We start from the raw sequence: 144179 nt of genomic DNA, 5'->3' as shown, positions 1-144179 counted from the left end.
AGCAGACGCACCAACCCCGACTCCGTGAGACCCGATCTCTTGTCGAAGACCGGATCGCTTGGGAGTCTTGGGTTCTCCCCGTAAACCAGCTCCGCGGGGCTGGCAGCAAATTCCTCTCGGCGGGTTGTACGAAGGCCGAGAAGGACGAGAGGCAAGACTTGAGTCCAGGACGGGTCGTCGCGTGCCATAATGGCGGCTTTCAGCGTCCGGTGCCAACGTTCTAGCATCCCATTGGACTGCGGGTGGTATGCAGTAGTCCGCTGGCGTTTAAAACCCAGGAGTTTGCCTAACTCGGAGAAAAGGGTGGACTCAAATTGCATTCCCTGGTCAGTGATGATCACTGCAGGGACGCCAAAGCGAGGTATCCACTCTCGACAGAGGGCTTCGGCACAAGATTGCGCCGTAATGTCTTTCAGAGGTATTGCCTCAGGCCACCGCGTGAACCTGTCGATGATTGTGAGGCAATACTTGTAACCGTGCGAGTCTCGCAAAGGCCCTATTATGTCGAGGTGTATGGTGTGGAAACGCTTGGTAGTGCGGGGGAATGAGCCCACTTCTTTCCTTACATGCCTGGAGACTTTACACTTCTGGCATGCGATGCACTCTCTGGCCCAGGAATTGATATCCTTGTTCATGGAGGGCCAGAAGTATTTTCCGGTGACTAACCGGTTTGTTGTCCTGATGCCGGGATGCGCCAAGTCGTGAACTGCGTGGAACACTTCCTTGCGAAATGTGGCCGGAATGTATGGCCGAGGTCCCTTTTCCGAGTCTTCGCAGCAGAGCGAGAGGTTTGAGCCGAAGATGGGCAACTCCCGAAATTTGTATTTGGGGTTGGACTTGAGGCTCTGAAGTGCTGCGTCATCCACTTGCGCCTTGGCAATAGCCGAGAAATCGAGTGAGGCGGGGATGTTAACTTCGGAGACACGAGACAAAGCGTCAGCAACAATGTTGTCCTTCCCGGACACGTGCTGGATGTCTGACGTGAACTGGCTTATGAAGCTCAGGTGTCGAAGCTGACGAGGGGACGCTTTGTCGGGCTTCTGTTTCAAAGCGAACGTGAGAGGCTTATGGTCCGTGAACACTGTGAACGGCCTGCCTTCTAGGGAGAAACGGAAGTATTTGATGGACAGGTATGCGGCGAGCAGTTCGCGATCGTAGGTGCTGTAGTTCCGTTGAGCGGGATTCAACTGCTTCGAGAAGAAGCTCAACGGCTGCCAAACTTGGTCCACCTTTTGATGAAGGGCAGCACCTACTGCGATGTCAGAGGCATCAACAAAAACGGCTAGGGGTGCATCTTGATGAGGAAATGCCAAAAGTGTAGCATCAGCCAGTTGCTGTCTGGATTTATTGAACGCGCAGACAGCCTCTTCAGACCACACAATCTCTCGTGTGTCTTTTGTTTTGGGGCCAGACAAGTACGCGTTCAAAACGGACTGGTGATGGGCGGCCTTGGGCAGGAAACGACGGTAAAAGTTTAGCATGCCCAAGAACCTCCTCAACTCCCTCACTGTTTTTGGACGCGGGAAGCTTGTTATTGCTTGCACCTTGTCTGGGTCGGGCTGTATTCCTTCAGAGGAAATGGAGTGGCCGAGGAATCTCACCTGTTTTTGAAGGAATTTGCACTTCTCAACGTTTAAGACTAAACCGGCCTCAAGGAGACGTTGAAAAATGCACTCGAGATGGGCTAAGTGCTCAGACTCAGTAGAAGAAGCGACCAAAACATCATCCAAATAGACGAAACAGAAATCGAGGTTTCGCAGGACTGAGTGAATGAACCTTTGAAAGGTTTGCGCCGCATTGCACAATCCGAAAGTCATTCGGGTGAACTCGAAGAGTCCAAAGGGTGTGCATATTGCCGTCTTTGGAATGTCTTCAGGAGCTACTGGGATTTGGTGGTATGCCTTGGCTAAGTCCAAGGTCGAAAAGATGCGGCAATTCGCGAGGTGATGCGCAAAGTCGTGGATGAGTGGAATCGGATATCGGTCAGGAACAGTCTGTGCGTTTAGCCTTCTGTAATCCCCACAGGGACGCCATTCGCCATTTGGCTTAGGGACCATATGTAAAGGGGAAGACCAACAGCTGTTTGAGGGCCTGCAGATACCCTGTTGAACAAGTTGTTCAAATTCTTTCCGCGCGATAGCCAGTTTCTGGGGTGGTAGAGGACGCACCTTTGAGAAAATCGGGGAACCAGTAGTATTTATGTGGTGCTGCACATTGTGCTTTACTGGTTTCGAGAGACTACACTCGGTAGTTATCTGGCTGAACTTTTGGAGGAGTGTCCGAACACGAGAGTCGGAGATGTCTTCCAAAAGAACGGAAAGGTTATTGTCAGCGTGAGATACCATTTGGCCCGACGAATTTAGTTTGGTTGTGGGGTCTATAAGGGACTTATTTTGCAAGTCCACCAGCAACCCATAGTGACACAAGAAGTCTGCGCCTAATATGGGGAAGCTGACATCCGCCAGGATGAAACGCCACGGAAACGTCCTACGCAAGCCAAGACTCACGTCCACTTGCCTGTACCCGTATGTATTGATGCGGGAGGAATTTGCTGCCGCCAGTTTGAGGGGTTGTGGGTATAGTCGATGATGCTGGGGTACGGGAAGAACCGAAACCTCCGCACCCGTGTCGACGAGGTAGTTGCGCCTGCTGAGGGGGTCGAAAATAGTTAGGCGACGTGGCGCTGCGCTCTGGGTGGCCGTCGCCAAGACCCCCCGCGGACCTAGTTTTTTGTGGTAGGCGCGAATTTGCAAGGTAGCGTACATCTTGTCGCTTTATCTCCGAAGTTACGATGATACCAGCAAATACCCTGGTCCGCAGGCTGTCTTGACGACCTGCTACCCGAACGCCCTTTTCGTGTGGCAGACCGTGAGCGAGCTCGCGGCCTGGCACTCGAACGCTGAGCGTCCAACGTCGCCCGCATCTCGGCCACGCTGGCAGTTAAGGCCGCGATCTCGCGCCGTAAGTCGCTGACCTCATCCGATGGTGGTTGAACGGCCGCTATGGTTGGGCGAACGTACACCTCCTGTACCTGATCGGCCGTTGCTGCTAGTTCCTCCAAGGAACCGGAGACGCAGGCTAGGATCGCCTGGGTGCCCTCCGGGAGCCGACGCAGCCAGAGCGACTTGATCAGGTCGTCGCCGATCTTGCTCCCACCGAATTGCCTCATTTCACGAAGCAATTGGCTGGGAGTTCGATCCCCCAACGTTAAACCCGCCAGCAAGTGGTCTAATTTTGCCGACTCGCTTGCCGACAGGCGCCTGATCAACTCACTCTTGAGCTGAGCGTACGATGCCGACTTCACTACGTCGGACACCAGAAGTATGGACTCTTCGTCCAGGCCGACCACCGCGTAGTTGAAACGGGTCGCGTCCGATGTGATGCCGGACATTTGGAACTGTGCTTCCAAATGCACGAACCACAGCTCGGGGTTCCGACGCCAAAACGGAGGAACGCGTACGGCGAGGGCGGTCACTTGTGGGTCCGATGGGCCTGCCGCGTCTTTATTGTCAAACGACATTTTTCTTACCGAGAAATACGAGATTGAGATGCAAACGCGGTGAGTTTATACTGAACGCGGTGAACTTTACACCGACACGGCAGGCCGCACCCACAAATGCACGCACGAAACGAGAAAAACAACAACCGAAGCGGACGCTCTCCAGCGCAGACCAAAAACACCAAGGAAATGTAGAACCCTCGATGCGAAACACTTCAATGCCGTCTCTTGCAGCGATTTTACTTTTATTATCACTTTTTCTTTAAATAATATTTCAATTTCAAACAATTATTTTGACAGAGGCTGATGAGAATACGCAAACAGGATTTTTGAATTCGACTTTGACTTCTTCAATTGAAAATTTATCGATTTTCCGCTCGGCGCAGCGTATCCGTAGGCGCTTCGTCGGCTGCAAGGAAGCAAGAGTTCCGGAATGCGTTGGCTCCGCTGCTGCTGCTGCTTAAGTTGGGCGGATGACGGCCGGACAGCTCTCCGATCTGTTGATTCCCGGCTCGGGCTGGCGTGAATGCGATAAGCAGTCGCTACTGCTGATCGTTGCCGCGGCTACTCCTGTCCCTGCTACGTGACTCTACCTGCCGTTTCCTTCCTGTGAGTTCCCAGTTCCGCAATTCGACAGTTGATTGACTTGACCGGCCGAGCAACGAGGAAGGGGCGACGAAAATGTCCGCCGGTGGCACTTAGACAGCTCGAGCCGTGGGCGCAGCTTTTTCTCGCTCGGCTCTACTTGGGCGCGCTGGGTGATTAGCTCGCGATGCGATGACTGAGCGAAATGTTTTCGTACTATCCCCGACGTTGTAGCGACGCAGTGAAAGCAAGACTCGTTTTCGGGCGAGAAAAGTGCAAATCCGTTGAATGTGCTACGCGCACCGGGCTGAAGATCGAGATTTTGGGAAAACACTGCGATCCTTTCTTTGTTGTTTGTTGCGGAGCGACTGGTGGGAACGATTTATTTGGGATCGCTGATGCTGGAGTTCCCAAGGATGCTGTTCTTCGGGGTCTTTCTTGGCTCTAAGACTGAACGTTTAGGTCTGTTCTAGGCTTTCTTAAGGGCCTATTATGGTTTTAGGCTCTTTTCAGATAGTGCAGATACCATTTAGCTCTTGCACCACTAAGGCCTGTCCTCTTCCTGACATCCTGACCCTACCTTTCGAACGGGGACTTTTGTTGGTTGCAATCCTCGCAGTTGACCATGATTCCACTGCTTGATATCTCAACTTGGGTGCCACCTGGCTCTCAATGTTGCGTGTTTGTGTGCGGTACGAGATCCCGCTAGCTTATTATATGTCCCTTTTGTGTCTTTATTTTTTATATTCTTTTGAAACCCAAGAGTATGGGGTTAGGAGGGTTCCGTGACATAGTCCACTGTAACACGGTAAGGTCAGGCTTACTCACTGAGTTGACCAGGCATTCGCGAGGCTCCGTTCAAATACAGTCAGTTACTTCGACTGCAAACTATCCAGTGGTCATGGTTCGCATAACACCCTGGATTGGGGGCAAGGAGCAAGGAGCAAGGAGCAAGGAGCAAGGAGCAAGGAGCAAGGAGCAAGGAGCAAGGAGCAAGGAGCAAGGAGCAAGGAGCAAGGAGCAAGGAGCAAGGAGCAAGGGGCAAGGAGCAAGGAGCAAGGAGCGTGGAGCAAGGAGCGTGGAGCAAGGAGCAAGGAGCGTGGAGAAAGGAGCAAGGAGCGTGGAGCAAGGAGCAAGGAGCAAGGAGCAAGGAGCAAGGAGCAAGGAGCAAGGAGCAAGGAGCAAGGAGCAAGGAGCAAGGAGCAAGGAGCAAGGAGCAAGGAGCAAGGAGCAAGGAGCAAGGAGCAAGGAGCAAGGAGCAAGGAGCAAGGAGCAAGGAGCAAGGAGCAAGGAGCAAGGAGCAAGGAGCAAGGAGCAAGGAGCAAGGAGCAAGGAGCAAGGAGCAAGGAGCAAGGAGCAAGGAGCCAGGAGCAAGGAGCAAGGAACAAGGAGCAAGGAGCAAGGGGCAAGGAGCAAGGAGAAAGGAGTAAGGGGCAAACTTTTCTTTGGATTTCCGAGGGCTCAATAACGGCTATTTCTTGTGTCTTCTAAGGTGTACACACTTGAAAATAGCTTAGGAACCTCTTGGATTTCCTCGGATTGAAAGGACGACCACAAGATGTGGTGAAAGCCATCCGGGAAAGCTGCTATGAGTTTGGCTTTCCGGGACTCTGGTGATAGGAAGTTGTTTCGTATTTTAAAAGGATGGTTGGCAATCTTTTCTCTGCGTATCTGTGTATGGCAGATTGTCTAAACATAAGTCAGAAACAAAATCGTTTGGATATCATGTCCAGGCTTAATGTCCTGCAAAATAAACACTCACCAAAATAACGTAATATGTCATTTAAGTGTACAATACAAGGCAGCATCTAATATCGAGCACGTCAGGTACAGCCCTGGGTATGCATAGTTCTTTTTTTAAAATTCAAAGGAAAAACTTAATATTGTGGCACACATTCATCATTTCTAAAGATGGTATTGCCATGGAAATCGATATTCTACCACAGTTTGTATCTTCTAGAAATACCGGAGAGAATTCAAAACAGCTTCACTATTTGAATTCGACTTTTATCTGGGATTATATACCGGCAGCCATTCACTCCGCTATTCATCTTGTCGCTATTATATGCAGGCACAATCCGAACCAAAGGACATTTGCAAAACAATTTTTCACCTTGAATATGATTTTCCTGTTAGATTGAAAAGGATCTTTCACTATTATCATGCGTTGGTCCATGTCCACATGCCTATTGTCGATTCCGTGCTATTAAGGAAAATCGAGATGAGTAGAAAGAGATGTCAATTCCATTCATTGCTGTTCAGGCGTGCAATAGTCGTTTACTGGACTCTAAGCCGTAAAAACCGATTTTCGCCATAGATATCAGCAGCTCAAGAGACAGATCCTTGACACGGGATACCGTGCCATATAAAAGGTGTCAGGAAATCTGTTTAAACACCGACCGATTGGAATGTGGATAGTGGACGGTGTGGTTTTCTTGATGACGATGATGAAAATCTAGGAACTTGAGATGCATGGGTTATTCCTTGCGTCTTTTACGCTAGCCCGCGAGACGTGAAATTTTCGCCACATATGAGAGGTGAAAGGTAAACATATTGAAGAAATTAATTTATTAACAATAATTAATTTGTTAATTTATTAATTTATTAATAACTCCGCCGTAGCCGGCCCCAAGCCCGGTTGTGAAATGAGGGGGGATGGATAGCTTCAGTCTGAATGGCTGTGCGCCACCGCAGCGTCTTAGGGGGTAGGTGAGGAAAGTGCAGGAACTTTGCAGTCTTGTAGATTACTAACTGAGGAAGCTATCCGCACACCTGGCAGTTGGGTATAAAATGCAAATTCATCTATGAGAAGAAGAAGGAATTTAGGGTCCAGTACAGATAACCGGCGGGAGTCATCTGACTTGGTGACTGCGGTAATGGATAGCACGGCGTCGAAACCGCTAGTCGTGGGGCGGTTCGACGTTTAGGCGCCACGACGACCAGGCGTGTAACTCTGCCTGCTGCAGGTTTGCGTAGGCAGCGGATGAAATGGACTGAAGAAATGAACCTCTTCGTCATCCGCTCCTACTACGAAATAACGGCGGGGGCGGGTACAACACCTTACCGCCCCTTGTTGCACCAGAGATTCGTCGAACGTTTCCTGCAATTCGCGCACGTGACTTTGCAACGAGTCGCAAACCAGTACCGCTTTATTACTCGCAGCGACACAATCCCGGCCACCATCAGGAAGCGTGTTCGACTTGAGGTCGTCGGGGAAATTGGTGACCGAGAGTCGATGGGGGCAGAGGCGGCGGCATCAACAACACCATGCCGCAATGCAGGCAACAGTTTCAGTACTCGCCGAAGCACTCTTCGCCACCGCCCAGCTGAGGTTTCCGTTGAGGTTCGGGACGAATTCCAAAGAGCGTGTATAGAATTCGCGGATATGGATCCTTTGCATAGACCAGGTATTCCCAAGCTCTATGCATCTCCAGTAACTCTGGGAATTAATTCTATCTCAAATCAATGATGAGATTGCATCTCGACTGTGTGCTGAGAGATCCACCATGGAAAATTCGTCTGGAGCGTCGGCGGACTCACTGATTCAGATCAGCACTGGCAATGCCAGCAGACGAGTGAAAAATAAAATGCAGAGGGTTTACAGGAATTATGCCAACTCCAGTGAGACACCCGTAGTTGAAATTCTGGACACACTAAAGCAGAAACTTTCTGTCATATGCAGTCGGTTACGACGGTATGGCGAAAGTCCAGACGTGTCCAGAATGCAACATACGTGAGGAACCAGCGCAGCTTTTTCAGATCTCTCAACGAATCCCAACAGAGCGTCCAGACAATATAGTTTGCGGTGACGGAAGCGAAATAGTATTGGGATTGACTTTAGGGGTTATCCGCGCAGCATGCTTAGTGTATCACCGCCGAAGGCACTCGCCATGTCAATACACCTGACATGAATTTTGCGGATGTTACCGAAGAGGGAGTTCGTCGGCCCATAAACAGCTCGAAGAAGAGGAGGGGCCCAGGTCTGGATCGGGTGCAGAATTTCTGGTATAAGAAATTTGCCAGCGTACACAGTCGGTTGGCACGCAGTACAAATGAGGTCATGAGTCGGCCGAAGGAATTTCCATCCTTCCCCACTGTGGGGATTACCTACCTTATCCCTAAGAAGGACACGGTGCAGGACCCCGCACACTCAAGAGCGACTACTTGCTTACCAACCCTCTACAAATTCATCACGTCCATTATTAGTGGAAAGGTCAATGCGGACCTCGTGACCAACAACATTCTGTCCGAGAAGCAGAAGGGCTGCCGAGTTGGGTCAAGAGGTTGCAAAGAGCAACTCATTATCGTTTCGTTGGTTGTAGGACAACCAACTAGAGGCCAAAGAAATCCTTTAGTTACTATATCGATTATGCCAAGGCTTTTGATAGCGTTCCTCATACTTGGGTGATCGATATCCTATATCTGTATCGCATTAATCCGAAGCTAATAAAGTTTTTGGGGGCGGTCATGGAAGGGTGGCATACCACCTTATCAGTGCGCACATGTGAGGGTGCTAACACCTCAGAGCCCATCCGTATACGGAGGGCCATCTTCCAGGGGGATTCGTTGAGTCCCCTTTGGTTTTGTACGGCACTGAACCCCCGTTCATGGCTAATGAATGGTGCTAGAGGGCATGGCTTTGTAATAAAGTATGGTCAACGTGCGAACTGACACACTTGATGTACTTAGATGACATCAAGTTGTATACTGCTGGTACTGACGACCATCTTAGAAGTCTGTTGCGAATAATAGACATGTTCAGCCGCGATATTCGGATGGAGTTTGGATTAGACAAGTTTCGAATCCAAGCCATCCGCAAAGGCCATCACCGCATGACGGACATAGCATTTGTGAACTTCACATCAAAGCTATGACCGAGACAAACTTCTACAAGTACCTAGGAATTCTGCATGGAATCATGCTCGAGTTGGTGATCAGAAGGATGCTCTACTGTCTGAATTCCTACGACGTGTAAAGCTGGTGCTGAAATCGCATCTCTCGGGGAAGAATAAAATAAGTGCATTGAATGTATTCGCTATCCCTTCACTGGCTTATGCATTCGGAATATTGCCGTGGACGAATACCGATCTGGAAAACGTCCAGCGGCGGATACGGACAACTATGTCAAAATTCCGAATGCATCATCCAAAGTCTGCCGTGGAGCGGATGAACTTGCCTCGTGACATCGGAGGTAGGGGCGTGGTTGACGTGGCGGCACAACATCATCGCCAAGTCAATTTTTACAGTAAAGACCAGCCGAGTCCCTTGCATGCGGCTGTCTGTAACGCAGACTGTGGACTGGCTCCACTTAACTTGAAGGAGAGATCTTTCAATCCTCTGAGTGGGGTGAAGTCGGACCAAGAGCGGATCGGTGAATGGAAGTCGAAGGCAATGTACGGTAAACACGCGAATTGTCTTTGGCACGCATTTGTCGAACAGGTGGCTGTGTGCTGGAAAGCTCTTTGCTGAGACGGAGGGGTTCAGGTGTGCCATTCAGGACGGCGTGGTCGCCACTCGAGTTTATAAAAAGCTCATCATGGAAGAACGAGTGGAGAACGACCAGTGCAGAATGTGTGGTTCGGCGTTAGAGACGTTGGACCATCTCGTTTCTGGCTGCACTGTTATGGCACCGATGCAATACATCACCAGGCATAATGCTGTATGCAGGGTTATCCATCAAAACCTTGCATACGAGCATACGTGCTCGATGTGCCGAGGAGTAGGTAGGTAGGTATCAGTGGCCGCTCCGAAGAGCCCAATTAGCGCTTTGGTGCGCCGTTTTGATGCCTCAAACTCCTAAGACCGTGACTGTTGTTATGGAAGCAGGGAAGCAGAGTCCAGCTGGCTCGGATCTTCAGAGCTGGCCCGTAGCACTCACGAAGGAAAGTAGCTCTCCGACCCTGCAGCTAGAAATCTCTCTGAGGTCCCCAAAGAATGGTTTACCCAGTGTCCGCAGCCTGACTCTAGCCAGAGCAGGGCAATCGCAGAGAAAGTGCATGAGGATTTCCTTTCGTTCTCCGCAGCTTCGGCAATGCGAGTTGTAGGGTATGCCGAGCCTAGTGGCATGGTCCCCTATGGGCCAGTGCCCCGTGCAGACCGCCGTCATCTTGAATGCATTTGCACGCGTCTGGCACAGGAGCTCTCGTGATCGGGCTATGTTATAAGCGGGCCAAATTCTCCTTGACTTGGCACAGCGAGTAGTGCGAGTAGACTCTGCCCCCGACAGCCGCCAGCAGAACACCGACTGTATTCGCTGAGGGACTGCGAGGAGTACTCGACGGATTCTCCAATTAACGTACCACTGGCCACCACCACCAGCGCCCCTTTAGTTTTTGAGTAGGTAGGATCGTCCGAGCCTAAATGCTTGTCACTTAGTGCTAGTCCTAGGTAAAATCCGGCATCTGCCGAGATTGTGATAACTCGGATTAAAAATCTATAACATTTGAGATCCTCTTTAGTGCGTCTAAGCATTTACATGTGTGATTAATTCCAGGAATTCCATACAAATATGTTGATTCGTTCTCCTGTAACGATCCGGGAAAGTATCGATTTCAAACCAAATAAACAATTTCGGGCGCCTAGAACATTACATTTCTCCCTTCACTTGTACAAATCATGGAAACTCGCTAAAACCAATTAACAGAAAAATTTGTGGAAACTTTCCTAGTCAAGAAAAGCAAAAAAACTCTAACATCGGATGTTAGGCGCCACAATCCCTCTTAAGGAAAACTTCACTCCAAAATCTTGATGCATCCGATCTGAACGCATAATGTCTCTGTCAACAAGAAAATAGGTCTCGAAGTAAAGGTTAATGCAACATTTCAGATTGTCTTCTTGTTTTCCAGCTATTTTTTGTGAAATCTAATGCAATCCGAAATAGGCTGGGGCTGACATAGAGACTATTTCTGGACCGCATTGCTCGGTGAGCACGTACATGTGTTTCGTACAAATGTTGCATGTCATGTTTGATGTGTCGCTGTCCTACTCACAAAATGGCCCACATCACATGCTCAAGACACTGAGAGACTTTCCTGACAGCCATTTAAAGAGTTTCCAGGTATGGTGGGTTGTAGGAAATCAACTAGACATATATAGGGTTTGGACCACCACCATATCGACTTGAGTATTAATTGCAGGAAGTTATGAGTGATATCCATTATGTCTGCAATTTAGTTGAATAGCAATCATGAGGAAAGATGACATGGTTGCGCGGTGAGAGTGTTAATTTTATATAAACGCAGAATGTGGTCGGCGAAAGTTGATACTGTTCCGACAGAAGACCGGCATGAAACACAGACATTATGGTAAGTCCGGGCCAAGAAAATCCAAACTGAATACATTTGGGGTGCAGACTTCTATTGAATAGTATCGCTCGGATGCACATAGGACATGTATATAATATCTGATTTGATTTCTATACTGATTCTAGGCATGACATTCATCAATTCCCTATTTAAAGCATTTGATCATCTAATAAAAACTCTCCCCTATTTGCGGTGTCGTACAAAATCCTTACTGATATTATCATAACATCGCCGGTATGAGCATTACAGGATTACGTTTCTTTTGGTTTTCTCTGGATTCAACAAACTGACTCTCCTCCCTTCCAAATTGAATATAACATTACGACAAGGACATAGCCTCATCCTCAAATGCGAGGGGACGAGCCAAAATCATGTTCCCTGATAATTCTTTCAAACCTAATTTCCCAAATATAAAAACGTTGGAAAGTTGGAAACTACTTCCACATTATCCACCATGGTATTTCGGGGTGAACCAAAAAAGGATCAGTGCATATATCATCATCACATTGTTAATGCTAACAAGCATGTCCTAATGCACACATCCAACCTCTCCTCATACGTCTAATAGGAGTGATTTTAACGCATCCGACGGACATCCTGACAGTCTCTTAAAAGCCCCTTAAAATGTATATTAAAACCATCCAACAATGGAAAGGTGTTATTTTAATCCGGATAATCCATACAAAAGCAACAACATAACTATTTCAGGATAAATCTCGGCTGCAGATTGAAATGTCCTGTGCGCACACACATGGAAGGTTCGAACAAATTAGGGATGGACTCGTACATATTTGAGCACTTCATTGAAGCCAACGAGTACGTGGAATAGATGAATGTGGTGAGACCAGCGATTTCAGTTTTCATTGGTTATTGATGAACCGTAAGGGAGGGAAATTTTCAGTTTTTCCGTTTATGAAGAATTCAATAAGCTCCTTGGTTTAGGAGCAGTTAGGGTCGCTGGTTTTAATAATAGCATAGTTGTAGATACTTTTAGGTTTTAATTATTTGATTACATAAATGGTTATCACTGAGGCGCTGAGGCAAAGAATGCCTGCAGGACTATTAATAATAATTCGTTTCCTCACGGGACTGACGATTTGGTAAGAAATATCGGGATTACCAATTATCCAGAGTGCATTATCGGGCGTCCACAATATATATGGAAAAATCCCTTGGCCAGCAGGCTGAAGTAAGCACCAAACGGCAGGAGGTAACTATCGAGTGCAAGGACATCGATAAGGTTCCATGAAGAAGGCTGCCCGTGCAGCACTGGCAAAGATGTTCGAGCTTCCGCGACTATAGGAGTCGCCAGTCAAATTGATGCGAAAGGCTTACGGGGGATACAGACTGCAGTTATCAGCCTGCCAGCAGAGACAGAGTTCAAAATACTAGCGGCGGGCAGAGTGAAGATAGGCTGGGTCAACTGTCGGTTCAGTGAGCGGGTGGACGATGAAGAGAAGCCTCAGGTGCCTCAATTTTGGGCACATAGCCGCAGCATGCACCAGCGCCCACGATAGATCAAAGCAGTGCAGAAAGTGCGAAGGAGATAAACATATCGCCAAGGAGTGCACAGCTGACCCGAAATGCATGCTGTCCGAAGGAAAGAGGGACATCGACAACCGACACATTACTGGCAGTAACAGATGTCCAGTGTTCAGGAACAACTGTGAGGTGGTGCAAGACCTCCTTTCACAGACCATCCGAGAGAAGGGAATTTACGTCTGCACCAGGGACGAGACCGGTAAACCAGCGATATAGGCGTAGGGCGGGCAGGCCATTCAGGATGTTATGCTGGTTTCGTGAGAGCAAAGATGGCCGGGATTCATGTCTACAGCTGTTACGTTCCTCCTAGCGCAACATGTGCACCATTTGGTGCTGAACGCAAGGAGTCATACACTGAAAATCATAGCGGGTGACTTCAATGCCTGGGCCTTTGAGTGGGGTAGCCGAAGGACAAACGAGAGAGGACGTATCCTGCTCGCGGCATTTGCCGAGTTGGATGTTGTACTTGCCAATGTTGGGAACTCATTTACGTCAGAGAGAGACGCCTGGATTCTAGTCCACCTCACGTACGTGAGCACCGCATTGGCGGGGGGAACCACATGGTATGTCAGTGAGCATTACACCCACACCGACCACCAGGCGATTTTTATTAAAGTTGCTGGTGGATCAAGTGGCGGGTTGAATGTTCGCAGAAAGCGAGTAGGGATGCCGGGCTGGCCGATAAGGACGTTCGTGCAGGATACCTTCTCTGAAGCTATGGCGGGCCATGACGACCTGAATGGCACGGGGACCGAAATGACATCGAGAATCACGCGATGGATGACCAGGGCATGCGACGCTGTGATGCCCTGGAGGCGAGAGTTTGCAAGCAAACAGCCAAACTATTGATGGAATAGCGAAATCGCGGAGCTAAGATCGGCATGTCATCCAGCAAGAAGGCAGTCCCAGCGATCCAGGGGAAGACCCGATCACGAGGAGCGTGAATGGGATTATAGGACGTTGGATGGTTGAATAAAGGAGGCCATTTGTAGGAGCAAAAGAGATTGCTTTAGGTGACTGTGTGTGGATGCCAACATAGACCTCGGGGCATGGCCTACAGGCTGGTTATGAAGATCCATGTTTACTGTCCGTCTGTTTTATCAGAACGTTAGGGGTTTAAGAACCAAGCTGGGGACCTTCAATTTATCCGCGCTGGCTCAACAACACCATGCTATCTGTATCTCCGAAACCTGGGTAGACGATGCCATATCAAACTCCGAGCTCCCCAAAGGGTACTCCACTTTCCGCTGTGACAGGGACCGGGATGCATCTCGTAAGTCCACCGGCGGTGGGGTCCTAATTGCAATAAAAGATACACTGTGTGTGTGTGTGTGTTGTTCTTTTTGTCTCCCCGCCCAACTTCCTCCTGTGCATTGCATCTTGTGTATATGTCCCCTGTGCTTGCCTTTATCACCTGTATGAAGAATGACAGGTTATCTGAACTCCTTACTGTCAGATTCCCTTCCCTCCCTTTCTTCCTTTCCGGAGATTTTAACCTCCCCATGCTCCACTGGCCTAATCATCCTAGTGTTCCAATCCCTTCCAACAACCTTTCCCATTCTTCCCTTCTACTTTCTTCATCTCCCCCAGCAACTTAGATTTGATTATTGCCACAACAGGTGTTGTTGCTCGCAATATGCCATAGTCCCAATCCATACCCTCAATTTGAATGTTATTTTGGCTGTATCCTTCGTTGTCGGTGTGTCGTCCCGATCAATTGTTTTGATGCGACATTTCTTCAATCCCAACTGCATGACGATACTCCTGCTGAACTGAATGGTGATGTCCAGCAAGGAGTGAAGTCGGTCCTCGTTTTTAGCATACAATTTGATGTCGTCAATGTTAATGTACATTTCGACAACAAGCCATGCTTGACTTGGAACACGTATTTGCTTTCATGCAAAAGATGGGATAGCGGATTCAAAGCCAATCGCGCATCCTTTCGTTCGCGCACACAACTGAAGTGACGTTGTAGATGGTTGGAAGACAAGTAATTGATCGACATTTTGAAGGACACCCTGTTCCTTGGGGATGAGAAAAGTTATTCCCTTGGTGAAAGATTCTGGATCTAATTTCAGATCGACAATTATCTGATTAAAATGATTTGCCAATACCCTGTGAATGCTCTTGGGCCATTTCAGCCAGGAATTGTGAATCTTATCAACTCCTGGCGTATTCTAATTACCTGCCTTTTTAACGGCTGTTTCTACGCCAGCTTCAGTAATGGTCTTTTCGGGGAGGGCCTCGCATGAAAGCATGAGGTGTGGAAGCCACGCTGCTTTTAAATTGCAACGGCTGGGTTCGCTCCAAAAACCTCTCAAGAAGTCTTCTTCCTGATCCAGATCAAGGTTATTTTCACGACCTGAGTTAGTGAAATTTTTATAGAAGCCCGTTGGTTTTGGAAGAACAAGGTGTAGTCTGTCCTTCGCTGAAAGCTTTTTTGATACCTACGGATGTGATTGGAGCATAACGCAAGTTTTTGCTTCAGCATTTCGAGGATTTCTTCGATTTTCAGATCATTGGAGAGATGGTAGTTTCCAAAGATGTTTGCAACGCATCTGTGCACTTTTGGTGATGGATTTCCAAGAAGTACCTGCGTGACACGGCCAATCTCCTTTCTCAACTTTTTAACTCTTTTATTGAGCCGAAATACCGAGTACGGTAAAATCCTCCTACGCATAGCTCTGTTATTCGCTCCAAGATGTTGATTATGGAGACGAAGTACCGTGGTAGCTGCAACGTAATCTCGCTAGCCAAACGATCAGCCAAAATTTGATCAACGCAGTAATGACTTTAGTAGTTGCCGAAGTAAACTTTAGTTTTGGGATCTGCGGCCCAGTGCCTGGGAGAATTTCAGCATATTCTGTGAATGCGACCTAGAATGCGGTCAAAGCCTCATTATAAATTGGGTCGCCATCCCCAGTTACTAAGCTTTCCCTGACTACCCAGCAGTCAGTAGTCATGGAATCATGGAAATTCATTGAGTTGGTTCGTTCAAACCATATGACCCCTAGGTCTTGCGTCTCTGGTGGTTGACCGTATAACCCCCAAAACATCCAAGGACGGAAAACAGCTCTGATGTTGTTGAACGACTATCAAACGTGTTGGGTACTGTCTTTGTGTCCCTGGGGTCCCATTAAAATTGTTAAAAATGTCCCCAATTTGGTTCCCACGAGTATTGGGGAGGCATTCAACCCTGCAACAGAGCCCCAATATTGCAATGACCCATGGTTACCTCCAAAGGTAGGGAAGGTATTTGGAGGGGAGCGATTCATCCGATAGGCCCGCCGATTCCTTCACCCCGGCTTATGGATTTGTTAAGGAGGTTTACCCCTCCTGAAACGGAAATATAGGTAAGGGAAGACGAACACAAACGGAAACGTTCTGCTTGTCGGCGGCTACTTATTTACAAGATTAACTTGCGATATTCTTAGCTGACCCGGTAGGCCATGTCATTATCCGCAACCTACGACACGCGCCTGGTCGCATGCAGCTCTGCGTTTGCCACTCAGGTCGGGATTAATCGGGTACGCCAGGTATATTTACCCCTTGGTAGGGTATAGTGCGACAACCTCCCCTACACACCATCTTTCACAGTTCGCTGCAATGTTCTTAAGCTCCCCTTAGGGCTTCCACAGATAATTGCGGTCCTCCTCAACTATTACTGCTCTTTGGGCGACTCACTAGTCGGCGATCTTGGAGAGTGGGTCATCCACTGACAATCGTGGTTTTGTTAGTATTTATCCTCAGTCCAACTCCACTTGCCCTTCTTCCCAAATCGAGAGCCATTTGGCTAACGTCCATGACGCGGTGTGAGAGCAAAGAGATGTCATCAGCGTAGTCGAATGTTTATGAAAAGATGTTAGCGTCCATTGAACTCTTCCACCTTCTCCGGACAAGGCAGCATGAAGAGCATTACCCATAACAAGAAGAAATAAGCGACCCTGGCGGACTTCGTGTACGAATGCAACTAAATAGCGCATCTATAGTAGCTGCAAGTGCAGTGATAAATAATTTTACAAGGAAACCGTCAAATCCAGTGGTTTCACTCTGTTTGAGTGCATGATGACCGTGATGATTTCTCTTCTGCTTGGAGGAACAGTCACTATTTGCACTTCCCGGAATACTGCTTGGTATCGAAGGTCGAGCGGATCACGTCTACCATCACTCGCACGGCACTGATGGAAATGGAATTACGGTCGCCAAGGCCATGCTTCCCCATCACAACAAGGCGTTGTCATCTTAGGAAGCCTCCCCGAAATATCTGTAATTGTTCGTAGAATATATGGGAAGTCTCCGTTGGTGCATAGTACAGTACAATTGTGATGCTCCTTAGCCTGAATCGGAACCTTGAAGTCAGAAATCGTCAAAAGAAACCCTATACCAGATACGCGTCTGCTACCATCCGGTTTTCCAAAGTACAAAAGCAGATTGCTATTAGCATGGCAAGAAAGAGAGAAGTACCCTCTAGAGTCCCGCCATGTTCCCTTAAGCCCAGAGTGCTCAGCTCGTATAGTTGGAATCTTGGCTTGAGTTTGAGAAAGCGAATATTTTGGGCACCGCTGATATCGTTGTCATAGTCATAGTCATATTTTGTTTTCGATAGCCAAAGGTCTTTGGCATGAGGTCAGTCTCTATCCGAGGCGTTATTACTTTTCGGTAGCAATAAAATCGTAAAATGTGCAGGTCGCAAGCCCAAAAATTCTACCCCTTCTAGTCGGTCCTTACGATATGCAGGGAAGACTTTGAGTGTATTTTTAAGCCCATCTCACAACACTGTCATATCACATTTTTGAGCTGTGCTGATGCATGTCAATATGAATCACCATACCCCTGTCAGCAAGTTGATCGTTCCAATTTACTACTTTCAAGCTTTTGTTTTGAATTGTTACAAAATCAGTGTTACATCAGGTTAACGAAGAAATACCATGACTTTGAATTATGATATGTTCGAAGGAATTAATTCTTCCGGACAACACCTCGTTTTTGTTAAAGAGTTCACGGAGCTTTATTGCGAAAGGTGCATCCTATCAAAATTATTGAAAGAGCAACATAAGTGGAAAACCCAGGATAGCTGGGTGGCCCAGTGAAGCTTTCAAGGAAGAGACATTCCTGGCGGTTCACTTTCTCGACGGGATCGGCGAGGAAGAAAATGGACGCAGCCAACGGTTCAACAGGAGTCTTCTCCATCCCCACGATGACCGAGGAGGAACTACCAGAGACCTGCGGACGAATTAGTGATAATAAGGCTACGAGATTGATTGGGATTCTGAACAAAGCCCTAAAGTTGGCTGCTAAAATTAGGCCCGCATGGCTCATAAATACATTTGAATTGTGCATGGTGGAAGCAGTGTTGCCCGGCGCAGTACAAAAGGCAGAGGTTGGTTCTGCTACTGAAGCCGCAAAAACCACCACCACATTTTTCATATTGTCCTATCTCACTTTTGGATACTAAGGGGGATAATATGGAACAGGCTGCTTCCGTTCGTCAAACTACCGGATGGCCTATCGGAGCGGCAGTATGGGTTTCGCACGTTCGATGCAATAGCAACGGTCGCGGATCTGGCTCGAGAGACATCAGCTGTTGGTAAGTGCTGTGCGGTGCTGACGCTGGATGTCAGGAATGCCCTTAACTCGGCTAACTGGGATTGGATTAAGAGCACTCTGGCTAAACTGAGAGTTACGTTTTGGAGAGACTTCTTTAGTACAAGACGAACGACGGCCGAAAGAATATGTTGTGGCAGCAGGTGTTCCCCAGGGCTCCGTACTGGGGACCCTTCTGTAGAACATAATATATAACGAAGTACTCGGCCTTCGTATGCCAAAAGAAGCAACATTAATTGAAACCATTCATGCCATCACAACACGGCTCCAAATGGTGAAACTAGATCTGGTGGAAGATAAGATGGAAGCAGTCCTTATTGGCAATCGGAGGAAAAACAATACTGTCAAAATTCGGATTGGTAATCACAAAGTCGTTTTAAAATTGATCATTAGATATCTGGGGGTAATGACCGATGTTAAGTTGAGCTTCAAGGGATTATGCGCGCGAAAGGGCAGCAAAGTCTTTCTAGCAAAGATGATGCCCAATATTGGAGGGCCAAAATCTAGTCGGCGGCTGCTTATCGCAGGGATGGGGAAATCCGTCCTGCTTACCCGGCTCCTGTCTGGGCGGGCCAAAGAGCAGATAAAGAGAATTTTCAAAAGAAAACTGTTTGCGAGGTAGAAAAATCAGGATAGCTGGGTGGTCCACTGGAGCTTCCGAGGAAGAGTCATTCCTGGCGGCTTTAGAAGGATTTAGCTATGTTAGCAGTTAACTGAAGAATGCGATTCTACAATGCCGTGACGGCGGTTCCATCACAATAGGAGGCTAAACTACTGGTGAAACCCAGGAAATCTCGCTGTTGAGGTCATTGTGTCTGCAGGAAATGAGGCTTTATCAAAGGATAAGAGGGAAGGCAGAACATCGGCGGATTGGAAAAGTCTTAAGAGAGAAGGAAAAGTAAGCTTGTAGCGAGCAGATGTGCCTGAGGCAAATACAAAATCGTGGGGTGGTGCTTACAAGACTGTTGTGAACAAGATTTGTGGGCAAAAATCACCCCAATTGACATGACAAGAGGTCTTCTAGACCCCCGGGGTGACCGAGGGGGAATTGCAAGAGATTTGTTGACGAATTAGGTATAATCAAGCTAAGATATTGGCTGAGATTCCAAACAAATCCCTGCAGTTGGCTGCTAAAATCAGGCCGGAATGGTTCATAAGCATATTTGAATCGTTCATGTATAGAAGTTTTCTGCTCAGTGAAAGAAGCAGAGGTTGGTTCGGCTACCGAAGCCCTAAAAACCACCTTACTTGCCCTCTTCATATCGCTCTATCTGTCTCTTAGATACGATGGGGAAGATGTCGAAGAGGGTGATTAAAATAGATTGGTTCCGTTCGTCGAGCAAGCGGGTGGTCTATCGGAGCGGCAGTATAGGGTTCGTAGAGCGCGGTCTGTGGTCATGAATCGGGGGCATCAGTCGCTGGTAAGTACTGGACTGTGGTGATGCTGGATGTCATGAATGGCTTCAACTTGGCCAACTGGACCTGGATTAAATGGCCTTGGCCAAGCTAGGTCTCCCTGGTTACTTAACTATGATAATCGAGAGTTACCGTTCCGAGAAACTTCTTTGGTATGACACAGATGACGGATCGAAGAATATACTGTGACAACAGATGTTCCTCAAGGCTTCGTATTGGGGTCGTTGCTGCGGAATATAATATATGACAGAGTGCCTGGCTTTTGTGTGTCAAAGGCGGCGACGCTGATTGGTTTTGTAGATGACTTGACGGTGGCAGTAGTTCGAGGACGTAGAATTGTATGGAAGTGGCACACATTCATGCCATGAAAGCATGGATAAAAATGGGTAAGTTGGACCAGGCGGGCGATAAGGCGAAGGCGGTGCTTATTACCAATCACAAGAAAAACAATAACGCCAAAATCCGGTTTGGTAATCATGTCCTTTTTAAAATCGATCTTTAGATACCTAAGAGGAATGATCAATGCTAAGTTGAGCTTCAAGTGCTGCGGACTAAGGCAGCAAAGGCTAGTTCATCTCTAGCAAGAAGATGCCTAATACGGTTGCAGGGTTGGTAAATTCTATCCTAATCTACGCTGCTCCCGCCTGGGGGAAGTACTGGACAACATGGTGAACTTGGGAAGGGTGAGTTCGGCATACCGGTCAATCGAGCAGAGGGATTGGATTGGATACGGGAAGTACTTGCATTGCACAAAAGTTCTTCTAGAAAAAAATTTACTTTCAAAAAGGAAAGGGAAGTAGGCAGCGCATTTCTGACTTCCTATAGATGTCTCTATCGGTTTAAAGAAAACGTGCCAAGCCTGAGACCAAAGAGCAGATGTGAATTTTCAAAAAAAAAACTTGTTTCAGGTCGTGACTGCGACTCCTAATTTATTAGCTGAAATCCGCAGTTTATTTTCATTTAGAGCAAACAAATGATTTTCAATTTTTTTTAGTTGATTTTCCTACGCCTTATAGTCAACTGGTCAAGCTAGATGCATAACAACATTGAATCCTACAAACCTACTGGCGGCAAAGTTTACAAAAGCCATGAATAGAACTAGAATGAAATTATTTAATTCATCCATCTGGTGGAAACTCCTAAGATTACTATTTCCACTTCAATTCCATCCCAGCTTTTCTATTTTCTTTTTAAAGGAATAAAAATCATTTTTCAAGCAATGCGGATTACTCTGCTGCATAACGTTCTCAGTATTACATTATCCTCCATAAGATTTCAATCGAACGATGGCGTCTTCCTCCGTCATAAAGGACTAAAGAAAGTTTTCCGAGGAGATTTCGTTGAGTGCATTCGCGATTTGAATACAGAAAACTTTTGGGTTGGATTTTTTTTCCTATTCAAAACGAAAAGATGTATTCCCTCCAATATCCCAAAGAAGGAAAAATAGAATGAAAGGAACCTTAAAAAGAAACTTTTTTATTAAACGAGAAAAGGGAAAAAGAATAATATCTGATTCGATGTCAGAAAAAAATCCACCTCATAAAAATCAAGTTGCCTTATATACTTCCGTTGTCCGGACATGACGAATCTTTTTCCAGGAGTTTATTCTATCTCGTTGAGATGGAGGGGATGGGGCGCACTTGGTGCCTGTCAGACAATGGAAAACTGTCTGTTATACCCATCTCATGGCATATAATGTGGTAACTTTGGGAATGGTACTACTACCCTAATAGGGTAAAGATGTGCTTGTGTAAGGTGGTTGCATGGGATACGGTGAATGATTCGGAAGAGATATAGGTAGCAGGCAAGTTGTAAGGATCATGCGCATCCAAGTGGTATCCATTAGCATGGTTCGCCCATCCGAACCTACAATAATCCGACATATATAGCATTTGAGAAGGAGTATCGGAAAGAAAGTTCTTCCTTTGGATCCTATGAGGACGTATCTAAATGTGTACAGGCACACCACCATGTTGGACTAAGTGAATGTTGTACGTACTTTCCAGAAGTTTGAGATAATCCGATAAGACTTCTTTGGTTGCAAAATGTGTTTATATGAATATAGTGCTGCTGAGGATTAAGTCAACGGGAAAGGATACGAAAGGATGAGTTTGAACGCTCCTCCGACACAGATGCTATGCTTCCGATGAACTGTGTAATGCGTGTATATATCGGGGTGTATATATCCTTGCTATTCGTGGGTTCCTCACTGGCATCCTTTCCTTTCTTTTCGATGTGGTTAAATTAAATCGGTTGTTTTTATTCATTTATGTTTCATTTATTTAATCCTTCCATCAGGATTAAGGACCCCTATGTAAATATCATTTGCGTTTGCCAGTGTGGCGGGGAAGGGTGAGGGTGTTTTGCTTTTAATTTCTTTGCATTTTATTAAGCCATAAATGAAATCAACTTGGATTTTCGTTGGAAAAGTAATTTTCGTTAAGAATTCATCGGAATGAGTGTTTTTCAGCTTTATATGTTGTGTTTGTTTCGCAACTTCATATGCAATGTAAACATTGCTTCGCAAAACGAGACAGTATGTATTTTTTGACAGAACCTTATTAAAGTGGATTCGCTGTTGAGGTGTTTCCGATTTTGTCAAAGATTGAAATACGTGTAAAGACATCGGCTCAAATAGAACGAGCCTTTAAAATTTATAGTTCTGGAAATTACCTCTAATTCTCTCCCTTTTCACGCAAACCAAGCGTATCTCGTTTTACTTTATTTCATTGACGACTATAAATGCAAATAAACGCCGCCTCGCGGTAATGGACACCAAAATGTTGCATCGCGCAATACGCGATGATTACAGCCGAAATAAAGACATCCGCGATCGATATGGGGTTGACCCGATCGTAGAGAAATACAAGAGAGGCGTCTTTGATTGTATGGACATGTAATTAGCGCTGACGAAAACTCACTTGTCAAGAATGGTTTGAACATCGAAGTCGATGGGAAACAATCGAAAGCCTGGCCGAAATAACGATGGATTCATACCTTAGATCGTGATTTGAAAGGCTCTGGACTCTAGATCTGGTATATGACCCAACAAAATGGCGCAACTGATCAAAATTTGACTTCGCTTTCGAGAGGGACAAACGCTGAAAAAAAAAAGTCTAGTTCCAAGTAACTAGAGCCTTCATTTAGGTTAAACTCTGACGGTTTAATAACAACAATGTTGTGTGTGTTTATTTAAGAAATGTGGTCTCTGGATAGGTCCATTGTGGGTGTGACTGTAACAACAGCGACAAAAATCTGTGTGTCTAAGCAAGACATTTTGGTCGAGTTTCTCGAGGACAAACGTGTGACAGTACTTAAAGCTGGCAAACCTACAGATGATCTGGGATGCTTATCAGACAGACAATCGGTTTTCGAGGAGCACACATTTTCACCACTCGTTCTCGTTGTTGGCTTGGTCAAAAACAAGTTCACGATGATGGGGTCAGCAACTTTTAGTAGCCATTACCCTGGTTGTGAGAAATCCCATCTGGAACCTAATGAAAAGTAGCTGGCAACAATTGATGGACTTTTCGACAGTCATTTGCCGGAAGCACGGCTTTGATATGGTGGACTTGGTGCCTATGTTGCTTCTGAGGACGTTCGACAGGGTTCTATGCTGGAAATATCACGTAAATTGATACAGTTTGCCATGACCGGTTTTTGGATGCAATCGCGAGGTTTTCCAATCCTCATTTAGCGTATCAAGACACCAACTTCAATTTTCAGAAAAATCTTGGCAAGTGTATTCTCGTCAGTGCGAATTACGTGGCTATACCATAGAAGCGACTCTCTTGCAATTTTTTCACGATCGGTGAAACCCCATATCAATCGCGATGTGATCAGGACATGTCACGCCACTAGTCCAACGTAACATGTTTGTTTCCATTATCGCAAGACGCCGTTCATTGTCCTTTAGAGTCGGCTAACACTCAGAACCATAGAGAGCAACAAGACGACATTGCGATAAATTTTAAATTTGAGACGTTCGCTGATACGTCGATCAGAAAAAAACATCAGTTGTGGAACCCCATTTCATCTAGGTTACGCTAATGTGTGGTTGCTTCCCATAATGCAGTTCTCCATTGGCTGATAGCATTGACCCGAGATATTTAAATCGCTCAGTTCTGGGCATATTAATGCAAATATTTGTGCCATTTGTATATTGGTGCATTTGGTGGGGTTTAGCACGCCAACCACATCTAGGCGCCATTATTAGCGGTTACCTGAAATGCGCTTCAGCTCCCCGTACGATTTCCTGAGACGCCTGAACTCTTTCTCTACTGTTCTGTGCCAAGTAGCTTTGGGCGACACACTTGTCAGCCATCTTGCTAGATTGGATTCCATGGTATAGCCAGCAATGTAGTGGTCGACCCTTCTTAATGTCTGTCCTATCCACTGCCACTTCTGCGTTACTCCCATATAACAACACAGAAAGAACATTACTACAGAACTTAATCTTGGTGTTGTGATAGCTGCATTTTCAGATTTTAAACAGAGTAACGAAAAGCTGCACGCGGGGAAGGATGAAGGCGAGTCTCGCTTAAAAGTGGGACAAGCTGCACCAACTGGTCTTTCAGGTTGGAGATTGGGTAGGGCTAACAACCCTACATGGAAAACAACTTGTTACGAAGCCACAAAATGAGCCTCGCACTGAATTGACAACACAACGATGAACCCGGCAACGTAAACGGAATAACGATTTGCGCATATTTTCATACGCAGTTAGACGATAGCCTGTTGTATTTTCAAAGAATGTGGGCATGCGCGGAGACTTATCACGAACTCCCTCGATCGGAGAAGCGACTTCACAAATGGAAAAAAGAAGCCTGGGAGAATCAACAGACACTCGAGAAAACAGGGAGCAACCGCACCAAGCGCAGAAGTTTTACCAATAATTCAGCAATAATTGCCGAGACAAAGAAGGAAATCTCCGAGAGATGGGCATATTGGAGCGATGGGTTGAGTATTTTGATGAACTGCTCAACAACTAAAATATCGGCGAGGTGGAGGTTCCGCCAACTGAAGATGGCGGACAAATACTGCCATCATATGGAAGAAAGAGTCCGTGCGATTCTTCGGTTTAAAATTTATAGATCGTCGGGAGGTGATGGAATTACAGCTCAAAATATGGAGTCTACCAATTACACGGTTCATCAACTGATGCTCAAAGTATGGGACAGCGAATCAATGCCGGACGATTGGCAACGAGGCACTATCTATACCATACATAAAAACGGAGATTGTACCATCTATAAGATATTCTCCGCTATCTTGTTAGGCCGGATAGCCTCATATGCCTAGAACATCATTGGCCATACCAAGGAGGCTTCACTTCCAGTGCAGATTTTCTCTGTGAGGCAGGCGATGGAAAAACTGCTGGAATAGAACTCTACATGGCAATGAGAGAATTCGGTATCCCGACGAGATTGATAAGACTGATTAGGCTGAGCAATGTGCGAGCCCTGATAAAAGTAGCAGAATCACTCTCGAGACCATTCGACATCAACAACGGTCTTAGACAAGAGGATGGTCTATCATGTGTCCTCTCTAACCTGATCCTGGAAAATGTGATCCGGATGCAGACGTCGATTCAAGAGACAATAGCCTTTTCAAGTCCACCCAACTGCTGGCCTACGCTTACGATATTGATATTATGGGAAGAAAAACCCGAGATGAACAGTTCTCATCCAGATCGAGCCTTCATCCAGATCGAGCGTGCGGTGCAAGAAAATTGAGAGTTGAAAATTTCTTCTATTTAGGGTCGAAAACCACAGCCGATAACAGCTATCACTATGAAATCCGCACACGGTTGTTGGCAGTCAACAGAACCTATTTCACCTTACAAAAACTGTTCCGCTCGAAACGTCTCACCATAGGGTCAAAGCTCTTACTGTACAGGACAATGATCTTGCCAGTCGTTTTTTGTTCGTCGGAGACCTGGGTCCTTAACAAGAAACTGTCGGTCGCGTTCGAGAAAAGAATCCTCCAAAGAATCTTTGGTACCCTACATAAGGATGGACGATTTCGTAACCCACATAACGACGAAATTTATGAGTGATATCATGACCGTCTGGTTGTGGATAAAATCCGGCTCAATAGATTGCGGTAAGCGGGTCACTTAATCCGTATGGATGAGGATGAGCCAGTCCAAAAGGTCTATGAGGGCAATATCAATAGTAGAAAAGGAAGACAAAGCAGACCTTGCTTGAGATGTAGCAATGGGGTAGGTCAGGATGCCAGACAGAATTTAGGGATATCGAACTGGTGGAGCTAGGGGCAAAAGCGGAATGTTTGGAGTTCCTCATTAAGGCAGGCCCAGATCGGATATCGGTTGTTGCGCTGTTGATGATGATGATTTTTGAAAATTATTTCATTAAATACCGCATGGTAGCTCTGTTAGCAACGAACCTGAGTCCAAGTTGCTTGAGCTGGTTATCGATCTTCTACTGGAAGGCAAAGGAAACCGTGGAAAGGATATGTTCCTGCTTTAATATTAACCAGGTGATCCATACGTATCAGGTCGCAGCACGTGAGTTCTTCCCCTTTTTGTAGTTTGTGCCTCGGGGTGGCCTCATATAACAAGATTCTCGCATCTGATTGTCAAAAATCCACTTGAATAAAGCCCGTCCAATCCCTATATTTCAAAACTCCAGGGTGCCCATAGCCAACTGGGTGGTGATCAAGGAGGACGGACTCTAGTCGAACAGTGGACCTTTCTTTCTCGGCATAAATGAAAAGGTAGACTACGAAGTACGGTTCAGAGTCAGAGCATTCCGCTCCGCGAAACTTGGCAATGACTTGAACTTTGTTAACGCGGCAAACGAATTCCTGACTTCGTAAAGTTGAAAAATATTGTGGAGGTAGCGCAAATTAACTTGCAGTAGTTAGTTAAGTGATTAGTCTTCCTCTGTAAAAGATCAAAGGACCCCAAAGCAAATATTATAAATTATTCCATAGCACAAGAGACACTGATCGAAACAGGCGGATGGCATAGCATAACATAGGATGGCCAGAAAGAACCTGCACGCCTTTTTATATCCGAACCGCAGCTTTAGCGACTTAACTGTATTTGAACTGAAGCAAGCATGGACAAAGAGGTGATTCTCCACTTATATGGCAAAAGAAGGACTACATCATATAACGTCCAAGATTGCAGTGTGGAGGACTAACCTGTTGATAGGCTGTGCGGTGCATCGCGATATTTCGGAAATCAATACAAGAGGTCAGCCTCTTTTTAGTTTTATTACTAACCCAAAGCTATAGGTGTGTAAGGGTAGTATACCAATCTTTGATTTGTCCAACTCGGGGAACAGTGACAGATAGGAGGGGATCCTTGATATCATCCTACTAAGCGACATTAAGACTTTTAGGGTTGAGAATTGGAGAGTGTTTGACCAGAGTTCCTTTTCAGTCCAAATCTCGCTATAGAGGGTTCCCACCTTTTTAGAGATCCCAGGAGGGCAGACTGGAGAAAGTTTTGTTAGGTTTTCAAAACGAAACTCGGCAGTGGCGGAGCGAGCAAACAAGCCAGCAAGTTGTGATTGAGGACCAACTCCGAATACATCCAGTATACACTGCCAGACCTGAGGCAAGGGAACATGGCCATATATTCCGGCCGATTTCCGATAGGAAGTATTTCACGCTGTTCACGATGTGGCGCACCCAGGTATTCGGCCAAAGAATTGGTTAGTTTCTGGCCGTCCATGAACAAGGACATTAATTTTTGGGCCAGAGATCGCATGGCAGAAGTGCAAGACTACCAAGCATATGAGGAAAGAGGTAAGAGTGCTTCCTCCGTTCACCAAGTGTTTCCACACAGTCCACTTCGACATTATGGGCTCTTTGCGAGACTCGAACACTTTCAGGTATTGCCTCACAATCATCAATATGTTCATGCAGTAGCCTGAGGCATAACCCCGAAAAATATTATCGCGCAATTTTGTGCAGAGGCGCTCTGTCCAGAATGATTTCCACCCTTTGGTGTGCTGACAATAATATGGTAATCATCGACCAGGGAATGCAATTTGAGTCCTCCCTTTTCTCAGAGTTGAGCTGAAGAATTTGCTGTAAGTCCCGATGAACTAGTAAACAGGAAGAAGCTGGGACTCTCCAGTGACCCTGTCCTCATCATCAGGTTGGGTTTCAACGCTACTGGTCTATTGCGTCTGTGTATGGGCGCAATGCCAATACTGAAGCTGCCACCACCCGCAAACCACGCGGAAACCGTGGCAGATGTACCCAGGGATCACAAATTCTGTACGCATGTCCTAATTAGGACGGATGTTCCTCGGAATCCGCTGCAATCTCTTTATGAGGGCCCCCTCGAAGTCCTCGAGCGAGGTTGACATTATCATAACTTCAACGTCGGGTTTCGGTCAAATGGGTCTCCTTGGCTCGACTAAATCTCGTCATCCGACAAGAAAACGCAACCATGGCGAAACGAGATTTTATCGTCAGTGACCTGCAGTTGGATTTGATCCTGATGTATTCTAACTCAACTTTATTGACAACTAACACACAGAGCTGTACAGCTTAAGAGCCTTAAATTGACGAGGATAAGGGGAGGAGGGCTTTTTTGGATAAAAGTGTATATCTCATAAATGACCGCGATATTGATGCATAGCTTGGTATTAAAAGCAGGGGACATGAATTTATTGAAAATAGCACAAAGTAAGTCGGTGAATATTAAATTTTTTCCCAGGGCAAGAAGAATAACATCAAAAGAAAGAATCCACAAAAATACGGATAATCATCAGATCAAGAAAGAGAGAAAGGAATATTTTTGGGAGGGGGGGGGGGATGGCAAAAATGAAGACGAAGACGTCGAGCGGCCAATTACCGACATCACGCTGTAGCACTATAGAAGAAGCAGAGTAGAGGGCATCTAAAGGGCATCTAAAGGGCTGGAGTAATGGTTTCTGCATTCCGCTAATATGTAGAACATCAGCGATAATTCAATTAGACGAGCTTCGAAATTTAATATTCTTTTTCTTTTATTTCATTTCATTCAGAATCCATTTCACACAAAAAGCGCGGGCAGATCTAGTGCTCTTAATGCCACATCAAGTTCGGTGTCACTGTTAATGGAAAGAACGCTACCAAGATAGACAAACGGATCGAGTTCCTCGATGCTCTACTTGCTAATGCCAATGAGAAGAATAATGCATCAATATACTTTGTAGCACACGTCTTGGTGTATCTGAAAATTATTCATTCGTTCGTGGATCAATATATCGTCCTCTATGGTTCTAAGTGACGACCGACTATAAAAGACAATGAACCGCGTCTCGTGGTAATGGAGACCAAGATGCTGTGTTGGATTAGTTGCATAACGTCCCTTGATGACATTCGAAATGAGGATAATCGCGATTCGTTTTCGATGATATGGTGACGTAATTCGCGCTAATCAGAATTCACTTGTCAACATTGGTCTGAAGGTTGAAGTCGATGGTAAGCGACTAAAAGGCCGGACGAAACAACGTTGGCCCGATACGCTAGATGGAGATTTGAAGGCCTTGCGACTACATCCAAGAGGGTCACCATGGAACAGGTGGGAACAGAGGGGACCTATAGAGTTTCAAAAAGTCGGAAGGCTCCTGGACGGAATCTTCTGGTGAAATCCTGGATTTTCTAGTCCGGACGCAGTTCACAGCTAGTGAAGAGGACTGTGAGTCAGAACCCCGATTCCTCAGCGCGTTACAGGGAATCAAAAAGAATTCGAATTCGAATTAGAGAATTATGGCTCAATTCTGATATGGATTTGCACCATTTTATTTGGTACTCAATGGGATCGTTTTAAAAGCTAATATTGCATAAAAGATTGGGAAAAGTATCTATCTGATTGACACAACTTCAGATACTATTGTGATTTGGAAAGCACCGTGAAAAGCAATTTCTAAAAATTTCAAAACAGCCAATGGAATTTGAACTGCTTTCATCACTCATGCAATTACTTATTCCAGAACTTCAAAAGGGCCTCAACTATCACCGGAACAACCATTTCATGCAGCTTTCACGCTATCCAATTTTTCGAAAAAGTGAACAATTATCTAAAAAAATTAGGAAATTTGTTAATAAAAAATGAACTTTCAAAAAATTCTTACTACATAACAAGAAAACTGAATGGCGTGCAAAGCCCTAGTATAAAGCCATTGAAGCACATGGTCATCTCGGTGTACATCAAACAGCATTTCTTTTCCAGCATTTTTTTGTAAAACGTAAAGCGATCAACGAGTGTGTGCATACATTTTTTCCTGAAAAGCTCGAAAAAACAACTTCAAACAAGGAAGTAACATATTCGATCCGTACAAGATCACTTGAGCGTCATCTAACGTTACTCTATACCACACCATACGGTGATTGGGCAGTTCCCTTAAGATTGGGATAGTCCGCCACCTACAGTTCTTGTCCTCAGGTCTTGCGGCTACCTACCAAAACTGCTTAATTGCTCACTTCATCACTTTCGAGTGCATGTACGCAAACTTACTTGCACTTCATACCTTCTTTTCCATTGAACCCTCTAAGCAACCACGTACCTACGGCTTGGCTGCTCTTTTTTATCTGGAATTTTATTGGGTACTTGGGATTCGATTTGAGGGTTTTCTTATGGTGAGCAGATCAGCACAGGTTTCCAAGGGATCGTTGCTTCTTGCCTGGCTACTAGTCTCCGCGAGGCGTTATTAAGCATGAAGGGGGAATCTATCAAGATACTTGATGTTGGTGGTACTATGGCTGGAAAGTTACCGGGCAAGATCTGGTTTGAAACGGTCATGGACAACTGGCATGGTCTTACCTCAGGCCACTTGGACCCAGAGCTAGCCACGACTGAATCCGAGATTCCGTGAAGGAACTTCTTGTGCTCTGATATTTACTGAAAACTTAGAACTAATTTCTTGGCTCGTCTCACTAACCAAAACGCATGCCACCACTTAGCACTGGCATCATTTGCTGCCAAAAAACCCAGACCGCCATCGCCATCGCCATCTACTAAGTGGATGTACATTATATCTAAAACGCTGCTCTTAGTGCCGGCCAAGTGCACCTCTACACGCACTATACATGTCGGATATGACCGGTCAAATATTTGCACTTAACAATGAACATGTTTGTTGTTTCTGCTGTTTACCTGTACACAACGCATGAGTATTTAGACATCTAGTCCAGCGCTCCGCCATGTCCACTAATGGATCCAGATTTGCCCCCAAAATGAAGGAGCTGCCCGGGACAAGAAATGGAAAGCATCTCGAGACTGGACTAGAATTCGTGTCCGCATGAATGATTTCGGATTGCAATGCGTAGGCGAGGCTTAAGTGATCACACTTGGACCATTTCGAGGAGCACTCCATATTCTAGTTTACGGCAATCCAGAGAAATTTGAACTGGCATTGTGTCAGAAGCTGATCGCTGAACAATTTTTTCTCAATTATTATTCATTAGAGGCATTCTTGGAAATCTATACATCCATGTTTGAACTGGGCAGGCTGGCAGGAGCCGGACATTTCCAAATGAATATGGACGGAAAGCATGTATCCATGTTGGGCGGTTGTTTCTAATTTATGCAAAGGTCGAGTGCCTTCAATATTCGTTTGCCTCCAATTTATCGCTACTGTTTTTTGAATGGACCACAGCGTAACCGGATTTAAATGAGGCAGATACTTGAAAATGGATCATACTTGGTAAGTGAGATTTAAATGCTGAGTCTGGAAGTAACTTGGATGTGGACTCATTCATGGAGAGAAGTGTTTTAGAAGAATGGAGTTTGCCCCTAACTGTCTTGGATGGATTCCAAACAGACAAAAGGAAATTTACCTACATATTTAGGAGTTGGATGAGCATTTCAACTCCCCGAATTCGGAGGGTTGAACTAAAGCTTCAAATAGCAACTACAAAAGCCGCTCAAATTAGCGAACCTAGAGTAGCGAAAACCAAATGCACCAATGAACGGCTGAAGAAAGAGCATCTTTGGTCCACATCATCATCAACATCGACGGTGCAACAACTGGTATCCGGTCTAGGCCTGCTTAATAAGGAACTCCAGATATCCCGCTTTCCGGACCTACGCCATCGCTCCATCTTAGGCAGGGTCTGCCTCGTCTTCTTTTTCTACCATAGATATTGCGGGTGGGATCATCCTCATCCATACGGATTAAGTGACCTGCCCACCGTAACCAATTGAGCCGGACTTTATCCACAACCGGAAGGTCATGGTATCGCTCATAGATGTGGTCGTTATGTAGGCCACGGAATCGTCCATCCTCATGTATGGGGCCAAAAATTCTTTGGAGGATTCTCCTCTCGAACGCGGCCAAGAGTTCGCAATTTTTCTTGCTAAGAACCCAAGTTTCCGAGGAATACATGAGGACTGGCAAGATCATAGTCTTGTACAGTAAGAGCTTTGACCCTATGGTGAGACGTTTCGAGCGGAACAGTCTTTGTAAGCTGAAATAGGCTCTGTTGGCTGACAACAACCATGCGCAGATTTCATCATCGTAGCTGTTATCGGTTGTGATTTTCGACCCTAGATAGGAGAAATTGTCAACGGTCTCAAAGTTGTATTCTCCTATCCTTATTCTTCTTCTTCGTGTTTGTGTTTGACCAGTGCGGTTTGATGTTGTTGGTTGATTTGTCTTCGGTGCTGACGTTGCCACCATATATTTTGTCTTGCCTTCATTGATATGCAGCCCAAGATCTCGCGCCAATCGGCGCCTGCTCGATCTGGATGAAGTCAGTTTGTACGTCTCGGGTGGTTCTTCCCATTATGTCGATATCGTCAGCATAGGCTAGTACTTGGGTGGAGCTGAAGAGGATCATACCTCTTGCATTTACCTTAGCATCACGGATCACTTTCTCTAGGGCCAGGTTAAAGAGGACGCATTATAAGGCATCCCCTTGTCGTAGACCGTTGTTGATGTCGAATGGTCTTGAGAGTGATCCTGCTGTTTTTATCCGGCCTCGCACATTGGCCAGGATCAGCCTAGTCAGTCTTATTGATTTCGTCGGGATACCGAATTCTCTCATGGCGGTGTACAGTTTTACCCTGGCTATGCTATCATATGCGGCTTTAAAATCGATGAACAGATGGTGCAACTGTTGTCCATATTCCAATAGTTTTTCCATCGCTTGCCGCACAGAGAAAATCTGATCTGTTGCTGATTTGCCTGGAACGAAACCTCTTTGGTATGGGCCAATGATGTTCTGGGCGAATGGGGTTATCCAGCCTAGCAAGATGTTGAAGAATATCTTATAGATGGTACTCAGCAACGTGATACCTCTATAATTGCTGCACTGTGTGATATCTCCCTTTTTATGAATAAGACAGATAATGTCTCGTTGCCAATTGTCAGGCATTGATTCGCTGTCCCATATCTGGAGCACAAGTTGATGAACCAGCAGGTGTAACTGGTCACCTCCATATTTAACCAATTCGGCTGTAATTCCATCGGCTCCTGGCGACTTATGATTTTTTAGCCGATGAATTGCACGGACTGTTTCTCCTAAACTTGGTGGTGGCAGTATTTGTCCGCCGTCTTCAGTCGGCGGGACCTCCAACTCGCCGAAATTTTGGTTGTTCAGTAGCTCATCAAAGTAGTCAACCCATCGCTTTAATATGGCCATTCTGTCAGAAATCAGCTTTCCCTCTTTGTCTCGGCAGGATGAGCATCGAGGTGTATAAGGCTTCATCCTGCTGACTTGTTAGTAAAACTTCCGCGCCTGGTGCGGTTGCTCCCTGTACTTTTCTAGTTCACAGACTTGTTGATTCTCCCAGGCTTCCTTTTTCCATCCGTGAAGTCGCTTCTCCACTCAACGAAGTTCGTGATAAGTCTCTGTGCGTGACCGCGTTCTTTGCTAGCTTACATTCATCGTCAAACCAGCCGTTCCAACTCCTTTTGCGGCTGGGGCCAACTATGTTTGTGGCCGTATCCATGATAACGTTCTTCAGGTGATTGTGAAGATCATTTATTGATGCTTCATCTCCAGGTCCTCTGTTGACTGCAGTTATTGCGGCATCCATTTCCCTCTTATAGGTATCGCGGAGGGTTGTGTTGTGGATGGCTTCAGTGTTCACTCTCACCTGATTGTCAGAAAGGATTCTTCAAGGATTTTTCAACTTTTCTTCAATGTTCGCCACTTTTCGACCCCACAACCCATATTCCCACCTCCAGCCCCACTCTTCCTCTCAACTGGTAATCGCGAATTAAGCTCCTTTTCCTCGAATCCTCAATATTAAGCGGGATATGGGTCTTTAAAGTTTTCCAAAAGATTTTTCAACTTTTCTTTAATTTTCGCCACTTTTCGACCCCACAACCCACATTCTGACCTCCAGCCCCACCTGCCCTCTCCACTGGTGATCACGAATTAAGCTCCTTTTCCTCGAATTCTCAATATTAAGCGAGATGTCGGCCTTTAAAGTTTTCCACAGGATTTTTCAACTTTTCTTCAATTTTCGCCACTTTTCGAACCCACAACCCAAATTCCGACCTGCAGCTCCACCTGCCCCCTCAACTGGTGATCACGAATTAAACTCCTTTTCCGCGAATTCTCAATATTCAGCGCGATATCGGCCTTTAAAGTTTTCGAAAAGATTTTTCAACTTTTCATCAATTTTCGCCACTTTTCGACCACACAACCCATCTTCCGACCTCCAGGCCCACCTCCCCTCTCAACTGGTGATCACGAATTGAACTCCTTTTCCTTGAATTCTCAATATTAAGCGAGAAATCGGCCTTTAAAGTTTTCCAAAGGATTTTTCTACTTTTCTTCAATTTTCGCCAGTTTTCGACCCCACAACCCATATTCCGCCCTCCAGCCTCACCTCCCCTCTCAACTGGTGATCAGGAATTGAGCTCCTTTTCCTTGAATTCTCAATATTAAGCGAGAAATCGGCCTTTAAAGTTTTCCAAAGGATTTTTCTACTTTTCTTCAATTTTCGCCACTTTTCGACCCCACAATCCATATTCCGACCTCCAGCCCCACCCGCCCTTTCAACTGGTGATCACGAATGAATCTCCTTTTCCTCGAATTCTCAATATTAAGCGAGAAATAAGCCTTTAAAGTTTTCCAAAGGATTTTTCAACTTTTCTTCAATTTCGCCACTTTTTGACCCCCCAAACCATATTCCGCCCTCCAGCCTCACCTCCCCTTCAACTGGTCATCACGAATTAAGCTCCCTTTCCTCGAATTCTCAATATTAAGCGAGATATCGGCCTTTAAAGTTTTCCAAAGGATTTTTCAACTTTTCTTCAATTTTCGCCACTTTTCGACCCCACAACCCATATTCCCACCTCCAGCCCCACCTGCCCTCTCAACTGGTCATCACGAATTAAGCTCCTTTTCCCCGAATTCTCAATATTAAGCGAGATGTCGGCTTTTAAAGTTTTCCAGAAGATTTTTCAACTTTTCTTCAATTTCGCCATTTTTAGACCCCACAACCCATATTCCAACCTCCAGCCCCACCTCCCCTCTCTACTGGTGATCACGAATGAATCTCCTTTTCCTCGAATTCTCAATATTAAGCGAGATATCGGCCTTTGAAGTTTTCCAAAAGATTTTTCAGCTTTTCTTCAATTTCCGCCACTTTTCGACCCAACAACCCATATTCCGCCCTCCAGCCTCACCTGCCCTCTCAACTGGTCATCACGAATTAAGCTCCTTTTCCTCGAATTCTCACTATTATCCAAGATATCGGCCTTTAAAGTTTTCCAATGGATTTTTCAACTTTTCTTCAATTTTCGCCAGTTTTCGACCCCACAACCCATATTCCGACCTCCAGCCCCACCTGCCCTCTCAACTGCTCATCACGAATTAAGCTCCTTTTCCTCGAATTCTCAATATTAAGCGAGATATCGGCCTTCAAAGCTTTCCAAAGGATTTTTCAACTTTTCTTCAATTTTCGCCACTTTTCGACCCCACAACCCATATTCCCACCTCCAGCCCCACCTGCCCTCTCAACTGGTCATCACGAATTAAGCTCCTTTTCCCCGAATTCTCAATATTAAGCGAGATGTCGGCTTTTAAAGTTTTCCAGAAGATTTTTCAACTTTTCTTCAATTTCGCCATTTTTAGACCCCACAACCCATATTCCAACCTCCAGCCCCACCTCCCCTCTCTACTGGTGATCACGAATGAATCTCCTTTTCCTCGAATTCTCAATATTAAGCGAGATATCGGCCTTTGAAGTTTTCCAAAAGATTTTTCAGCTTTTCTTCAATTTCCGCCACTTTTCGACCCAACAACCCATATTCCGCCCTCCAGCCTCACCTGCCCTCTCAACTGGTCATCACGAATTAAGCTCCTTTTCCTCGAATTCTCACTATTATCCAAGATATCGGCCTTTAAAGTTTTCCAATGGATTTTTCAACTTTTCTTCAATTTTCGCCAGTTTTCGACCCCACAACCCATATTCCGACCTCCAGCCCCACCTGCCCTCTCAACTGCTCATCACGAATTAAGCTCCTTTTCCTCGAATTCTCAATATTAAGCGAGATATCGGCCTTCAAAGCTTTCCAAAGGATTTTTCAACTTTTCTTCAATTTTCGCCACTTTTCGACCCCACAACCCATATTCCCACCTCCAGCCCCACCTGCCCTCTCAACTGGTCATCACGAATTAAGCTCCTTTTCCCCGAATTCTCAATATTAAGCGAGATGTCGGCTTTTAAAGTTTTCCAGAAGATTTTTCAACTTTTCTTCAATTTCGCCATTTTTAGACCCCACAACCCATATTCCAACCTCCAGCCCCACCTCCCCTCTCTACTGGTGATCACGAATGAATCTCCTTTTCCTCGAATTCTCAATATTAAGCGAGATATCGGCCTTTAAAGTTTTCTAAAAGATTTTCGCTACTTTTGGGCCTGACAACCCAAGTAGTGAGCTCCAACCCCGCCCTCCTCGCCCGCGCTCTGGTCAGGAGATAAGATTCTAAGTCTAAGATTCGGTGGTTTGGAGTAATCTATTCAAACCCATAAAGCAACAAGGTTGGAAAAATAATATCTAACGTTACAATTTCTGCTGCACTCTAGTTTTTTCCACCCCTTGCTCCGCATAAGTGAATCCCAAATAGAGGTTGCATTCTTTCCATTATACAAGATCACAAAGGCCAGATTACTGGAGTTCATCTAAAGAGGAAATGGCAAATAACCTGCGAGTATTTTATTACTAAACATCTCGTTTAATGGTGTATTCACGCTATCTGTTGCCAGAAGCAACTGGCTAGATAATTTCTGATGGCATCAGAGGCTCATGCGTCCACTGGGGAAGCTGGCTCCATCATACGATCTGATTAGTATAATGGTTATCGAATAATGCATCTAACTTCCTCCTAAATCTCCGTTTTTCATTTAACAATCTACGTAGATGCTCAGTATGTGAGCACCGTATTATGGCCACTATCAACCAATGGAGAATCTCGGTGGAGAAGATTGGTTATCTCTCGAATACGAGTCAAACGTGCTGCAATTATCCAATTGAGGAACCTCACGTCCATTGATAACCCCATCCGCCTATAAATCTCTTGATTGATCTACACATATCATATTCGTGCTCCCAAACCTTGCCGATTCGGGGCTGACGTCCACTGGAACCGGATAATCGTTTAATCCGGTAGTATCTGATGGAGTATATCTGGGAACATAAGGGGTCTTGATTGGTTTTTTTGGGGTGAATATGTAGAATGTTATCGTCTTTCTGGCGAAAGAAAGAGCGGAGTATCTTGTCGTTGTCACCAGTCCGCAACCGAATCTTTCTGAAACACTGAATATATGATAATTGTCCAATCTTCAGCTTGCACTCCATGACTAGTCTAGTCGACAGCTATAATGCCTGCAAAGGCGTGCCAGTCAATTTTATAAGTTAACGATGTGCTTCCTCTCGATGAGCATGAATGGCCCGAACAACGGCCAAGCTAATTCTTCCATGTTTGAATAGGGCCGGGACTAGAGTATGCTGGAACACTCATACTAGATCGCGCATCATCCACAGACGCGGTCGGCGACAGTAGCCATTATTGTCCAGCTCTTTGCTAAATTGGTTTGCCAAAGAGCATTGTCATGTTCCACCGATCGCCTCATCTTTTTCAATAAAAATGAGGACGCCTGTGCGCTCATTTGCAAACAATGCCCTGTCATCTTGTTAGCGGCGATGATGTTGCAAAAATTCCAGAACACTATTACACCCGGTAACCAGCAATTATAAATTTCCAAAAAGAGCTCAAGTGGTGTTTATTTAGGGAGATGATGTCGTCCCGCGGTCGTTAGTCGAGGTAGGTCATGTCCATATCGCCGAATTCCGGCAATGGACTCCCTCGGTTGACAACGAATTATGAAATGTTTTGATTGTCCTAGGAAACTCATGATTATAGTAGTCACAATAAGGCCACGATGGTAATTTGATGAAAGCGTAGAAAGTGCCATGTCATGGGTGCAATTTGTGAAGTGGAACCTATGATGGTTTAGAACCGAATTTGCCTCTTAAGAATCGCCTTATTCACAACCTGGCGACAATAACCAGGTGTTATTGACTGAAAAAAAGAAAGTAGGTATCCCCGACGCTAGTCAAATCCATCTATCTTTGTATCTGCAAAATTTAATGGTTACATATCATGCACTTCACTGGACTAGAATCTCATAAATTGGTGGAGTAATAAATAAAAGGCTCAGTGGGTGCTGGTAGGTGGAAGACGGGTTTCCTCAGCTGCTATTGGGAGAAACAATAAGCACAAGTGTAAGGATCAACCAAAAATAATTGAAAATGATAATCTAAATAGAATCTGAAAAGTAAAGCTTAGAAAATTTGGGGAAAACTAGGAGCATTTGGGGGGGGGGGGGGGGGGGGGGAATAACGATTTTGTAGGTAAGTGTAATTTGTGGTCACTGTTTGGGTGGAAGGAAGAAGAATGAATTCATTTCTTCTTCGTAGCGTTTCAGCGTTGGCTACAATCGTTTCACTGTTACTGTTGCCTAATCTCATCTACCTTTTCAAGGTTTCGCAACTGACCTGGAGCCATCGACTTTCCTCTTAGATACCCTCCTGGGGGGAAGCAGTGCACTGCAAGATAGACTCCCTGGGGCCAACATATCTCCCTATGAGAGTGGGCTGCCTTACCTCTAGGGTGACGTGTGGCTTTCCAGAGGCCAAGCCTCTCGTCTACCAAGATGGTTAGTGAGAGGCCACATCCTGTAGAGGTGACCCTACTATTAACAAAACGCTACGGATCTAGACTGGGGATTCGAAAAACACCTCCCCCACTCCGGGGTGTCATGCGAACCGTGCCCATTGGATAGTTTGGAGTCAGGAGTAAATGACTGTGTTCGAATGGAACGTCACTGATACCTGGTCGCCCCAGTGAATAAGTTTGACTTTACCGTGCTACCGGGGGCTATGGTACGACGGACCTTCTAGCCTCGATACTCGTGGGAATTAAATGAGTAACATTCCAAAAAAAACAAAACTTGAGCAAGACAAGTTGGATCTCGTACCTCACACAAACAGGTTTATCAGGCGCAGGCACTTATCTGAAATACTGAGAGCCAGGTGATTACTGCCTAGAAGGGAGAAGTAGGGAAGTCAAGCAGTAGATCCAAGGTTAACATTGGTAAACTGTGAGGACAACAACCAACAAACACCACTGCTCAAAAAGCAGAGAGAAGCAAAAGCACGTCTGAGATCATTATATCAGACGTTAGGAAGGAGACAGTTTTCAGTGGGGCAGGTGCTAAGTGGTACCTGCGTTATCTGAACGAAGGCTTGAAATCAGAAGGCTTGAAATCAGAAGGCTTAAGAAGGTTCAGTTCGGAAAGCGGGGAGTAGCGGAGATTAGCCGCATGAGGAGAATGTTCCCAAAAAATCCAAACTTGAACCCAAGAGGGGAGAAAACATGGGCAGGGCAGGGGTGAAGGCAGGAATCAGGAATCCCGCCGTTAACTATCCTAGTACGGTTAAAAGCATTCGACTGGCCATACTGTCAAAAATGTTTCCTGAGCAAATATTCACTCGTGAGGAGCAAGAAACTACCGTCAGGCAGATGTGCAAGAGATGGACTGCGGAACTTGTGTTCACCGGAATACGCTTTCGACTAGGTCACATACTGTCGGACTGCACGACGGAGTACACTACAGAGTGACTTAGGGCCATAGTTCCTGAATTGCCAGGCTGGGAAGGAGCAGAATTGTCAACATATGCCTATCAAGACTGTCAAGAAGCGTCCTTATTTGGACTATTGTCAGAACCTTGAAAGCACCATCAAAACTCAGTAAGATTTTGTCAAAAGAACATAGGGGTCCATCCTTTCTTAAAAACTCAGAAGCCTCCTGGACATAATCTTCTGGTGAAACCATCGAGATGCTGTAAGTCAAAGACCTGCTGGGAAGGTGTGCAACCCCGGTTGTGCTCTGCAGTGCCTCACAGCATTTGCTCTCTATGTACCCACGTACCTTCTCCGCCTAGACTTTCATATTAAATACGCTGTAGAGTGCAGCGCATGTTGACCAGCGGAGCCCTACGACCACAGTAGCATCCTAGGCACCTCGAGAACACAAGGCGGTTCCAACGGACTTCGCCGTGCGCAACGCGAGCTTCACAAGGAACTTTGTTGTGGATTTTACAATCAGTGTAGAGTAGACGACTAGTGACGTGTTGCAGGGTTATGACACACTATTCTTCACCGACGGATCAAAGATGATTTGTGGAGTCGGTGCGGATTTTTTCTTGAACACACAGCGCAGCCGAGTTGTACGGTCTCGCGGAATTCGCCAGTTTATTTCAAGCGGACCTTATAACGATACGGTCGATGGCTGGGGCAAAATTTGAGCCCCAATCGCAACGTATTCATGCTTGGCGATATTAGGGCTTCATGCCCAGCGGCGATATCCCCCAGGCTAATGGGTACTGCAGAAACGCGCTGAACGGTGTGGGTGACGTTCAAAAATACCTTCCTCTGGGTTCCTGGTCATAGAGACATACAGCGGAATGAGCGGACTGATGAACTAGGGCAATTCCTCGGTGGGTGTCTGTGTCTCGCTTGCTACAACCATGAGCGAAATCTACTTGTACTACTTAACAGGTGTTTAGAGGTGCCGGTGAAGAAGACGGGGTGGCAACCCCCCTAGTGGGAGTTTCATGGGGGTTGTGGTTATGCTCAAGCAAGAAGAGACCTTCGGGCCTTGGCATGGTGTTGCGTTTCAACACGGGTGCCGTACTCCTTAGTTCGGTAGAGATTTAGGTATGTCTTGAACCCAACAGTATGAATGCTAAGCCATGCACTTGGTATAGGCTGGTACCGTTGTTGCTTGTCTCAGCGGGCTCTGATTGTGGTGACAAAATCAATCCATGTCTTAAGAAGACCGTGGGATTAAGTCGCCAGACAAGTGCTCACGTTAAACCCTCAAGGACTTAACTGTACTACTTAGCAGCTGCTGATTTCAGGTGGCGAAAACTAACTACGCCAAGTCGATTGAGATTTGGTCCGCTTATAATGAGACGCGATGGCGAGAGCTCTTGAGCCAGAAGCGTGCAAATAGGTACAATATTACGGCGATCTTCACTGGGTACTAACCTACAGGGGACGATTCCACCAGACTCGGCATTCCCTACAATTCGCATTGCCTAAGCTGTGGAGAGGAGCGAATAACCTACAGGCACTTCCTTCGCAATTGCCCAGCTTAAAGTAGAGCAAGGCGGGTGCTAGGTAAACCATTCTTTGAGGACCTTGAGGAAGTATCCGGTTGTAGGATGGGAGACTGCTGTTCTTCGTGATTGTTACGGGCTGGCTCTGAAGATCTGATTCGGCTGAGTTCTTACCACATCAGTCACGGTCTTAGGAGTTTGGGCATCAAACAGGCGCAGCGCAGCGTTAATATGCTTGTGGAGGCAGCCGATTGTAGTTTGGAGTAACCTACTGGTCTATTAATTTTAGACTTAAGTATAAATAGAAGATAATATCTAACCTCTTTGCTAAATATGACATTGTGATCGTGATGGGTGATTTGAATGCCAAGGTGGGCTCGGACATGTGATGGAGAAGTACGGTCTTGGCGACGGTAACGGTGGTGGTGAGAGGATCGTGGGTTTCTGCTACTGTCACCACGTATTGTTCCAGCACAAAGCCTGCCATAAGGTCGGTTGAGTTTAAACTTATCGACACCTTACAAGTAATCAGATCGACCGCTTCGCAATCAGCAGTAGATTCAGGAATCTGATGGTCGTATGTGTTCAACATCCACCACTTGTATGTTCCAACTGTTGCTCGATAGTGAGAGAGCTGTCTTGTTGATCGCACCGGGGATATACGAAGTAAGTACCTGATAATATTGATGAGGATTGGATCGCCATCAAAAATGCTTTTTTCGTGGTCGGCAACCACGTCACGAAGGAGCGTCATAAGATCTGGCTCACTGCGGAATCGTGGAAATTCCGAGAGGTTCAGCTTCGTATACGCCGTGACAGGAGGGAATTTGTTATTGCACTGGTGAGGGAATCGGAGGAGGTCGCAAATCTTTCGGTGGGGTTCTTTCTCTTGTGGCAGAAAATGCTGGTCACTGTACCATTCACATACGGACTGCTCCTCCAAGGGGGTAAAGCCGCTGAGCTTGACGGTTTCCCCGCAGAGTTACTTATCACTGCACCTGCAGTTACTGCAGATCTGCTGCTTCCACTCGTATGGAAATCTTGGCAATCTCAGAGTTTTCCCAGAGAGTATGACAATTGGAACAGTATCTGCGTTCTCCCTGCTGTCGCAAAGATAGCTAAAATAATTGCATTGCGGGCTACGTCATGGAGTGGAATTCACTCTCCTAAGATAGCCAACGAGTGAACCGCCCCAAGAGCACTTGGTGAAGAGCAGTAAGTCGTGGGGGAGCTGAAAGCCATTTTAGGTAATCCCAGCTGTGCATAGGTGTGGTTGATGCGCTATACCCCACCAAAGAGTGAAGGGCAATCGTATATGGAGAGCTGGCTCTGTTTCCAAGTTTGAGCGAAGATCCTGATTTCTGAGGAGGAGCTTTATTTGCATTGATGCGAGGAGTGACGTCCCGTTGATAACATCAAATTTTTAGTGTATAACTTGTAGAAGAATTACATGCATATATCCATGCATTAATACATTCTCACTTCTTTGCTAACCATATCAATACTCAGTTTATTATTCACCCACTCACAGATGTCTGTCATTGAGTTCTTAAAAGTCGTTACGATAAGCCAAACTCGTTGCTTTTTCCCTCGTCCTAGCAACTAACCAACCATGCATCCTCCCATGAAAGAATCAACTATTTTTCCCATCCTCAATCTAATAATATTTAAGGAGTAAATACAAATCTAAATCGCCTCAATATTGACATCAAAACATAATCCTTTCCACACTATATTCATTCGAGCGAACCAAGTACACTAGACAATCCCCGGCCAACGGTTCATGAATCAAATTCTCTTGATTCTAACAATAACAACTACAACAATTAGTTGCAGTTGGTTACGGATGATATTTATCAGATCAAATGTTCGGGTACAGTGTGTGTGATAACCACACATGGTCTATGTCAAAAAGAGAAGTATCTAAAATCTGCCGTATTTATAAAGATTTTTATAAAAGTAATAGAAAGCAAAATTCTTAATTAATTTCCAAAGGATCCTTTATGCTCTAGTGAAATTTTAACTGAAATTGGTTGATATGTGGGAGTAGTAGCGACATGGATGCTGTAAAGATTAGAGGGCAGATCCTTTTCCAGCTAACCTCTACTTGAACTCATGAAAATACGCCAGAAAACATCCCAGCATTGATTCTCGCCCAGCATGTATCTTGCAAACTGAAATGCACTCCATCCTACAAAAATTCCAAGATTAAATCTTCAAATCAGATTGCTGTTGCTGCTGCTGTACTAATACTGGTGACATGGACCAGTATCGCATCCCAATCAGATTTGTCAGGCCACGAAAGGTATAGAAAACACATACGCTCAGTACAGTGTCACCCTTTAGCGGCTACTGGTTTAATCCAATCCGTCTGCATCCTCCTGCAATAATATAGTATCCGCAGTGATAGACAGGGTATATCTTGATGCCAAAGCGTAAACTGACACTTGGCCATGTCACATCGTGTGTCGTGTTGCGTCCCCTCCAGCAGTAAACAAAGGGATAAAATCCGTTTATTGGAGGCAAAAGAATATTTTTGTTGTTGATATTCGTCAAACATATTGTCACGTTGCTGGGATGTCGTGGTTTCCTATGGTAAAAGTAGTGGATGGTGTCTAATGTCCTTTTCCATTTCACACGTCTTATTGTTCTTGTTGAAATGCTAGGAGTACATATATGGGTTCGATGTTAATCTTCGACCACAATCTTAACCGATTACTGTACGATTTTACACCTTTTTGTCCTTTCAGATTGAGATTGTAATGATGAACTAGGAAGGATTATATTCAAGAGATTTCGTGCATAATAAAGGATTTTGATGTAAAATGAGAGGATAGTCAAGATATGAATCAATGTTTTATTGATCTAAATGTGTCATAGCAAATACATATACAGATGCTTCGCTGATTCAGTCATTCATATTAATTCCAAATATCGGCTTCCATTTTCTTTATCAGGAAGGATAAATTTTGCAAAAACGTTACTTCAGCGTTAATTAAGCAGATATGTGTCTTTGTAGATGATGAAAATATGTGAAATTAATTAGCGACATGGAATCGCATAAAATTTCCCTAGGAATACTGTTGAACTACTTACCATGCCTACAACACGGGGCTGGAGCTTACCTATTCATATAACCATTCACTGTCTGCCTGACTTCGGTATACTATACCTTTTTAAGTAAGGCCTTTTTGAAAGCAAAACCTGATTAGAATCGGTTTACTGTCTGTCTGTCTTTTTTTTTGAAGCAGGAAATCTTCCGAAGACACTGGTACTTACGTGCCAGCGTGCACCGACTGGCACACCTCCTAATTCCTGTTATCTTCCCCGCGGGACCGCCGCAAAGTATTTCGCGGGGTGGACATGACTCTAGCCTCTTCATTCGCCCATCAATTACGTTAGCAACTGCACCTTTCTCGTCTCCTATACCTCTCAAAACTTGCACTGAGTTCGCACCATAATGTCGTTAATTGCATTCCAGTTCTCCTGGCACGCAAGTATTTTCCCAATTAGACTTTCCGGTGCTGCTGTTCCTTCCAATGTCTCCGGCGGCCTCTTCTTTTCCTCTGTGGATCTATAATAGGACAATGGAGGGCAATGTTCCGAGTCCTCCGGAAAACTATCGCAGCTAAGAGAGTTGGGTGAGCTGTCCATTTTAAACCTATAGATGTATTCGCGGTACCTGTCATGTCCCGTGAGAAACTGCGTGAGATCATAGTTTACCTCTGCCTTTTCTGTGTCCACACTTTGATGCTGGGAATCAATGTTTCATTCAGCGACCCTTTCCGCCTGTTCCCACCGTCACCTGCTTAACGGTTCTTCCTTTTCGGCGTTTTTCACGTGCCGATCAGAAGAAGATTCGGGTCCTTTATAGATGCTCGTCATCTGATCGGCCAGAAGGTGGATGGGCATCATTCCAACTACCGCGTAAGCCGCTTCCTCTGAGATAGAATAGACAAAAACAACAGTGTTCGTCTTTTGAGCACTGGATGCGGAATGGACTGCGTAGAACAGTATAGAATTCACCACGGGTGCATCATGGACCCCCAACATTTCGCATCATCCTTGCCAAGGCCACTCGTATATTGGACATCTTGGTGTAAACATGTTAGTGCAGCTTGAAATTCAGCCTCGCATCTATCCTCACTCCAAGGTATTTAATTGCTAGTTTTGAAGTGATGATATGCTTCCCCATTTTGATATGAGCAGTGGTTTCCTTACGCCGTATGATGATGAGCACCAACTCTGTTTTATCCTCAACGAGTGCAAGACCTCCATCTTTCAGCCGCTTTTTTATAGCACTGATTATTTCAGATGAATACAATTTAATTTATTTATAATAGATTATTCACTCTAATATTTTCCCCATTGTGTTCAAGACATATGGTTCTATAGGAAACTTACTAGGTTTCCACAACAACACTAGTCTTTGTCTTTTCCAAGTCTCGGGAATGAATCTATCCATCAAGCAGGCTTTAAACAACTTTGCAAATATGTCTGGTCTCGACTTAAAAGCCAGCTTAAGGGCTTTGTTTGGTATGTAGTCGAGGCCAGGTGCATTGTGTCTCCAAGCCAAGCGCAAATCTCCAGTACTTCTTTCGTCATCTAAAGGTGTCATCGGACTGTAACCGCTCGTACTCTCCTGAGAGAAAAGACCCTGAATAATTTATGGACTTGCCTGATCTTTTGGTTTCATCGAGCTTCCCTGTACACAAACTGCTCCACCTCCAGGTTAATTGTACCCATTGCTCTCTGGACCGCCCGTATGACTTAACCGACCCTACAGTGATTGAGGTTGATTTGGATCAACTTCATTTTCTTCCTGTATTTAGTGCCTTTTTGCGCAGCACACTTGCCGTTTCCGGCAATATGTCCGCTGTCCAAGCCTTTCTTTTCATCACACAACATGCATCTGGGATCCTTGTTACATTCGCGGGCAATGTGACTCGTTTCCCCGCAATATTTGCATAGGTCGGAATGATGAACCGCACTTTTGCATGCTCTCGCCAGATGTCCGTACAAGAGACATTTGAAGCATCGCTCCTTCGAACCCTCCCGACATCCAGCAGCTTGGACGACGCTTCTGTTGGTAGCTCGATGGACCCTCATTATCTCCTTCTTCTTTTTAGGTTTTTTGACCCAGCCTCAGTCCAACCGTCGCTCTTCTGGTTGCATTAGTGTTTTAGGCATTATTTTCCCGCCTACCGGTGTTTTAGGCCCCTTCCTGAAAGTAGACAATACGCCATTTTGTTTTCTGGGAACCTGCTGATTTCTTGGATGTACGCCTTCCTTCTCCCAAACCTTCATGGTGGAAGAACGTGCATGAGTATACGGTTGAGTGTCACCTGTGTTCACTGTATTACCATTGAATGAGTAATTCTAGGACTCTCCTTCGATTCTTTCGCATCTAAGTACAATTAGAGACTTTTTGTCGGATTGACTTCAATATTACGTCAATGGCGTCGGCCATATGTATTGGTATTGTAGGATAATGAGAAACAGTGTACGGTCAGATGCTTGCTTTGATACCCACCTCTCCTGTTCAATCCGTTAGAGCATAGAGCATCCACATAGTCGGACTATGTTTTAGCTTCATTATCATCTCACTTAATGTTGTGTAAGCGCTAAGCTCGCAGCAGCAAGCCAAACCTAGGACAAGCATATATCCATGATGACTGGGAGTCGAAGCCAGGGCAACAAGATCGAGAAGCCAGCACTATAACCCCTAACCAACGCGAAGCCATTGCCAATGAAGGAATAGTCAATTCTCTCTTGTCACGGCGTACACTATGCTGAACTTCTCGAGATTTTACTAGGTATTGTAGGGCCATTGCTCGCAGCGGTCAGCAAAGCCTTAAACCCCTTTAGTTAATCGATCCGTTTCCACAACTCTGCAGTCAGCCAGATCTTATGACGCTTCTTAGGGTCATGGCCAACCTGTGTAGCACCCAAACAAAGAGAATTTTTAATGGCAACCCATACTAGTGGTTGATATTGAACCTAGGGGGTTGTAGCTCCCCAACTGTGCGAGAAGTGGCGGACGCAACATGCAAACGAACGTTGATGGGAATTCGAGACCTTTCCCAGAGAGTGGAAGAAGGGGATGATCATCAAGATTTCAAGGAAGGGGGCTCGTTTTGATTGTGACAATTGGAGGAATATCTACGCGCTCCCTGCCGCGAAGATAATGGCTAAAATAATCCTGAAACGCATCAAAGAACATCTTGAAAGCCTGATCGACAAAGAGCAGGCTGGTTTCCGCTCGAGACCCTCACTAGATTAACACCCTGGGGATCATTTTGGTACAGTGCGCCAAGCTTAGATTTTCACTTCACCTGCTTTTCATCGATTTCGAGAAAGCTTTCGATAGCACTCCAGTTGTATTTCGGGCCTCCGACGTTGGTCGGTTTTGCTGGCTAATATCTGAAAGAGGCCACTACTCCGAGATTTCAACATTCTCAAACAGTGTCGTAACGACAACTACAGCCAAATCAATCGCAAAATCGATTATAGTAACCTCTTCCTGCACCGTCGCTTGACAGTGGAAAAGCTATTTTGCTGACCGGATGACAGATACCTTGAATAACCTGTCTGAGAATATTGTATCCTGTGGGTCGCTATTATAGACGCTCTTTTCGCGGGCGCTATTCAGGTCATCGGTCACGATCCGAAGAAGTGTCACAAGACCTGACTAACCATAGAATCATGCAGACGACGATTGGAGGGGTAATTGCGTCAGGGTGTCATCTTATCACCGATATTAAATCCCGATTTTCCTAGAATTTTCTCCAACTTCCTTCTCAGGTATAGTGTAGACATTTTGTGTTGCTTTTTATTTAATGCGGAAAGAGCACTGTGGCCGTATCTATAAGAATATATTAGCAGAGTAGCTGAGTCCTCACTACCTCAGCCTATTGAATGTATGTCTCAATTGAAGTTGAACTTGCTTTTCAGTCATATCTAATTCCGCAAAAGCATCAAGCAACATGCGGCTGCTAATAGAAGTAGTACCATTATCATGCGCTACTAGCATCTCTCCCTTTCGGCTTTTTTCACCTGTGATAAGGGAGAAATGGACGTGGTGTTATAAATGTTCATCATCTCGGTTGCCAGGATGTCAATCGGCATCATTCCCGAGATGACGAACGCTGCATCGTTTGAGACGGTCCTGAAGGCGGTCCTTCTGTAAGCGGTAATCAGTTTACATGCATTGCCTAAATTCTGCAGCACGTTTCCCCAAACTGGGACTATATACAGCATGATAGAACTCACCACGCTGTATGCAGTCCCAGTTTGTCCGTTGTCCGTCTGTCCGTCGTCCGCAAAAGGGTTGTGTAAATTTTTTTTCACCGAATATAGTCATGTGGGGTATCAAATGAAAGGTCTCGGTTAGTACTTTCCGAACCTTAGTTTTGACATTTTTTGGAAAGGTGGGGAGTGCGGGGGCCGGAAGTGATAATTTACTTAATGGGCCCATTCTCAGAAAATAACCAATCGAAAAATCTGAAAAACATCAAGAGGCTGCCACTATATGGTGCCTAGGCTCCGAAATATCTTACATATCGATATTCCTTCAAATAAAATTAATAATAGTATATTACAATAATTTTTAATAATTGGCCTCAAAATCCCCCTTAAGTTCATCGTAGAACCATGCTGCTTGCGAATTAACATCCTGCAAGACTCGAAAAATACTGCGTTATCGAAACGTTAGCTACGCCTGGAATCGAGGCCGATTTTCACAGCTATAAACTGGGGGTATCAAAGATGATTTATGATGGGTTTCTCGAATGTGTGCATGCTCCTTGATAACGGTACCGCTTTCTCCAAATTCAGAGAGAATTCCAGCTATGTTAGTAAATATTCCAGACACAACGGAGTGAAATGATTGGACTCTCTAGAGTACTCCTTTCTCCCTTGCGACACTGCGTTTCTGTTCTCTGGAAATTCTAGTGGTAGCGGACCCGAATGCGGTGTTAGAGCGTTTCCGACGACTACGGCAAGGTGCGCTCTCTTGACCTGGTTCCGATTTCTGACCTGATGTTGAATGCAAGATTCGGGTCTAGGTGCAGTGGTCAATGGGAATTCTGATATACCGGAGCAGCTTTCAATGAGAAACAACAAACACGCAGCTCAGGAGAGGCGTCCTAATGGTGATGTTTTGAGAGTCACGGCTAATTTGAAGGCCAAGGTAGATTCTGAAAACACAGGCTCACTTATGTAATAGGGCATAGCATTGACGGTCGTAATAATGGTGAAAGACTTCTGTAACTTTTACCACTGTTCGAGGAGAGCGCCTGCAACAAAGATAGTTTGGTTTCCACTGATCGGCTACCAATATCCAATCAAATTGATCATATTGAAATCAATAGCAGACTTAGGAGTTTTCTTCAGAAGTGCTACACAAAAGGAGTGCTGACATCAGCTTCGAAAGGGAACATCATCTAATGATCGCTTACTTCCGCTTGCTTATCGCTACTACAACTCTTCGCAAGGGAATAGAGTGTCGGTATCCCAAAATTCAGAACGAGCCGCCTCAGGCATGGGCGAGAAGTGGAAATGACCCAAGCTTCAAAGAACCTTACAGAGAATATTATTGAGCATTCTCAGAACATTAAAGGTGAGTTCTCTTCACGATTATGAGCAATTGAAGAGGTGAAGGGAATTGTGTATTATCTCTAGAAGTCTATTGCTTTTGGATGATATGGCAAGTTACCGTAACATGCCAACAGAGTCTGCTTCCCGAAATAGAAATAAAATTATCTCTGCCATTAACTGGTTCAAATGAAGCAAATGCGGTATCATTGACGGACTTTCTCTGGACTACCGTGCATCACATCCGCAGAGTCCCTACGGGTCCCCATTCACCTCGTCGACTTGGTCCTGCGAGCAGCGAACTCTGCTCCTGTTTATTGCGCTGCCGAGTATCCCTTTTATTGATCTGTACTCTCTCATTGTGGCACATCCCACCTTCCGGTTGTTTAAGCGGAGATCTTCCATTTCGCCATCCACCAATACAGGTCCTGCGAGCAGTAAACTCTGCTCCTGTCTATTACCCTGCTGAGTATCCTTTTGACTGATCTGGACTCTCTCATTGTGGCACATCCCTCCTTCCGGTTGTTTAAGCGGAGATCTGCAATTTCGCCATTTCCTAATGCATAGAAGGGTTGTCACGTCTCGATGCCCTCCTAGGCATGGAATATCTACACATCGTCATTATCAGGTTCATAACTGAATTTACGACAGTATCAACTCTATCTACGACTGTGCCAACTGCAGTGTCACCACCTCCAGGTGTGTCCTTTAGAGTCGCTCCACCTGTTCTAACAGCTTCGACAGATCTCGCGATGCTCTCCCTCATGACGTTCCACGCACAGAAAGAGCGCCGGGGTGGCTCACATCGAGAAGTTATGTCTAGCACTTCGAAGGCGATGTGTTTATGGTCGCTTTTTGAGAAGTCTTCCAAAACTCGCCAACTGTTCACCAGCAACACCAGTGATTCCGATACGAAATTGTATCGGATATGCTTCAATCGCAGCCTGCGTATAAAACTACAGGTCTTGCTTTAGCCACCATATCGAGAATTGCTTTCCCTCTGGAGTTGGGGTGGGGAATGCATCATTCAAGTACCCAGGGATTGAAGTCACCACCGACCACGATCTGCCCCTCTGTGTTCAAGATAACGTCGTCCAGAATATTAAACTTCCGTCGAGAGTCTGGCATCGTCTCATTCGGTGTCAGATAGACAATGAAGAACGTTACCCCTAAACATTGAATCCAGACAAAACCGTCCCCTGGGCGTTGAGTATGAACCCTAAGTAGGCATCGTCTCGGACCCAGATGGCATCGGTGCCTAAAAATCATGGTGTCATGGAATTGATTCCTTGTTTAGGTACTGCCTATTAATCAGGTCTAAATCAGCTTTGATCTCCGCAGCGAACTACACTAGCAATTCGTCAGCGGTTGAACTTCGGTGCATGTTGATCTATAAGATGCGGATTATGTCAACTACGTACTAGTTTTTCCAGTTCTGCTCTGAAGACCCGCCTCGACATCGCCTGGAGCCCGCAGTTTTCCCACCGCTCTCACCAAATGGGTCACGATCTCTGTATAGAACGCAATTATCCTTTTCGTTGTAAGTATTCGATTTATGCCTTAGCTGGCAGCATTTGTGATATGTTGCCCTTCTGTCAGATCCCCGGCCAGTTGCATATATGTGCCCATAATCAAGACATCTGTAACATATGATTGGCCCGGATTCGTATGTTATATATTATCCAACCAATTCTGATTCCCCCGTTATGGAGAAACTTCCTCGCGTATTGTTCGGTGAGTTCTATCTCAGCGAGGTTTTAGCTTAGCGGGTTCGCAGATGTGAAACAAATCCAGGCATCGGATACCTCCGGAAATTCGCGCTTGATCGCCTCTTCTACTTCGTTCTTTTCTGTGAGGCGGGCAGGGCAAGGATGCAAGAACCAGTGATCAATTTTATAGTGTTCTAGAATGAGTGTATGATGTATTGCCCTCGAATGACATAAACCAGATACTATAGGAGTTTATGGCGAATATTTTGGACGAAATACGACCGCACAGGGAAGGATACCCCAGAAATAAAACTACACATGGAGAAAAAGAATGGAGTTGAAGCTACGCTGCTTGGCTTCGGAAACCCAATACCGACGGTTTTTGGGAGTGACCAAGCGGGCTCCATCGATATCCAATGACTGCCGTGCGTCAGGAGTGGGAATCTTGGCTACTGTGGCATTTAATGTCACAAGCGCGACGGAGGAAGTAGAGCTGGTTCCATTGTTGACAGAACAATTCAGAAGAAGCTTAATACTTCGTATATCCTTACAGGCACAAGCCGCCGCGAATAAAAATGCTACTCCCAAGGGGGACAGAACAGTGAAACCCGGGGAGAAGGAAACAATGACGACTAACCATCCACACGACGCTTGTAGTCTCTTTAGAGTTGCTACTTCGGAGATCTTTCACAGTGAGTGGAAGAAGGATATCTTCGAGAAGATTCCGAGGAAGAAAAACTGCTGTAAGTACGACAGTTGAAGGGATATTTGAGTGCTTCCTACTGTCGCGAACATAGTAGCTAAAGTAACATTGGAACCCATCAAAGTACACCTCGAAAGTTTGATCGGCGGAGATTTGGTTGGTTTCTGCTTCGGATCTTCCTGTTCTGACATACGGTCAACCCCATTCTTGACATTGTGGAGTAGTGTGCAGGGATTTGATTTTTTTCACCTGTTTTCCATGGAAGCCGAGAGCTTGGTATCTATTATCAGGATGACATATATGACGTAAAATGTCCCGTGTTGCATTGAGCTACAATCTCAGAAATTCTGTCCAGAGGACATGCAGGATTTCAATTGCCCATTATCTCATGATGTCGTGAACCATGACCAAATGACCTTGGATTTAGAGAAGCCAGAAAGCAACGTCGGACTGAAGGTAAAAACCAACAAACCCAAGGCTCTCAGTCTGATTGGTCATCACACTCCCCCTAATGGCATGAATGGGAAAAGAATCGGGGACATCGGGCAATTTGAATATCTAGGTAGTACTGTTGCTGCCGACTGCAGCTCCGAACTTAGAGTTGCAAAATCAATCTAATTTAAAGTCGCTACTCCTGTCCTGAGAGGAGTCCCCACTTCCCTTTCGCCGGACCTATGTATCTTCGATAAAAAGACAAACTATTCTGTAGTGTTCTTCTGGTTAGGAATGAATGCAATGTTCGTTAGTAAACGTTGGCTATGGTGCCTACCTACCTGTATGCCTAAAAAACATGGGAGGCAGAAAATTCTAAGCGGTCTCCATTTAAAACACTTAAAAGGACTTGAATATAGTTCCGATTCGCTACACTGCAATTATGTTAGAAACTACCCCAAAAAAGTTGCTACTTCAATCTTTATGAAATTGTATCAATCTCCGAACAGTAGCGGACCCTTCAGAGAACAACCCAACATTCTATCCCAGCGTGCACACGTAAAACCTCCCAATGTAATATTCAATAAAAAATTTTCCAGTTGTCTGAATCCTTTTTGCGTCCATTGTTCAACATGCCTTCTTAAAACACATTATATAATTCCCGAAAAGGGTATTCAAATATATCATATTCCATCAATAACTAACTCCTCTCCACGCTGCTCGATGAATGTAGCCCACGGTAAAATATCTTAAGGGACGAATGGAGTGAAAGACGATCATCGCCATCATCATCATCAACAACAAGAGGATCATCAATACGAAGGATAAATACTGCTGAAATGAACCTACACCCTGCGGGTTGTCGCATTAAATTTATGATTTCAGGCGTATGACTTTTTGGAAGTATTGTTTTCATCCTTGAGATACTCATATATGGGCTGTCGAGTTTATTTGATATCGAAATTTTGAAATAAACTTCATTGTATTGTCGAAGTGAGTATTTTAAAATTGACCCTTTTCAAGAGGGTGTTAGGCCCTGTTGGAGGGCCTATGGAGTTGGGAGTTGATTCTTATGGATTTTTGTTGCAGTTTGTTGCTATGTCCTAACTTGACCCATCTGAATAGCTGGAAGTTTCGATTAGTTGAGATCCTGCACTAATATTGAACCTCTCCATTGAGTCCTGTAATGAATATTATTCAACGACAGCTTTCCATGTATATGATTGCCATATATTGAAGTGGAAGTATCCTTGCCATACTTTCTCAAACACAAAATTCGATTTTGCCAATCTATAAAAAAAGATCCTGACAGAAAGCTTCTACCATGACTTCATCTCTATCTTCATCAATTTTGATAATAGACCCGAGCCATCGAAAAAAACGTCTACTTAAGGACACTGTCCAAATATTATTCTCGTTGATTTGTCTATTATCCATCAGGCCATTGAGTTCCAAGGGCTGATATATAACTTTTTCCTGTAGCCTACAAAGGAATCACACGAGCACGACACCTTGTACACACGCTCAAGTCTCAAGGATTCGACAAATAGATTGACTAATAGCACTCGATGGTTGTTTATTGTCGAATGATTCCTTTCCGTTCCTTCTTACGATTGATTCCTTCTAACATGACACACATGCACATAGCAAGGAGCGAAGCAGGAATAAGATTGAATTGAATATCGACTTTTTGTACGAGACAACATACTTGAACGAAATTGAATTCGGAAATGAATTGTTGAAATGGAGCGAAATACTCGTCAAAAAGGACATTGTGAATAATTGTTTGATAGCACGTAAGTCAGATTTGATGCGAAAGGTCAATTAGGAAAAAGTGGGAGGAAATTAAGGAAAAACAACTTAAAAAACTACGAATTCATTGTGTACTTATCGACGAGGATAATAAATAATTCATGTATTTCAACTGTTTGTTTGCAAGTTGGATGAGGCAGTACCGAGGAAAGGAATAAGTGGTTCCCGAAATAGTAACATTTTCAATTAAAATAATGAATACGCTTCGGCGCACCCTGATTATGACGCTCTTTTCTTCTGTCGTTACTTTCCGACTCATCATCTTGCATTGGATTTATTTTGAGAAGATGTCATCGGTATCACACCCCCTCCCCTTTCTGTGCTACTTCAGTGTTTTCCGAGAAGCACTCCTAACTGACGATAATATCCGATTGTATGCATTCATTTTTTGGTCTCTCCTCTATACCAGCGTAACCTAGATCTAAGTACACACCCTCGTTAGCAACAAACTTCTCGGTGGTTTGGGTCCAAAAATGTTGGGCATTCTGCCAGTTATTAGCACTGCCAGCCTTCCTGGTTTGCCGTTCCCTTCATTCAGATTATCGTTGAAATATATCTGGTGGTATAACATGACGTCAACATTTGGACTTTTGCATCTTCTTCACCGAGTGAAACTTCAAAGCTTTCTTCACTTCTTGACTGCTAGCTAGAAGATCCTCTATATTATGGAGGGGCGACTCTTATCAAGGCGGCCAAAGGGTGGTATAGGCCTCAGAGCGAAACGTAGTTTGGTATCCGCCATGGAGCATAAAACTTGGGAAACATATACGCATCTCCCGCGCCTTAAAACGGAACAAAATATACCAACTGGTCCACCAAGTAGGGGGTGAAGTTTGACTGACAACCCTACATAGAAAACGACTTGTTACAGAACCTCGAAAGAGATCCCGGACTGGATTGAATTTACAACTACGGACCGAACAATGAAAATGGAGAAACGATTTGCATAATTTCTAATGGGAGGTGCACTCTCCCTACAATATGAGCTACTGTCACACCGACATAAGAGATGCGCTGAAGGAAGGGAACGATTTCCAGGAGGAGAGCCACCACACCATATATTATACCGGTCACACAGAAACAATGTGCTTAGTGTGGTTAGAGTAGGCTTCCTAGTCACCCAATAAAGAAAACCTGCTGTTATCGGCTTAGAAAACATAAGCGTACGACAGTGTAGTCTAAATTTGCTTCTACGAGGCAGTGGAAGGAACCATTCAAACCTTATCCTGGTGTGATAATAAAAGCATACTTTGAAATTTGTATGGCTGACTGTTTTCTACTGTTAGGTTGCTGTCAATCTGTTGTTAATAAGTAGGCGAGCCACTCAGGTGGGTGAGTTTCCAGTTGTGATGAGTATCATTACTTTGGTGTGGAGCTCGGACGAATTTCCGCTAACCAACTCCACACTACAAGACCCCCAACTAATACTGGGTTTCAGCGACAAAACCAGACTCCTGGTCCACCAATTTTAGGGGCGCAGATCGAATCTCACGCGCCATGCACCATTCACCGAGACCTCAGCCTCGGAGACAAAAGGCTTTAACTTGGAGTCTGCCGCCGACGTCGATCCTAAAGAAGTGGTTCGCTCGGTTCAATACGGTGGTTGTAAGGATTTCCGGGAAGAATACATGCGAAACAATACGTGTGCGCAGATATCTAGGTCTCTGGGGATGTTATCCTTCGTCGAAGAATGACGGGATGAGGAGAGGGGGTGATTTTAATCTTGCCACGGTGTCCCGGAGCAACCGCAAAAGCGGTGGTGGAAAGGGTTGACCTGGCTTTGAACACAGGATCGCTGGGGAGTCTCCAATTCTCCCCGTATACTAGCTCGGCGGAGCTGGCACCAAACTCCTCGCTATGAGCTGTACGTAGGCCAAGTAGAATGAAAGGCAGGGCTTGCGATCACGAAGAGCGTCCTACGCCAACATTCCAGCATCCCACTGGATTGCGGGCGGTTCGCAGTCGTCCGATGGCGTTTGAAGCCTGGGAGTTTCATTAACTCCGAGAACAGGGTAGACTCGAACTGCATTCCCTAGTCAGTAATGACTTCGGCTGGAACTCAAAAACGTGGGATCGGTTCCCGATAAAGGACCTCGGCGCACGATTGTGCGGGAATGTCGGCCAGAGATATTGCTATCGATGATTGTGAGGCAAAACTTGAATGGATGGTATGAAAACGCTTTGTAGACCGAGGGAATGAGCTTACTTCTTTCTGTACACTTCTGTCACAAGATGCACTGTCTGGCCCAGGAATTAACATCCTTATTCATTGAGGGCAGGAAATATTCGCTTGTGACAAGCCGATTAGTTGTCCGAACGCCAGGGTGTGCAAGATCATGTACTGCATGGAACATTTCCTTGCGAAAAGCTGCCGAAATATATGGACTATGCCCCCTTTCAGAGGTCTCTTAAAGTATTTCGGAGGTTGAGACGAAAAAGGGAAACTCCCGAAATATGTACTTGGAGTAGTCCCAGAAGCTCTGAAGCACTGCATCGTCCTTCTGTGCCTCGGCGATTGCCGAAAAATCGACCGTGACAGGGATTTTAACCTCTGAAACGCGTGGCGAAGCCTCTGGAACTACATTATCCTTGCAGGACACGTGATATATGTCTGAAGTAAACTGGCTTATGAAGTTTAAGTGCCAAAATTGGTGAGGTGACGCTTTGTTGGGTTTCCGCTTAAAAGCGAAGGTAAGAGGCTTGTGGTCCGTGAACACTGCCTGCCTTCTAAGGAGTATCGGAAGTATATTATTGCCATGTACGCGGCTAATAGTTCACGCTCGTAAGTGCTGTAGTTCTGTTGAGGTGAATTCAATTTCTTAGAAAAGAAGCTCAATGATTGCCAGACTTGGTTCATCTTTTGGTGACGAGCAGCACCTACTGCGATGTCCGAGGCATAGACGGATACAATAGGAGTCCATTTGATTGAGGGAATGCCAGAAGTGCAGCGTCCATCAGCTGTCGATTCGTTAGCTCGAATGTCTGACCGCCTCTGTGGACCACGCAATCACGCGTGAGTCTTTGATCTTGGGCCCAGACAAGCAGACGTTAAGCATAGCTTGATATTGTGCGGCTTTGGGCAAGAAATGACGACAGAAGTTTAACACACACAAAAACCTCCGTAGTTCCTTGACTGTTTTAGGTTGTAGGAAGTCTGTGATGGCTTGAACCTTGTCTTGATCCGGTTGGATTCTCTCAGAGGAAATTGTGTGGTCTAAAAACTTCACCTACTTTTCAAGGAATTTGTATTTCTCAATGTTAAGTACAAGACGAGTCTCTAGGAAACATCTCGGTGAGAAAATTTCTTCAAGATGTTCTAAATGCTCAGACTCTGAGGAATAGGCGACCAAAACATCATCCAAGTATACGTAACAAAAGTTAAGGTTTCGCACATAACACAGCCAGATAACACAGCCTAGGCATCCGTGTGAACTCGAAGAGTCCGAAAGGTGTGCATACTGCCGTTTTCGGAATATCTTCTAGAGCTACAGGGATTTGATGGTACGCCATGGCTAAGCCCAAGGTCGTGAAAACACGGCAGTTAGCGAGGTTGTGCGCAAGGTCGTGGATGAGTGGTATGGGATAACGGTCTGGAATAGTCTGAGCATTCAGACATCTGTAATTGCCATATGATCCCCATTTGTCGTTGGACTTTGTGACCATATGTACTAGAGAAGTGAGACCATATGGGTGTCGAATTCTTTCTTAGCAACAGGTACCGGGATGGTAATGGACACGCCTTCGAGAAGATTTGTGAGTTAGTAGTACGATGTGGTGTTGTACATCATGCTTAGCTGGCTGCGAGAGACTACTTTCGGTAGTTATGTTGTTGTATTTTTGAAGAAGCGTGCTAATGCGAGGGTTCGCTACTTTTCAAAAATGATTGAAAGACTGACAGTTGAGCAGGGGGCAAGTTTTCCTGAATACCTGAGCGAAGTTACGGGGTCTGTAAGAGACCTATTCTGTAGATCCACTAACAATCCACAGTGGCCTAGATAGTCTGCCTTAATGTGGGACTACTGATATCCCCTACAGCAAAACACAATGAAAACGTTCGTCAAAGTCTTAGACTTACGTCTACTTGCGTTTTGGAGCTAATTCGAATGCTAGCAATTAGACCAGCTAAAGGTGGGAGCCCTTGGCTCTCAAAAATTATCTCCCTGAGGTAAACTACTCTAATAGAGACGTGTAGTATCTAGGCGGGTTGATACCATCGAAGATTTCTTTGCAAGAGGAGCTAAATTGCTCTACCCGACGAGTGGCCCTTGTCTTCCTTTCCTCCTCGTGGGGGGCCAGATAATATGCACTACAGGGTCCCACCCCAATGAAATGTGGGGAACCCTACGTTTTGTGAGGAATCTGATCGCAATCGCAGAATTGAGTTGCTCCCAGATTAGGGGTGGGGAGGCGGCACGGCTATCCTCTCAACTTCGACTAGTCCGGTTGAAACTCAAAGCCACGATCCAAACCAGTCACCCACAGCGCCAAATAACGCGACATTGAACTTTAAATAACTGACGAGTGAGGAATTTAAGCTAACTCCACGGCAAACATTTTGAAAATGGAACTACTGGGTTTTGGATAGGCTAGTGAACGGACAAGGTCCATTCTACCTATTTCTACATCCTCCACTCAGGCACCTTGGTAATAGTTTCAGCCGGCTATGCTCAGCAATCCACTGTTTCTATCGTCATGCTCGAACTTACAAGAGGATGTTCATCTAGTGAACAAAATCCTTCGTTTAGGCATAAGAGTATTCGTGGACAAAGGAAGTTCTGATCCTAATACTAACAAGCCCGGTGGGTGTAAATCCAAGAGATAGTGGAAATGCCACCTTTCATCACCACGTTGGGCGCCATCTCTGTTACGTACGCAGCAGCTATGGTCCCATGTTGGGTGGCAATTCTGTTAAGTATGCAACAACGTGGCCCCCGCTGGATGCCAATTCTATTAAGTAAGTGTGTGGTTCTACGTTGGGCGCCAACTCTGTTAGGATAAGAGTCTGACATAAGAGGCTGACATTTGTAGAGAACGGACCTGTCTGCAAATTGATATTATTAATAAAAATAATTTAAAATTGAAATTAAATTAACTTTTATCAAGAATATAAAAAGATACTTATATTACCTAATTAATAATATATAATTTAAAACTTAATTGAAACTAATTTACTTTTGAGTTGTTATCTAAGTTACTTTTCCTTAAAAAGTTTTGAGAAAAAATTCGTTTTTTTGGCTTGGCGGGAATGAGCGGCGAGCCGCCGGCGGGTGGCGGACCAGACTGGCCCCCCACCATAAGGCCTAGGGGCACTCGGATCGGTCGTGGAGTCCGCAACGAGGAGGATCCAGACTTGAAAATAGCCAAAGTGAGAATAGCCAATCTTGAAAGAAGAAATGGCGAGCTGGCGAAGACACTCGAAGATTTGAAAAAGCAAATGACAATGTTGATAAAAAAAAATGGAAAACTTACAGAGCAGCTAATGGCTGGGGAGGCGGGCCCGCCGTCTCCAAAGGTAGCCAGAAAAAAGGTTAAGCTTTCCTCGACTACTTTTGCAGTCATGGAGGAACCGGGCTGCCTTGAGAGCGAACAAGTTCTCGACAGCGAATCTGTCCGTATGGAGGACATAGAGAGCAGTAAAGCAGACGATACGAGAGCCAGCGACAACGGTGGCGATGGAAATGTCCCCGAAGAGGATGCTAACCAGGCAAGTTGCAGTAGTGAAGATGGAAAATTGGGTGAGTTTTTGCTCTATGTTTCCAAAAAATTAAAGAAAAAAAAACAAAACTCAAGAAAAAATGTTAAATAATGTAAAAAATAATGCAAGTACGAGTGAAAATTTAAAAAATGGTCCGACTGGGGATACAATTAGCACCCGAAATAAAGAAAAGGGGGAAAGGGTGCCCCCCATTAATGTTTATAAATTAGGTGGTAGAGATTTAGCCACTCTACTTAATAGGAGCGCGGGGCTCTCAAATTTTGTTATTAAAAATACGGGGGCCGAGAGAGCCCAAGTCAAATGTGATAAAATTGCAGACTACAAAAAAGCACGGGAGGTCCTCGAGCGAGTGAAGGCTCCTCACTTCACCTACACTCCAGGTGCAAACCTTCCTTCTGAAAGGTTTGGATGCGGAGGAAGAGCCCGATGAGGTGCTCAAAATGCTCCGGGAGACGGGAACTGAGGTCAAGTTCCTCTCAGTGTCACGGTTTAGTACAAGGAGATCCGTTTTGGAAAAGCGAATCCTGCCACACTTCCTCGTGCAGATAAGCCCGGAGATCCGGGGAAGCGATCTGATCGGCATCAGGTCGCTTAATTACCAGACCATTCGTTTTGAGCGCCTGCTAAGGGCTATGGTCACTCGCCAGTGAACTATCAAATGACCTTACGATGTGTAAAATGCGGAAAAGACCATACCGCAGCTGAATGTTCGCTGACTGAAGCAGATGGCAAGGAAAAAACTTTCTGTGTTAACTGCGGAAGCGGAGGGTATCCGGCTTCGTACCGTGGATGTCCTGCATACCGCAATGTTAAGGTCACAAGGCAGCAGGCACCGAGATCGGCCCAAAGAACGAAGGTGTCAGCGGCGTTGAACAGTACCGTCCCTTCGGCACGAATCGTCTCGGGGATCCCATTTGCAGAAGTAGTTCGACAAGGGGGAGCTAAGAAGCCCCAACAAGATGCAAGTGGCGGGATGAACACTATCCTCAATAAAATACTAAGCATGTGTGAAAACATGCAGCATACGCTACACGTACACAATACAAAAATAAATAGCATAACAGAATACTTACACAAACAGCATGCCCGCTGCTAGGTCTGCAGTCACAGCGGTACCACTGGATGGTCTCCGGATCATCGCGATTAATGTGAATTCCATCGTAGGAATCCATCGAAGAGCGGAGCTCCTTGATTTCGCTGCTAGACAACAGCCTGACATAGTCTTGATTTCAGAAACCCACCACAATCCGAGGCATTCGATAACATTCAAGGATTTTGAATTCGTGAGGAACGATAGACGAAATTGTGATGGGGGAGGTGGTACCGGAATACTTGTGGGTCGCCATTATCGTTTCAGGCATATTAATAGGCCTGAATTTGAAACCTTTGAGTGTATCGAAGTCTCATGTATTCTTTTTTCACTGCCTAGAGGAGGGAATTTATACATTCAGTCAGTCTATGCAGTGGGAAACAACCGAACCAAGTTCAAGGAGGAATTCCACTCTCTGTTTACGATACTCGAACTGAATAGGCTGCATAATTACTATATTATAGCTGGCGACTTGAATGCTAAGCATATCTCGTGGCTAAACGCCACAAACAATCCCAGAGGGGTATTCCTCAAATCTTGGATAGAGCAATACCAGATAGAGTATAAATGCGAATTATATGGGTCAGGGAGTCCAACCTGGCCCAGGGCAAATTCCTATCTGGATTTGTGCATTGCTGACGCGCGCTTGAACTTTAATTTTAGGAATCCTCAACGGAAACTACAGACTCTTCCTTACGATAGCGACCATAACGCTATTCTTATTGAAGTTCTGTTTGATGGACGAAGAGTTCGCCTTCTGCCGATGGACAGTGGCGTCCACAGGCTGAACTTTAAACAAACAAATTGGAAGAAATTCCAAGAGAGGTTTATTCAGGGATATCGAGAGGAATGCCCACCTCTTGATGGGGAAAACGATAGTACAATTGCACCAGGTGACAGGAACTTGAGCAACGAGGAAATACTTCAGTATCTTCTCAAGCTGGAGAACTTGACGCTGGAAACAATTGAACAAGTCGTCCCTAAGATTAAACCTCGCAATAATATGGAAGGATATGAAACTGCAGTCATAAAACGGTTGAAAAGAGTGAAAAGCCTTCTGCTCACTCGCGTCAACAAAATCTATCGGAGATATGGGGACTATCATCATCCCATATTGGTTGAGTTCAAATCACTTCTAAAGATCGCGCGGGATCTTATCCGTCAACATTACGTAAGTGAAGTGAACTTCCAGTGGCGGGAGAAGTTAAAGGGTATTTCACCAAGTGATCCAGATTCCATGTTTACTAAGATAAATACGTTATTCCGGAAGAAGTCACGAATAACTGTGCCGAGAATTAAAGTCGGTGGTAGCGAGATACAACACCTTATTGACTCAGGTATAGACACGAATAGTGTAACTGCTGATGCGCAAGCCAATTACATCGTGATGGATGATGCTCTGAAACTCGAACTTATAGGGGAGCACTTTGAATCGGTGCATCGGCCCAGAACGGACTTAGAGCCAACGCGACTTTCGGAAATTGTAGAACGAGATGTCCACAATTTCAAATATAGCCTGAACGGCACCACAGTTCTCCAATTTAGCTCTGCGTTGCAGGCTGATCTCATACCGAGTGATAATCTGCTTGATTACTTTGTCTCATGTGTAGAGTTAACTTCCATATTCAGAAGAGTAAACAATAAGAGATCATCCGGTATGGATGGCATTCCCAACGTGGTCCTCAGGCATTTACCAGACATTGCCATTCGTAATTATTGCATTTTGTTCAATAATTTATTGAACAATTCCTTCTTTCCAGGACAATGGAAGAAAGCCCGAGTATTCCCGATTTTAAAGAGAGGGAAGGATTCATCCAGCCCTCAAAGCTACCGTCCAATCAGTTTGCTGCCTAACATCAGCAAGGTGTTTGAGGTTTTGGTATTGAAAGCCTTGAACGGGCATATCAAGAAGAAGGAATTATTGCCGAACGCCCAATTCGGATTTCGATCTGGACATTCGACAATACATGCAATAACGAAGGTAACGTCTGATATTTGCTGGCGGATTAACAATGGTGAGTGCGTAGGCGCTTGCCTTATAGACATGGAGAAAGCCTTTGATACCGTCTGGTTGGATGGACTGATTTTCAGGCTCTTGAAGAATGAGTTTCCCAGTCACCTCGTAGCGATGATGTGTAGTATGCTGTATGGCAAGTGCTTTGTTATTACGGACGGAAATCTCACTACTAACAGAGAATTTCATGTTCTGAATGGATTACAGCAAGGGACAGTGACTGCGCCTACACTTTTTGCGGTATTTGCCGGCGAATTGCTCAATTCTTTCGATTTTAATAAATCTCCTAAAAGGTCGTTGGTTGCCTTTGCTGACGATCTGATAGCCTACACGGCGCACAAGAAGGTAACAGAGGTGCAAGTTGAACTTCAGAAGATGTTCAATGATATTAAGTTCTTCACGAACAGTTGGCGGATGAAAATCAATGCGCAAAAGTGTGAAACGATTCTGTTTCGAAATTCCTTGGCGTATGCCAGTAGGAACTTGGAAAAGGAATTGGAGAGATTTCCACATTGTCGCGAACGAGGATAGTTTTGAGCGCATTCCTCATAAGAAGTGCGTTAGATACCTGGGTGTGCGTCTTGACGAGCGTCTCCAATTTAACGAGTATGTTAAAGTCGCGCTAGAAAGCGCTCGCAAGGCATTCAGGTCTCTTCGAAGACTCTTTTATGCTCCACATCTTAGCCGGAAGGTTACGATTATTTGTTATCTTACTTTGGTTAGACCGGTGCTCACCTACGGGTGTGCTATCTGGTTTAATTTGAGTGCTAGCCAAATGGAGAAAATAAGGATCTTTGAAAGGAAATGTCTGCGTGCTTGCACGGGGCTTAATAGGACTGCTTCGTCAAACTATGAGCACTATGTAACTAATGAAGTGATGTATGCAGCTGCTGCTGTGCCAACAATCGATACAGTTATCGTCAGATTGATTCGGAATCATATAGTGCGATCTGCTTCGCATGGTGAAAACCCTTGGGTTTCGCAGCCGTTCTACCCAAATGATGGGTATTTCGAGAAAACTCTCACGACAGGCTTCATTCCTCCCGAAGCGTTCGTGTATCTTGACAGGAATGGTCTAATTCTTGATTCTGCCGGTGATCCGGTTATGTATCATATACATAGACGGGCCACGGACAAAAGGATAGAATACCCCCCGAATTTGACAGTGGGAACTTCGGGATTCGACTGGAGATACTCCAGAGCGAGAGCAATTGATATTAAGCGGGATGAAAAAGAGAAATTTTTGGTACTGGTGGCTGCGGGATGCCGGTTAGCGGTGGCCGTGCTCAGTTCTGCCATTTGTTTCTTGGTGGGGTTTTGTAAATATGCACATATTGAACGGGTGCTGATTTTGTCTCCAGCTGTAACTTATAAATACATACGTTATTATTCTTTGTTTTTTTTGTATGGATGTTATTGTAAAAAAAAAGAAAAAATGTGTAATATAAAATATATAATAATGATAGTTTTAAGAACAATAATTTAAGTTAAAAGTATTTTTTGAAGCGATCAAATATTTATTATTACTTTTATATTTCTTTATTTGCCACTAAGGCCAAGTGAATTCTGTCGGGTTTTTGACCATTTACCGACAACTTATTGTAAAATTAGATTTTTGTTTCTTACTGTTCTCTCTGTCTGTAAATTGTTATTCGAAAACTTTGAGAGCCCACAGTGGCCATTAGATTTAAGTTATTTTTGTTATTTTAAAGGATTGTTTTGTTATTGTTCATTTTTCCAATCTATATACTATTGTTACCTATTTCTTAAAAATAAAAATGATTTTAAAACAAGTCGGGAAACCGGAAGCTGGACGCTTGAGGTACGAAATGTTTTGTGTATTTCTTAGTACGTAGCACGTAATATATGCACATATTATGTGGGAATATCCACTTTCGGATGATATTGACATTCATAGTCTTGAATTTGCAAAGAAGCGACAACTTTGACGTATTATAACTTTGTTAGTAATAGTGCGATTTCCACCAAACTTGGTAAGATCATGCTCTATATTATACCCTATATTGTTGTGGTCCTAGCATGAATTTAAGGGGGGTTCTGCAGCGAATTACTAAAAATTATAGTAATATACTATTATTAACTTTATTTATGTAGATATCAGTGTGGAAGGTATTTCGGAGCCCAGGCACCATATAGTGGCAGCCTCTTGATTTTTTTTCAGATTTTTCGGTTGGGTAGTTTCTGAGAATGGCCCCCGTAAAGGAATGGTCACTTTCAACCACCCGCACTCCCCACCTTTTCAACACATGTGAAAACTAAGACCAGCTTCGAAAAGTACTGACCGAGACCTTTAATTTGATACCCCACATGACTATATTTGATGAAAAAAAAATGTACACCCCCCTTTTGCATGTATGGGGACCCCCCCTTAAATTCGTTGTAAAAGGATGTAATTCACTGTATGCGTGAGCGTTCACAGTTCCTAGCTTTCCACCAAATTTGGTATCAATCGCTATAACCGTTTCCGAGAAAAATGCGTGTGACGGACAGACAGACAGACAGACAGACAGACAGACGGACAGACAGACAGACAGACAGTAAACCGATTTTAATAAGGTTTTGTGTTTACACAAAACCTTAAAAAGAGTCAGGCATTGTATCACTTTGGGACAAACTAGGCTGTCAACGACCCAAACTCTCCTAACAGGTTTGCCAGTCGTTAACATTGAATCCGCAAGATAATATTTGAGAACCAAGAACCCCGGCCCTCATCTCGCCGAACTGTTAATATCCGGGTTAACTCCAGCACGTGCCGTCCGGTTCCATATATTGTCTTGCGCAGTTGGTGTTTTGACGACTGGCACACCTGTTAGGGGAGTTTCTATGGTTGACAGTCTTGGTGACCGTGTTGGGGCCAGGGTGACACAACGCCTGACTCTCACTTTCGATGAGGCCTTATTAGAAATTATTTATAGTAATAGAAAACAAGAAAAGCTCTGGCAGCTCGCATCGACAAAAATTTGTTTTCAGTCTGATTACCCTGAATTTGGTCCAAACTTGTATATTCGTAATTAAACGAATGGAAATCAAGAGCTTGGCTTGGTACACGCATAGGGCAAATCCAGGTTCAGGAAGGAGTGTAGAGTGGTCTGACAAGTTGAATGAATTGAGCCTTCAGTATCAAATGTGATTTTATTATTACACGTCTAACCGAGTAGCGGCCGGTCACAGAGAGAAACTGCGAGCTCAGTGACTCCATCTTTTTACGACAATCCAACTGCTTCAAACAAGTTGTAAATGTTAAAAAGGACAAAATTTTGATTATGCATTTAACGTCCTGGATTGTTTGGTCGCCCGATTCCCCACAGCAGTATGAACATAGAGGCTTGAAGATAATTATTTTGTATGGGTTCCCAACTACATCATTTATGGTAACTTGGACATGGTCAAATATTTGAAATATGATGCATGAGAGTCGCATTGGAAATTATCACCTAATGCTTCTGGTTCCCACTTGTTCATGCCTGCAACTACTTACTTAATGTATTTTTTTGTGAAACTTGGGTTCCTAATTAATTCATTAAGTGCAATTCCTCGATCTTTGGCTTATTGCTTTCAGTGCTAATTAACCATGGATTCGAAGCTCAAGTTTCGTACTTGGTTTCATCGAACTTGGCTGCGTGACCATTATGGAGACATACGTTACAAAGGTATTCAGTGCTCACTTTAAAGTTATGGTCATCGATTCTGATTCTACTAGGCAGGGATATAGTTGCCATGTTCATAAGTGATAGGCTTTTTTCGATACCATTCAGCGTTGATTGATTTCTGAGAGCAATCAATCATGGTGTCAGCTCATATTAGGTAATGTTGGGTGCTCTATAGTAGCAGGCTACTGAGAACGATATTCAAGGAGCGTAGAAACACTATGTAATGAAGGATAGGATACTTTGTAACTAAAATGTCGATACATCCAGAGGCTCCTAGCTATCCTGTCGCCTGTTCCCGCTCATTTTGTCAGCAAGCCCTTGATCGCCGAATACTTTTTCATATCGGCGTATTAAATATTTGTGTAAATTACAAATCATATCAATATGGCATGTTACGTTAGGCATCTAGACGCAGGATTCCAATCCGTCCTGGCAACCATACGTCAGCCCCGGCGAAAATATTTTAATGCGGTTCATTGGCAAGCCGAGCGCAGTGTTTCCCGGCCAAGGAACCGGCTAGATTCTATCAGCATCGGAACGGGTACTATTCAGAAAAACTCCCCACCGGATTCCTTCCAAGATATAATTCACCATTCTCACGTTCCATGATCGGCGCATACTTTCCAATCCGTTATTGTTTAAATGGACATTGAAGGCACACAGGCGCTGTCCTTTCGCAGAGGACGGCGTTTGCCGGTAGTTGAGTGAATAAACCTTAGCAAGAACTAACATGGATTATGCCTGGAGAATTAATTAAGTCATTTTCGGCATTCCATAGTTTCTACAATTCAAACCGCGAACGTTTCACAGGCAAGAGACATAAATACATGATGACTTTCGTTGGGGAATGATAGCCAACAATTCCTTTATGAAATTATGATGGAGGAAAAACAGGTCCGTGAAGTTTTCGCTGAGATAATGGTTAAGTCAATAAATCGACACAATGATTTTAAGAAATGCAATTTCGAGGTAGCTGGACAAAAACAGGTATCCGTTTCTTATCCAAGTTAAATGGGAAACGTAAGATGGATTGCCATTGTGTTATGTGAATGGCTATAGCTGCTTTCATCCAACATAAAGTGAGTTTTCAAATAAGATATCTTTGCCAAAAAGAAGTCTTTCATTCCCAGATCAATGCAAGAATTTTTGACGTAATTCACTTTGGTCAATTTTTGTAAAAGTATTCAAAACTGCGCTCATTATCACATCTTATAGAATTAGCTCCTAAAGCTAGTTTGATTTGAGAAAGATACATTGTGAGTTATGGGAAACTATAATTTCAAATTCCTAAGTCATATTAGGCTAACTGTGATAGCCCCCAATATTGCCTTCCTGAACAATCTCTGCATGCATCGTAAGCAGCCCCCCTCCATTACAGGAAGAACGTTTATGTAGACTCTTTGGTATAAGTCTACTAAAGCTAGACAGTTGCATATAGGGAGCAACGCGTCTCCTCTGCGTCCTCATACAAAACATCGAGCGAGACGGTCTCTACCTCCATCATTGTGGAGGAACATTTTTGAAGAATTCATCGCTCAAGTGCTCTGGCTCTCACATCCGGAATGTCATTCAGTAGACCAAGTTTAAGCTTTGTGAGTGGTAGCAGTCCCATATTAATTGGCTCGATATTGGTGTGCGCTCCCTTAGTGCTGTTTGGTTTGCTTGGGTTGTGTTGCTTGGGTCCCTTAAATTCTCGGGTTTTCCGGGACCACTGCTTTTTAATTCCGCTTTCCCCGTATGCTCACAATCACAAAAGCGCCATTAAAGACCACTTCTCAATCTAAAAATGAAATGGTCCATGGGAGTCAGGTAATTGGGTCGGTATCATCCTAAAACCATGACTGCTGTGATAAGAGCGGGCACAGTCACGTCGGCTCAGATCTTCTGAACCAGGCCGTAGCATTCATGAAGAAAAGCAGATCTCCAACCCTGCTGGTAGAGATCTCTCTAAGGTCCGTAAAGTGCGGTTTACCCAGTGTTCGTAGCCAGACTCTAGCTAGAACTGAGCAATCGCGAGGGAAGTGCCTGAGAGTTTCTCCCTCTTCTCCGTAGTTTAGATGTAGATACCTGGTCCGGTCGCGCTGGCGGTTCGGATCAGAAGGGAAGAAGCTGGCGCGACGGCCTCGCATCAGGCCGCGGCAGTACAGTGCGTCGGTGGAGACGAATTCACCATCGACAATGCAGACGTGGTTCAAGCCTTCGATTTGTCGACCTGCAGTTTCGAAATCGCGTCTCTGAGCAAGAGCAGAATTCTGGAGTCCCTTAACCCTGTTCTGATATCCAGCACAGGGTCGGTGGCGAGTTACAGATTCTCCCTGTAAACAATCTCCGCGGGGCTGGCTGTGAACTCCTCCCGGTGAGCTGTGCGAAAGCAGAGGAGAACGAGAGGCAAGAACCGCAATCACAACGGATCGTCGCTAGCATCCCATTGGACTGCAGATGGTATGTAGTGATCCTGTGCCGTTTGAAACCAAGGAGCGCCTAACTCCGAGAAAAGAGTAAACTCAAACTGCATTCCCTGGTCCGTGATGATTACGGCTGGTACTCCAAAGTGCGGGATCCATTCTCGACAGAGGGCCCGGCACACCATTGTGCCGTAATGTCAATCAGAGGTATTGCTTAAGACCACCGCGTAAACATGTCGATGATTGCAGCCAATACTTGTGTCCAGGCGAGTCTCACACAGGGCCAATGATATCGAGATGGATGGTGTGGAAGCGCTTGGTCGACCTAGGGAATACGCCTTCTTCTCTTTTCCCGTGCTCGCTGAATTTACACTTTAGGCACGCGATGCACTGTTTGGACCAAGAGCTTACGGCCTTGTTCATGGACGGCCAGAAGTTTTTTCCACTCACTAACCGGTTCGTCATCCTGATGCCTGGGTGCGCAAGATCGTGTACTACGTGGAACACTGCCTTGCGAAAATCGGCCGGAATAAATGGCCTAGGTCCCTTGTCTGAGGTCTCGCAGAGTAAGTATGAGTTTGAGCCGAGGATAGAAAACTCCTTGAAATTGTATTTGGAGTTTGCTCCAGGCTCTGAAGCTCTACGTCGTCCTTCTGCGACTCGGCGATTGCCGTATAATTGACCGAGGCCGAGGCTGTGATCTCCAAAATTCAAGACAAAGTGTCTGCAACGACGTTGTCTTTTCCAAACACTTGTTGAAGTTCAGAAGTAAACTGGCTGATGAAGCTTAGTTGCCGAAGTTGGCAAGGAGACGCTTCGTCGGGCTTTTGTTTAGGCGTGAAAGTAAGTGGAATAGGGTACTGGTCGGGAATTGTCTAACTTTCGCAAGGCATCCATTCGCCGTTTGGCCTTGGGATCAATTGGAATGGAGATGACCAACAGCTATTGGAAGGTCTGCAAACATCCTGTTCCATGAGATCATCGAACTCTTTCTTTGCAACAACTAGCTTCTGGGGTGATAGAGGACGCAACTTTGAGAAGAGTACGGAGTCGTTAGTGTTAATGTGGCGCTGCACATCGTGTTTAACCGGCTGGGAGAAACTACTTTCAGTAGTGATGTTACGATATTTTCGAAGGAATCCACGAATGCGATGGTCGGCAACGTCCTCGGAAACAATGGAAAAAATGTCGTTTGCGCAAGTAAATTTTTTTCGTGAAGACTTTAAAGAGGTTGCGAGGTCTATTAAGGCTTTGTTCTGCAGGTCAACCAACAGCTCATAGTGACACAGGAAATCTGCGCCTGAAATGGGGGTGCTAATGTCTGCCAAAACGAATCGTCACGAAAACGTTTGGCGCAGTCCGAGACTCACGTCCACCTGCCTGTAGCCGTGAGTGAGGATGGGAGAGGAATTCGCGGCAGCAAGTCGCGAGTTTTGCGAAGTCAACGTGAACGGAGACGACGAACGGAGAACGGGCACCTCCGCGTCCGTGTCGACCGAAAGCAATGTCTGTTCACAGGGTCGAGTAATGTAAGGCGACGTGGTACTGTGCTTCGGGTAGTCATCGCCGAGAACCCAGCGAGCTTCGTTTTTTGTTGCATTTAAATTGCATCGGTATATTTAGTCACTTGAGCTCCGAATTTACGGTGGTAGCAGCAAAACGTCAGGGCCGATGAGGGTCCTGGTGTGCGATTACCCGGACGCTCTTTACGGGAAGCAGAACTCAACCGTGACTGTGATGGAGATATACCTCACGAACACAAAGAACCTACAGTCGTCATAAGTTTAAATACGGCATCCTCAAGTCTCGCCATCATTGCCAGGTCTTTCACTTCCTAGCGTGTGCCTCTAGAGACTTCCGCGATCACGGAGCGTGTGCATACCACGTAGAATTTATCGGCCGTGGCGGACAACACCCCTAGCGACCCCGTGTTCGGCGACCAAAATGGCGCGGGTGCTCTCCAGGAGCCGCTGCAACCAGGGTGGCTTCAAAAGCTCTGAGCCGACCTTATCCTTACTCAGATGCCTCATTTCTCGAAGCAGCTGGCTGGGGGTACGGTCGTCTAGCGTCACCTCGTTCAGTAAGTGATTCAGCTTCGCTTCCTCACTCACTAACAATCTGCGTATGAGCTGTTCTTTCAGTTTGGCATAGGAGCAGCCCACCCAACCAATTGTCTTCTCGTTGAGCCCGATAAGGACGTGGTTAAAATGCGTGGCGTCTATTGTGACACCTGCCAGCACAAATTGCGCCACCAAATGGCGGAACCACGCAGACGGATTGCGGAGACCCGAGACCCCCCGCCGACTCTAGCAGTGTCCTTATTTTATTGTTTACCATCATCATCAACGGCGCAACAATCGGTATCCGGTCTAGGCCTGCCTTAATAAGGAACTCCAGATATTCCGGTTTTGCACCGAGGTCCACCAATTCGATATCCCTAAAAGCTTATTGTTTACAAATATCTGAAATAAAATAAACTATTATGGAAGTCCTTGGATGACTTGTTGTAGCTGCAGGTGACGTTGAATCGCTTGCTGTTGTGTCGTCAGAGGTTGCTAAGCTGCCTGCTCTAAATTCTGGCACAACTCTGGGTCCGCTATGGCGTTTGTGTGGTTCCAATGCACTTCCAGGCGGATGCGTAATCAAAGATATGTTGGGACACCGGCAAAGTGTGTGATGTGGAAAACTCGCGGTCGCCGAGAATCAACAACGTAATCAGCTCGTATCCCTTTACGGAAATTTGCGCACTTATACACAAAACCAACGGCTTAAAATAGCGTTTATGTGACTGCATTAAATTTTCTTCGCTGCCCTTTGTTTTCGTTTTCTTCATTGCATCAAGCACTGATAAACGAATGACCAAATCGCAAAGTTTTCTTTTGTTGCGTTGAACACTGCGTACATAACGTCCATCTTTATTGTCTCAGTTGTCCGAATTGTCGGGGTCATCTGTCTTAGATGTAGATACCTGGTCCACTCGCGGCGGCAATTCGATTCAGAAGAGTGGAAGTCTCATCCCAAGCCGCCAGCCGTGTCAGCGGCAATACAGTGCGTGGACAGAGGCAAATTACCCCGGCAATGCAGTCGTGGTTCATGCCTCCGATGTACCGCCACATCGGCAATGCGAATTCTAAGGTATGCTGAGTCTATAGGCCAGTGCATTTGCACACGTCTAGCATAAGAGCTCTCGCGATCCGGTTTCGTTATGGGTGGGCCAAATTCTCCTTGATTTGCTACAAGTGGTGAGCCTTCGCCATCTAAAGTCCACGGTTGCTAAGTAGTGCGAATAGATTCTACCCTTAACAATCGCCACAGACTGTACCCAATGTAACAGCAGGTGTTCCTCAATGTTCGGTTTGAGGCCTCTGCTATGGGCCGTCATATAGCATGTAGTACGTAGCCTTCAAGTGCCATGAAACGCAAAGTTGGTTGCATTTGCAGACGCCTTGGCCCTGGCTGTAGTTGCGAAGCACCCCGAGGGCATGGAACTATGTAAATGTGTAACCATCCAGGCTGTCAAATAGTAGTTACAAATGGTGAAATCGGACCTGACGGACCTTATTATCAACCACAGGGAAAACACTATGGTCAATATCCTGCAGCAATTATGCTGAGGTTATGCAGTGTGTATAGGACAGCATCAGAAAGGCTGAACGAAGATCTCATTGCAGTCATTGATCCTTACAACTTCGTTGAGAGGATGGTGCGGTCAGAGACGAATTGCGTGGTAGTAAACTCCTCAATAGCTGTGATTCAAAACAAACTTCAGAAACTGGAACGAACCCGAAAAGCGATTTTGACGCGAGGCCTCAACGTGCTGATGTAGACCAAAGCCGCCCCGGTGAAGTGAGTGCTGAGTTTTGATTGTCAGAAAACCAGTGCCGGTCCGTTTTGCTTTTTGCTCCTAGTTTGGTACGTGGCTTGATTTTGACACAAGCCCCGGAAAGCCTGAAATATCCCCCAAATTAGGGACTTATAGGAATGCAATTTTTGAATTCATCCCCTAAGCTATGCATTTCTAACTCTCTAATTATCTTTTGCGAATGATTTCATTTGGCTCTCAAAGTGTTCATATTTGTGGGAAACTTCAGCAATAGAAGACGAAGCTTTCTAGCATTCCCATTACCTCTATAAACACAAGAATGTTCATCAACAGCCGGAACTTCATTTTCTGGAATAGTGTAATTACTTGTGGCAAATCAACCAAGTAATCTAACATTGTGTCGACGAATCATAACGAATCACCTAATGGCATGTTAACGTGAACAATGTTCGAAAATTTCTCTCTTCCGAATTACCAGGGGTAGAAATTCTATTATTGTGAACCTTGAAGGCTACAGTGCGAATCCTACCTCGATTTTCATTTGCTGGAAAATAGTGTTTGATATGAATGATATCCTCCGAACATGAATTGCGAAAAGTTTTATCAAAGCCGAGCATGACTAATAGCTAACATGACCATCGAGTCGCTTTTAAGGATATTACGTGGAAGACGATTTTCTGATTAGTTTCCTTTCCAGCGATTTTCACGATAATCACAAATGACTGTTTGCCTGAAACACAATTTTCCTAATTGAAAATTTTTCAACTGGACTAAATCCAGGAGAGGTGAGAGGTGATATGCTAATTTGTTTCCGATGAATTTAGTTTGCCTTTCAAGGATTTAGTTTTTCCTGGACTAATGAAAAAAATTGGGAAATAGGTGAACTCAGCAGAAGATACACAGAAAAGTTGCTGGAGTACTTCAAGTATATGCAATGTGTGAGTATTTGCCTTCTACCAAATTGAAAAATCTACGCAGAGGTAATTTTGACAAGAAACCAAAAGCCCCAGCATCGTCTCTGCCAACACAATTCAATACGAAATTGGTTTGATGTCATTACCCCAAATCGCCTGGGGCCTAATGTCTCCATACATCATATTATCGTAACCGGAACAGCAAAATGTAAGGACATGAATAAAGTAGTGGAGCCTAGAATCACTGTATCCATCCTGCCAGGCTATTCCAAGTCTATCAGAAGAAGAATGCGTACATCTCCGTCGACAAAGGACACATGTAACAAACCATGAAAAAATTTGATAACCATATCAAAACTGTATTGCCATCAAGGTGGAACGGCAAAGGGTCGTCATCATCGTAGCGAGTGATCTCGTTATCCGCCCGGAGTCGAAGTCAAAGGTATAGAGTAATATCGCAGGAGACTTTCCAGCTAGCCAGGTTGCATAGTTGCCGCAGACGGAATATCCCAGACATCATATAAAGGCTTAATTCAATTCAAATGGGATGCAGGGTGAATCCAATTTAGCAACAATCCTCAGCCTCTCGGGAGTAGGACTAATAAGTGAAAACAAAATACTTTCAAATTGAATATTGTCCTTGGTCTGGAATTGATTTTATGAGTTTAGGCGAGAATTGGGTCATGGAGGCAGTGGCTGAACGGCAAGGATATTATTTTTTTTAAATTGAACATTCTAAGCAACTGGACTAAAAGATGTGCAGTTAATAAACCTTCATAAAGATCTAGATAAAAAAGGAATTGTATAAAGTTCTCAATCTCCTCCTCCAACACCACCTTTTTGTGGTGGGGGAGCCTACAATAGTTCACTACCACAATAAGAGTGTCCAAAACATGAATATGGAAACAAAGGATTTAAACTCTCCAAGTGGTAGAGAGTCACAGATTTCGAATCCACCCGCGACCATAGACAATCAAGTCACGGCCGAGACGCGGATTTTAGCACGCTGTGGAAAAATCTGTAGAAGGTATGCTTTCCGACTCAATGGAAAGCTTGCATTTAGTGCCTACAGCGAAGCTAACCAGAAAGGAAAGTATGAAAACCCTCAACTTGGGAGAAGCTATAAATCTGATTACGGCCGGCTCGTCCGCGATACTACAGCCCAAATCTACGAGCAAATGGAAGAGGAAGGCTCGGTAAAAGGGAACTTCGGCTGCCAGAACTTTCTCTTTCACCCTTACCGGGAGGAGCGGAAGAAAGGTGAGGGGACGTGGACGATACTGGTTTAACGCCGGTATGTGGAAATAGACCCAAGCGGCCCAGACACCGTGCACCTCAAACGGCTCCAAGCCCGCGGCAGAAGAAGGCACTGCGAAGGAAAATGAAGCACCTTGGGAATGAGGTCATCGACGTGGCTGTACCACTAGGTACAATAATGTCCAGAGAAATCGGACGCAGAAAGGCGCAATCTTACGAACCTTACGCTTCGCGAATGTGCTTTTGACTCCCTCCCCCCCTCTTCGACGAAACCGTTCAGTGGCCCCGACCCCAAACGACGAGCTTGAAGGAGTGCTCTTGTCGATCCAAGACTTTAAAAGAGCCCTTATATAATGGGTGCGGCGGCCTGCGTGGACCCACCCTAATGGAGACATGCGACCATGTCTCGTGCCCCTGGTGGGTGTGGGCTTCCAGCGTCGTACGTAAGGGAGGTGAAGTCGATTGCAGTTTCCAAAACCGTACCCCTGAGCAGACGCAATATGCTCGAATCACTTAACCCTGCTCTGATATCCAGCACAGGGTCGGCGGGGAGTTGTAGATTCTCCCCGCACACCATCTCAGTGGAGTTTCCCCGGTGAGCTGTGTGAAAGCCGAGAAGGACAAAAGACAAGGACTAGGACCACGACGGATAATCGCGAGCTATTAAGGCGGCCTGTAGTGTCCGGTGCCCACATCCCAGCATCCTAGATGGTATGCAGTGGTCTAATGATGCTTGAATCCCAAGAGCTCGCCTGATTCCGAAGAAAGAGTAGATTCCAGCTGCATTCCCTAGTCCGTGATGATTACAGGTAGCGCACTAAAGCGCGGGATCCATTCTTAACAGAGGGTCTCGGTACATGATTGTGCCGTAATGTCAGTCAAAGGTAATGCTTCTGTCCACCGCACTGTGCGAGTCTCACAAAGGGCCAATGATGTGGGGGTGGATGGTGTACAAGCACTTGGTCGACCGAGGGACTTCCTTTCGAACGTGCTTCTTGATCTTACACTTCCGACACGCGATGCGCTGCCTAGTCCAGGCTCATCGTCCTAATACTTGAGTGCGCAAGATCGTGTATCGAGTACTTTCTTATGAAAATCGGCCGGAATAAATGGCCTAAGTCTGTTGTCTGGGGTCTCGCATAGTAAGTAGGAGTTTGGGCTCAAAATAGGAAACTCCTTAAACTTATGTTTGGAGTTTGCCCTAAGGCTCTGAAGCTCTGCATCGTGTTTCTGCGCCTCGACAATTCACGTATAATTGACCGCGGCGGAGACTTTGATATCCGAGATTCATGACAAAGCGTCCGCAACGACGCTTTTACAGACACGTGTTGGATGTCGAAAGTAAACCGGCTGATACACTGGACGCACCAGACTCTTTTGTCAGCGGTAATGCGCAAGAAGCGTAAAACGTGGTGGCCAACGCTTTATAATGCTCTGCATCCACGCATTCCGCGGGGATTGGGACCGGTGCTCCGGGAGGTGATGATGAAATCAGCGAGAGATGTCTCAATGAAGCTGGTCACTCCCATAGAAATACGGACACGAAGGCGGGAAGAAAGAAAAGAAAAGAGTCTGAATGTGCTCAGGGGAAATCACCATATGGTTCTACATTTTTTCCTAGAACAATGATGGTCTGCGACTCACACATTATAGAGCAAATTGCACCATCTTCGGAAGGATAGTGCATACAGTGGCGGAACCCCCGTATGAGAATTCGCACTAGTGAAGGGACTACAGAGTGAAATAGACTTGCTAGTAACTTCTCCCACACCTTCCAAGGAACAGGCGGAAGAAAGGGAAGCCAGAGACATGAACGGAACTGACTTGATACCAGTTTGAGTGGTCGAATCTATGCACCGCAAATCAGTCAAGGTGTTAGGTGAAAAACAGCGAATGCTTTTCGGGATGAGATGAGACCTTTCATGGATGAGGACATGGGAACTGTTGTACCTCGAAGTGCGGCTTTCCTTAGAGAAATCAAACACGAAAGGATCGAGACTCTGGCAGTACAGTCTGGAGGATATCCCATCTCATGCGGACCGCGAAATACGGTTCAGTTTTCATTACATATTAGACTAAGTTTATGTCGAAAAACATAAAGAGTGGTTAAATTAACTTGCAGCATGCCAAAGCTTCTTCCTATCTGTTGCTAGCAAGGCTGACACAGCCACAGGGCTGCCCCCACATTTTTCTGGTGCAAGAGCCATGAATTCGATTTATCTGTAAAGAGGGCTAGGATTATTCTACGATGAAAGATCCATTAAACCAGGAGCTTGTGTCCTGATGTCAAGACGCTTAGAGGCAAACATGCTGGCACAGTTTTGTTCCCAGGACTTAGTTACGATCATCGTACAATGCCAGATTAATGACGCGGAGAAAAACATCACAGTTGCCTCTGGTTATTTACCCTATGATCCTTTGCATCCTCCACCGACACAAGAACTAAGGGATTTGATAGCGTATGCAGAATCAGGTGGTCTCGAACTCTTAATAGGTTGTGATGCGAATGCTCAGCATATTTGTTGGGGCAGTACCAAATGCAATCCAAGAGGAGAGAAGCTATTTGATTTCATCAATTTAGCTGGTCTGATGACTGCAAACGTAAATAGTTTGCGCCCCTATGCTCGTGAGACCTTCCACAGGGGTCGTCAGCGACCTTTAACCTTACGGGGTGTGACGTCCCCGAGGTGCCTGAGTAAGTAGATCTGACCCCCTAGCTGGTATACCTACGTTCTAGGTAGTAGCCTCGAGAAAGTTTCTCGGTGAAGAGCGAACCGCGAATGACCGGTACACGTCGGGACACACTGGGAGTCTCCGGAGCCAACTCTCTGTCGACGTCGACAGGGTGATGTGAGCGTAGCTCTGCCAAGGTGGTAGTTGTGACGTGCCAGGACCTTCGGGACCCTGGTCGGGTAGTGTACATTGAACCGGTGTTAGTAGACCGCGTTGTCCCGACCGAGCGCTGATTCGTCCGTGAATTCCGGGATCAGCTAAGCCTAGGTCAGGCCACAGGGAACTGGGATAGGGGCTGCGTCTCGAGGGTACCCGTTCCTGATTATTGCAGCCCGCTCCCTTGCACACGATGCGCTGGTTAGTTCTCCATGGAGAATACACATAAATTAATAAACAAATCGACGAAAGAACAGGGAAAGAGGAAGAGCTGAGTGTGTTTGGGTGCAACACAAAAATGCATCGTTCACTGCAGCGATCAGCGAAAGAAGCAGCGAGGGCTACCATACCTGATGTGACACCGTGGCTGGCCGTTCGGAGATGGCAACTCCAATACCTTGTATTGCCCTTGTTCCGAAAGAAAGCTCAGTCAGAATCATTAGTCCTGATCAGATCGATTCCGACATAAGCAGAGTGCAAGTGCAGTCAAGCGTCCTAGCTAGAGCCGAAGAGGAAAGGCTCATCAGGAAATGGGCAGCAGTGGTAAAGTGTATGCGGTCGGCTGATGGAACTGGAGGAACTAATGGGCTCCATCTCCTTCTAAAGGCGAACGTGCAGAGCAGCGAAAGACGATTGGAGAACTAAAACAGTCGCACCATCCACTGAGAACGCTGCTTGCGTCAAATGGACCACAGATGACCCACTGCAAAACGCACTGGGTAAAAAGCGGAAAAAGGACGACGTGCCTCAAGCAGACTTTATCGAAGTAGTTTCCAGGGCCCAAAGAAAGAAGACTAAAAAGATTAAACGAAAACAACTGACCACGCTACCAGAGACCCGTCCGTCCAAAGACAAGGAGGCTACAAACCAAAAGTCTGAAAAGCAGAGGAAACGAAGAAGGATTAGACCGTCATTAAGCTTGTTTAGGGATAATGTCTTTTAGCGTTTATCTGACGCCGAATGAGACGATGTTGGAGTTTGATGCCCTGGAGGACGCCGTTTCGGACGCGAATCCTGGTGGGCGGTGATTTTAATGCTAGGGCCCTTGAAGGGGGTATGCCTCAGCCGGACTCCAGAGGGAAACGGATTTCGGAAATGGCGGCGAAAACTGGGCTCGTAGTTTTAAACACCGCCAACGTTTCGAGGCACAGGCTGTGAAGGAAGCATTCCTGGCGTCACTTTTGCATCGGAATCTCTGGTATCTTCGGTGGACAGGTGGCAAGTCCTGGAAGACTTATCGGCAAGTACATCGCGTTCGAAGTCATTGACGCTGCTTGCCGGCAAGTACCAACGCGACGCTTCACCTGCCTGTCGTGAGGTTGAACATCGGGAAGTTCGTCAACACTCTTGGAGCAGGCAGACCCGCACTGGAGTTCGCTCCGGAGGTTGATAGCGTCGCAGCTGACACCGTCGTAAATTCAGCGATAAATCTAATAACGACGGCGTGTGAGGTTTCCATACCGGGAGGGGCCCCAGCCGCGACAAGCCTTCTGTATTCTGGTGGACGGCAGAAAATGCCGACCTACAAAGAGAGTGTCATAAGCTCCCCCGTTTGGTACAACGTTCACAAGCTAAGGAGCAGCATGCACCATAAAGACACAGTATAGATCAGCAAAAAGGAGACTTCACAGCGCGATAAATAAAAGCAAAGCTCGCGGCTGGCAGAACCTGGTGAACGAGGTGAAGAAGCAGTTCTCGAAGAAGCAGTTCTCACTACGAAAAACAAGAAAGCGGTAGGTCTACAAACTGGTGTTCCGCTAACGGCAAGACTTGGTGTTTCGCGTTCAACGCTTGCTTGAAGGAAGGCATTTCTCCTTGTCGCTAGAAGGTGGCCAGAATCGCGCTGATCAGTAAGGGTAAAGGAGACCCAAAGCTCCCGTCTGCATACCGAACGCTGTGTATCCTGGACACGGCCGAGAAAGTGCTTAAGAACCTCATCAGAAGTAGACTCACTGAAGTGATCAGTGCTGCCCGGGACTTATCCCCGAGGCAGTTCGGGTTCAGAACAGGGAGATCCACAATGGATGCTATTATGGAGGTCATAGAAGCGGTTCCTCCTCGAAGCCTGTCCCAGATATGATATCAAAATCATACTTGGGGATTTTAACAGCCAAGTAGGGAAGGAGCCCGTATTCAGGCGATACGTTGGCTCCCATAGCTTACACGAAAAAACAAATGATAACGGACTGCGGACTATTTAATTAGCAGGGTCACAGGAAATGGTTGTTGGAAGTACCGGATTTGCGCGGAAAGCGGTCCACAAACATACGTGGGCCTCTCCAGACGGGACCACTTTCAACCAAATTGACCACGTGTTGATCGAACGCCGCCACCTCTCAGCCTTGATGAATGTCAGAACATATAGGGGGGCCAATATAGACTCGGATTACTATCTCGTTGGCATGGTGCTCCGAGCTCGAATAACAATACCACCTAGAATCCCCTCTGACAATCAGGTGAGAGTGAACACTGAAGCCATCCACAACACAACCCTCCGCGACACCTATAAGAGGGAAATGGATGCCGCAATAACCGCAGTCAATAGAGGACCTGGAGATGAAGCATCAACTAATGATCTTCACAACCACCTGAAGAACGTTATCATGGATATGGCCACAAATATACTTGGCCCCAGCCGCAAAAGGAGTCGGAACGGCTGGTTTGACGATGAATGTAAGCTAGCAACGGAACGGAAGAATGCCGCATACCGAGTAATGTTGCATTCTCAAAGAACGCGGGCACGCGCAGAGACTTATCACGAACTCCGTCGAGCGGAGAAGCGGCTTCACAGACGGAAAAAGGAAGCCTGGGAGAACCAACAAGTCTGTGAACTAGAAAAGTACAGGGAGCAACCGCACCAGGCGCGGAAGTTTTACCAACAAGTCAGCAGGATGAAGCCTTATACACCCCGATGCTCATCCTGCCGAGACAAAGAGGGAAATCTGATTTCCGACAGAATGGGCATATTAGAGCGATGGGTTGAGTACTTTGATGAGCTACTGAACAACCAGAACATCGGCGAGTTGGAGGTCCCGCCAACTGAAGACGACGGACAAATACTGCCACCACCAAGTTTAGGAGAAACAGTCCGTGCAATTCATCGGCTAAAAAATCATAAGTCGCCAGGAGCCGATGGAATTACAGCCGAATTGGTTAAATATAGAGGCGACCAGTTACACCAAGTGGTTCATCAACTTGTGCTCAAGGTATGGGACAGCGAATCAATGCCTGACGATTGGCAGCGAGGCATAATCTGTCTCATACATACAGTGCAGCAATTATAGAGGTATCACGTTGCTGAGTACCATCTATAAGATATTCTCCACTATCTTGCTAGGCCGGATAGCCCCATACGCCCATAACATCATTGACCCATACCAAAGAGGCTTCACTCCAGGCAAATCAGCAACAGATCAGATTTTCCCTCTGCGGCAATCGATGGAAAAACTGTTGGAATATGGACAACAGTTGCACCATCTGTTCATCGACTTTAAAGCCGCCTATGATAGCATAGCCAGGGTAAAACTGTACACGGCCATGAGAGAATTCGGTATCCCGACGAAATTAATAAGACTGACTAGGCTGACCCTGACCAATGTGCGAGGCTAGATGAAAGCAGCAGGATCACTCTCAAGACCATTCGACATCAACAACGGTCTACGACAAGGGGATGCGCTATCATGCGTCCTCTTTAACCTGGCCCTCAAGAAGGTGATCCGTGATGCTGATGTGAATGCAAGAGGTACGATCCTCTTCAAGTCCACCCAACTACTGGCCTATGCTGACGATATCGACATCATGGGAAGAACCACCCGAGACGTTCAAACTGCCTTCATCCAGATCGAGCAGGCGGCGCGAGATCTTGGGCTGCACATCAATGAAGGCAAGACAAAATACATGGTGGCAACGTCAGCACCGAAGACGAATCAACCAACAACATCAAACCGCACTGGTCAAACACAAGCACGAACAGGATAGGGGAATACAACTTTGAGACCGTTGACAATTTCTCCTATCTAGGGTCGAAAATCACAACCGATAACAACTACGATGATGAAATCCGCGCACGGTTGTTGTCAGCCAACAGAGCCTACTTCAGCTTACAAAGACTGTTCCGCTTGAAACGTCTCACCATAGGGTCAAAGCTCTTACTATACAAAACTATGATCTTGCCAGTCCTCATGTATTCCTCGGAAACTTGGGTTCTTAGCAAGAAAAATTGCGAACTGTTGGCCGCGTTCGAGAGAAGAATCCTCCGAAGAATTTTTGGCCCCCTACATGAGGATGGACGATTCCGTAGCCTACATAATGACGAAATCTATGAGCGATACCATGACCGTCCGGTTGTGGATAAAATCCGGCTCAATAGGCTACGGTGGGCGGGATGAAGATGATCCCACCCGGAAAGTCTATAAGGGCAATATCTATGGTAGGAAAAGAAGACGAGGCAGACCCTGCCTAAGATGGAGCGATGGCGTGGACCAGGACGCCAGACAGCTTTTAGGGATATCGAATTGGTGGACCTCGGCGCAAAACCGGGATGTCTGGAGTTCCTTATTAAGGCAGGCCTAGACCGGATACCGGTTGTTGCGCCGTTGATGATGATGATGATGATGATGATTGAAGCGGTTCTTTGAGCCGTAGCACACAGCCGCCGATCTCGACGGATAGTGCTCCTCATAACATTTGATGTCAGAAATGCCTTCAATTCCGTTTTCTAATCAGCTAGGCACATTAGAAAACTCATTTCACGTGCCAAGCTACCTCTTGCGGATATTGAGGGGTTATCTGAAATAATGATGATCTATGAGGCGCTGGGGGGTCAGAGGAGGATGAAAATCACATTGAGGGTAGCACAGACCTTTGGAACGCTTCCTAAGGTAGCCTGCTAAGACTCGATATGACCGAAGAGTCGCGCCTGGTCGGTTATGTAGTCGGCCGGACACACTGTTGAACAGGCGCAAAGCAGACTTGGGATATTGATGCGACGGGTAAGCGGATGGACGGCTGCTCACGATTTCAGCCTTGCGCTGGAAAAAACCGAAGTGGTCATCTTGACCAAAAAGAGAATCCCGACCCTGCGTTGACTATAGAGTCAAAACCAGCGGTTAAATACCTTGGTTTAATGCTCGACTTGAAGAGTAAATCAAAGCAGCAGTGGACAGGGCTGCAGCTGAAATCTCCGCCCTGAGTCGGCTAATGGCGAATGTTGGGGGCCCAGTATCTACTAGGAGACGTCCCCGTATGGGATCAACGCAGTCGGTGCCTCCATAGAAAAGGCCGTCTTCAAAAACTGGGAACAGGCTTCCTCAATGGCAGGTGGCAGAGCCTAAATGCTGCTAAACATGCTAAACTTTTCCTGTCAGAACCGAACAAACGTACCGCAAAGTTCATCCTGTCGAAAAGCAGGAGGATTTGCAGGAGTATTGTTGGCATTCTGACAGGCCATAATTCACTAGCGACATATAAGTTGAAAATAGGAATTTTTCAACATGATACGTGTCCCTCCTGTAATAAGGAAGCGGAATCCACGGAGCATTACCTATGCGAATGACCCGCCTAGGGACGCACCAGACATCAGATCTTTGGGGCCGATGTTCTCCAAGTGCGACTGGTAGCAGCACATTAACTAACGGAAATCCTGCAATACGTTAACGAATCCGGAATATTCCGATACATGGGGGTGTCGAGTACAATGGGCCACCACGGCCTGAGTGCTCAGAAGCTATAGCTTCTGCGTCACCACACACGCACTCAAGTTCATTGAATTCACTCCAAATTCAACCGACATTCATGATAAATTCATCATATGACTTATCTCTTGATTTTGCTAATGCACCCGAAAGACTACCTGCAACAACAAGCAAAAGTGGCTCTGGGAGGTAACAAAAAATGGTAATTCCACAAATCCTTTGTAGACTGCTCATACAGAAAAGGACATATCACCTTTCCAAAAATCCTTTCTTTTAAATGGCAGAACTATAAAAATATCTAAAGACCAGAAATACTAATCACCCCATTCTTGATAGCACCATTGCCTACCTAGTTTTCTTGATAGATAGTGTAAGGACACAAAGCCTTCGCTAATTACTCCCTTGCATAAACATACTTAGGATAGTTTAACTTTTAGACACTGGCACACTTAGACTTTTAGCACCGGTTTCTTGTGTTTCAGGCAAGGGCTGACTGCATTAAATCCTTTATCCTACGGTTAAAACCACAAATTGGTTTTAATCCGTGGCTAAAGTCAACAAACTTGGACTGGCTTAAAGGATAATGTTTCTTGGGTATTTCTGAGGATTCTCTTTGGGAATTTCCCATGACAAACTGATAAATTCTAGTTAAAGAGTTTTCCTATGTTCCTACAAAATAACATAATCGACTCTGAAAGGAGAAAGGATCATTCTTAAGGTGAATATCTAATATCTTAGATACTAAGATGTAAGACATAATATCCTGCGAATATCGAGCAATCATGAAAATTGTCTGGCATTACAGTACTCACATTCGCTTCAAATCCCTGAAATATCCTGGCTGAATTTGCCGCAGAAAGTTCGTCACCCTCCGTGGCCTAATTTCACATGCTCTCTAGCCCCAAGCGTCATTGGTGATAATTACAGTGGCAGTGGTATCTGTATATATGTAGCGACATCCTTTTTGTAGCCATTCTTTGGGACGATTTCGTTATTCGAATTACGAGTAAATATCAAATTGATCACAAAGGGATGAAAATTAGATTGCAAGCTGCCTGGGAGCGAAAGCCTGTGTTTTTGTAGCGCGCAGGGATAGCACAAATCTTGCTATCCTTGCTGATGTCGTTGGTTTCGTTGACGTCGTTCTCGCTTTCCAATGACTTTTGCTTGAATTAATTGCAAAATCATTTTCCTTTCTCAGATCTCTGAGATGAGTTGATGAATATGGTAATTTCCAAAGAGGGTGTGATGAATTCCAGCAATTTTCGTTAAGCATAGAATTTGTGTCTTTTCGTGCTCTTTTGGCGCATGGACGTAGTAATTTCCAACAGTTGTGTGGAAGGGAGAGATAGCACTGATGTTGTGGTAATTCGAAAAATCAATTTGTCGTTAACGTAATATCGTTAAAATTATGCGTTGTTATTTAGGGTGAAATTATCTATCGGTATTCTGTTTAGATGCAATTGTAGCCGACAAAGATACAGATGGTATCGTTATATATCTGTATTAGAGACTATTAAGGTAACTGAATCACTTTCCTCATTCTCAGATTAATATGTTTCCTTAAACTCCTCAAAACTTATAAACGGAGTTCAACATTTTTGTTAACTTTACTCTCGCAAATCATCAGTGGGGTCAAGCAGTGCTGCATACAAACTAGCCCATCAGGAGGAGGTACATCCCCGTACAATTGAGAGCCAGGTGACTACATCCAAGAAGGGAGAAATTAGCAGGTCAACTATTGGAGCCAATGTCAACATTGGTCTCCGGCGAAGATTGCAACCAATAAAAATCCCCTCGCAAAAGACCGAGACGAGCAAAGGTGCGTCTGAGGTCAAGATGTCAGGAAGAAGACAGGCCTCAGTGGTGCAGGAGTTGAATGGTATCTGTACTATCTGAAAGAGCGCCTAAAATCATAATGGTCTGTTAAAAAGGCTCAGAAGAGAGATCAGAATTAAGAAAGAGGGAGCAGAGGAAATGCTCTTAAGAAACCTAATTCCGAGCCCAAAAGAGGGGAAATTTCGGGGCGATGAGGGATGAAGAGCAATAAAAAGCATTCGGCTAGTCACAATGCCACAAATATTTCCGGAGCAATTGCTCACTCGTAAGGAACAGCAAATAGTTCAATATCTGGTCACCACGGGGATGTGTAGGGAATGGAATAAGGAGCTTGTGTCTACCGGCATACGTTTTCCACTCGGTCTTATACTGGAGGACTGCGCGACGGAGGCGGGCTTAGGACTATAGTTCCAAAACTGACAGGATGGAAGCGAACGGAACTATGGACATGTGCTGGGGATGACATATCAGGGGCACACGGTTTTCCTACCGAAAGCCGCGACGATTGAGACGGGGAAGCTTCTACGCTTCCTCATCATTCAAAAACATGGTTTTCCACACACGGTTATAGAGATTTTTCAGAAGCCATACGATCGGAATAGCCGACCGATCCCAATTAAACATCATAGCTACCTCATCAATTACAGATTTGGTAGCATACCTGTGCAGTTGCACAGGGAGAAATAAAGGAAGGATATTTCGGAGAACATATCGGGTTGAAATCCTACTGAGATCCCCGAAAGGATCAAGGAAGCCATAGAGACTAAAAGGGTAGGAGCGAACAGGGAGCTGGAGGCAATTAAACGTCATAACTGCCTCATCAATTACAGATTTGGTAGCACACCTGTGCACTTGTACAAGAACAAATAAAGGAAGGATATTTATGAGAATATGTCGGGTGGAAATCCTGCCGGGGTCACCGAAAAGATCAAGGAAGCCATAGAGACTGAAAGGGTAGGGGCAAACAGGGACCTGCTGCCCACTGGAAAGAAGAAGCTGAACGACCTTGATCTAGACCTTCTAGGGCTCAGGTCGGACGGCGAAGCATAGAAACTGCTATGCCGGAGGAGGAGGACAATACTCCGGCATTGCAGAAGAGCTCTGAGCACCAACGAAGTCAGTGGCCAGCATTAAAATAGTCCAAGTAAAGCTCGATTATGCAAAAGCTACATCTGCAGTAATTGCAAGGATAACATCACAATAATGGTGGCTCAAGGACCCTGGGTGTACCGGGGGCAGATTCACGGTATACAAAGAGGAAGTTTCTAAGTAATTTGGAACTTCTATTGTGAACAACCAGGAGCTTTCATCATTCTCGAAAGAAACTTAAGATATATATGTACGTCTTTCTGAGTTTCTAACTGGAGACCTCATGGCTGTCCAAGTGTCACTGGAAGTCGAGGAAAAACTCGAGAGACAGTTATCGCGTCAGGATACTTTCCGGGAAACGACATCCAGATCCTACCGAAATTAGTCGTTAGACTGAGGAAGTTCTGCGAGGGGAATGTGCTACCACTTCATCTCGGCTTCGACGCCCACGCTCACCATGAGATGTGGGGAGCAGCCAGATTAATCGAAGAGATAAGTAGCTCCTAGAATTCATCTTCAGTAACTAGTTAGAAATACATAACGTAGGGAATACTCCAACATTCGTGACTAGCTCCAGATAAGAGGAAGTCCGGGATGGAGTTGTTTCTATCGCAGTGCTCGTCTATAATTAATTTGATGGTCTGCTCAAAGATTTAGACAGAGGTTGAAAGAATAGAGGTAAGCCTATAGCTATCCGGGATGAGAAGATTTTCGTTTTTCTTTGTTATGGGTGTGCTCTGAACAAACTAACAGCTCAAGGGGAAATGAGCGCTCAGCAAGCAATGGTAGAATAATGTTGACAGGACAGGCTGATAGAAACAGAATATTTTTGAAGGATCTGTATCAAGCCCGGTCGACTTTTTGTTCTTGCTCAGCTTCATTAACATTGCGACCATCATGGGTTTAATGAAGCTAGTAGGCGTAATTGAACCAGTAAGGTTATTTGGGAGGAATGGGTATTTGACTAGTCCATCCTGGCTGACAGTTTAGGTGCAGGGCTCTGAAGAATAAAGGGAGTTAATTGATGCATTGACCTCAGCTTCAAGGCTTTGGATTGGAGGACTTTCGCAAAATGGCTAGCTAGAACGTTTACTTTTTCGGTAGGGCATATGTTTTGGGGAAGGATGCCGTTACGGCTGGCAATTTTGCCAAGTCGCGGGGATATTTGCCTGAGCTCCATGTATGCGTTTGAATTTAGCGCAATGTTGAAGAGGCGATTTTGTAGGTGGTTAATATACAGGGTGACGACTCTTTCGCTGATTGAGGTGTCGAGATCATGGGTCTCGTTCTTAAGGAAGGAGTACTGCGGGGAATATTTATTCCCAAAAAGTCTCTGCGGTAGGGTTTTCTGGCAAGGATATCGTCCGGGATGGAAATAAAGTTACGGAAGTTGAAGGAGTTTGTCGGTACGATATCGCCGCATACTATCTGAATTCTCTTAATATATTGATGAACTGCATTATCAATGGTATCGTTAGAAACTCTCTGAATCAGAGGGAGTTGGAGCTGGGAGAACCTGTCTTTGAAGCATTGGTTTATAAGCCACCGGTTGGCGTTCCTGAAATCCGGAGCTATTAGCGGCGGTGAGCGAATGGCCCGATCGAGAAGTTGAATGTCGAGGATAATAGCATCGTGGTCTCTGATGCCTGAACCTGTTTCAAGAAAAGGGATGGTGTTTGATTGGGATTTACGCTGATGTTGCTGCTCATCACGAAGTGGTCGAGGCATGGGTGGTTTTTCCTTACATTGTATCTATGGCGTGCCGCGCTAAATTGGGAGATATTACGAGCAGCGCCCTTTATTATTGTTGAAGGAGTCCAATCATGGGGTGCGCCTGGCATTTTAGGCTCCTCCCAGAATCGCTCGAATGAAAAAGTTGATTGGGAAACGACGTATACGAAGTCCGAGCTGGTTTCAATTTAGATGATGGTAACCTTTAGAGATTTAAGGGCAGTAGGGGGAAGAGAAAGTTGTTTAGCAAGGAATTTGGCGGAGACCAGTATTGCTCGTGTCTTCGAGCTCGACTTACTATAGAGTTGGTTTTCAGCTCAATGACCCTAACATCCATGATTTGATGCCATAAGGTTGGTCATCATGTTGAATATCATCATGAACTGTCGGGATTGTTCAACGAAAGTTCGGAAACCCGGGGTGGCTCGATTAGAAGGTACATGTGGGGTCATGTGGCTTGCGTTGCCGTTGAGCAATGCATTAGCGAAAGACAAGGAACGCCGCGGGAGGGATTGGGTTGCTCTTTATTTGGGCGTTCCTCCTCCTCATTACTTTGACAAAGTTAGGGCACTTGCGGTAGTTGACAGGCGCTTGCCCCATTATGCACGTAGTACTTTTGCTGCCGTGTGCCGTCACATTTGATGCAGTGTTATTAGAGATGGCCACATGATCACATCCACTCGAAGCAGATTAAATTGCGATTTATCGCGTCAAAGGTGACTAACCACTTCGGTCTACGACCCTCTTACTTCGCTTTCGATGTGATAAAAGGTTTGACGGACAGTACACTGGCGATACCTTTGGCGTTCAGATCCTCGGTGGTCCAGACCACGGATAATAAGTGATATGGGTTTTTCTGAAGAGAGAGTGTGAATAGCATCGCCTCTTTAGATTTGAGGTGTATTTGGTGGTTGGAGTTTCCTGATTTCTTCACCAGGAATTGTTTGGTTACGGCATTGGAGATGGTAGTCGCTGCCACCCTGAAATTTTTCGCAGGCTCGACAACAACAATAGGACGAATTTGAGTACTTACTAGCTTCCTCTAAGGGACTTCTAGCGGTTGCTGTTGAGGCTTGGACTTTGTTGGGCTTGCTGTTTATTGTTAGATTTCATAGCAGATCTGGCACAAGGTGACGTTGGTGTTGCGCAGTTGGTCTGCTTGGAGCGGGGCCCATCGTATGTTGGTTTGTAGATTGCCTCTAGTGAGGCAATGGTCAATTGCAGACTCCGGATTAAGTCCTCCAGGGACTTGTTTTTAAATAGGGTCTCTTCCAACTTGTTTTTTGACTGTTCGCCCCTAATCGTTCCATCAGAGTCCTTGTCTGAGTCTGTGGCTAACGCTTCCTCATACTCAGACTCCATTTCTTACCGGCTTTGTATCATTTTCATCGCGTTTCTTTGCCGTTACCAACTAAATTGCGCCCTCCATCCATCCAACTGCTTCACTTACTTTGTGGTCGGCTTTTTTTCCACATCGGTTGACTTTTTCCGGGCGGCTGCCTTTGACTTGCGAATCTTACCAGGTGGATACAATTTATTGACTTCCACATTGATCAATGTACACTACTGAAGGGCAGTTGGCAGTTGGCAGAAAAGAGTATAGGAGCTATAAAATGCTGGACAGATAAGGAAGAATGTTTTAATTTTACGCTCATAACAAAATTTTCACTGCAAAACCATCAAAGTCTAAAATTAAAAGAAGGACGAGGACGGCTAAGGTTTCTTACCAGAGCAGAGGCAGTTGCCTCAGCCGCTGTCTCATCTCTGCCCTGGGAGCAGCGTGACCGAAGCGGCTCGCAGATGTTATTCGCTTCCAGCATAACAGGCAGAGATTAGGTAGCGTCTGAAGGGTTGCCTCTACCCTGGTAAGAAACCGTAGTCGTCTTCGTCCCTCTTTTAATTTTGGAAACTTGGGTTTTAAACCTAAAAAGAGGAGTTCGTGGACCATCAAGAGTGGGAGCAAGCTGCTCTTCATTTGGTCCGGTCCGGTATCAAGTCGATGCGGACTTAGGACTCCACCGATCCCTGAAAAAAAAGAAATCATCAACGTCTAGTTTAGTGTCTCTGCCTTAGCTGATGCCGAAACAGGCTTTCTATCTTATTGACGTTGTTCTTATTGCCAACGGTTTAATCAGTTGAATAAACATTTCTTCAAACAAAGCTAAATTTGATTGTTGTTTATAAAATCAAGAAACCAAATTGCTTACTTCTGTACCACCTTATCCCAAGGATCATATTACATGCATTAACTAATTCCCACCATCGTGAAAATGACCTCATCAAATGTATGCAAACTATTCATCCACAACAAGAACAAAAATCCACTTTCCCTAATGTTAACAAGACAAATTATTTGCTTGCATAAAATTGAAACACTATAAGATTCCTAAATCCTAATTCACTCCCCCCCGAACATTATCCCTAATCTGCTTTGAATCAATTAGGACTATGCTAACATAACGGAAACGGTCCATGAAAACAACAAATTGCATGACAACTTGATTCCATCATCTATCTGAATCGATGTGTATCTGACTTACTAAAACATGCCACAGAATAAAAGGGCAAGACTGGGGTGAAATCCAAGATATTTAACATTTGATATTCAACCCTCGATTTTTTGTGGACTGTGCAGTTGTAAAAGGAATAAAGCAGAATTGATTGGTATATGGAATTTGAATTTAAAGAAGAAGGGTATGTTTTAAGGCGATTTACTGAAATAGAAAGAGAAGGGGTTGATTGCACGCTTCGGATTTTGTATTCGTGGTTGCGGAGGGATTATCTCGAGGTCTTAGTTGGATGTTTTCGTTTACTATGTTAGTTATAATTTTTGAATACTCTTCTTTCAATAGTCTGGACCATTAGATTATGTCTTTCGTAAACTTGTAATGAACATGGGTATCGGGGTGACTAAAACAGCCATCTGGGTTGACATGATTAACCACAATGGAAGAGTTATCCAAACCATGCATTCTTGATATCTCTCGGTCGCCATTCTACTATACAAGATATCCCAAAATGTAACAAAACAACATGAAGTTTCTACTACATACTGGAGGACGTGGAATAATGGAGGTAACGAACAAGAAAAAGGCATTTATAATTCAATTTAACAACAAAAAATACAAAAACAATATCGGAATTTATTCACAACATATAAGTTGAAGATCACTTTTCAAAGACGGATGATCTAACTCGGCGCATTGCTTAAATTTGTGTGGTGGAAGACAATCATCGCACATGTACGTTGTTCTTCACCATTTAGGCGCCATTGACACATCAGTGCATCTTAAACATGCAAAATTCACTGTACACAGTGTTTTTGACCATGGGCAGCCAGCCAGTTAGCTACCTCGCATTTAACCCCCGTATACGTCATGATATTCTGTGTTACTTAGAATCACGATTTGCTCCTCCTGTGTGTAGTCTCCTTGAACTCAACCTTTAAATATAGTCAGTTATCGCAAAAATTGACCCCACACTCAAAAAATGCTGCCGCGCAACTTACTTTCTTAATCTAACAAAAAATTAATTTACCGCTTCTACCAGCAAGATTTATCCTTTCATGGGAAGTACTTGCCAAGAGAACCAAAATTGTCTTACAATCTTCCGAGAGTTTTCACAAAAAGATTCTACTAAAAACCAAAGCCGCAGAAAATACGAATAAATTCAAAAAATGTAATAACAAATTTTGATAAAGACATGACAACTATAAAAGATTTTGAGTAAAATATGCTGTTATTATTCAGTTACTGAAAAGGCTATAAATGCAAAAATAATTTCACGCCCTCCTTTAAAAATGAAAAAATTATCCTGCTCGTGAATTCGATGGGCAAATCGCTCGCCTGGATACCAGTGTTGTCAAATGTTTAAGTTCAGCCCTGGCGGCTCCCACCCTTATATTTTTATACCATTCTATCTAACTTGCTGCCTTGCTATGTCCTGTTTTTTCTCAGATGCCTGCTCTTTTACCCTTTCCAATTCAATACCAAGATCCATAAGAAGCTCCGTCTATGGCATGGCTTCCCTCCTGCCTGTCTAACCATTCTAGAAGTGCTTCTTTTGATAATTTTAAAATCCGATCCTGTCCCCGCTTCTGATGCATCACAAGGTTTTATTATGGATCTTCTACTATTTTGATTCGTCACAATTAACTTTCCTCTCTTCCCGCTGTATCTTTTTTGCATTGGTCAGATGATCTTAAGCTTTTCTCCTCTGTAGCTTCCCTAATAGAGGCTTTTTATGAAACAAACCTTATTAAAATTGATGCAATATCTATCTATGTTCTCTTTTTCACTGGGGGAAATCCATCATGGCTACGCATCCAGAATCAAGGACCCATATGCCGAACCCTTACCGATTAAAAGCTTCCATATTTTCTCTACACTCTTCTTGCGGGACCATCGTTCTGGTACAACTTCGTGGAGTTTATAGCTCAATGTGGAGTGGAAAGTTAAACCTAGATATTCCAGCGACAACTGAAAGAGGATAGTATATGCTCCGATGGAAACCTGATCAGTTTTCTGTTTCCGTGAAAAGTACCAACTTCTTTTTGTATTCGGCATGCTTCAGCTTAGCTGTTATGACTACCCTTTGTCATCTGCTTGAGTACTGGCACCCGTAGAACGCCACGTTACGTTTCATAGAAAAGGACCAAGAACAGACCCCTGCTTCGTCCCTGCCGTTATATCGTAAGTCTTCCACCCTTCATCTAAATCGTAAAGTAGCTTCCGCTGTCAGAGGAGTCACCAGTGCGAAGTATTTTCCTTCGTCAAAGGCTTTCCAGCCTAGTTCCAGCACCATTCCGAGCTTTCCAGAAGCTAAATTGTCTATCTGATAAATAACCACAACTATCAATTATCAGATAGAGCAGGTTACGTTGTTGAATGTTGGCTCACTTATTGGTCTACCTAGCTTTAGAGTCAATACAGGTTTTTGTAATTTCCACTCTACGGGGAAGATTCCTCTTTGAGGCAGTCTGTGAACACTTGCGCGAACATGCTTGGTGCCGTTCTACATAATTGCGAGTTTCACGGCTGCGTTATCCCGGGATGTGTTTTACTGCGTCCAGAACTTTGTCTGCGGTTACCGGCGGGCTGTCTTCGGCACTTAGTAATATAGTTGGGAAAGTAGTTTGAGGAAGTTAGGGAGACAATGCCGAAACAATCTCCCACAGCAATTTGGACACACAATAGGAGGAGGCCTTTGACTTTTTAATGTCGACATAACCAACTCATAGGCACCTCCCCATGGGTCAGAATCTGCCTCGTTATAGAGTCGCTTCAAGCAATTATTTTTACTCTTCGTGATTGGCTGTCACACTCGATTAACTCGGACACGGCTGAACTTATTGTCTCGAAATTTGGTGAAAACATGTGGCCTGTGGGTCCCCATTTTAATGGGGAATGGCTTCCCACATATGCAATAGTAGAGCGCTAACTTTTTTTCATCGAATATGGTTGTGTACGAACGAAAATATCAGTTAGTACTTTTTGATACTGGACATATTTCTGATAATGGGTGAGACCTTGGGAGGAGCGGGCTCAAAATGTGAGACCAAAAAAATGAAATAGGTTTCGTTCTCAGAACCTATCCATTGAAACAATCGGCAAACCTTGTATAGCACCTGCGCAGTTTATTTCCACTATTCGATTCCGATCCTATGTCGATGCTACAGCGCATTACTGCTTAGTCCATTAGTCAGTTCAGCCTAAGAGGCTAAAAATATCGTAGAATGGCGAGCAAACGATGAAAGCGGCGATCAAAACGTCGAAAACAGAGAAATGATTGCCAATTCTCGACTATTTGGGGTCCCATATGACGTCTTGCATTTGCTTTCAGTGAATTGCTCCCTGCTACCATCGCCTCTGACCTCGCCGTTCTACCATGTTTCCGATTTCACTACAGTTTTAGGCGTGGAGTGGACGTTCTACTTTCTCCGCCTTCTAGTGGCAATATCTAGCTTAATTATCTCCATTTATTGTTCACTTAAATAAAAAAAACACCTCCTCTGTCCCACGAAGTCCAACTTTACCTAACCAAGACTTACCTACACTTTTATAGTTACTTTCTTTTTCTCCATTACTACTTCCCAGTGACTTAATTTTTAAGGTTTTGTTTAAAACGAGACCTCACTTTCGGTTTCCGGTCTGTTTTTTTTTTTGCGTCGTTGGAAGGTCGAAAGTTTCGAAACCTTCTGTTGGTTCCAGTTATGTGAGACTCTTAGTCACTAAAACCACCTCCTTCTCCTTCCACTCTCACCGAGGGACTGCTGGGTCAGTTCTTAGCTACGGTTCGTTGTAGTTCTCTCCCTTTTTTTCTTTTTTAAGTTGTTCCTCCCTAAGCTGCTTGTGAATGGTTCTCACTTTTTCGACATGTTTCCAAGCCATCAATGACTCCAACATGAACTCTGCAATATTTTCCTTTGCGCAGCCTCCAATCTTGTTCGGTGCCCAGCAAACCTGGGGCAATCAACAACGTGCTCCACATTGACCCATATTCACTCATATAGGCCAATAAGGTGGATTGTCCCATTCAAATTGATGTAGGCGAACGATAACCACTACGCCCCCTCAAGAATTGTTTCAGCTCGAAATTTAATTCCCCGTAGGTTCGTCCAATTCAGCTTCGAATGCCCAGAATGATGTGGTTTGTCCAACGACCAGCTTGTGACTCGTCCCATTTCTTTCCCACCGTGACAGTTGCTGTCGAAATACGCTTTACTTCCCGGTTGCATACGTTTTATCGTAGAGACGCCGGTCTTCGTTCGTTAGGATGCCCCTGGTGAGCATTCTTGCTAATACGCATGCTGCTTATCCTTATCCCACTCAGCCGGCACGGCAGGTGATCTCGTCAGCGGCGGAGCAGTCCATCAGACCCGAGGAGAGTTTAAAGAATGTGCATAGATCTAGATAGGATCTAGGCTGTTGTAGGAAGTGAAGGTTCAGAAAGCGGAGGCGGGAGGGGTAATCCACACGAGGGAGGCTTTTCTTAAAGAAGAGAGAACGGGTGAATTTACGTTGCACATTTTCAAGGGCCAGACAATCACAGTTACGAGTGGGTGACCAGATCACGGAGCAATACTCGAGGGTATTCCTCACAAGGGAATTGAAGAGAGATAAGGAGGGTTGGATGGAGTCAAAATCAGAGGAGGAGCGAAGAATAAAGCCTGACAATTTTGCTGCTCGATTGATGACATCGAGGCAATGGGTGTCAAAGCGGAGCTTATTGCCGACAGTAACTCCGAGGTCTTGAGTGGAATTTAAGCAGGATAAGGAATGTCCGTCAAGCGAGTAGGAGAAAGAAGTGGGTGAGGATTTTAGGGAGTAGCAAATAGTGTGACACTTTTTGACGTTTTGCGCTAGACCATTAGTCGAGCACCAACAAACCAAGTTAAAATAAAGGGAAACACAGCCCATAGGCGACGATATAGCGGAAAAAAGCTAAAGGTCGTCTGCATAGAGCAAACAGGGACAAGTAAGGAGGGGAGGAAGGTCGTTAATAAAAAATAAAAATAACAAAGGACCCAGAATAGATCCCTGTGGCACGCCAGAATAGGGTGAGAAGAAACGGGAAGTACCCCCGTCAAAAGAGACGCGGCAGGATCGGTTGAAAAGGTAAGAGGCAAGCCATAAAACAAGTGGTATGGGAACGTTTAGTTACGAGAGTTTGGATAGAAGTATCTTGTGATTTACAGTGTCGAAGGCTTTCGCGAAGTCAGTGTAAATGGTATGCACTTTTTGCCGTGAATTTAGACATTTGGCGACAAAGTTGGTAAAGTCAAGCAGGTTGGAGGCAGTGGACCTACGTTAAACGAAGCCGTGTTGCTCTTTCACTATGTGTTGGTCAAAGTGGGCGGATAGCTCAGTGGTTAGAGCACTAGGCTGTCATACGGAAGGTCGCGGTTCAAATCTCAATGGTGGCAGTGGAATTTGCATCGTGATTTGACGTCGGATACCAGTCGACTCAGCTGTGAATGAGTACCTGAGTCAAATCAGGGTAATAATTTCGGGCGAGCGCAATGCTGACTACATTGCCTCCTACAGTCTACTGTGGTGTAGCGTTACGGTCTTGAATGAAGTGCTCTAACACACTTCAAGGCCCTGATCCAATATGGATTGTTGCGCCAACGATTATTATTATTATTAAAGTGGGCGGACAACCAGTCGCTGACATATCTTTTCAGGATTTAGGAACAGGAGGAGAGGAGGGAAATGGGAAGGTAATTCTCGGCAAGCGAACGATCGCCACTTTTGCGAATGGGAATGATGAGAGCCTCTTTTCACAAGCCGGGAAAATGATTCTCTTCGAGGCTTTTGTTGAAAATAAGAGATAGGGGAAGGGAGATGGGCTTACCAGCTTTGAGCAAAAGGAGGTTTGGAAGACCATCGTAGCCAGATCCGACATTGGCATCAAGTTTGCCAATGAGGTATTCGACAAGGATAGGGGTAAGAATAGGAATGATAGGCGATGCGAGGTAGACTGCATCCACTATCTGGAGAGATTCGGAGGAAGGAGGGAGAACATAGACTGACGAAAAGTAGCGGCAGAGTAAATCACAAGATAGTTGGGAGGAGCTAGCTGAGAAGCCAGAGAATTTATAACTGGGCAGGGCAGTGGGAGTTGTGAATGTGGAACCAGAAAGGTTTCAGGTTTCCGCGCTATAGTAAGTCTTCCACGCTGGACAAATATTCGTTTCTGGACTTACGTATTAAGGATTTGACCGAGGAACGAAGAGATTTGAAAAAAAACTAAGTCAGCAACGTTTCTAGAAGACAGGAACTTCTCTCTCGCAGTCTGTTTTTGACGTAGTTTTTTGTGAATTTCAGTGGTGAACCAGACGGGGTAAGAGCGCACTTAGGGGAGGAGTGAACGTAACAAGGAAGAAGATCAGATAAAATGGTATAGAAAGTGTTGAGTGCTTGGTCACACGTAAATAGAGAGAAAATAGGGAGAAAATAAGGAAAAAATACTGGTTCAATCGGTTCCTGTTAACTGAAAGGGTGTGCCAGATAGGCAGACGGGAAGCCGGACATTGAACCGATTTTAGTGAGGTTTTGTTTTTCCCAAAAAACGTCAAAACGCAGATACTACTACCATGCAATTCAATACATTTAATTGATTGCATTTTGCCAATCTTTCCATTCTCATAGAACACCTGGATATCGCATAAAACAGTTCAGAGTACCCATACTCCCACTAAAGTTGATAATGATTGACCTGTAAATAGCAGATAGTTGACAGACAGACAATAAGTTTTTGTTAGAAACAAGAATACCTCAAAAACGCCTCAATGAACTGCTTGTGTTCTCCAAAATAGATCACATATCAAGGCTCAAAGTGAAACAATACAACAATAATCGAAAATAAGAAATTGGACCCAAAAAACCTAAAAAAAAAATTGTATCTTAAATTGCTTTCATCGTCATCTTTTCAATTTCCCGTTATAAATCAATGAACGTTCGCTTGCAGTCCACTCAATGAAAGTTTATTTGCAATCATATTGTCAAAAATGATTCATAACATCTCACCTTACGCCACAACGAACGGTGGCTCATTTCGGATAATCTTGCGTGGCAATTGTAATAACTCAATTTTCGATTGTTTTCAACGTGCGTCCCGAATCCATGACGGTTTTCTTTAATTACGGCACCAGCCCAAAGCCCGCAATCCAATAAAAACCAAATTGAAAAAGTCCATGATCCAAACAACTATATCAGCCATTAATTCGCGGAGGTGAGATAAAAAGTTCAGTACGCACCCGGAGAGGTCAGCAAAAACGGAATGGATTGCTACAAATGGCCAAGTGGCCAGCACAGGTTCTCAGTACTCCAGTTGGGGAGAGGAGCATTCCCATTTATTATTCGCTACCTTTGCAGACCATCATCGAAAATCTCTTACACGTGTTCTGGTGCGGATTGAGACGATCGCGGCGGGCAAGGTGATATCTTCATTGCCAGATTTTAGATCTTTAGATATTATTAAAGGGACTCCCGTTGCTTGATTTATGGCTTGACTCCTCGGCACCTTGTTCTCGTTGCCATCGAAACTCGATGGTGGATATGTTTTCATTTGTGTTCCTTACGTGTCTTTTCAGTTAATTTATGAAAACAAGATGGAATGCTGTGGAAATTGGATAGAAAGTAATGAATTTTGAGTGAGACTAGATCTACAGTTTCATTCGGTAATGATGATTATACTCCATGTCTTCTGCGAAGGATCAAGTAGGGAGTGAAGAGAGAATTACAATGCTGTAGGCAGAACAGATTTTCTTAAATATTCTAAAGAAAACCAATCCTGGGAAGGGTTGATCCGCGGTTACCCAATACTGTAAGAAACAGAATAGAATTGGCTCTAATTCTATCAGGTCTAGTATAGAATCACAACTGAGAACAAAGTACCTGTCTCCATGGAGAAAGACATTATAATGAAGTTTTAGTAAGAGAGTGCGCGGTGGTGGAAATCCCCTTGCAATATGCAGGGAAACTCCTTGGCAGCGGGAAAATAAAAATTGGATAGGTAGTATCTAGGGTACGAATGCGGATAGTCCTCACCAAGTGCTAAAATTGTCTGGACTATGGAGACACGTCAGCAACTTGCAAGGGAACGGCCAGTACAGTATGCCGGAGATGCGGCACCTAGTGAAGACCTGCAATGACAGCGAAAGTTGCATTCTCTGCAAGGACCGTGACGCGTCCGGTGAGAGCGGCGCACATACTGTGGGCTCGACACTGTGACCAATCTTTTGGGGTGGAACTGGAAAAGGTTAGGGCGCGAATGGCATGATCCGCATTTTACAATTAACATGAGCTAAATGGTGATCTACTAGTGCTAATTAGCGGCCAATGCCGAAACCGGCTTCATGGCATCTCGGCTTATCGGGTACCGCTGCTGGCTTGAAAGTCTGGAGGACGGGTTTAGAGCGTAGGCGGTGATTTAAATGCTAGGGCCCTTGAATGGGGCATGCCTCAGCCAGATTTCAGAGGGAAACGGATGCACGCCAACGTTTCGGTACCCAGACTGTGAAGGAAGCATTCCTGACATCACTTTTACGTCGGAATCTCTGGCATCATCGGTAGACTTCTCGGCAAGTGACCACCAGTACATCGCGTTCGAAGTGGTTGACGCTACTTGCCGGCGTGCACCAACCCGAGGCCCCCTCTGCCTGTGGAATGCCGCGAGGATGAACATCGGAAAGTTCGTCGAAGCTCATGGTGCAGGCAGAGGCGAACTGAAGTGCGCCGACCAATCAACAATGGATGTTTTGAACGCAGTAATCAAGCTGGCAGAGGAAGGAATTGGAGGTATATGATGGCAGGGCCGTACCAAAAAAATATTGTGCCATCATCACCTTCGACGTGAGGAATGCTTTCAGCTCAGCGCAATGGCAGCATATGATAAAATTCTTAAGCCAGTTAAATGTGCCCACGTATATTCAGCTAATCACCAGAAATTATTTCGTAGATAGAAAGCTTCTCTATGACACTGACTTAGGCCCAGTTGAATATTTAATAACCGGAGGAGTGCCTCATGGATCAGTGCTGGGCCCGCTCCTTTGGAACATGATGTATGACCTGGTGCTGCGCGTCAAACTCCCACGACAAGCTACCCTTATCGGCTATCGGCTATGCAGACGACATCGCAGTTTTTGTAGTAGACAAGCACCTGGAGAATGTTATCTGGGCATATGACACATCGGTTAGGCTGATCAAAGATTAGTTGGTATCACATGGATTAGACTTAGCGGAATACAAAACTGAGGCTGACTAGTCAGCAGTCGTAAACTAAAAGAAATTCAATAGTTTCGTGTGGGACAGCACGTGATAGAGTCCAAGCCGTTCATCAAATACCTCGGCGTAATGTTGCATCATCGATTGACCTTCAAGGGATACTTGAGCTACGCCAGCGAGAATACAACGAAAGTTGTAGCTTCGTTAACAGGAATGATGCCCAATTTTGGAGGACCCAAACCACTGAGGAGGCTGTTACTACCCAGGGTGTGTTCATCCATTTTACGGTATGCAGCACCAGTTTGGACAAAAGCCCTTAATCTTTAGGGGTATAGGAGAAAATTATCTTCAGTATATCATCTGAGTGTGTTAAGAGTCGCTAGCGCATGCGGAACAACGTCAGATGAAGCAGCTTTCGTAGTCGCAGAAGTTGCGCCCATTGGTGTTTGGTCGAGGAGATGCGAAGACTATATAATTGGAACGCACGCAGTGATCATAATGCCGAAGATCTACGACGAGAAGAGAGAGCGCGCGCAATCAGGGTGTGGCAAGAACGTTGGAATAATTCTTACAAGGGGAGGTGGACGTTCAGACTGATTCCAAATATGATAGGGAGGGGGGGGGCAGCACCAGCCTACACGTTGGGGAAATTCTGACAGCAGAGTATACGACAGATCACCAACTCGAGCATAGGTCCCCTACAGAATACTTAGGAATTTGTAGAAGCTTGTCTCACACTCGGCTAAACATATTTACTATTCGCGATAGACTCCTAAGGTGTCATCAGCTTCAGCATGCAACTTGATCTCATTTAAGTACATCAAGTATGTCAGCCCGCAAACCCACGCCCTTTAACATTATTCAAAGAGGATCCTTTGAAGATGCCTCTTTGTATGCAAATGAGCTATGAGGTGTTGGCATCCCCAAATGACGGCACTGAAAAAGTGGTACATATTCCACCCTTCTATCACTGTCACCAAAGGTTTTATTAGTTTCAGTGCAATGTGATATATAGTAGACAGTGTGTGGCACGGTCTCGAAAGCCTTGGGATAATTATTATAACAACTAAAGAGATTTCTTTGATCGATAGTGGCCTGTCCTACAAATACCGAGTCAATAATAAGTTGCCCTTTGCACTGACCCAACTCTGTAGCCCTTCTGCTCGTCCGGCAGTTGGTATCAAGGTGCGCATTAGCCTTTCCACTAATAATGGCTGTTATGAATTTGTAAAGGGTTGATAAGCAAGTAATCGATCTTGTATATGCGGGGTAATGCGCCGTGTCTTTGTGGGAGCAAGATAGATTATCCCCGTAGTGAGGAAAGGTGGAAATTTCGCACGCTGACTAATGACCCGGTTTATGCTATATGCCACCCGACCATGTATACTGGAGAACTTTTTGTACAGGAATTCTGAATCCGATACAGATCGGGGCCGTTGTAGTTCTTTGAACTATTTATGGCCCGTCGAACCTCCTCCTCGGCAAGAACCGCAAAGCATAACGGATGCCTTCAGCGGTTAATCCATTCAGCATACTTAGCATGGCCCCAATACTCTTTTGCTTCCGTAACCGAAAACTGTACTGTTTGGACACTTGGAATTCATTGACTGATCTGAAAAAAATCCCCTACGAACTTGCGTATATTCCATTCTGAACACGTCTGGAGTGACTTTCTCCGTAGCGTTGCAATGGACTAGAAACGAAAGAAAGTTTCTGCTTTGATGATTCCAGAATTTCAATTACAGGTGTTTCGCTGGGGATGGCGTAGTTCCAGCAAACTCTCGGCACTTTGTTCTTCCCTCGTCTGCTGGAGTTGTCAGTACTGATTTGAGTTAGACTAGCAATGCTTTGACTTAATGAGCTACGCCGATGCTCTAGATGAATTTTCCATGATGGATCTCTTCGGTCAATCATACCAATACCGCAAAAGTGAATCTTCTGACCGTGCAATCTGACCGCCGCAACTGCACTAAAATACATAAGTGGTAGTTGCAATAGTGAAACACAATCTCATTATTGATTTGAGAAAGAATTCTCGGAGTTGCTGGAGATGCATAGGGCCTGGGAATACCTGGTTTATGTAAAGGATTCATTTCCTCAGAGATCCAGAACCTCAGAGGAGACTTTAGCTGGACTGTAAAGAAGAGTGCTTCGGCGAGTACTACAATTCTCGTCGCCGATGCCCCCATCGACTCTTGGCTACCAATTTCCGTGATGACATCAAGCCTGATGGCAGAAAGAAGTGTGTCGCTGCGAGTAATGAAGCGTTACTGGTCTGCAACCTACTGCACACTGATGAGCGCTTATTGTGGAAACTCTCAAAGAATGTTGGATGCAACAAAGGACATTAAGGTGCTGTACTTGCCTTCGCCGTTGTTATTTCGCAATCGGGGGATAACCAGGTGTTACTTAAAAACTACAAACTTTCATCAGCCCATGTCTGCCTTCTGTTATCGTGGTACTGCAAGGGGTTTGGACATGACCGTGGATGTGCTGACGAGAAGACGAAAGTGGCGCTGGGTAGATAGGTTACGCCAGGATGCGCAGGAGTAGAACCGAGGAGGAGGTGTGCAAATTTCTCAGAAGATCGTGGCGTTAAAGTGCGGTTAACGCGCTATGCCCCACAAGTGGCAACCATATACATATATAGACAAGAAATTTCCGAAACTTGCCCATTTACTTTTTAATTACAACGAATAATAGGGATCTTAAAATTAAAGATATTATTTTTCCTTTTTATTGGCTCAAAATATTTGGTGATATATACAAATACGTATTTCGGAGAGCAACTGTCCACTTTTTCAGTGTTTTATCTTCTGAAAATTTCCTTTACACTTTTGGTTTTTCTTTCTTAGTGTGGAGACTCTTGTAGGAGAGTCTATTTCCTAACGTCCTTCAGAGAGAGAGTCTAGTTTCCTAACGTCCTTCACTTCCTTCAAAATATTGGCCTTATTAAAATTGGTTTACTGTCTGTCTGCCTGTCTTTTTTTGCCGATGGAAGGTGGAAAGCTTCAAAAGCTAACGGAGGCTCCTGCCACACGGTTATATGGAACTCTTCTTCTCCTTCCACTTTCCCCGCAGGACTCCCATTTGGTATTACGTTGCAGGGCTGGATCAGAATTTATTCTGCGCTCATGTTAATATTCGTGTTTCTCTTGCGTTCATTCCTTCGGATGACTTCTTGACATCTGCCCATACTGAGGCTGCATACAGTAAGATCGAAATGATCACCTTCGAAATAGGAAGTCGACGGCTCGGTCTTGGGCCACCTATATTTGGTAGCATTCTTGCAACCAGCGCTTCGATGTTATATGCCTTATTTGCTGCACACTCCACATGCAATCTGAAGTTTAACCTTTGGTCAATCATTATGCCTAAGTGCTTAAGCGCAGACTTGAAATGAATTGTTTGCGTTCCAACTTTGATCTTCATGGAAGTGCACTTTCTCCGCTTAGTATTAGGTTGTTGCACATGAAATGGCCGATTTGGTACTAAAATTTGGAACGACTGTAAAGCTTACAAAAATTTATTTAATTAATCAAAATGCCAGTCGATTCAAAATACTTCTCCTAGCGATATTCAAGAGCATATATGCCAGTTTCATAGAAGTCCAATTTTCAGGAGTTGATAAACTCGTTAAAGGCAATTTTGATAACCTCTTCTTTCCTCAATTGTTATTCCGCCAAAAAATGATCCAAATGCTTAAAAAGGTGGTAGTCGGTTGGCGAAAGGTACGGTGAATATGGTGGATGAGGCAGAGTCTCATACTGCAATTTGTTCAACTTTTGAACCGTTGTTCTGGATCATGAGGTCGTGCATTGTCGTGAAGCAATATCACATCATCTCTGTTGACTAATCTCGGGTTGAATGCTCGATTTTTGGTGCATTTCCTCATGTTTGGCACAGTATTTCTGTGCATTTATCGTTTCTCCAGGTGTCAAGAGAGAAGAGTGGATAACTTCAGTTGTAGACCATCAAACAGTCACCATTACCTTCTTCAGATGGAGGCTCGGTTTCGGCATATGCTTCGGTGGCTCATCAGCATCTAGCCATTGTGCTGATCGGATACGATTGTCGTATAATATCCACTTTTCATCACATATCACTATTCTGTGCTAAAAGGAATCGCTTCTGTTGTGGGAAAGTAAAGAACGGCAAATTTCCATTCGAAGCGCCATGTTTGATACAGCAAAATCGCAACTAACTTCACTTGATTGCCAAATCGGCCAATACTCCTTTATACATAATAATCCACAAGAGATTCCCTAGGACAGACCGTTGTGGAACTCCACATGTCGTTTGGAATAATTTCATTCCTTCGTCGCAGCCTCGGGCTGATTCCACTTAACCCGTTGGGGTGTTCCGTCCCCACGTACTCGAGGAGGGCGATCAGACCCGAGTCTGCAAGGGACTCATCTGAAGTGGCTTCGGCCACGAAGCCTCACCGGAGGTTATCTGGTACCATGGGAACCGGGACGGCCCTCTGAGAGCATATGCTCCGGGAGAATTCCTGGAGGATGTGTTCTCGGCCCGGTTATTTGCGGTTGGCCCCCTAGTGGGAGTTTCATGGTGGTTGTGGTTATGCCCACATCGCGGGCAGAGCTCCTCGGAGCTCAAGCGTGGAGTTGCGCTGTCCAACTCGGGTGCGGTATCCCTTAGTTGCGGCAGAGGTGTTAGATAGGCCTCGCATCCACTGGTATGAATGCTGAGCCTGCACTCAGTATAAACCAGGATCGCTGTGCTTGCATGGCGGGGCTCTGATTGTGGTCACCAATTCAATCCGTGTCCGAAGAGGACCGTGGGATTATGCCTACACGGCAGGTACTCACGTAAAACCCCCAGGACTTTCATTCCTTCGTCGCAGTACAGAATCTTATCGATTAGGAAGTCGGCAACGATACGCACCAGGTACTTCGCCACGACTAAGTTGATTACGGTTGCAAGTATCTTGCCCCATCTAGCGGAATTGAGGGCGTTCTTCACATCAACTGTAATCACTGCACAACTTTTGTCCTCGTCAATTGCAGTCTTAGCTGTATCCGTTGTAGACCTCCTCTTTCGAAAACTGAACTGATTTTCGAAGACACCGCCATCCTTTTCGGCGGTGCGAATAGTTTGCCAGTATTATTTGGAAGGCATATCGGTCTGTAGGACCAAGCTTCCCCCAAAGGTTAGTATTAATTTCTGCTTCTTTTATTGTGTAGGAAATGCTCCTTCTTTAAGGCATGTGGTGAACGCCTTGACAAACATATTTGGAGCGATTGACACCAAATTTGGTGGAAAAGTGGGAACTGTGAACACTGACGCCTATAGTGTGTGTGTGTGGTGGGGAGAAGCTACAGCTTCTGAGCACTCAGGCCGTGTTGGCCCATTGTACTCGCACGCCTATAGTGAGTTATAATACTTTCTTTTACGTCGAACTTAAGGGGGGAGGGGGTCCCCATACGTGCAAATGGGGGGTGCACTTTTTTTCATCAAATATAGGCATGTGGGGTATCAAATGAAAGGTCACGGTTAGTACTTTTGACATTTGTTGGAACGGCGGGGAGTTGAGAGTTCCATACTAATGGGACGTCTTTATAAAAGAAATACACAAAACGTTTCATACGTGGAGCGTCCATCTTCCGGTTTCCCGACTTGTTTTTAAGTCTCCATTCGGATGAGTTTTCGTGTGTCGTGATCCATTCTTCAAGGATACTAGTATTTCGTCACTTTGTATCCTCCGGCCTCGTTGAGTCTAGCAATGGCTTCTCTGCCGTTTTCCTAGTTTAAGACCTAACATTTTGACTTCTTCCAAGAGCCATTTCACAATATCTTGGGTCGGTGAATTCGTTGCTCCTATTGTCTCTCTGACCTCGTCGCCTTCTTTATGTATTTCGGGGAGTCATTTGATTCTAGGCAGAGATAGGTTAGGCATTCTCAGTTCGAGGAATCTGTCGGTGTCCTACCTATTCCGTGTTGTCGAAAGAGTATGGAGAAGCTTTACATACGTGGCTCATTATCTTTCAAAAGCCTCTATAATAAATAAAATTGAGTCAAAATCCAGAGGCATTCCAATAGCAAGCTCGTTATCAAATTATACTCATGTATGGATTTTTCAACTGATCTCACAATATTTAGAGGAGGATTTGTGTAATGTTGTGATGCCTCTCGTACATTGTTCACGAAAAAACCATCCAATTTCCCAGCACAAAGTTGAACATTGAAGATATCGAATTACCTTGTAACCCAGCTCATCATGTGCATATCCCACAGAAACCGCATTCCCATCGGATATGCGAACTCCCTAAAATTCGTGTCTATTTAATGTTATCGCGGGTCTACTTAAGCCCGTTGCAAGCTCCAGGATCTAACCCAGAGGAAGAGTCTCTTTAAACTATACAATGGAATCGAGGCACAGCGTAAGTACCATGTTGTCGGCACTAATACATAATTAGAGTACAATGCATTAATTAGACTTAAATGGAGGATTAAGTTGGTTCGGAGCAGATGTCTGGTAGTTGGGCTGATGGAAACGAAAACAGGTTGTTGGCCGTGATGTGAACTCGTTGCTTCCAATTCTCGTAATTTGGTATGAGGGTGGTTCCATTGAGAGCTCTTGAAGGACAAGCTACAATGTTGTCTGTTGCCTTAAACGAATTGAAGACAGCACTAAGTTATGAATGTGTTCACAAGTTGATCTACTGGTTACACATCGCACTTTTCCGATAGTGGCTGACTTTGGAGCCTGTGGAATAGGAAGGAGTAAGTGCTCCGGTTAAAAAACTCAATGAGTTCAGATCTGAACTCTAGCTACTTAGATAATTTATAAAAATTCTATTTATCGTAAGGGGATGAAAAATTCGGGAGGTCCCAATAGAGGTTCGAATCTTGTCCTAATACATCATCATTTGAACTCCATAGTTAAAGAGTTTTCAAGGATCGTCTGTAGAAACCTATTCATTCTCTCCCAGATTACTTACGGAACATGTTACTCCCTCGTACGTTCCTTAGTATCCAATTTGACCAGAAATTCCATTGATGCTGTACGGCAGCTAACGTGTGTAACTCGATAATTGAAGGAAACTTGTGTAAAAGTCGTCATAACTTTGAGGAGGAGATGAGTGCCAACTTAGCCTTACAAATACAATGAACGCGATGAATGCGATGTTAAGAACGCGATGATGATGCGCTTTTAATCTTCCATGCCATGATTGATGCTGTGAAATTACAGATGACAAGGAAGCCGTTGTTTACGGCGAAGTTAACATTTCATTTAATGATCTTCAGGTCTCACCTGGCCTCTATGTGCACACCTTTACCAACTCCAAGATGGCACAATCCAGAAGACGCTTTGGGCTCAGCCACGACGAAAGTTCCCAAGAATGACGCAGTTTAGCATTTAATTGAGCAAGCAGCTACTGTTTCGCCGTTTTCGAATTGGTGATGAGAAATTTCAGGCTTTCATGTTCCGTGCCCAGGGCCCAGATACCTGCAAGTATCTACAATCTTTGCGATAGAGCATGCTTAGGTACATATCTCGGGTGTTGTATATAACTACAAGGATGACGGCGAAATAATTGATGATGAGAAAAACTCACCTAGCGCACTATAATTCGTATTATGTATTGTTGCCGTTAATTTGTGAATGGACACGAGAAGTGGAAGATGTAACACTTGACATAAAGATTGTTTGAGTTGGTAATGGATTGTTTTTGATGCGTTTTGGAGAATATAATTTGGATAGAAAGTTTCTTTTCTTATTTGATGAATTACACGGGACTTAATGCAGCAATGCGAAAATTGTGTGTCTTTCCTATTGTAAGGAGCATGCAATTAACTGTGAATTCAAGAACTCAATTAGTTTTGACCCAGTTGGCTACCGATTTAGTACGATTTCTAAATGACGTACTTGACCGGGTAAATGCAGCCTTACTTCATCAAGTTTTCATCAGCGACGTTTTCATCTTCGTTGCTATACAAAATCATTTTTTAGCGACTTTTCTAGAGTATTATGACAAATTTTGAGTCTGTTCGATTTCTTGAATCCTTATTTATCAAAAATCTTAAAGATATGCACGCCAGAACATAAAAAGATACAAATTAAAAAACAGGAGGCTGAACGCTTGGTGTACGAGAGGTTTTATAGGTTTCTTATGTCTTACAATTAATTAAAGCCAGTATAAAATCGACCCATGTCCCCCATCTAACAATTAATCGCTTCTAAGAACGCTTAACCTATAGAATCATTGCTTCGTTTCGACTGATTAAAGCTACAATCTTCAACCCTTTTCCTCCAAAACCATTTATTAATATGACTGAGCTAATATCAGGTGTGCAAAATAAAATTAAAATTAACACTGGGGACCGACAAATTTGTACAAATTAACCAGAAATACGAATTATCGAAATTCCACTGTATAGGTTTTGCAATTCAGAATTTTTCAAACTGATTTCATAACTTTCCAAACTAATTTCAGAATTTTCTATTCGAAATTCAGACATTTCAATTTTCCATTCAGATTTTTTTCAATATTTTACTATCAAGTTTCATACCAACTATTGTCACTGGATAAGCATGGAAGTGGGATTCCTTCAAATGACCGTGGTAAAAATATAATGCCCTCAATTTGTTCTTTTTTCATGACCTTTAGCTATAAAATTGTGACTGCAATTAATTCTGGCGTTTCCTCTAGGACGTCATTAATGCCCACTGACAACTGAGATGACTTCAGAAGTATTAAGAAGTTTATATTGTAGCGTCGCTATTACTTTCAGACATTTACCCGTCCTTGAGAGCCTCATTGAACCATTATGTTCTGAGACCGGTTGATTAAAGTCAATAATTTAGAAAATTGATGGGCAGTCAAGACTTTCCTTTTAAAGAATCCCAGCTTCATCCTTATCTAGTGGAAAAAAGTTGGTATAGTAAAATATTGAAAAAAATCTGAACTGAAAATGCAAGAGTCTGAATTTGAAATGGAATACTTTGAAATTGACTTGCAAACCCTACATATCGTCAGACATTTTTCGGAAATGGGAGTGGAGATTTTAAAAAAAAGGCGCTATTGTGTCGATTGGAGTGGTGTGTGCGATTTTCATCCACTAGAACCAGCTCCATTCCCCTTGCCTTATACTTGAGAGACAACTGGGAAATATCACTTCGCACAGGCGGCTCCGTGCTACACGAAAATGATCAAATTACGCGTCTGTCGCCTTTTGCGGGATTAATCCCGCTCATTCCCTTGCATCGCGGTTATTACTTCTTGCCTCAGCATCACTTCTCGAGATTTGCTGTTTTACCCATTCTTTAATCCAGAAATCTCAGGCATTTAAATATAACATGCTCCGGATTCTCAGCTGTAGCGACGCATTCAGGACAGTCGAGTGACTTGTCCAAACCAAAGTGATGGAAACACTTCTTATAGCCACCCTCTCCGTAAGAAACTGTCCCAAATGGTAATTTAATTTTCCCATGCTTCCGCTTGAGTCATTTCTCAAGATCTACGATGAGTCTTTAAAAGTCCGCAGTTAACTAGGACAAATCCACCCACTTTCTCTGATAGAAACAGTGCATCTCATTCTTAAAAATATCCAACGAAGTCTCACCCGAAGCTGTTCTTGACCCTCTGCCCTAGACGAAACTGTCATCATCTGTATAGAAGAAATTTCAACTTTGGCCGTAAGCCGAAAAAAGGAACCCATGGGCAAGAAAAGTGAGAGGCGTGTGTGTGTGAGAAGTAGAGAGGATTTTGACGGAATCCTGGATTCGCTTATAAATCGCAGGATTTCCATTAGTGGATGTGATGCTACCCGCTGCAGTTGGAGCAAATCAGCACCAAAAATCTGATGCCTGATGCGCCTGAGGGGGGGTACTCACATAGAAAATGCTCCGTGGATTCTTCCTCATTACAGGATGGAGACGTATCATCTTGGAGAATTCCTATTGTGAATATATGCCCAGCTAATGAATTATGGCCTGTCAAAGTACCTACTTCTGCAAGTGTTCCTGCTTCTTGATAGGATAAACTCTGATAGGAAAAGTTTGGTGTGTTTGGCAGCATTAAGTTTCAGCCACTTGTCATTATGGGAAGCTTGTTCCCAGTTCCCCAGAATACGTAAGTGCTATCGACACCCCAATTGCTGGTTCCGGTCCAGGTATGGGGGTAATCGAACCCTTGTTTGCTAAGGTATCCGTATGGAATCATTTACCTCTTCACAATAAGAATATGTAAATAATAAAACTTGTAATGAACTAACAAAATCGGAATAGTCAAACGACCATCCTGAGTGACCGAAGACTATCTAGAGGCGAGAGCTATCCCAGAAACCTACAAAATTGGCGAAATTGACAGTGAATATTAGAGCTCGGAGCTTGGTCGACATGTGCTTGCACGCTTCTGTACCAGCCAAGCTCGGGAATGTGGGATGTCATTTGAGTGCTACGATCCCTTATATGCCATCATACAAATTTCACGTATCTATAGCGATGCGTTGGCCCACACGGAATCTCGAAATTAAGCAAACAAACAAGTTGGGAAACCGGAAGCTAGATGCTTCAGGTATGAAAGGTTTTGTTTATTTCTTTTATGAAGAGATTTGGGTGTGCATTTGTCCCATTAGCATGTAGCACGTAAAATATGCATATATTATGTGAAAATAGCCACTTTCAAGTGATATTGACATTCATAGTCTGGAATTTGCAGAGAAGCGACAGCTTTGACTTAGTATTACTTTGTTAGTAATAGTGCGATTTTCACCAAATTTGGTACGATCATGCTCTATACTGTAGTCTATATTGTTGCAAAATTTTGTGATTCTAGAGTGAACTTAAGGGGGGTTTTCCTGTCAATTACTAAAAATTATAGTAATGTACTATTATTAACTTTATTTGAACAGGCATCGGTATGGGGGGTATTTCGGAGCCTAGGTACCATATAGTGACAGCTCCCTGATTTTTTTCAGATTTTTCGGTTGGGTAGTTTCTGAGAATGGGTTCGTTAAAAAAATGACCACTTTCAACCCCCCGCACCCCCCACCTTTTCAGCAAATGTCAAAACTAAGACTGGCTTCGAAAAGTACTAATCGAGACCTTTAATTTGATACCCCACATGACTATATTTGATGAAAAAAAAATTTACACCCTCCCTTTGCATGTATGGGGACCCCCTCTTAAATTCGACGTAAAAGGATGTATCTCACTATATGCGTGAGCGTTCACAGTTCCCACTTTCTACCAAATTTGGTGCCAATCGCTACAACCGTCTCCGAGAAAAATGCGTGTGACGGACAGACAGACAGACAGACAGACAGACAGACAGACAGACAGACAGACGGACAGACAAACAGACAGTAAACCGATTTTAATAAAGTTTTGTTTTACAAACAAAACCTTAAAAAAGGGGATTCGGGGAAGCCTAACGAGATAAGCCAAAACGCGAGCTGAGACCGAAAAAATTAAAATAAAGAAATGACGATAACTTGACCGCGTGTGGAACCGTAACCCGAGTGCATTAACCGAGGGTGGAAGATCCTCGACGGATCACAGTCTCGATCACTGTTTCCTCAGCCGCTGATGTTTATCAAAACGCGGCCTATGAGATTTCCTCCTTTCCTCGACATCTTCAGGCCATTATTCTGGAGGATGTCCCTAAAAGATGGGAGTTTCGCGGGGCTAAGGGGGACACAAATAAAAAAAATAAAAATTCAAATTCAAAATTCAAAAGCGATAAATGGGCAAATAACAAAATAAAATAAATCACTATAGTACCCAAGGAGAATTCAAGAAAAGAAAAGCAATAAAATAATACATAAATAAAAATAATTAAATAATTCTAGGGCCAGCAGGAATGTCTATTTTTCAAAAGCCCCATGCTGATCAGCCACTTATCGCAGCTTTCCACTTCGATTGCGTCTTTAGTTGTCTCTTCCATATTTTTATGGTCCAGAAATAGACCACCTGATCTGTCACTTAGCGGGTAATGTTCCCTCGCTCATCAGACCATCTTTCCCTTCGACAAGGTATTGAAGTACGTCAACAATTGAACTTAATCTTTATCTCGGAAAATAGGCAAGTATCCCGCGTTGACCAGTAAAAACTCCATAGAAGTTTCAAGTAAGATTTAGTTCCTGGTATCGTCTTTCGCAGGCAATTATTTTAGAGCTGTAGTCTCTAGTTTTAAATATAAGAATGTCAAACGTCTCCTCATATTGTGTTATTATTGCACTGTATATATGGATGCAGTTCAGTTTTCATCATCATCAACGGCGCAAGAACCGGTATCCGGTCTAGGCCTGCCTTAATAGGGACCTCCAGACACCCCGGTTTTGCGCCGAGGTCCAATTGTTGAGGTTATTTTTTGTTAACCTTAGTTAGGCATGCGATTTAGCGCACTTTTCACATCCTGGAAAGAGCCTGTCGTCCATTCCGTCTTCCCCTTGGACAGCATGGACTGTGCATCTGAAGTACAATCTTTGATTAGATGGTCCTCCGCACTTCCTAAATAATCTTTTTTCGTACTAACTAGTGTAATCGAAGTATCTGACGCATTTCTTCAAAGGTACTTGTTCCCTGAATTAGCATACGATCCAAGCTATTCTTGCATTGCCCACGGTAATCAACTTACCGCTGGTTCCATAACCCAATTAATAATGGTGATCTGTGTACCCTCATATGTCTCTTTCGTCTGCTTTAGTGTTCTCTTCCGCTTAGATCGAATTCTTCCTTCCTTCCTCATACAATACTTTTAGGCGTTTTGTTCCAGTTGGCTGCCATCTATGTTCATTCCTTTCTAAATCCCGCGACGAATCTCGTCCACCAAGAGGCAATTTGTCCTTGGTGGTAACCTGTCAAACTTGGAGCTCTTATGAAAGGAATCCGACGTGGATTTAATTTCTCCTCCACTACTATTTCTTGCAGTATCAGCTGAGATAGTTGTCAAGTTAAACTTTCCTTTCCCTTCTGTCTATTCGGTTTATTTTCTGGGCATCCTTTTCATAGCCGATTCTTACCCACGGGTTGGTGTCTGCTTCCATCATCGCGGCCTGCCCCACCTCTCTGTCCTCAAACTCAAATTAGAGTGATGTCCACGATGTTGACGCATGCGTGGGGGACATAGTTCCAATATTTCCAGTAAATTTAATGCCAGGAAGCGCAGCTGCTTCCGAGAAAAGTTCACGTGATAGCCAGACTATTTTCTCAGCTGTGCTCGACAATGAAATTTAGTTTGCCTTCATATGCGAGCATTAAGGAAATCCCCATAATGGTGTTTCGGGATGAGGTCGAATTGGGAATATGAACCTGCGGAAACCGACCTATCGAAAACAAAATTCATAGCTCAAAAGATGAATTCATACAAACTAAGATATACGACATGCTCATATTCAGCTGGTGTGCTGCATCAAGCCTGAAGCTAACTATTCGTATGGATGGTGGAAATACTACTCTCCAATGAAGGGCGCCAAAACCTAAATATTGTATGATTGCTGGGGATTTTAACGTTTGGGCCGAAAGTTGTGCCAGCCGTGAAACAAATCTTCTGGCAAATACCGGCTAGGTCAGTACTTTTTCGAGACAATCTGTTAGCGATCTTCAGTAGAAAGTGGGCGGGGAATATACCCACAGTGACCACCAGGCTGTCATCCTCTAAATGTAGCGTGGGGCGAGAACAAACGGGGGTATAGTCATGGAGGAGGTTAAAATACATTTCAACAAACCGTCAGTGATGGCGCGTAAGTGTGGCTGGTAACAGTGGTAACTGGTAACCATGAATGATAATAAATTGGCCAAATTAGGCAATCACAAATGTCTGGTCTGCATCCTTAAGGAATTTATAGAGAGTCTAATGTGCTGTGATTCGAAGAATGGACACAAAATGTGTCGGACAACCTACGGGGTTCCACAAGTATGGGTTTTCGGTCTTCTGCAGTGGATAATAACTTATAATGATGTTTTGACGCCATAGGTCCCTAAAAGAAGTGACAGTCATTAAGGAGGGACTATCCAAACGCAACAAGGAAATCAAAATATTTTGTGACAATTACTCTGTATGTCATACCTTGAGAAACTAGCAACAAAATCATCTGGACTGAGCACAGTGCTCCCGAGAATGTTACCAAATATGGGCTGTCGGCTCCTTATCTCGAGGGTTATTAGTTGGATCTTGCCTAGGTCACACGGATTAAATGCATTGCGAAGGAGCAACATGTGTGACAGTAGGAATGTCGAAACCATGGCGAACGAGGGTCGAGACCAAAAATATGGGACAATTGACCAAAAGCACGTTGGATCTACAAAATTACCTGTTTCAAAATGGATTTAACGACGACATGGAAACGTTAGCTATGGCCTGACAAAATTACTGAAAGAAGGGTGTCGTGCCTATCTTTATAATCTTACTTAACCGTATGGTAGCAGCCAGCGAAAAGTTTTCTAACTATCAAGACAAGACAGACAGGCAGAGTATACCAATTATAATAAGGTTTGTTTTTACATAAATCTTAAATTCAAAACATTTCAACTCATTTTTATTGGTATCCAGATGTAAAAAATCAATGAATTATTGCAATACTTGAATTACTTCTTTCTTTGAATATCCTGTCTCCATAAAAGCTAATGTTTTACTCTATTCTTCTCCAGCCCAAGTAACCTCCCCTTCAGTAAGGTTCATATTGATCACTTCTTTTCAAAAAATACCAAATTATTATCCGTAAAATACCATGGTGTCAGTCAGATATCCTTACTAGCGACATTTACATATTGATGTATTTCCACAGAGCGGAGTGGGGGGAGGAAGCTTGCTCCACAAATTCCTGCCACCAAATTATCATAAAATACTCCGCAACTGTTTACTCATTATTTCCGTCAACTCGAAAATCTGTCAATCTTTCAACTAAACGAACCAACCGTTCACGCTATATTGACAATCCTTTTGCTTAGCATACCCCCCCGGCGTAGGGTAGGATTCCATAAATTACTCCCGTAGCCATTGGCATCTTCCTCACAATCTCAATATTTCCTGATTTCTGCTATGAAACGATGGTTCAATTGTTACTGTCATAAAGAGATACCGTGGCAAGGACAAGTGAAGAGGAAGCTGCGATGCTGTACAATTAGATAAACCGCAAAGATAAACGAACAAATCAAATTTATGCACCCTCATTTCATGGAAGGACCTTTCCACCATCGCCTCCTCTGCGGACTGCGAAAAAGCGAGCCCTAGTGTTCTTCAGGATTGTCATCAAATGAGCAAATCGAGTGTGAATCAACAGACGCGCCATGAATGGAAAGTTAAACGCTCGTATCGCTGGGGAATATACCAGTTATCGTCTCACTCCTGCATTGGGGAGTCCACACTCCACCGGTATGCTGCGGTGGTGAGTGTTGACAATGATCAAATATTTAACCCTTTTCTTTGGCTAAGTACACATGTGAGTTTTTATGTAAATACAGTTCAGCTGGATGATGATGATGGTACAGAGTGTTCAATGGGATGGTGTGGATGATGTGATGCTCATTCATTGTCCTTTCAGTTTATGCATGCACCTTTCATGTAGATTGGGTATGTGCCTTGTTCAAGAACCGGATCCCTTCAGTATAATGTCCTTTTGTTGTATTCATGAAGAGACTCTTTATCGAATGGCATGAATACAATTTGCGCAAATTGAGACACTTCTGACTAATGTAAACCGTTCTTGTATATTTATTTTTCTTTGCAATTATAACTTTTATTTAAAGGATAAATAGATACAGTCATTCAAAAGTAACCGAATTTTATCCTAGCAGAAATTTGCACAGCTCCTTCTCAGTACTAGTAAGAGCATCGCAGAGCTGAAATGTTGGAAAACTAGACTAGAACATGCAGTTTGAATCTATTTAATATCTCCTGAACAGATTTTAATTTTGACTAATAACCAGAATAGATTTTCTTACTCAATCCGAGCCTAGTTTTTCCCCGTAGACCCTCGAAATATAGTAATCAATGAAGTTTCCTTAATCGTAATAATTGCTAGCGGTGATACTCAATGGGACCCTGCGCAATGAGGGAAAGGAGGTGAGGGGTTTGGTAATTCAATTCTGTCCCATTGGAGTCTTTTTCTAACGACTTCGAAGTAGGTCGGAAGAAAAAGACTGGAGTTGGTTCGTCCGTGAACATAGTTGAACTTGGGAAACAGGGTACCAAATTTAGAAAGGGAGACGAAGTCGCGGTGCTACTCGCGTTGAAATAAATATAGAGTGTATGTTGATATGGCGTGATATTACGTGGTTTGCTTGGTGAATTGTTCTCAAGATCTGGGTCTTCGATGTTTCCTAGCGGTCGTGCTAAAATGGTGAAAAACGATCTTCCTCTGCAATGTTCTGAGATCGAGGAGAGTAGTGAGGCTCAGATCACATTCCAAGCAAAAGCCAAAATCTGTCATTACAACAGTGTTGCAGATGACCCAAAGGATACCGAACCGTGGTGTTAGCACCCTGCCTCCAAAAAAAGAGTCCAGGAGAGGTGGTGATCCTTTAGGCAATCAGCAGGCGCCTAAGAGAGAAAAAAAAACACAATAGAAATTCCGAAGAATGGAAGTAAAAGGACAGAAGGTAGAAAACCGATACCCCAAGTGCGAGCTTCAGCAATCGAAAGGAAACCTAAGGGGAACGAAAATCTTCGATAGATGAAGATCGTTAACAAAAGGACGAAAAAGAAAACAAATATGCCAATACGCCCAGAAGCAATTGCTATCCCCAGTAAGGCAATTTGTCGAACGCAGAGATTCCAAAGTAGATCAAAACCGACCCCGGTCAAGAAATCTGGGTGGAAAATCCCATAGATCCAGAAGGGCGATGTCATGTTTGAGCTGAAAAAATTTAGCTTGGGCAAAACTGACGGCTTTCGCATCCAAGTGAAGAACTCGCTTGTGGAGAATGCCACGGAAGGATCTCGACGAAGTGACATTTATAGAAGAAATATGCACTGATAGAACAATTTAAATTGGAGGAACTGGGAGAAGAATCCATCAAGAGCTTGAGAAAAGCCTATGCTACCACTAATAATACTGTTGAGGCCACTCAGAAATTCATTTCGGCCGGAAAGGTTTGAATCAGATGGGTTGACTACCGTCGCAGATAGCAGATTTCATAAAGGAGTTGCTTGAACACTTTACGAAGGCATGCACCACCGGCATTGATCAATTCGATCGATGCAGAAGGTGAGAAAGGCTATATTGTCAAGGAGTGCAATAGGAACCACAGGCATCTATTTTAGACAGGGGAAGAAAGAGGAGGTAATCGGCATATTGCCGGAAGTGGTAAATGCCCGGAATTTAGGAATGCATTGACTACAATGAAAAAATCATCTCAGGGTCGCTCAGGAGTTACTTGAGCAATTATGAACCCGAGATGGAAATTTCCATAATAAGTGAACTCTACAGAAAACTTGACGGTGATGTGCGCTTTTCGCCAAGCTATACAATACTCTATGATTCAGTCGACCAGTGGCTTCGTGTGGGCGAAAATAAGCGGTGTTTACGAATACAGCTACTATACCCCACCCAGTCTCACATTGTCTGAATTTGATGACATATTAGGCAAGCTTTTAGTATTACGATTGCAAATTGTCGGCACATGAATTCGTATAGGCCAAGTACACTCTAAGCTTTTACGTCAAAATTATATATGATTTTAAACTGAATATATTTTTCTTCAACACAATTATACTTAACTTCTAAAATTTGTTATGTATATAATCTTCTAATTTTTATATTCAAAATCCACAAGGTAATGTAACTTTTTCTTAGGTTGAGATCTTTACGCCGCCGCGGTTGGGAACAGAAGAGACCGACTTATTTCCATGCGGTCCTTACTGTCCCAACCAACGGCATTTTTCCACCGCTAATTCTCCACTCCCCCGGTGCGTTCAGAAAATGAGTGAGTGGAGAGTTCCGCGCCATCTACCCGTCCGCATCCGCAACATTCGAAATAAATTTCGAATGCTGCAGATCCTGCCGCGCCACAAGCTTATTCTCGAGGCAAGGGAATGAAGGCAAAAGATGATTAGGGGTGACTTCATCGTCTAGGCTTTCGCGTGGGGAAGCAGGGAGAGTGTCACGAAAATACCAAGTGTGTTAGAGGCCTTTACCAAGTTGGATATAGTTTTGGCCAACGAAGGCGATGCAAAGGGGAGCCTTCTTCAATCGTAGACTTGACCTCCGTCAGCCCTGCAAGGACTACACCTCCAGCGATCACCAGGCAATCATCTTTGAACTCACACGGGCAGTGAAACACTATACCTGAAGCCGAGATAGGCATCAGCCTAGTGAAAGCTAATGAGGCGGGCGGTCCCAGAGAAAGAGCTTCTCATAAGACACGTTGCATCGCCAAGACAAATGACGCGTCCATGCTTACGAGATGCACATTCCCCAGTACAAGATCCAACAGCTGGTGTAATAGTGAATTGGTCAGCCTTCTATCAGAGAGAAGACCAACTCGGAAGGCAATGGTTACAATCGATCAGAGGCAAAAGAGCGTGCCACTAAACCTAAAGGGGATGTCTTAAAGACCTCTTTCCAAAATCTGACGTAAATCCTTGGAGGTGCGCCTAAAGAATCGTAAAAGGGGCGATTCAAAGACCGTTCATCTTCGCAGATCACGTGAACTATCCTCTATTTAAAAATAGTCCAGGGGTTAGTTCTCCAGCAAAACGAGGGCAATGACAGCTTCCTGCAACCTCTGAATGTGGCAGCAATTCCGCCAGTCACCACAAACGAACTGCTGGAGATCTGCGGTAGAATAGCAGGCAGCAAAGCCCGGGTTTTGGTGCCATAAAATTGATTGCTGGCTTGGCCGAAGAAGCAATTTACAGAAAGGGTGGGACCCACAAATATTGCATGGTGGTGACCATGGACACGGGAAATGCATTCAATGGGAACCTAATGCGGGAATCTCTGGTGCAACAGTTAGCAGCTTTTGCCAACAGTTATTTACAAGAACGGAGGCTCTGGTATGACACCGATGATGGACCGAAGAGGTACGTTGATTCCGCGGGTGTCTCTCAGGGCTGTGTACTAAACGCACTGCTGCGGACCATCATGTGCAACGATATTCTTAATCTTCCGGTTCCGGAGGATGCAGAAGTGCATGTCGGCCGGAAAGGTTCGAATTAGATGGGTTGTCTCCTGTCAGAGAGGACAGATGTCATTAAAGAGGTGCTTCAAATCTTCATGCTTAGATACTTTACGAAAGCATGCAGCAAAAGCACTGATCGATACGACCAATACAGAAGGTATTGGAAAAAGGCCATATCGTCAAGGAGTGCAATAGGGACCACACATGCCTACCCAAGCTACACAAGGCCTATTTTTACAGTTCTCTACTACTAACATTCATTGTAAGGACCGAAAAGGGACATCGTCCCCGTGAATGTCCCCCAGGGCTCTTTACTGGGCCCAATGCTGCGGAACAACATGTACAACGATACTCTAAATCTTCCGGTTCTGGAGGAAGCCACGGTGGTGGATTACGTCGACAAACTAGCGCTGGTTGTAGTCGCAAAGTATCTTGAGAATTCTGCGTTATACTCATGCGAAACAATCAGTGCTGTTAGGAGTGGGCTAGAGAAAACTGGTCTGACGCTTGCGCAGGAAATAATGGAAGCGGTTCTCATCACCAAGCGCCGGAAAACAAATTATGCCTGTATTCAAATTGTGAATGATATGATCACTTCCGAGTCTGTCATCAAATACTTGAGAGTGATGATAGACACGGAAGACTTCTGGGTTGCTTATAGCTCGGGTGGTGAGCTCGGTCTTGCGCTATGCAGCTCCAGTTTGGGGCTTTCCCCCAGCCTGGAAGATGTCCTCTACTTCCAGGACTGCCTCAGAGGATGCTGCGTTCGTTAATTTGAGAATGATCCCGATTAATATCCTGGTAGATGAGATGACGAATCTATATAATGTCAGCTCCATCTCTCCTCTCTTCTCTCCTTATTGCAAACGTAGAAGTCCGAAAGGGAGAGATCTGCAAGTAGATGATAAGGGCGGAAAAGAGTCGGTGGGCACACCGGCTCATCCTGCCTCGATGGCAGAGATGATCCTCTGTGGAGAGGACACTGTGATCTTAATATAATCTTAGCTAGTTTCTAACCTGACACGGCATGGCATGGAGCATATCGCAAATACTTGTACAAGTTTAAACTCGACAGTATAATCGTAATGTTGGGTTGAGGGTAGGCTTCAAAGCATATAGGCCCTACGAAGGGAGGGAACAATTCTCACAGTACAAGTGAGCTAGTAGAAAAATAACCCGCCTAAGCTTTAATGTCTATAATTCCGCTGGGCCTAGTGGGTATACAGAGGCGGTTTTGATACATTAAAGTTTCACTATGACTTTTGATGCTTTCCACCCTTAAAACACACACGGTCAAACAGACAGCCAGTAAGCGAGCCTTAACGATTCGCTTTACACGAAAACTTTAAAACAAAGTAAAATGTGTATGCTTCCTTATTAAGGAGGCGAGGAGCCGCTATCATCTTATAGATATCATCAAATCCTCCAAACGATAGACTAATTCCATGCACATTTCTCTGCAATTACGCATAAGTACAAGTTACATTCTCAAATCAATTTGAAATTCATCACAAGATAGTTATCATAATACATTGCATCAGACGACGAATTTTCGGTAGCTATCCTGCCGATGATGAGAGCATCAAGTTGCCCCAAGGGGATGACTTTGACGTCGCTGAGACGACGTTAACACGTGTACGTAATACAACCCCTTTCTCAATTACCCTTTAATTTAGTATAATCGGAAAAAAATTATCCTCACGTGTCAGAGTAACTCGATCATCAAAGGCTACGACGATACGCGCCTGCAGAACCTGTTCCTTTACTTTCTGTGACATTCACTCGATGGTGGTAGACATCCTATGGAAAGTGTGTAGATTAGTATCGTGGACATTCTGTTCGACAAAATTCGGTATCAAATTCGAACCAGGGAACATTTTGTTCTTTTTGCATCACTAACTTTCGTTGGAACCTTTTAAGACTTGCAAATTACAGCCCTGCTTGGTTTTTATGATTTCATACTGTGGGAAGGGATTCGTCCTGCGTATACCACTATCGTACTCCAGGATTTTAAATTGGAGGGTGTTTTACATGCTATCTGCTACTTGAAATCGACAAGAAACATATGCTCGGCTGGAGGTGGGGCAAGATTTGATTTCGCTTTATTTTGATATTCTAATAATTCCAGGGGGATGGGAATTCCTTCATTGTTCTAGCTCCCTGTATAGACAGAACTAGGTAAATAGGCGTAAATCGTATGTACTTGTACATTTCCCTGTCTGTGGTTTCATATAGTCAAAGACTGAAGAAGCTCTGGAGAAAATCAACCACCTGCTCCTTCCAACCATAGCCAGGAACAACTGTATAATCATGGAGAAGACATGGATCAAACTTCTTGACTTCATTCCAGTCATCGATATCATGCTAATATTTGATGAAAGTAAAGGATATTGTCATATTCTCATCAAGGAGATGATTAAGCAAACTCAAATGACTTTAAATTAGTGACGCCATTGGCTCCACAACACCAATGTCGGAGCATCATCCTCTTTCTCTGAATCAGAACTTTCCTGTGTGTCGCTGTCCGCCTTGAGTTAAAGGAAATCTGGGTCTAGGTCGTCCAGCTTCTTCTTCTTAATGGGCAGCGAGCCTACTTCCCTCGCTGAATCCTGCCCTTTGTGCCGTGATGACCTCCGTGATTCATTGGGGGATCTCAGTGGGCTTTCCACTCGATGCGTCCCCCGAAGTATCTTTTCTCGGTTTTCCCATGTAAAGTTGTACCAAAACGATTAATGAGCCAGTTTCGATATTTGATTACTTCCAAGGATCTGTCATCTACAACGACAGTAGGGAGTTTGCATTTGCCCTCTTAAGGTACACTGTATATAGTCGAGAGTTCTTTCAACTTAGTAATTTAAGGACTGTAGTCCTGAGTCACTCCATCATGTTCTCAAGAACTTGGATTGGAGGATCTCGTTACCACGGGCTTGCATCGTAGCTCGACAAAGTTATTTCTGTTCACCTTTAGGTCTTTTCGCTGCTGTAAGCTTATTACTCGCTCAGCACTCAATGTGATGATAATGAAACTGAACACAGTTGTATTGAAAATCGTGCTAGAAAAAAGTAAGGATACGGACTAGCGCGGTAGCCAACTACAAACAACTACATATTTTGAGATCTCAACCGATTGATACAAACCAAAACTGAATAATCGTAGCAGAAACCTGAGTTCATCATCATCAACGGCGCAGCAACCGGTATCCGATCTAGGCCTGCCTTAATAAGGAACTCCAGACATCCCGAGCGCCGAGGCCCACCAATTCGATATCCCTAAAAGCTATCTGGCATCCCGATCTACGCTATTGTTTCATCTCAGGCAGGGTGTGTTTCATATTTTTTTTTGAGAATTGTGGGGTCCTAAGTCCGCATCAACTTAATGCTGGACCGGATCAAATGGGGAGCAACTTACTCCCTCTTTTTTTGGTCCACGGACTTCTCGTTTAAGGCTTAGCACCCAAAATTTACGGTGTCCTGCTCACCACAACCTAATAAGCCCGATTTTATCCACAATCTGACGGTCATGGTATCGTTCAAAGATTTCGCCATTATGTAGGTTACAGAATCGTCCATCGTCATGCAGGAGGTCAAAAATTCTTCGGAGGATTCTTCTTTCGAACGCGGCCAAGAGTTCCCAATTTTTCTTGCTAAGAAACCAGGTTTCCGAGGAATACATGAGGAGTGGCAAGATCATTGTAATGTCAGTAATAGCTTTGAGCCTATGGTCGGATGTTTCGACCGGAACAGTTTTTGTAAGCTGAGAAAGGCTCTGTTCGCTTTTATCGATTGTGATTTTCAACCCTAGATTAGAGAAATAGTCTATTATCTATTTATTCTTCCCGTTTGACCAGTGCGATCTGGTGCTGATGTTGCCACCGTATACTTTGTCTTGCCTTCATTGATGTGCACCCCGAGATCTCGCGCTGCCTGCTTGACCTGAATGAAGGCAGTCTCCATGTCTCGGGTCGTTCTTCCCATGATGTCGATATCGTCAGCATAGCCCAGTGGCTTGGTGGACTTAAAGAGGATCGTGCCCCTCGCATTTACCTCAGCATCATGGATCACTTTTTCCAGGGCCAGGTTAAGGAGGGCGCATGATAGGGCATCCCCTTGTCTTAAAACGTTTTTGATATCGAATGATCTCGAGAGTGATCCTGCTATTTTTATCTGGCCTCGCACATTGATCAGAGTCAGCCTAGTCAGTCTTAATATCATAAGCGGCCTTAATGACGATGAAAAAATGGTGCAACTGTAGGCCATATTCCATCCGTTTCGCCATCGCTAGTCGCAGAGAGAAAATCTGACCTGTTGCTGATTTGCCTGGAGTGAAGCCTCCTTGATATGGGCCAATAATATTCTGTGCATATGGGGCTATCCGACTTGCTGCACTGTGTGATATCTCCCTTTTTATGTATGGGACAGATAATGCCTCTTTGTCAGTGATTAAGTATTGATTCGCTGTTCCTCAGCATAAGTTGATGAACTGATTGATATAATTGGTTGCCTTCAAATTTAACCAATCCGGCTGTGAATTCATCGGCGCCTGACGAGTTATGATTAGATAAATTACAAGGACTATACTTGCGTGGTAGCAGTGTTTGTCCATCATCCTCAGTTGACAGGATCTCCAGCTCGCCGATAATCTGGTCGTTTAGCAGTTCATCCAAATACTCAATCCATTGCTCCAATGCATCCATAAGGTGGGAAATCAAATTTCCCTCTTTGTCTTGGCAGGACGTGCATGAAGATGTATAGGGCTTCATCCTGCTAACCTCTTGGTAAAACTTGCGCGTCCCTGTACTTTTCGAGTTCACAGACCTGTTGGTTCTGTCAGGCTTCGTTGCTCTTCCCAGATAGTCACTTATCTACCCCACAAAGTTCGTGAGAGTGCAGCATTACCCGGTATGCAGCAGCTTTCCGTTCTGTTCCTAGCTTACATGCGTGGTTGAAACAGCAGCTCCGACTTTTTTTGTGACTGGGGCCAAGTATCTTTGCAGCCATATCAATGATAACGTTCTTCAGGTGATTTTGGAGACCATTTGTTGATGCTTCATCTTCAGGACCTCTGTTGACTGTGGTTTTTGCGGTATCGATTTGCCCCTTATATGTGTTGCCGGGGATGGCGTAATGGATGACTTCAGTGTGCTCTACTCTCGACAAGACTAGGTTCTCATGTTTTTTGTTTTTTTTTGTTTTTGTTTTTCTTTTGTTTAGTAGGCAGAAATATTCAAAAGATACCAGTTTGGACACGCCAGTGTGCCAGATTTTTACACGCTAAAACCACCCTCGGTTACCTCCCTGCCCTATGGCCCTACTGGTAGGGATTACGTCACTTTCCTATATGCACGTCGAGCATTGAAAGAACACGTGATCTGGGTGGTCCGGGACTCCATTGTAGCTCAGACAATCAGGTAAGGTGTCTAATTTAAACCTGTACAGATACTGACCATATCTTCCATGGCCGGTAATAAACTGGGTAAGATTATAATTGATCTCCCCATGGTTTTCCTTCAGCCACTTCCCGATGGCAGGGATCAACATGTGGGTCCAGCAGGCCCTTTTGAGTGACCCTTTCGCTGTCGCCATCTACTTGTAGACCTCCCCCTTTTTTCACTTCCACACTGGGAAGAGTTCGAGTTAAAGTTACGTATGTTCACCACCTCGTTTGCCAGGATGGCTGTTAGCAACATTCCTGAGATTATGAACGCGACATCATCTGGGACGTCCTGAAGGCATAGAGCAATTCTAATGCGAGTATAATTTCCCTTACGACGATTGCTTCCGTCTTTTCCCCCGCAAGTACCAATCCAGCGGTCTCTAAGCAAGATTTATAATAGCCTGATTGCTTCGCATGAATATAACTTAACATCTTCGAGATGCTTCGCGACCACAATTAGTGCTGTGTCACCGGCGTATCCCTTCTTCATTGTACATTATGTTCCACAGTAGTGGACCCAGTACGAAGCCCTGTGGAATATCCGCGGAGACAATGTACTCCATGGGTCCATCATCGCTTGCATACCGGAGCGTCCGTTCTTGCAAATATCTATCGACAATGACAGTGAACATCAATAGTTGTCAGGGACTCCAGTGTATGGCTTCAATTGACCGAGCTGAATTCATTCTTCACGTCCCCTGGGTAATATTTACTGGTACTACCCTTTCCGTGAATTGCGTTCTCGACTAACCCAGCAACCAGCTTTACTAATTTGATGGCATTTATGGTTGACCTGGCTTTACGGTAGCCGGTGGTGCCGATCTGAAAGGCCTCCTTAGCTCCCATCAACCAGAGGCGATATATTATAGATTACTTGCTCTAACATTTTACCCATAGCGTCTAGAAGGCGATAGGAGAGTAGCTCACCTGCAGCCTTAGATATCAGTACCAACTTTTGCCGCTTCCATACTGCAGAAAATATCCCCTCGTACATGCACAGTTTGAACAGCTAAGCGAACTTTCCCGGTCAGGATTTCATGGTTTAAAAACTTGGTTTGGAATTCTGTCCAGGCCCGGAGCTTTGTTTTCCTTATCCTACTGCAGTTCCCCAACAACTCGTTTGTGGATATTTGAGAAATTACCGCTGCCTGCAAAGGTCTCTGAAAGGTCTCAGCCCCGTCTTACTGAGGGAATAACCCCTGCATTATTTTCAACAAGAGGGCAAGGCATGTGATCTGCGGGGATGACTGGCCTCTGAGTCATCCCACAATAACTCTATATACGCGCCTACACGGGCTTATATCCGCTTCTAAGCAGAGTTCCTTAAAATAATCCTTCTTGCTTTGCTGCATGGCTATCTTGAGGGTCTTGCGGGCCTCCTTATAGGCGTGCTTTTCTTGCACCTGATCGATCGACCCTACCTGCCCTCTAAGATATTCGTCTAGCTCGGTGGCCAGTTCACTACACCGCCAATAGTTGGGTCTTCTACGAGGAATGTTCGTCTCTTAAGCATTGACGCGTAACATGCCTTGAAGATGCATTGTGTCACATAGAGAGTTCGTTCCGTGGGGCCGCCCACCTGTTGGTCTAGCGCCACTTCCATGAAGGCTCTCCATCCAATGTTTTTATAGACCAGTGTGGAGTCCTTCTCAGCTTTGGGTATGCTTTCTCCTTGCTGTGTGACTCTCATCGTAGTTCGAAGATAGTTGTATGGTGATCATTGTGGGTATAGGTCTCACTAACGTGCAAGACATACTACACACAAGTATAGGACTGACAAAGACGAAGTCTATAACTGAATCAGATCTCCCTAGCCGAAAGTGTTTAAGTTACCTTCATTGGCTAGAACAGTATCTAACTGGTTAAAGGCCTCTAAAATACTTTGGCCTTTTGCGTTATTTTCTTTTCGTCTCCATTCGAGGGACCACGAAATAAAATCACTGCCAATCACCTTTGGACTTCGTTCCCTTGTATCGTAAACAAGGTTCTCTAGCAAGTCTTCAAATTCAGACAATGTGAGGTGGAACGTAGCAGTTGTGCACGTGCATGCCGTTTATTTTCGCCAAAACAAAGGCACTGGCTGCTCGACTCATTTTGCATTGTATATATTGTCGACCGCAAGACCATATCGCCGCTGCAAGAGTCGAATTACTCTGACAGTTTCTGTTTGGTTCAGCTACGATGGCAACCTCCATCTCAAACTCGTCGGTCGGCTGCTCAAGCAGTGTGTTTCATTACAGTCAACGCCTCCCGGCAGACAACCCATCCAATTCGAATCTTTCCGGCCGACAATAACTTCTGCGCTGCCTCCACTGGTATTCACACTATGGCCGGTTGAGTACTGCTATCTTTGCACTGTATATAGACCTTAAATTTTTGGGCGCCTGCTGTGACATTCTCCCCAATCGAGCTCTTAACTTAGGTGCGAAAGCAGTTAGTTTTGTCCAAGTTGGATTTTTTTAGCTCAAACATGAAGTCGCCCTTCTGGGTCCTTCGGATTTTACTCACATTGTCCCTAGAATTTCAGGTCAGCTTTGATCTTTTTCAGTATCTCCGCGCCTGGCAGATTACCCTGAGATAACAATTGCCTCTAAACGAATTCTCATCTTTGGTTTCTTCTTTCCCTATTTGCCGTTTAAAACATGGGTCCATCCATCATTTTCGTTCCCCTTGCATATCGCTTCAGTTGCCGGAGTTCACAGCTTTGGAGACGGGCTTTCTTCTTTTCATACTTTTAAGCCTGTTTTTCGAAACTGCTTTCTTGCGCTCTGGCACGTTGATGACAATACTTTTAGGTGTCACTTGAGTGGTCTGTGACACTGTTGGGACAGCAGGTTTTGGCTTGTCCTTGATATTTCATTCATTCCACCTGCGATCTGTTATAGAGCAATCTAATAGCTCACTCTATTTTCGTCGTAGCTTGGTACACGTTGTGCTGGTCTTTGATTAACTCGGAAGTTCATCCAACCAATCTCCAGATCAGGACTTTGTTCTCCCTCTTTCCCGGCTGAATTACTCCTTTTATATATTCCTTTACTATTGGTATTTATTGACCTTCCTTCCGGTTTATTTCTTACGATTTTCGGCAATGTCGGAGCTCTCAGAGCTGACGACCTTCTTTTGAATGGGTCTTTTTCGTAGCCCTGGAGTATTTCCTGCTGTGTCCCCTCTTGAACAAATGTGGTTGGTGTTGCTAAGGTTTTAATACTGGTGTTATCGGTAAAATGGGGCTTTGCTTGAACACCTGCTCCTCCATATCGAAAACACTTGTACCATTAGATGCCACGATGACTTAGTTGTCCACCACCGAGACATTGCGCTCGAGGTATATCGACGACCGGGAGACCACTTGCACACTTTGAAAATCAGACGATACTGAGATTCCGATCCCTTGCATTGTAAGTTTCCTCCTTCTCTCATTTTCCATAGTAGTTTTGTGTTCTGAGAATTCTTCCCAAGCCATTCTAGTCCACGCATCAGAGATAAACAAACGCTAGCCCATGCATGGTCCGAAAAGAAAGTATATGAACATATATTTACACATTGATAGGTATGCCCTTATTTGCCAACTGGGGTCGCGCCTGATGGAAAATTAGTCAACTCCTCAAAGGACCAGCATCTGGCCTACTGGGTTGACAGTGGCTTTGAGATCTGCTCTGCCCAATTACTGAAAGAAGGCCAGGCTGCAGAGTGGAGAATAGCGATATCATAAAGTAGACCCTGCTTAAACTGAAGCAAATGGAAGAGTTTAAAAGATACTAGCACCTTTTCCGCGTTCCAGATTTTACAAAGCAAGCAAGGACACAAAGGCTAAAAAAATATCAATTAAACCCAAGGTGGGAACTCTAAGTGAACTTGGTGCCTTAGAAAGAAAGGGAAGAGGACAGTGAAGTCTAAAAAAGCGCAGTTTGAAACAGTGAGAAGGTAAAGAATTCATACGTACTTACCTTCTTCAAAGGATTGATTTTTCGATAAAGGTTTGTCCCCAAACTATGAAAATGCATTACGGTCCACCAGATTTCAACAATCTTGTCGTAATCGAAATCTATTCATGCAACTTTGTAACCAAGACAAAAAGAATTCCTCAGCCTCCGTCATTCAGAGAATGCATGCCATTTAGCATTGACTACGTAATTGGATCATTTTCTCATTACAAACTCCCCAAAACACTCAAAACCAACATCCGTCTGCAGAGAGTGAGTATTTGCCAAACACAGCATTCGTTGTAATTCGATAGCCTTTTAAGGAATTCTCAAAAACCATTCACCATCCTGCATGAGGCAACATTGAAAATTGGAATCATCGAGAATAATGGTATGAATAGGATATACTCGGGTCATGTGACTTCCCCTCTCGAACGTCCTATTATGCTATTATCCTATTATTTTATAATATCCTCTGAGAAACGGCCCGGTATGAGGTCTAATTGACGGATAATAGCCAGGGTATTAATCGAATTAAACACCTTTTTTGCAATACTCACGAACTAAAAGCAGGACAAGGATACGGACTGTGGAATCTGAGAGTTTCACAAACGCATATGTACAGATTTTGTCTCGCTGTAAGTGCAGAGCGAGCGTTAATGATATTAAAGGTCTAGCGATTCGAGTCCTTAGTGTTTTTGAATCGTGAAACTAGCTCCGCTTTTGAACAGTCCATGGCCATTCATTCGCGCACAAACCCTTTTGTCTTAATAATGTTCCCGTGAAATTCAAACCATTTCCAACTCGCAGCACATGTTTGCTGTGGAGATCCTCCCTCCGAACCCAAGTTGGTTTACTTCGTCCTGTTTCACGATGCTCTTTTTTCAACTCGCACACTAGCTGATTGTGTGAGATTGAATATGAGTGTTTTTCAAATTGGAGATTCAATTCAGATGACTGCATCTGTTGAATCGAAAAATGATCCAAAGGTTAATTGTTCTTTATATCCTGTTGGCAAATATTTACGAAAATCACAATTAGGAAGTTCCTTTGTCCTAATAATTAAGGTTGTGATTTCAAGGACATGCTATGATTCGTGGATTGAATTTCGTTGATAGAATATGTGAGAAGGCTTTTTATGTCCCATCCAGGCAAATGGAATAATTTTTGAATACATAAGATATGCCTAGGATATCTTTTTCTGTACCTTTAATTGATGAATGACTGATATCAATGTCGTTTGTAGCATGGTTTAGTAACAAACACCGTTGAATTGGGGAATTATCCTTAAAGATTCACACGTTGTCAATCAAATAAATTAGTTTCCTATGAACTTTAAAAGCACCGAAATTGTCGAAGAAGATGGGCAGGATTCACGAAATGTCTCATTAATTTGGGAGCATCACTTTGGTCCTTATATCATAATCAACGAACTTTATGACACGAAGGAATAACATTCCACTTACGACAAATGACTTCCTCTTCTCCACTTATGTCCTAATGAAGCACGGTTTCAAGTGCAACAGAAGATTGTCGAAAGGACCCTTTGGGAGAACACTAGAAGCTGAATCGCGATAAGAGGGCATCTCTCGAAACGTCAATCAAAAATTGTTCGTGTTCTGAAGGCTTCCAAGCAAGAAGGATACGTTTTGATGTCATAAGGATGCGACTCTAAGTTTGTGATGACTACCTTATCTGTCGGTTGAAAATAACGTGCTGGATATGAAACTGAATATTGTTTTCCTTAATGATGTCCTCTAGACAAGCTGTTTGGAGTAAAATTTATCATTTTTAACTATTATCCTTTCTCAGAAAGGAAAATGAAGAAAATTAGCCGGTCGAGGATTTTCGACAGAACTATAGTTAATCCAATTATTAAGGTTCGGTAAGGTTCTCCCTACTCCTCACGCGGATATGTTGGTTAAAGTAGCCCGTCTAATACCCTTGACCACGCTAGCGTGGCTACCACTGATTCTTCTGGATCCTACGTTTGTCCCTAACCTACTTGAGGTTTTCGCCCTGTTGGATTCGGGCTTCTGGTTCTTGGGAGCATTTCTCTTTTTTGGGGGCTGATGTCCGCTGTTCGATGTTAAGGCCAACATTAAGTATGTCTAACATAAACCTAATTAGGGCTTCCAGTGAATTTCCAAATCGTATAAATATACTATGGTTCTGATTATTAGATCTCATATAGGGACATTATTAGCCTTTTATTTGGCTCTGGGAAGGAGCCGTTGCCTAAAGGATGCACTTTTCAACCCCCCTCTCCTCCTTTTAGTAGACGTCGATGGTAAGGCCTGCTTCGAAAAGGAATAATGGAGATCTCTCCTTCAATAACTCACATGGTTCGGAAAAAAATACACAACCCTTCCTTTGAACTCAATATATAGTAAATAGATGCCCATTACTACATGCTTGGAGTTCATCGTTCCAGTATTCATCAAACTTTGTGCAGTCCTTTTCGTGAAAGTCTAAATGATAGGCAGGCTTACATAAAACCCTGAATCAGCCACTCAAACGTCTAGGTCTAAACACCCAGACTGTTCAGCGCCTCTCCGTACTGCCCCACCAGCCTGGAGGATGTCGTCGATGAGTTCAAGGCCTTGATGTCCGCTTGTTTCTCGTGAAGTTCAGCAACGTATTTAATGTGGAGGTCTAGGGGGAGAAGATGCAGGAGTACATTGAAAGCATCTGCCGAGCAAGACTGCAGAGACCCAGTAGCACCTCCACACGTGGTTTTTTGAATCGCACTAAGCTTCGTTATATTGTATTTTTTGCACAAAGCCTGCCCCCATACTATAGAGCCGTACGATAGGATTCGACGCACTACAGCGGCAAACAACCATGAAATCATCCTCGGCCGGAGACTCCATTTCTTTGCAAAGGTTCTCTTGTAGCCATAAAAGGCTATACAGGCCTTCTAAACCCTCAGTTCTATGTTCTATGTTCAATATCCAATTTAGTTTTGAATCCAGGATTACATCCAGATACTTTACATTGGAGGAAACGATCAATCTTTGTTCATTCAGCCCTGGCAGGTGGAATTCAGGTATCCTTGGCTTGGTGGCGAATAGCATCAGCTTCGTTTTGGTTGGGTTTCTCTTGCGATCCACAATCACACCTTTCATAACGCTCCTTCCATGATGTCGCTTATAATTAACTGAAATATCGCTGACATTAATATCACCAAGTCGTCGGCATACGCCACCACCTTCACCTCGCTGGTGTCCAATATTCGTAAAATTTCGCCCATCACTATTAACCAGAGCTGGAGAGATGCCGCCACCCTGGGGCGTGCCTCTGTTTACAGCTCTGGTCAAACGGTTGCCTCCCAGATCTGACAGGATAATCCTGGTACTTAGCATGGATATAATCCAATGCGTAAGGTACCCCTCCAGTCCAATAGTGGTCAAGGCTTCCTTAATGACGTTAGTACAAATTTCGTTGAAAGCTATCTCTATATCCAAGAAGGCAGTTAGGGTATACTGCTTGTACTGCATTGACCGCTCAACTGTGTCAATTACCTGCTGGAGAGAGGTTTCTGTGGATTTTCCTTTGAGGCAGGCATGCTGAGACTTAGAGAAAGGCGTTCTCTCGATAATCGTCCTTAAGTGGATGTCTAGGATGCGCTCTAGGGTCTTCAGCACGAAAGAGGTGAGACCGTCTCTTGGCGGTCTTGATAGCCGACGTGTATATCTTCAAGCTGTCCTTGTATAGCTGCCAATATTTATGCCTATAGCAGATGTTGAACATTTCTCTGGTCAACTTCCTGAGTCTGGAGAGATCTTCATTCCACCACGGCAGTGCTTTCTTGCTATACTTAGTAGAGCACGAGGCTCTAAATGTATCGAATGCTTTTTCCAGAGCCCCGACCTTTGACTCCAATTCATCTGTCTTGCACAATTTTGCTCTTTTGCGCACCGGAGAGTGTATTCTTAATTACTGGACCAAACTTTCTCCCGTCGATCCTTCTGGGGTCTCTGAAGGGTTTGGAGACCTTTGCGGCGAGTTCTAGACTGAAAAGTTTCCAACTGTGATCTGAGAAGGATCTCTGGTCAGATACTCTCCAGTTCTCTACCCTAAAAATCCTATTGTCGGTGATATCAAGGATCTCCTCCCAACTGTCACAGTTGTCCGACCTGGGAAATGGAAGGTTGGTAAACTGCCCCTGTTACACACCGATAGGTTTGAAGTAATAATAAAATCAAAGGATGACTCACCTCTTTCGTTGATTGTCGAGCTGCCCCAAAGTGTATGCCTTGCATTGGCGTCACAGCCTATCAACAGGTTAGTTTTCTTGGTTGGTATGGTGTCAAATGTTGTAGTTCTTCTGCCTGAGCTGAATGGTCGTGAACCATGCAAGCTGAGGAAATATATATATATATATAAGTGTCCCCGCCTGCTCCAGTTTGTCCGCGACTAGGTCGTTAGAACTCAGGTCCAGATACAGAAAAGCGTGCAGATTCTTCCTCGCGAGGAGACATGCTTTAGGTCTGTCAGGAGACGCTAATCCTGTGCTGTGAAATAAATTAAAATATTTGCTTTCCAGCCCTTTGATGGTTCGGTCGCCTTATAGCCAGGGCTCCTGTATTAGTACGATGTCGATGTCTTCTTCCTATAGGAGAGCAGATTAACCAAGCTGCACTTCGAGTGCTGCAAATTTATCTGCTTGTTTCGTAGGTTCGTCAGTCCCCGTCGGACCGTTGATCCTCATCTCATCCAACAGTTCCTTGGTTGCGTCGATTGGATCTAGGTCGTCGTCCGGTTTTGCAGAGCGGAACATTTTCACCTTCGCGTTCCTGACTCCGAACTGCACTTTATAGTCAAGCATTTCCAGTGCTTCCAGCCAGTGCTTTCAGATCGGCAGTATCGGTTCCATAAAGCCAAATCAACCATTGATGTCATCAAATTGGCTACTAGCCAGACCGGAGATGCGATCCACGGAAAGGGTAGTACCAGCAAATATTGCGTGGTAGTAACTCAGGACGTGGAAAATGCATTCGTTTTGGCCAATAGGAATCTAATACGCAAATCCCTAGCAAAGGTTGATATTCCCGGTTATCTCACTGTCGTCCATAGTTATTTAACTGAAAGGAGGCTCTGGCATGACACTGATGAAGGACACCCGGAGTCCCACAGGACTCCGAATTGAGCCCACTACTGTGAAATATCATGTACAACGATCTACTTAATCTTCCTCTTCCGAGAGAGGCCACAGTGGTGGGTTACGCTGACGACATAACTCTGGTTGTTATCGCAAAGCATATCGAAGATGCTGAGTTAAATTCAAGTGAAGCAATGAGTTCTGTTGAAATTTGGTTGGAGAGCTCTGATCTGACACTGGCTGAGGAAAAACAGAAACGGTCCTCATCACTAAACACTAGAAGAGAAATTACGCTTGTATTAAAATCAGGAATCATATCATCACTTCCAAGCCGACCATCAAATACTTGGGGGTGGTGATAGATAGGCAGCTCAGTTATAGGCAACACGTGCAATATGTTTGCGATAAATCATCCACTGCAACTATGGCCCCGGCGAGGATGATGGCGAAGGTGGGAGGGCCACGGCATACCCCGAAGTTGCTTATAGCCAAGATGGTGACCTCAATCATGCTCTATAGAACCCCAGTTTGGAGGGAGGCGTTGCGGATGTCAGTTAATACTAACAAACTGAGTGCAGTCTACAGGAGGACAGCCTTGAGGGTATGTTATGCCTTCAGGACTGCCTCAGATGATGCAGCATTCGTCATTTCGATTGTTCCAATTGCGGTGGAGTCCCAGAGGACCCAGAGCATGTATTTTTCCATTGCCTGAGATTTGTGGAAGAAAGGAGAAACCTAGAGCAGACTCTACAAGATGTGTTGGTACCAGACAATCTGGTGCGGACAATGGTAGCACATCAAGAGAATTGCGATGCCGTCAATCCAAAATAAACTGCGAAAGGCAGAGAAGAGTAGAAAAACGCGGTGACGTACGCCGCGTATAGAAAAAAGGTGATTAAGCTAGAATGAGCTGACCCCGCCCCGTGATGTAATACCTTAGTGTGGTTCCCCGGAGCAGGGAGGGAATCCCACACACTGGTGTGTCCAGATCAGTATCTTTTGAAGATTTCCACTTCCTCAAAGAAAAAAAAAACAGACAGACAGACAGTAAACCCACTTTCATAAGGTCTGGTTTTACACAAAACCTTAAAAACATACACATACATACACAATATAATGTAACTATTAGGTTGTTGCATATGAAATGGCCGATTTGGCAATCAAGTGAAATTAGGTGCGATTTCGCTGTATCAAACCACCACCAGTTGGCGCTGTTGGTGTCGGATAATGAAGTATAAATACTCCTCCATTTAATCAAGGAGTCATTTCAGTTTTGACCATCGTTGTGATAACAGTGTATAAAAAGGAAAAAATGGATGGAAAAGAGCCAAAAACGTATACTTTTTTTGTATGAGTTCAAACTCGGTCACAAAGCAGCGGAGGCGACCAGGAACATTAACAGCGTATTTGGAGCTGATACGGTAAGCAAACGAACCACACGGCGGTGGTTCGAAAAATTCCGGTCAGGTGACGTAAACCATCAAAGTGAGCCACGTGGACATCCAGGACCATCGATTGATAACGACGAGCTGCGTTTGCTAGTCGAATCCAATACACGTCAGTCTATGAGAGACATTACAGAGAAACTGGGCATACACTATTTGACAGTTTCCCGGTACTTGCAATGACTTGGAAAGGTGAAAAAGCTCGACAAATGGGTTCCGCAAGCCCATTCGGAGAAAAACATGGCGCTTCGAATGGAAACTTACAGTTTTTTACTCACCCTCGACAGAAGCGATCCCTTTTTGCAAGAATAGTGACATGTGATGAAAAGTGGATATTATACGACCATCGTCGCCCGATAAGCACAATGGCTAGATGCTGATGAACCACCTAAGCATATGCCGAAACCGAGCCTCCATCCGAAGAAGGTAATGGTGACTGTTTGATGGTCTACAGCTGGAGTTATCCACTATTCTTTCTTGGCACCTGGAGAAACAATAAATGCGCAGAAATACTGCGCCAAACTCGAAGAAATGCACCAAAAATTGGGTATTCAACGGCCGAGATTAGTCAACAGAGATGATGTGATACTACTTCACGACAATGCATAACCTCATGAATCCAGAACAACAGTTCAAAAGTTGCACGAAATGCAGTATGTGACTCTGCCACATCCACCATATTCACCGGACCTTTCGCCAACCGACCACCACTTTTTTAAGGATTTGGATCATTTTTTGGCGGAATAACAAATGAGGAATGAAGAGGCCATCAAAATTGCCTTCGACGAGTTTATCAACCCATGAAAATAGGACTTCTACGAAACTGGCATACATACGTAATATCGCTTGCAATATCCAAACCGTACATCTAGTTGACCATGAAGCTAGCAACAGCACAATAATGAATCGACGTACAAATAAATGGTTTTTGATGGCACTTCCATGTGAGAGCAGGGCCGACTCTTTTGCTGCACATAGAGAATGCTGCAAAAAGGCTCGCCGATCGCTATAGTACAAACATGTTTTAGGTTTCTCATGTGTATTCCGTGTAAGCAGTGGAATTTTTCCCAACAAGTCAAATGTCATTTGGAGCTGTATGTATCCCGAAAATGCCGACAGGACTTTGTTGAATAGATTATGAAATTAAATGTGCTGCTGCTTAATACGTATTCTAGGAGCCTCAAATGAAGCCTGGCTAGCCATTATTATTCGCAAACTCGCCTAGCAATAGCGACTGATAATGGAAGTGAATGGAGTTTCCCAAAACTTTTCTGCTTTCCCAACATCGGGGTCATGTGGCGTTGATTACATAGTATGAACTACATAAACTGTTCCTTTCCCCAGGAAGTCATGTTCATGACAGACTATTGAACAAGATCGATAAATCTATCAAAAGTCATATGGATCACATTGAAGAAAGTCATGTTGGTGCTGCATATTGAACCAGCTAACGAGTCTCCATACCACTTGGACAGGTAAAGCTGTAAAGATGTAAAATTTAGTAGAATTTATGAGCACAAATAGTGGTCGTTGATGAACGTAAAATCTCACTAGGCTCACTCAAGTGTATCCTTTCTCCCATTGAAAGTATTTATATGTAGCACATTGAGGCAAGTAGTAAATAGTTGGGGCCAATTGCTGGTGCCCATTGTGCGTCATTCCACGCCACGAGCGTAAATACCTTCTTTGTCGGTGCGCCATTATTTGTCGACGTCATTATTTTACACAGCTCTAATGTCACCACAAAAATGAAATATGATTAAATGTCCCATTGCCGTTTCTGCATAGTTTTCTAGATTGCAGCAGGGTTTTCCGCTGTTTCCCCGTCTTTTTCCCATTTTGCTTTTTCATGTTATTAGTTTTGTATATGTTCGTTCCGTTTGTTCTTTTATGCATGTACACAAGTATCGTGTGTTTCCCTAACTCAATTTTTTATGCTACTTCGCTCACGATAACCATCTTGAAAAATTATCAGTTTAAATGGTTTTCGCGTAATTAGGCTCGGCACGTTTTGTTTGTAGCCAGCCACCAGAAAGTTATTAATGACGCTTGCAGTCATTATAGTGCTAGGTTCAGGCCTGTCGTTTGTTCTCATTTCTAGGGATATTGCAAATAGTTCACAAGGTATACTATATAATGGCGGCATGGCCTGGGAATGTAGAGCTCACTGGTGAAATTAAGGCTGTAACATAGTGTACATGGGTTTCAAGGAGCAATTTTCAGTTTATGATCCTTATTTGCATTTTCGCACTATTTTCGACTCTACTTCTCATGTTCCTATCCTGTGCTTCACAGAGGACGTTTTCGACAAGGACGATCTCATATCTGAATATTGAGGGGTCCTAATATACTATATGTCCTGGATATACTATATGTACCTATGGGCAATGTAAGCGCTACCACTGAAGTACCTTACAACCTGAAAAACGTGCCCTTTTTATGAGGCATTTTGCAATAACCATTTTTTACTGAAAGTACTTCATGCACAACATAACACTTAGCGCAAGCACTCGCACCACTGAACTGTACTTATTCATACTTGGCAACTATCCGCCTTAAAAAACCATTTAACGCTCAACCACAACAAAACTGTCACTTTGCATGATACTGAGATGCCCTTTCAAAAATTTGAGAATTTTCCAGGTAATTGAACACCCCCAATAGCAACCCAAAGGCAAAGAGACAAACCAAAAATACCCAAAACCCAATTCATGTCTGGATAATATCGAAAACCGCACACCAACTCAAAAGATAGCCTACAAGGCCCACACGGCAGCTATTAATCGGGAGGCAAAGCCAATTTTTTGGCAAATCACTGTCTGATATCAGATACGCCAGGTTTTAGATTACACATGCCCGAATTTTCCTGTTAATTTGGTAAGCGTTCCGCAAGAACCCATTCGACTGCTCAACATGTCTGCCACTTAGGGTTCTGGTTCTGGGCCACAAAGGTGGTAGAATCGGAGCAGAAAATTTGGAAATTCTGGCGAAAAAGACCAAGCCGAATTGTGCCTCCTGAGAATGAATGGGTGACGTTGTCCTGCAGTTTTTTTTGCAACCACTCAAAAGGTTCGGTATAAGTATCATGTTCTGGGCCACGGAGGTAATACGATCGGGCAACCGAATTTTATCCAAGTGTAAAATTGCAACTAATTCTGTATTGAAGTTTGGAAGGGACGGTTTCGATGATAGTTGAGCCATTGTCAGATCTAATTAGGATATGATATGATTCCTCCTGTTCTGAGTGGAATCACGTTTTTGCCGTTGCCCATGTTTCTCAAGGACCACCTGATTCTCAACCCAGAACTAATAGCTGAATTGACAAATTATCATCAGATATGCTCCCTCAGTGGAGCATTCATTAGAGTATTGTTTTCGCAGATTAGTTTTTGTTTGGGGATCGAGTTTTTTTGGATTTTTCCAACAAGAATGATAGATATCTGATATTATAAACTGAATTAAAATATGAGACGTTTTTTATGTCTGACAGTGTTGTTGCTTATGAAGCGCATGGAGCATAGCATACCAGCGCAAATAATGCTGAGATTGTATGTTATAGGAAAACTACTTGACTGTTCAGAAAAAAAAAGATGTTAAAAATCGTTTAAGGTAAACCAATACACAAAGAGGGATTTAAAGATATTTAGAGATAGATCTAACCCCGTTTGAAAACAATCGTGTTAGTTAGTTAGTTTAGTTCACTGAGGGAAGTCGCAGCTCCAAGCACTCAGGCCATTGTTAGGCCCATTATACTATCCCCGTAAGTCGCCTATTCAATGGCTTCGCGCCTACGTTCACAGGCTTTAGTGAATCTGAGAACATACTCCAGAGGCAGAGAGTGTGAAGATTCTTCATTGAAGAAAACCTTACTAAAGTGTCTTCGTCTGAGATCTAAGGAGGCCGAGCAGCTGCATAAAAAGTGTAGGACCGTCTCCTCCTCCTCTTCACATTGGCTGCACTTAGTCGAAACCACCACCCCACTCTTTTCCATATGGTAGTTTAAAGTGCAGTGTTCCGTTAAAAGCCCTGCTAGGGTTATCATGTCCCACTTCTTAAGGGACAACAAAAATGCCGCTCTGGCGACCCCAGGTTCTTTCACAAGAATTTTCACCTTGAATCCATGCAATTTCACCTTCCAGAGTAGACTTGACAGTGGATGGCCGGATTCCAAAAGTTGGTTCTGGCCCCACCATTGTGGATCCAGACCCTTGGCGAGCTAGTCTGCCAACCTCCTCATTACCAGCGATGCTGGACTGCTCCGCACCCTCATCAGGAATGTTTCGTTTAGTCTGCCAAGTTTCAGCAGCATCTGATTATAACTCACCCCAACTGGCTTGCTATATCTTTGCTGTTTAGTGCTGGTAATGCCACCTGACTGTCGGAACAGATTCGAATGTTGCGACCCCTCCATTTTTGTCGCAGACATTCTTATGCTGCCAACGAAATGGCATATCTAGTGCCTTCGCCTGGAATATGGTCGTCATTTTTCCGAGGGGTGGGCCACTTCCATAATCGGATTTCCCAAGAACACCCCTGCGTCCAATCCGCCTTCCATGGCTGACCCGTCGGTGAAGATTATTAAGCCTGTAATCTGAAAAGTCTCATCGCCGTTTATCGACCATTCTTCTCTTCTGATTACGACTTTGTATGTTTTTCAAACACAAATCTAGAAACCTTATGATCGGCCAGCATCAGAGCTACCGAATATTTGTCAAGGAATTTTCGGATAGACGCATGACAGTACGATTGGCCACCTTTCCACGCTCAAATGGTATCGAGTATATATGCGTTGTTGGCCGCTTCCCGCCTCACCTCCAAGTGAATCATCATAATCATCAACGGCGCAACAACCGGTATCCGGTCTAGGCCTGCCTTAATAAGAAACTCCAGACATCCCGATTTTGCGCCGAGGTCCACCAATTCGATATCCCTAAAAGCTGTCTGGCGTGATTGATCTACGCCATCGCTCAATCTTAGGCAGGGTCTGTCTCGTCTTCTTTTCCTATCATAGATATTGCCCTTATAGACTTTTCGGGTGGGATCATCCTCATCAATACGGATTAAGTGACCCGCCCACCGTAACCTATTGAGCCGGATTTTATCCACAACCGGACGGTCATGGTATCGCTCATAGATTTCGTCGTTATGTAGGCTACGGAATCGTCCATCGTGATGTAGGGGACCAAAAATCCTTCGGAGGATTCTTCTCTCCAACGCGGCCAAGAATTTGCAATTCTTGTTGCTAAGAACCCCTCCAAGTGAATGGGGGATAGATTTAGGAAAGCTTCAAGTGTTGCAGTCGGCGTAGTACTCATTGCTCCAGTAATACTTAGACAACCAAGTCTCTGAACCTGCGTTAGTAGCTTCCTGCTGTTAGCAAAGTTCACTCTCGGCCACCAGACGATGTATGCATACATCAAAATGAGTTTTATTATGGATGTATACATCCAATGTATCCGTTTTGGTGAAAGTCCCCAGTCTTACTCTTCGCATTCCTACAGCACGAGAGCAATCTACAGAATTTCTAATATTGTTCCTGGATATGGTGCTTCCACGTTAACTTGGAGTCGAAATGTGATATTTGTCAGCCAGTCTTCTGTCAAGCCGTCAGCTGACGCTCCGCGAGTGCTGTTTCCCACTTGGACTCACCTCGGATGTCGAGTCTGAACGAGTGCTCGCCTCGTTCCAGCACTATAAAGCGGCCCTCATATGATGGTTACAGCGTCCTTCGATGAGGGTCTACCCTACTGAGGACCTGTGTAGACGTCTCAAGGTCCCTGCGGGTGTTAACCTCCACTTTCACGTGTCGGGACGGTGCAATTGGCCGCATCTTTGGAACTGCATCCCCCAGCAGACGCAGCATTCCTGGGTCGCTTAACCCTGCTCGGGTGTCCAGCACAGAGTCGGCGGGGAAGCGCAAATTCTCCCCGTACGCCATCTCGTTGGGGCTGGCCGTGAATTCTTCTCATTGGGCTGTGCGGAGACCGAGGAGAACGAAAGGGAAGGACCGCGACCACGATGGATCGTCGCGGGCTGGTGAGAACCTTCCAGCATAACATTGAACTGTGGGTGATATGCAGTAGTCCTATGCTGTTTGAAGCCAAGGCGATTTCCTAACTTCCCGAAAAGAATAGATTCGAATTCCATTCCCTGGTCCGTAATAATTACGCCTTGTAAACTAAAGGATAGGATCGACTGAGGGCCTCGGTACATGATTGTGCCGTAATATCAGACAGACATCCTTTTTAGCGTGCTTGTTGATTTTGCACTTCTGGCATGTGATCAATATCTGGCCCAAGAGTTTACATCCTTGTTTATGGACGGCGAGAAGTATTTTCCAGTGACTAACCGGTTTGTCGTCCTAATGCCTGGGTGCGCAAGATCGTGTATTACGTCGAATACCTCCTTGTGAAAATTACCCGGAACGAATGGCTTGGTTTCCTTATCTAAGGTCTCGCAGAGTAAATAGGAGTTTGAGCTGAAAATAGGAAACTACTTGAACTTGTATTTGGAATTTACCTTCAGGGTCCGAAGCGTTGCCTTTTTGTGCCTCGGCGATTGCCGTATAATCGACCACGGCGGGGACTGTCAAAATTGTCTTTTCCAGACACGTGTTGGGTATCAGAAGTAAACTGGCTTAAAAAACTCAAGTGGCGAAGTTGGCGAGGGACGCGTTATCGTGTTTTTGTCTAAGCGCGAAAGTAAGGGGTTTGTGGTCTGCTGGGATGTGCTATTTTAGAAAGAAGCTCAACGGTTGCCAGATTTGATTCACGCGTTGGTAAAGAGTGGCACCTACCGCTGACCATCAACGAATACAGCATACAGCATGAGGCATCGATGAATACAGCTAGGGGTGCATCTGATTAAGGAAGGCAGAGTTGCCTCAACAAGCTGTTGTTTGACCGACTCAAACGCATCGACGGTCTCAGCAGACCACGCAACTTGGCAGGAGCCTTTAGTTTTGAGCCCAGACAAGCACTCGTTTAGGATCGCTTAGTGACGAGCGGCCTTGAGCAAGCAACGATGATAGAAATTTAACATGCCCCAGAACCTTCATAGATCCTTTACCGTGGCTGGTAGGGGAAAGCTCTTTACCGCCTCAACCTTATCAGGGTCAGGTTGGATACCGTCAGGGGTTATCTAGTGGCCGAGAAATTTAACCTGCCTCTGGGGTAATCTACATTTTTCAACGTTCAGGACAAGTCCGGCCTGAAGGAGACGTAGAAAAATGCACTCGAGATGTTCCAATTGCTCAAATTCTGAAGAGGAAGCGACCAAAACATCATCCATGTAGACAAAACAAAAGTTCAAGTTTCATAAGACAGAATGGACGAACCTCTGGAAAGGCTGCGCAGCATTACACGAACCGAATGTCATCCTAGTGAACTCGAAGAGGCGGAAAGGTGTGTAGATAGTCATTTTCGGAATGCCTTCGGGAGCAACAAGGATTTGGTGATACGCCTTGGCTAGATCCAAAATTGTAAAAACACGACAGTTCGTAAGCGATTGCGCAAAATTATGAATGAGTGGAATCGAGTATTGGTTTTGAACTGTCTGAGCATTCAGACGCCTATAATATCCACATAGTCGTCATTCACCGTTTGGCTAAGGGACCAAATGAAGTGGAGAGGACCAACAGCTATTGGATAGTCTGCAGATACCCTGTTTTATTGTTTCGTTGAACTCTTTTTTTGTAATCGCAAGCTTCTAGGGTGAAAATGGACGCACTTTTGAGAAGATTGGAGAGCCTGTAGTGTTGAAGTGGTGCTCTACATCGTGCTTAACCGGCTTAGAGGAACTACTTTCCGTAGTAATGTTGCGATACTTTGTGAGGAGTGCGGGAATGCGGTGGTCGGCAACATTCTCGAAAAGTATCGAAAGAGTGTCATTTTGGCAGGTAGAAAATTTTCCTGACGTCTATAAAGAGATTGCGGGGTCTATCAAAGCCTTGTTCTGCAAGCCCGTAGTGACACATGAAGTCAGCGCCTAATACGGGGATGCTAATCGCCATCAAAACAGAACGCCACGAAAACGTTCGGGGCAGTGCGAGACTCACGTCCACCTGCCTGGCGGCCGCTAGTCGTAGGTTTTGCGGGATGAAAGTGCTCAGATGGGGTACAGGAAGAACCGACACCTCAGCGTTCGTCTCGACCAGGAAGAAACGTCTGCTTAGGAGGTCGAAGATTGTAAGGCGATGTGGCACTGCGCTTCGGGTAGCCGTCACCAAGGCACCCAGCGAGCCCAGTTTTTGTTGCATTAAACGTGTATCCAGTGTACATTTAGTCGCTGAAGCTCCGTATTTACGATGGTATCAACTAATCGTCGAGGCCGATGAGGGTCCCGGCGTGCGACTACCTGAACGCTCATTTCGGGAAGTGACTTCGACCGTGATTGCAATCGATATCTACCTCCCGAACGCAAAGTACCAACCGTCGCTGCGAGCTTTGTGGTGCGTCGGCCAGTGTCGTTGCCATGGCCTTGAGCTCGTCTACTTCCCGAGTTATG

The sequence above is a fragment of the Hermetia illucens genome, chromosome 4 (assembly GCF_905115235.1).
Source record: "Hermetia illucens chromosome 4, iHerIll2.2.curated.20191125, whole genome shotgun sequence".
NCBI classification, from domain to species: Eukaryota; Metazoa; Arthropoda; class Insecta; order Diptera; family Stratiomyidae; genus Hermetia; species Hermetia illucens.
The sequence above is the reverse complement of the archived record's forward strand: the minus strand, read 5'-3'. Positions refer to the sequence as shown.